Genomic DNA, 107,823 nt, shown 5'->3' on the forward strand with positions numbered 1-107,823 from the left:
GTGAGCAAGTTCAGGCATGTTACAAAAGACCTTCAGACTCTGAGGACAAATGAGATGCATGGATGAGTTTAAACCACCGGGCAAGAGTGGGGTTTTGAAATTCCCATGGTTGTGCCTTATTCTGAGCCTGGGCTGTAGCCCAGAATGTCCAGCTGCCAGCCTGGCATCGTCAGCAGGCCCCACGATGGTCCTGCTGATATCCCTACTTGTTAGGTACTGGCTTCAAAACCAAAATAGGAGGTTTTGCATCCTCCACAAAACCCCACCCTCTGATGCACCTTGAAGTGGGGTGCAGAACAAGTGACTGTTCAGTGAGACACCACAGGCTGTTGGCACAAGGGTGTATTTATGTCACGCGATGAGATCAGGCACACGGAGTAGGTCGGTCTGTCTGGAAAGAGTCTGAGTCAAGCGTGTCCTATTACATTAGAGCTGGATTTTCAAAGGAGCTCAGCTCCCACTTAGGCTCTGTAACAAACAGACGGATATTCAAAAGGAGTTGGACGTGCTGGGTCATACTGGCTGCTGAGCTAAAGCCCTTTGAATACCCAGCCAAACCGTCAGTGTGCCTGTTGCTGCAGGCAAAGCCCTCCTGAAATCCTGCCCCACTGTGAGCTCCCTGTCCTGGGAAACCGAGCTCATCTCTGCTCTCCCACATACCACACTGCAGTAGGTGACAAAAACGTGATAACCACAGCGTCCTCGTGCATGTGGGGGGAGCAGCTCCCTGTCAGAGCACAGCTCTGGCAGATCTGCCCTTTGATCAGCTCAGCAGTATGGGTCAGGAGAGCTGAGCACGAAGGTTTCCTTGTCTTTTGTTCTGTGGAATTAGCAGAGTTAATCAGAATGACAGCAACTTCTGCCTCAGTGCAGAGGAAAGGTCAGTGGCTCGGGCTGGATGCATGACAGTTTTCTACAGTTGGAAAACAACACCATGAAAGCTCATAGCATACATGCTGCTGGCATACAGGCTCTCCCAACAGGGACCAGCAGGGAAGATGTTGCTGTGGAGGGAAAGAGGCTGGAGGAGGACTCCACACAGCTGGCTTGTCACTGCGCTTCATTCATCCCCATCCTTACACTGTACAGGGAAGGTATGTTGTCCTCTTTGTCACTGTGCACTGCTTGTGCCACCCAGCCAGTATCAAGAACTTCTCTCTGCCAGTGTGCTTCTTAGCCACACTCCTGGCTGTGCATCCTGCTGGGCCTGGGGTCTCTGTCATCTCAGTACCCTGCTGTGGGAAGAGCTGCAGGGCACTGTGCTGGCTTGTGGAGCAGGTGCTGGGTGTCCCCTTCCCAGCACATCCCCCAGCAGCTCCATGCTTCATGTGAGCAGGCCTTGCTGTAATTTGCTCCAGTGGACCCCTAAAACCCCACTGCTGAGCTGCTCTTAGCTGGGGGCACTCTAAGTGCAACAGTGCAGCAAGGGCTCTCCGTGGTAGCTCTGCAAATGGCCTCAACTTCCCTACATCTCTTAAATTAACTATAGCTGGAGCAGTCACATGCCTTAAATCCAGTTTCTTTCTCTGTAATGTGACCCCTTACCTTCCTCTGATCCCACCAATTAGAAGTGCTTGTTTTTGCTGTGGACATTCACTCATGTGTCTACATAGTGGATTCTTTCTGTCAAAGACACTGGCAGCCTCAACAGTGAGCCCTAATTTAAGTAGTTTGCATTTGTCCACAGCATTGGTGCTCTCATTTACTCCTGCTCCTAACTAAGTGCATCTGGGTGTCTGCAGAGGGAGCTCTCATGATCTCTCCGTGGCTCTAATTAAAATGGCCTGGATGTCCATGACATTGGTGCCTGTCAAGCCTGTCACCAGGAGGTGATGCCCACCTTGGAACTGGCTGAAGAACGTGTAGGAGTCATTGTTCCTGAGAAAGGCCTCCACATCCAGGCCCTCCTGAAGTGCCTCAGCCACCAGCCCTGGGCTGCAGAAGGCTCCTGCTGCCTCCGTTGGCCCATCCTGCCCGTCTGTTCCCCCGCTGAGGAAGAGGATCTCACACCTCCCTTGGGGGCTGCTGGCTCCTGTGGCCTGGGCCTTGTGCAGCCCCAGCCCCACACGCAGGGCCAGCTCCTGGTTTCTCCCTCCCTTGCCTGTTCCTTGGAGCTGGACCGTGGTTTCTCCACCAGCCAGGATGCAGATTGGTCTGTCAGGCCCCAATCCTCTCAGGGCCTGTAGAAACTCCTCCAGGTGCAAGCCTGGGATCTGCAGCTCTGCTGCCAGCTGCAGGAGATTGCCCCTCAGCTCGTCCCCCAGGGGCCCTTCTGCGAGGCTGCTGAAGCCCAGGCAGAGCAGCTGGATCAGCTGGCAGTACAGGGTGGCAACACTGCCCACTTCCCCCTGCACTGCTGCACTCAGCACCAGGGCTGCATAGCCCAGGCCCTCAGCCTGGTGCCTGGCCTCCTCCAGAGCCAGCCTGTTGGAGCCAAGGATGATGTTGGAAACGTGGGAGTAGTTTTCTGGAGCGGTGGGCTTGGTGGGAGAGCTGGAGAGGACCATTTCCACTGACTTGGGCAGGCTGTGCAGCAGGTTGTATTTGGTGAGTATCTGGAGGCAGTCTTGGACACTGTGGGAGCTGGGAGCAGTGGGCCCACTCGCTATGATGTCCAGGGGGTCACCTATCACATCAGACAGGATGAGACTCACCACCTGTGGAAAGAAATGCCCACAGATTATTGCAGGAGGCAAAGACAGGTGACCACAAAAGAGCCCTGGCATAAGCACTGCTCTGAGTGCCATCCCCACATCAAAGCAGATGGAAACAGGGTAGGGCTTCACCCATTTTCAATTTATGGACCTGTGAGTGTCACCTTGCCCTTCTCAAACCCACAGATTTACAGTCCCCTTTGAAGCTGGACTATCATGCTGGAAGATGTAACCTGTGACACTGCAGTTGTCAGGCCCAACCTAGTGTGGGTTCAGCAATGGGACATGCTGAGAACAGCCCCCAGGGGAGCCAAGGGTCAGGGCCAGCCTTGAAAGTACTGTGCTGAAGCACCAACACTTGGAAGTGCCTGCTGGCTGTGGGCTGGGGTCTGCATGATGGGATGGCTGATGTTTCCCAAGTCTGAATTCCCACTCTCCCAGCTCTGTCTCCCTGAGAGTTTCTGTCCAAAGTGAAATCTCAGCCAGAGAGCCCCAAAGCAGTGTGCAAAGCTGTTCACTCAGTATGGACAAAAACCTGGCAAGCTGATTTAAACCAGTGTTTTGAGGGTAGATGGGAGATGTCTGGGCAGACAGGGGCTTTCCCTTGGTTACCTGAGCAGGATGTGCCAGCTGGGCCAGCCCTCCACCCTTCAGCACGGACAGAGTCTTCCGGACAATGTTCAGCTCCTGTATGGCAGCTCCTCGGGAAGCCAACAGCTTTGTGAGCTTCTCCTTCTCCTCCAGGAGGATGGGAGGGATGGGAGCAGGCAGGAGGGCAGATCCACCCCCTAGGACGCAGAAGAGATGGCAAGGACATCAGGATAGCAGGAGAAGGAGGACAAAGGAGAGCAAGGCTTTAGCCTTTTCTCTTCCCTCACCGGTGTCTGGAGGGAAGGCAGAGGTGACTGGGGACCTAAGCTAACACCTCTGGGGAATTCAGTCATCTTCAGTGGTGGGTTTGAATCCTGCTGTGCTGCACTCTCTGCAGGCAGCTACACTTCACCCAGGCAGTGTGAGCCTGGCTGCATGGGGGCACCACAGGCCTGCAGTGTGGTGGGGGTGACAGAAGAGGGACAGCACCCACCCTCACCTCTGCACTGGGCTGCAGCTGGCTCCTCACACTGATACTGAGGGGTCACCTGGGTGTGTGAGCAGGGAGCCATGGCCTCCATGGATCACACAGCAGCCAGTGCTGCCCACATGGGGACACTGCCTGCTGTGGTGGCTCCATTTATTCAGGACAGTGTGTAAAAACACTGGCTAGGGATGCAGCAAGATTGGAAACTGCTGAACTGCACTCATCCAGGCCTGGGAGGAGAGAAAAGGGGGGACAGTATTGCAAAGGACAAAGCACACACTGAGTCCAGGGTGATAGCTTCACTGCTGGGAATTCTGTCTGACACAAGCAGGCACTGGAAATGTGGAAAAGAAGGAAAGGTTCTAATGGAAAAGTGGAATGGATTGAAAATACAGAGGAGGAAAGAGCAAGGTCTGTGCACAGAGTGAACGTGCACAGAAGTACAGCTGAATGCTACTGTCAAAATGCAAAGCCTGCTCAGAGGTTTGAGACAAATCAGCATCAATAAAACATGATGAGCAAGAAAAACAAATGCAAATGCCTGTGTTTCAGTCAATAGCCAGGGATCTAGCTGAGAGGCAGGAGCAGTTGGGGACCGGCTGCTGTGTGGGAGTGCACATGCACAGGGAGTCACAGCCACGGGGAGATCCTGCACAGGCTCCCTGAAGGGCTGAGGAGTCTCTTGGAGATCCCTGGAGCCAGAAGACAGGAGGAAGCCCAGGGGAATCCCCAGAAAGCACAGCCAGCTTCCAGTCACTTGGGTGTTTGCCTAATGGCACTGCTCTCTCTGTACTGGATCAGGCTGCAGCATCCACAGGGGAATAAACACTGAGCAGAGGAGAACAAGGCCTTTCTGCAGAGCTGCTCCAAGCCCCTGCATGCTTCTGCCACTGAGCTCAGGATGAGGTGATGTCACTGCATCCCTCTGATGCATCTTCTTGCACAGCCCTGGATCTGGGGACAGCCTGGGGGCCACCAGCCAGGCCCTGGGGGTGTGCAGGGCTGCCCCTGCAAGGCATGCAGCTTACTGTGTGCTACCTGGAGGCCTCATTTCCACTAGCTGAGAAGGAGCCAAGCCCTGGGAAAAGTCAGTCCCAGAGCTCAGCTTTCAGACTCACGCTCCTGCACAAAGGCTGAGCATGCAAATCTACCAAGTGCTTGCTTCTCCAAGTCTGCGTCCCCAAAGGTAAGGAGGGGGCAGGAAGAAAGTGTCTCCTTGCCAAGAGGTGGGAACAGCTGCCAGGCTGTGCCCAGAGGTGCCACTTCACTGTGGTGGCACAGCTGCAGGACCCAGCCTCTGCAGCTCAGCCTCTTTCCAGTGCTGGGAGGCAGCAGCAGGAAGCCCTGTGCTCTCCCTGCTGCACGCCTGGAGGAAGGATGGCAGAAGGGAGAGGAAAAATCAGAGGTGCAAGTGTCTGTGCTGAAGGGGCTGGCACAGCACAGCACTCCCTTGCTGCAGGGTCAGGGGTGGGCAGGCAGCTGGGGGCCTCAGCAGATCCCACTCCCTGGGATCCCCACACTACCTGAGATGAGCACAAGGAGCAGGTCATCTGCAGTCAGCCCCTCAGCCAGCTCCTGGATGGCAACTGCTCCCTTCAGAGCCTCTGCATCTGGGAGGTTGTTCTTGGCACCTTCGATGACCTGGATTCTGCTGTGTGGCTTCAGCAGCATCTCCCTGGTGAGGTAAGAGAGGCAATTACAGCATGGATCTGTGCACCCACACAGGCAGCCAGGCTGTCACCTGCAGGTGCCTGGGGTTCCAGTGGCATACAGGGAGTGACCAGGACACAAGGCTTTTGCTGAGTGTCTCTTCCCCACAGCCAGAGGCAGCACACCCAGCACAAGAGGTGAGCTGCATTACTGGTGTCACTGGGATGTGATGGTGCTCGAAGATGAGAACAGTGGGGTGGATGGGGTGGGCAGCAAAGCAAGGGCAGCTCAGAAGGACTTAAGGTGTTCATAGCAATATCCCACAGAGAAAAATCTGGCAGCTTATACCCCTCCTCCCTGCTCCCCAAAACTGCCCAGAAACAGTCCTTACTGCATTCCTGCTCGCTGCAGGCTCTCCTGGATCCCCAGCGGCACATTGATAATGCCCCGAGTGAGGTGCTCTCCCAGGATCTCTTCTGCTGCTGCAGCCATCCCCAGAACAGCTTTTCCAAAACCCACCAGGTACAGGTGGTCCCTCTTCAGTGGAAAGGCCTGGCCCTTGACCAGCAGCTGAGGGCTCCCCTCTCCCTGGAGCTTCAGAGCCCTCCTCAGCATGGGAGCGGGGCGGACGGTGCCCAGGGCGCCGCGGAACAGGGACAGCGCGTGCTCGCGGAGGGACATGGGGCACAGGCTGCCAGGGCTGAGCCCCTCTGCCTTGTGGGGTGGCTTCTGCACTCCTGCCACCACTGGCAAGGCACCAAGGGCTGAAACAGCCAGCAGCCTCCGACCTGCAAGGGAAAGTGAACGCTTTTGCTAGTAGAAGAGACGGGGCTGTCACTGAAAGAACAGAGAGGTCAAAACATGAACTGTGGAACTCTAGCTCCTGTTTCCCCTAGATTAAGGTGTCATACAAGCAGCATTTTCTAACTTTTCCCCAGGCAGGAGGAAGGGAAGGACAGTGTCACATTCAAACTATCTGTCAGCTTGTGATTCCCCTGCAATCTCATCACCTCCTGCAGGGAAGGTGAGCTCTGCCAGCCAGCTCCTCCATCACTGTAGATTTGCCACTGGCAAGCCATCATTTCTATTTGCTTAGCGTTTGACACCTTTCCAAACGGTGGAAGCTGCTCTCTGTCCAGGAGAGAGCAGGGCATCTGGGTGGAACAGCTTTTCACTACATTAACTCCCTTCCCCATGCCAGCCAAATGCTGATGTCACCCTCTGGCTGTGCATTGCCCCATGTGTCCCTGCAGCATCAGACACGGACTGAGGAGAAACAGCAGCCTTGCTGGCTGCCTCATCCCTTGCTGCTGGTGGCCACAGAGAGACCAGTAATGAGGTTTCCTCACCAAACAACAAATTAACACAAGGCTTAATTTACCTTTCTCTTTTACTCCTCATTATCCATTAAAATCACATTTAGAGCCCAAATAAGACTTCATATCCAGGCAAAGTGTCTGTGAAAGCCGTGTCTGTGAAAGCTCATTTGAGCTGCTCTCCACTGAGCATTAGCATTATCTGCAACAGATCTGTGCATGGACCAAAAAATCTCAGCTGCTCAAGGGCAGATACTTGTCTTGACAGAGGAAAGGTGGCCCCTGCCGGCACACACACATCTATTCCCTCCCAGCATTTCTCCTTCCTCCTGTTAACTGGCAGCAAGTTCACTGCTGGTTTCTGAGGATCAAAGATCCTTGTGATCTGCATCTCTCCTGCTCATGGCATTTAAGGCAGGGTGCCAGGAGGCTGAAGCAGCCAGGGCAACACACTTGATCACAGACCCATTGAAATTCCCTGAGAGAGAGTTAATCCTCTCTCAAGTAAATGGATGTGTTTTGTGCAAGGGCTTCTTTTAGGAGAGCTCAGGAGTCCAGAGGTCTCTTTGTCCTGACACTCCCTAGCATTGCAAGGTGTTAATCATTAAGCTGGACAAGCTTTTCAACAGCTCCTCTGGGTCTAAATCTGTCTTATTTTGCTGCAGGGACCCAAAAGATCTACAGAGAAAACCTCTACACACCTTCTCAGGCATTGAAACTTGGGAACACTCTGAAATATTGGGACAAGGGACTTGTAGGTAAGGCTATAAAGAGAATCAAAAGTTTGTCAGAGAAAGAACCCCAAGAATCACTGACGTGGGGAAAGACCCTTAAGAACAAGGATAGTAGTAAACGATTCATTGCTTAGGGAACAGATTTTAAAGCCAAGGCAGATTAACTTCCTATGTGTACTCCCTTTAGGTGCTGTCAGGACTGGCTTTTCAACCACGAGGAGACAGGAGAACAAAAGACAGGGTGCCCTGACCACTTTGTTACTAGACTTAAACTTCATGGCAGCAGTTGAAACCACTGACCCCACTTCAGTGAGGGCCAGAGTAACTGAGGGCCGCAGTGAGGTCAGCCCTGCACCTCTCAGGAACTGAGATAAGCATCTCTGCTCCCAGCAGGGCTCTGATTCACCTGGCCCCGGGCACTGTGCAATCAGAGGAAGGTGCTACAAAGCAGAGGTGCATCACACATCACACCCCAGGTCACCTCGTCTGAGCTGCAATACAGGGTTTGCAGGAAAGGCTGGAGAAGAAAAGCTTAAAGGGAGGCAGGGGAGTTGAAGAAAATAAAGCCCCAAAGTTTTTAACAGGCTTTGTCTCTGCCTTGATGTCTCTGCCCGCCGCTGACCCTGAAGCCCGGGGAAATTGAGCACCAGCAGACCTGCAGGGGAAATTGAGCACCAGCAGACCTGCAGCCGTGGCTCTGTCACACGTGCCCTCCTGGCAGCTCCAGCTCCAGACACCACACAGCAGGCAGGAGTTCTTTAAAGGCAGTCCTCTCCTACTGGAGGTGGAAAAACTAAATGTCAGCTTAATTCATCTGGCACTTGTGTACATACTGCTAATGCTTACTCTGGAAAGCATTTCAGTACAATAGCAGGCATGTAATCTGTTTTCTGCACTCTGAACTCAGATTATATTTTAACCATCGAGGCCTGATCCAGAGCCTGTGGGAGCCAGCAAGTGCCTTTCTATTGCACCTCAGGATTTTGGGGTTCACTGCCTGGCACTGATCTCAGAGCACAGGTGTAAAGGCAGAGTAAATACAGGGTAAAACCCCCTAGTGCTCTGAGGTTATCCAACTTTAAGCCAGTGCAACAGAGAGCTGAATTTGGCACAGATCCATTTGCTTTGGATGTCTCAGTGTGTGACTCTGCTCCTTGTCAGCTCTGATTAGACACACAGGCTCACTGGAGACTCCCCTTGGAATGGGGGTGCTGCTAATGATACCACAAATCCCTTTTTATGTAATTTATTTATACAGTCTCAGGCACTGGGTACTAAATGTCATCAGGGAACAGCTATAAATCAGTGCTATGGAATCCACTGTAGATATTAACAAAAAATAAAACTCCTACTCATTTTACTAAGGCTTTAAAAACAAGATCAAGAGAACTGAATATCACCCCAAAACACAGGCAGTAGTGGAAAGAAAAATAACCCAAATGGCAGCTCTCATGCTCCCTCCCCAGATGGTGGGTTTAGAAGTGGTGTAATTGCCTGTTAACTGCTACATATTGCACGAGGGGAAATGACACCCTCACATCCCTGCCTTTTCCTCTTCCCACTGCTGGCTGTGAGGAATCTGGGCTGGGAGAAGGGGCTGATGATGTGACTCATATTACTTCATGCACTAATCTTAGTTCCCCAGTTTCTCAGGAAAATCACCTAAGGATGAATGAGCCCTCTTCTGTATGGATATAAGGTGACAAGCTATAGGCACAAGTGAGGTTCAGGTTTCACACCTTCCCTTTGTCCCTGGTTGGGATAATGTGGAGCTGGGATATATTCTTTTGAAAAGTTTTCTGTAAGTTTGCACTAAGCTTAGGATGAAAATGATGCTAAGAATTGCCTGTTCCAAAGAGAGCTGGAGGATTGTAAGGGGTTTAGATTAATCCCCTTTAAATGAAAACTTCCTCAGCTTTCATTCATGAATAATCTACGCACTTATAATAATCTACACACACCATTATAAGCCCTTTCTTCAGAGGGCTCCTCCTAAGCCTGTAGAAATTTCCACTGTTAGCTCTCTCACCAAAATGCAGCAAAACCCCAGCTTCTCATTTTCACCTTCTCTGGGAAAGAGGCAGGGGAAGGAGCTGGACTGTGATAAAATACAGGCAAAATGCTCGTTTGCATTACCTTTCATTAACTTTTTAATTAAAGCAATTCTGCAGGCAAGGAGCCAAAGTCAGAGGGAGACAGAAAGAATCCAGCAGTAGGGGCAGAAATGTGGTAAAGCTGCCAAGTAAATTGGATGGTGGCAAGAGACCAAAAGCATGGACATAGCAGGGCAGAGTCTGAGCCATAAACTTGGAGGCACACTGGGGAAGAAAACAGTGAACAAATGAGCTGGCCATGCCCATGCAGTGAGAAAAATGAGCCAGCACCTCACTCCATGGCAGGTACTTGAAAGCTAGAAAAATACTCCTTTACTCCCTTCTAGGGGCAAGTCTGCCATCACTGGGCAGAGCTGAGCTGTTCCAGCTGCTGTGGTTGGAGGTTTGTTCAAGGATTTGCATCTTGGGCTTGTGGTTTTTTTGAACTTGGGGCAATTGAGCTTATTGCAGGCCAACCCAACCACACAGACATCCTGAGCATTTCAGGTGCTGTGAGATCAGAGGATGCTGTGCCAGAATACATGATTTAACTGAGAACAGGGACCTAAGTTACTTTAGTTTCAACGCTGTCAGGATACCTCTGGATTTCCTCCAGGACTGGTGGCTGGCACACCTTCTACAGGGTCAGCTTCAAAATCCCCGAGGGGCTAGGAAAATATTTGAGATAGCACTGGATCAAACCCCAGTTGCTGGAGGATAATTTTGAGCTCAAGCTCTAAGAGACAGATTACAGCAGTAAACTCCCAGACACAGCAAGTTTTAGCAGTGTCTCTTGTTCCTCGTTTTTCTTGCTGCGTGACTTTTTCCTGGCCTCTCAGCATGTAAATTACTGACAGGCTCACCAAGGCTCCCTGCTGCAATTCCTCCTGCATCACCAGGGGAATTTACCTATGAAGTACAACAAAGTGGAGATTTTACTGCCTTAAACTCCCCTGTTCCCACTTACTGACACATCTCCTCTATCATTTGATATATCAACTTTAATTCGCCTGGTGAGCCCTGCTCAAACCCAAGCTTGCTGCTCCACATGGTCCCAAAAGCATTACAAGAAAATTTTCCAGGAGATGCACTAAACCCAGGAGGGAAACAACGCACTGAAGGCTTGTTCCAAGTCACTATTCTGGGAGGATTAGATGGGGGATTTTTCAAGACTAATCTCTTTAAATGAAAATTTCAGAATTTGATTAATTTTTTAATCTGCACATGGATTTGCATAAAATTACTGCACGGCCTCATTCACATCTGGCAAAAGAGAAGATGTCTGCAGCAAGGATGGGCAGCTATGAAGGGTCCAGTGCACGAGTGGGTGTGCAGGGACAGGGTGAGGGGCCCTTTGCCCCCTCTCACTGCATCCATAAGTGGGAAAGAGTATCAGGGTGGTCAGCAGCAGTATGATGAGACCAGAGGGTTTGCCAGGCAGGCAAGGGAGAAAGTAGGATGGAGCCTGGATACCTTTGTTTGAAGAATATGCTGAGCTCTGGGAAAGCCAGGAGTCCTAGTTTCCAGTACATGGCTCTCTATATGTTGCTCGGAAAAGAAATATGTTGCTCTCATGACTGATTTACTCACCAGGAAAGTGTCAGCAGGGTCTCTCTGCCTTTGATGGGGAATGTGGCTTAAGGCCAAACACAGGGAAGATAAGTGTTCTATTCAGCATTTTATATATATAGATCAGTATCATTAGCAAAAAAAAATTAACTGGATTTGACATATGCATCTTACTAGCTTTTCTAGGTCACACTCCCTTCACTCCCTATATACCTTTTGGAAATGATTTTCCCATGCTCTGGGGATTGCAAGGAAGAAAAATTTTTCACTAAAAATTCTTCTGTAGCTCAACACAGAACACTACTACCCTGAAGCCAAGCCCATGCCAAGTTTACTTCCTTTCATGCTGTAATTTCTCAAGCTCCCTATTCTGAGTCAACTTGCCATCAAAGATGAGAGTCATTTAAAATCCAGGGAAGGATCACAGTATTCTAGAGAAGATGAAAAGCTGCGAGCCTTGAGGACTGGAATAGTAGAAAGGGGTTGAAATTCAGTGCTGCGAAATACAAGGTCATGGTCTTTGGGATTAATAGCAGAAAATTATGAGCTCCTCAGCTGGAAATAACATAAGAGGAGAAAGAGCCAGGAATCTTAATCAGTCACAGGATGACAATTACAGCTGCCCTCTGGGCTGAGACAAGAGGCTGTGGGGAAGGTGGAAAGCAGCAGATGTGAACTGCTTGGACTTTGCTGAGGTTTTTGACATCATTCAGTGAGCACGCTGGAGGGTGGGCTGGGCAATCCCAGCTGGACACCAGCCTGACCAGGGGCTCAGAGGGCAGAAAGCATGGCTCGGGCTCCAGCTGACAGCTGGTCATCAGCAGGGGCTCTGCTGGTGCTTGTGCTGCCCCACAGCTTCATTAGGGACCCAGGGAGCAGCACAGAGTTTGGGGAACTGCTGATGGAGGCACCTTCCAGAGGAACTGGGATAAACTCAAGGTCGGGGCCCACAGAAGCCTCAGGGCCCTCAGCAGGGAGAAGTGTGAATTTTTGCTGCTGAGCAAGCACAAGTGCCTGTATTGTGCAGGTTCCATGGTATCTAATACAGAAATGCATAGGCAGAATAACTGCATTTGATCGATATTACTCAAGCAGCAATTAAACGTTTTTTCCATTAACTAATTTTGCAGGGGCATTATCCATAATTCCTACTTAATATGACATTTTTCTAGGAGATCCAATTATCCTGCCAGCTAAATTCCAGCTTGGTATAAACTGACAAACTAAGTTCCAACGATTAGGAAGAAAGGCAGAAGAATAAAAAGGAAGTGACAAAATATCAAATCAACAACCCACGGTGTTATACAACTCTAAAACTTAGCTAAGTATTGTAGGTGTTTTGAAGTAAATTGTCTTATGATGTTATTGGTGAGTCACCTCCGGGCCTGCAGGAGATAATCCAGGCTCTGATCCTGCAATTTAGAGTGTGCAGGAGGCACGACATTCCCAGCTTTTCTAAACCCTCTTATCACAGGAAAATAAATCAGTTGTGGGTATTGAACTGGCCTAACAAAAGGGCAGCTGACCCCAGACCCTCGGGAGGAATGAGGGCATGTTCTGGTATCCCTGGGCTCCCCTGTGAAAGTCTTGACTTTGTTTCAAAGTAAAAAAGGTAAATCATTCTGAGAGCCAAACCCACAGCAGTGTGAGAGGATGAGATCTTCAAACATGTAAGTGGGAGCTCCAGCAAGCAAACAGCGAGGACAAGGACTCTGAGAAAAGAAACAATTCACTAATCAGACAAAAATAAATGCACACAAAATAATTGAGCCCATTTGAAGGACGTGCAGAGCTTTAACAGTCCTTGGACTTGCTGAGGTTTGACCACAGGAGGGCAACAGGATCCAAAAGCAAAATCAAACTCTATTCTGGACACCTTGAGAGGAAATGCAATTAACGTTCAGGAAGGCATCTACAGTTCTTTTTTTTCTTTTGATTGTGTTTCTGGGGGATCAAAGTGACAAGATTTGCTGGTTTCTAAATTTAAAATAGCAGCAAACTTCGTGGGGTGAAATTTTCACAGCTACTCATAGTCCAAGAGCAGCTTTTTAAGGTAAAAAATACACTAAAACATGCACACTGAGCCTGTCATCAGGATTTGATAGAAAAAAAGCAGTTCCAAGGTGTGTGTACTGGAGCAGCATCCTCAAAAGCCACGGTGTGTTTCTCAAAGGCTTAAGTGTGTGCTGCCCACCTTTACCTGAGAGCCCACGTGGTGTAGGAGCACGGTGCTACAGCTGTGGTGTTGCTGTAATATTGCCAACAAGTTTTTAGAGGAATAAAGATTACTGGGAAATAAAAATGTGCTGACTGCTGGGCTGAGAGTGGGAGGGGAAGGGTGAGAAAGTGTTCACAGTGTGTTTCAAAGGAGAGGGAGCTGACTGACACTCCCTGGCCACCTGGGCTGCCCTGAGGCTGTTCCTGCCGCTCCCTAGTCTGACGCTGGGCTGCCCTGAGGCTCTTCCTGCCGGGCTCTGCCGAGATGCCGGCACAGCACAAAATCCCCTGTGTTGGAAAAGAACCCCGAGACACCGAGTCCAACCTATGGCCCGGCACCACCGTGCCACCCTGACCCCATATGGCCACAGCCAGCCTTTCCTGGAACACCTCCCTGGACAGTGACCCCACATCTCCCCGTGCAGCCCATCCCAGCGTCTAAGCACCCTTCCTGTGAAGAAATTCTTCCTGATGTCCAACCTAAACCTCTCCTGGCACAGATTGAGGCGGTGTCCTCTCATCCTGTCATTGGTTAGCTGGCCAAGCCCCACCGGGCTACAACCTCCTTTGGGGAAGTTGTAGAGAATATAAGGTCACCCCTGAGCCTCCTTTTCTCCAGGGTAAGCACCCACAGCTCTTCAGCTGCTCCTCACATGATGGTGCTCCACACCCTTTCCCAGCTCTACTGCCCTTCTCTGGACATGCTCCAATATTTCAATGTGCTTCCTGAACGGAGGGGCCCAGAACTGCACACTGCACTCAAAGAGTGCCCTCGCCAGTGCCCAGGACAGGGAGACAATCACTGCCCTGCTCCTGCTGGCCACACTATGGCTGGTACAGGCCAGGCGCCACTGACCCTCTAGACCACCCGGGCACGCCCGGGCTCACGTTCAGCCGGCTGCCGACCGGTGCGTTTCTCTCTAGTTTCCACTGGAAACCCCGTAAGACGCCTCAAATCAACATCACACGGGGACACCCCGCACAGGGCGCGGCCGTCCCGCGCTCCCCGGGCCCCTCACGGCCCGCAGCCCGCCCTGCCCCGCACCGGAAGTCACGGCCTCCCCCAGGCGCGAGGCCATTGCCCGTTCTACGGGATGACGTCATGCCCTCAACCCGGCCCCCTACGCCTCAATCGGCACGGGCGGGTGGGTAAATAACGGATAACGAACCCCGGCCCCGCCACAGCCGCTCAACCATGACCATGCCCTGCGCCGCTCCTTCCCACCTCGGGCCCCGGGAGCGGCGGGGACGGTGGCAGATGCTGGCAATCGCGGCGGGCCGAGAGCGCGCGGGCCTCTCTGCTCTTCCTGCCACACTCAATATGGCCGCTGGCCACCCCGCCTTCCCCCGTCCCAGCAGCCCCCGCGCCCGCCCCCTCAGCACCCCCCGTTCCCAGCGTGTCCCGCGCGGCCCCGCCGGAGCCGCAAGATGGCGGACACAATGAGGGGGAGCCGCCTCTCCGCGGCCTGACTGCGCCGAGCCCGCCGCCCTCCGCCGGCCCCGCGGCCCCTGAGCGCCCCTCACCGCCCCTGAGCGCCCCGCCCCGCCCGGCCCGGCCGTTCCCGCCGCCGCCCGCAGCCCCGCCCGGCTGCCCTCAGCGCCGCCGCCCTCGCTCGGTGCGGCCCGGCGGGCGGGATGAAGCTGACGGACAACGTGCTGCGGAGCTTCCGCGTGGCCAAGGTCTTCCGCGAGAACTCGGACAAGATCAACTGCTTCGACTTCAGCCCTAACGGCGAGACCGTCATTTCCAGCAGCGACGATGACTCCATCGTTCTCTATGACTGCCAGGAGGGCAAGTGAGTGGCGGGGCTGCGGCCGCGGCCTTCGGGGGCTGGGGCAGTGTCTGGGGCACGGGGTGTGAGGGGCCCTGGCGACTGCCCACGGTGGCCTCTGGGGATAAGCTGTGCCCCCGCACATCTGGCCCGTGAGCTTCAGCTTGAGCTTCTCTCTAATTGTTTTTCAGCGTAGGCTTCTGGGTAGAGTCCCAGCGGCAGGGATGGCAGCAGCGTGGGCATGCTGCTCTACGCGTGTACTTGTTATCGTTAGGCTGGAGACAGTGGTGATATTTTCCTCAGTGTAAGCGAAAGTTCACTTCTGTGAGAGCTAAGCAGTTCCCAAGCCTAAAGGGTTCAGTCTGGTCACATTTGCAGGGTTGCTGCAGGTATAGAACTGGCTTCTCGGGCTTCTCTGGGCTCACGTCTCGCTAATTAGTGGAGCAGTGGTTGTTGTGAGCAATGTGCAGATGTGCCCTTTTAATGCCTCGTTTGAGTGTAACTTCTTTGCTAAATGCTTTAAACCAAAAGGTGCAGATAATTGACTAAACTAAAACAAGAGAAACCTGGTGGTGTTTTCCGTAAAACCCAGTTCCTAAGTGGTGTCTTGGATCGCTGCAGGCAAACGTGGTCCTCAGTGCTTTGAATCATTTTCTGTAGTTGTGTCCTTATCTGTAAAGCACCGTGTGAATTCCCTGTGTCTTTGAACATTGTCTGTTTGGGTGTAATCGATCAGGGTGTTGATTGATTTCTGTTACCTAAGGGCAATGAGTTGAGGGTGTGTTTCTGTTTCTCATTTAACTGTCCGGGTTTATCTGTCTTTTACCATTGATCACATGCTGCTCATCTTGATTTTGGGATAAACCCTCAGAAATCTGCAGAGCACTTGAGATCTGGTGCTCCTGTTCAGCAGATGGAAACCTACACCAAGGAAGGGTGTTTGTAGTCAGTGAGAGTTGGAACAATTTGAGCCAAACGGTGTCATTATGCCATTAAAATCTTTCTCTGTACTTTCTCTTTCTCACACTCTGTACAAATGTGCATTTGTCTGCTTTAAATTCCTGCAGGTTTTAAGTTTTACATGTGTTTATTGGTGTAGAGATGTAGTTCTGAGGTTGTTGGTTGTTCTTGGTTTTTTTGTAAAGTCAGGGCTGGGAAGCATCACATCCACACGGAACGTGAAAGGAGAAGTGTGTGTGTTATAGGGCAGGCAATAGAAGGGTCAGGGTAGTGCAGGAATGAAAAAGAAATGGCTTGGGGGTGTCAAGAGAGAGATATGTCAGTGTTGTATGTTTCTGTTGTGTATATATATACATAAAATATATATATTTTCTAGTAAGCTAGGTATTCCCAACACTCCTGCTTTTCCAAGCAGGCCAAGACATCATACTTGCAGGGAGGAAAGATTTCCTCCTACATCTTCTCTTTATTTGGTGGCACACCTATTATATATTATTTTAGACTTCTCTGTAGTTTGATTGCTTTACTCAGTAAAATTGTTGGTGTTCCCCATCTGCTAGAATGAGCTCTGACATAAAAGTATTGAATTTTGATTTCTGTAAGAACAGGTAACTCTATACATATGGGTTGTGCCATGGATTGTATCCCAGATCTTAATTATAGACAGTAGTAGCAGGGCTGAGTGATGTTAATGCAGATGGTATTGATTGCTCTTCCCCTTTCAAACATGTCAAGAACGGTGTGATGGGTTGGGAGCCATTTGGCCCTTTCATTCCCATCTCCATCTAATCCTGATGTGCTTTATAGTCAGAGGATTTGCTTTAATTAAGTTAAATGTGGATCAGTGGTCTTCTACTGCAGTGCTGCATGGCAGTGAGAGTGGTTTCAAGGTAACTTCTGTGTCAGGATGCAGTTCTCTGGTGGTTATAAAATTTTAAAATTATTTGAAAGCTTCTCATGCACTATCAGCTGGCTTAAAAGTGTAGCTGTGATTTTTAGGGGTGGCTAAGGATGCAGGGCACACTTATTCTCTAACCTGGAAGGTTTTACTTTGAATTACTTTGTCACTTGAAATCCATGTGAGGATGATATTTCAGGTCTCTGAGTGATCATTATTGGGGCAGTTTTAGGCTTATAGTTTGTTTGTTTTTCCTTATAAATCATAATTTCAAGAGCCTGGAACTCTCACCTGCTTAGATATAATGGCCAGGAGGAAATGAAATGTCCTGCTTGCTGGGGTTCAGTGTAGGACACCCTGCTTCATCAAATGGCCTGAAAATAAATGCCTTTCCCTGTGTAAAAGTGGGAAAATCTGATGTGTGTCCTCTGTCCATGAGCAGTTCTGCTGGTAGAATTAAAATGCAGCTGTTTGTACTTCAGGAATATCTTCACCTGGTTTGCTTTGTTTTGCCACACCAGAATGAGTTGTTCAGCTCTGGGAGAATGTGCCCAGCCCCATCCTGTGGGGTTGGGCACATTCTTCACTTGTGACAGTGTCAGGACACTTGGGACAGTGCTGTGTAGCCAAGGGCTGACAGGACAAGATTATCTCCTTATCCTGTATTGCTCTGGGCTGAGAACTGACAGGAGCATCCAATGACTTTGGTCCTGAGATTCCATTTCTATTGTCACTGAATTTGTAACCCATCCTGCATCACCTCCCCAGCAGGCTGGAGTCTGGAGTCTGGGCTTGAGGAAGGATTGTGAGAGCTGTTGTGTGTTGGATGTACAGCAGTCCTGAGGCTGGGACCAGCCTGGCTGCTCGTTGGTGACCCTGCAGTGGTAGAAAGGTGCTCCAGAAAGGTTTAGCTTGTGTTTTGGTGTCTGTCAATTGTGTGTTACTGAAGCAAGTAAAGTGGCAGATCGGGACTCCTGCTTTTGGTGTTTGCTGGGCACACCCACATTCGTGGTTGTGGTGATTTTACCCACAGCAGCAGTGATTCAAACCAAGGCATGAATGGTTCTGCAGTCCTTGCCTGTGTTTTGTTTCATCTTTGTAGCAGATTTGCCCGAGATCTTGTATTTTTCTTTATCAACATTGCTTTTTTTGTAGGTGGGCTGCATAGATTGACCTTGACTTTGGAATTGTTTTAGTGATTGTGATTTGTTGTTTAAAAGTACTTAGTTTTCTTGTTTGTGTTTAAAATAGTTGACTGGCAACAGGTCTTGTGTGCAGTGGCACACTTCTGTTTGTATCAGTTTACAGGAAAACTTCAGAAAACTTCACCTTTCATAGAATACAGAACTCTTTTGCCTTCTTTTTGGTAAATGTACTTTTGTCTGTCTGTTGATCTTTATTGTCTATATGATAATTCATTCTAAATAGATCTTTTGACGTTTAAACTTGTAATGGTAAAGGAAAAGCCAAACTAGACATGGGAGAATCTCATACATATAATATATTTTGAGATTAGGATTTTTTTCTTGGTTTGTTGTTGGGTTTTATTCCCACCAGATTGGTCAGTGTGGGGAAGTATATCACACATAATGTTATAGTGTGTCCAAATTTAAATTAGGTGTTCTTTCTCAATGTGTGGCATGTTTGGATCTGAAGAATGATTTTAAAAAGTGCTGGAGTTACTGGGGAAGAATCAGTTGAGATTTGCTCTGTGGTACAGGTGGTGTGTGGCTTTTCACTGCCCTTGCTGGATTGGCTTTCCCTTCATGGGAACTTGTCCCCAGCAAGTTTGTTTGAAGTCAGAGCCCTCTGGCTTCTGGTGTTTGAGAATTGCTATTCAAGAATGACTATCTTGTTTTTGTTTTGATATGAAAAGTCTCCAACTTGTGCTTTTGTTTGGGTGTGTCAGGTTGAGGCTTATGAAGAAGGAAAAAGTCCAGTGCAATATAAATACCTTGTCTGAGGTGTAGTCTGATAAACTTTTCTCTTGGCAGCAGTTTTAGTTTTGAGTGCTCCTGCTGTTTGCTTCTGTTCCCATGCTGTTTGTCTTTGCTTGTGTGGGTAAAATATTTTGTGGGCCTGTGTAATAACCAGAGTTATGAGTCTGGAACAAAAATAGCTCCCAGAAGAATGGCATTTCTGGTGTTGATCAGTGCCCTCACTGCTCCACTGCCCAGCTCTGGAACCTTCGTGCTCCCTCAGCTGGGGATGAAAGGGGAAGGAGGCTGCTGGAGACCTTGCCCTGCTCAGGCAGGCACCACTGCTCTGAGATACCCTTATGAGGCAGCTGCTTCCAAGCTTGCTCTGCAATTTGAATTTCTAGTGCTAATTTACCTGCTTACCAGACCCCCAGAAACCCAGTTCTGTAGGTTGTGTTTGCTCTCACTAGTATTTTTCATTCAGTTGCAAAATGTTAAATTTCTTTCCCTAAGATTGGATGCAAGTCTAATTCTGCAGTGGTTTGGAGAAGTCCCTGTGTTCCTCTGTCTGTTAGAGATGACTGATGCATAGATGTGTTGGGGTTAGTACCCCATGAACGAGACACCCTGTTCTAGGGTTTGAACTACCAGAGAACAAAGACAAATTATACTCAGCTAAAATAAGCAGCAGATGAATGGGAGATTTGAATGGGCAAGGGCACAGCAAGGCAGTGCTGCTTGCTGTGCTCGTTATGGTCGCTCCCCCTTCTCTTTTGGCAGTAGATGTCATAGGGAAAGGACTTTTGGAGGAGACACATGCATTTAGCAGGTGTTACAGAGAGCTCCTCAAGCCTAGGGATGGTTTTGGAGAAACAACAAGATCCTTGTTTGAAAATAAAATACAAAAGTTTTTCTTTCTTTATATGAAAACATCTGACTTCTTGAAACAATCATGTAATGCCTCAGTGGGAGCAGGCCTTGTTGATGAGAGTTTTGTTTTGAGATTTTTGTTGCAGAGAGTGCAATTATTTCTGCTTCCTCCTGACAGGCCAAAGAGGACCCTGTACAGTAAGAAGTATGGAGTGGACCTCATCAGATACACACATGCTGCCAACACTGTTGTGTACAGCTCCAACAAAATAGATGGTAAGTGATGCACTGGAGTGGAGCATAATGATCTCCTTACACTGCATGTCTGGATAATTAGAGCTAAAGATTTGGGAAAAAGTTGTAACAGCTCTTCAGTGATGAGAACTCTGTCAGAGGCAGAGGACGGAATTAATGTCCAACACTCATGCACAGCTTGGGGCTAGTCCCTTGAGCTTCCTTACATGTTCATTCACTGCTGCAGTAACAGAGGGGTTAAACATTGTCAGGGAGATAAAACTCAGCTTCTTCACTGGGCTCTTTGCTTGATGTTGGTGTCAGAGCTGTCATCGGCCTCTGCCCCTTCATTTCCTACCTGAGTGAGGTGCAAGCAGCAGCTGGGCCCAGTGCCACAGCTCTGCCTGGTGCACACAGCTCAGCTGCAGAGGAAGGAGGGCAGAGCTTCAGGCAGCTCAGCACATCACAGCCCAGCCTGGAGGAGCTCACAGAGCTCAGTCCTGCTTTTGTTCATCACAGTCAATGTCTGAGAATTTTGCAGTGACCACATCTCTTAGCACAGCACTTCACAAATGGATTTTAACACTCTACTTGTAGACTCATAATTTCTGTAGTAGAGGTTTTGGTTTGGTTTTTCCTTTGCACAGATGAAACTTAACAGTAGAGATGCTGGTGCCTTGTGATGTGTGCTGGGCTACTAAAGGAAATGCAAAGGCTGTGAATTTAGAGAAGGTGGAAGTTAAGAGTTAGGAGGTTGGGTTAAACTAGAGCAAGCTGGGCCTGAAACTGGAGGAACAAGGAAGTCTCCACCAGAATTGGATTTAATGGTGTAAAAGGTTTAAAAGTGTCACAGGAAGCACATGCCTTTTTAGTCTGTTTCAGAACCTACTTATTTTTTTAATTATGTTATTACTATATGTCACATTTTTAATTTGGCTGTTATTAAATTTACAATAAGTAGTAATTAACAATCTAATGAAGCATTTTAATACCATTTTGAATACTGAGTTTTTGTTTCCAAGCAATGGTAAGCCTTAAGACTCAAATCTTCCTGCTGCAGGGTAGCATTATGGTGAACACTTAATTAGAAGAAAAGAAAAAGAGGCAATGTGAGAATGTTTGTTGCTGTTACAAATTGTAACCTTAATAAAACCATCAGTGTGTTCTGTAGGAGTCCAGGAACTCTGTAGTCCCTAATGCATGTGGTCATGGGCAAGGTGCATTGTATTAACCTGTTTTGCAGGTATTGGGAGGGAAAATTACCTCAGGAATATTCTATAGGAATGCTGGTGCTTGCTTGCGAGCTCCTTTCTGTTGAATGTTTTGTTGCTACCAATCTACTTGTGAAGATTTCCTCAAGACCTCTGGACTGAACTCGTGTTGCCTGATTCCAGGCTGAGGTAGTAGTTTGTACAGTTTGAGGGTCTATGATACCACCCGGTACAGGAGATAACTGTACAGGCCACTGCCTTGCCTGGGACAGCGCCCTGCCAGCAGTGACACCACAGGGAGCACGACTGCCCTCTGCTTCCTTTTAGCACAGGAGCATGGAATTCTGCATGGATTCTTCAGATCAGGTAATGACACTTGCAGGAAACTGGAGATGAGCCCTAATAGCAGCTTTGGAGCATGTTGGTTCTATCCAGTGTGGGATGTGACACTGGTGTTAGGGATTTCTATTTTGGATAATCACCTCAGGTCACTTAGAGCTTTTCAGAACTGTCACCAGTACCACATTTCCAGCTCGTTCAGGCAGCTTCAGTTTGCTTCTCAAATACTGGAAGGTGGTTTAGACCTCTGGTCTCAGCTTGATGAGCAATCTCAGGCAACAATGAGAACTTGACAGTTTTTTCACAGACAGAAACTTTTGCTGAATGAGCCTTTCAAAACATTCTGAACACAGTAGCCCCTCTGACTGTCTGAACACCCAGTTCATGTTGCATCCTCTTGGCACATGTTCTTCTGAGTCAAAAGTAAAATGTCCTTGACCCTCAGCAGGACTGGTTGTTCCAGCAGTACACAGTCTGCACATAAAGATGAAAAAGTGGCTTCTGTCTTTTAATAATTGTTTCCTCTTAGAAGGATTTTTTTTAATTTTGGGGAGGAAGTCTCAACAGCACGTTCCAGAATTGTGAGCTACTCTTGCTATGTTCACCTATACTCAGGATAAAATTGGCACTTGAGAAATGTTGCTCTACTGCTGTCATCTGTTCAATTTATGTTTAAGGGTGCTTGAAGTGCACTAAGCTTTAGACTAGTCTGTCCTCTTCTTAGTGCAGAGAAAGTGTGAAGTTGTTGATTGTCAGATTAAACACAAGAGGGATTTGCTAATTTTTAATGATCTTACCCTGGCTTCAAAGTTACGGTTTTATCTTTAGCTGAGTGCCAGAATTTGTACATTTTCTGTGTGTACTGCTTAGTTGGAAATTTGTTTGCTGAAGGTGAATGTAAGAAAGAGAGCAATATTCATGCTGCAAAGCAATACAAAGTGGTATCAACTCTGTAAATGTGATACTCTCAATTTTGTGAGAGCAATGGAATAAAACCTGCTGCTACTTAAATTTTAGCACCTTTGAAATTACCTTGCATAAATCACATGACAGTTATTTTTAAAATGTAACATGACTTCAGACTGTGAGAAGTATCTTTTCCTGTTGCCTAATTTTCAGTTCTGCTTAAGAACTGAGTTGGTTTATTTCTGTTTCAACTTGATTCTCTTTCGAAGTCTTACTTGAAATTAAATGACTTGAAATTAAATGCACTGTGGTGAGATTACTATTGCTCTTGGGAGCAAGTTGCTATGTGATCTCTTTCAGATAACCTAGGGCTGGTGGTATACATAATAAAGCTTATGGTTTGTTTATGTTTCAGACACAATCCGATACCTCTCCCTGCATGACAACAAATACATTCGCTATTTCCCGGGGCACACAAAAAGGTGAGCTGTGGCTTGGGAACAGGCCAGGAGAAACTGAAATGAGAATGCTGGTGGGCTTGAGTTCATTACCCTTGCTTCATGCTGCTTTTGCTTAGTTCAGTTACAGGTTTTTCCACAACTGTTGGGGTGGGTGTTGCTGCATTCACTTCTTTGGTTTGTCTCTGATGCATGTGGGTTTCTGTATTGCAGGGTGGTTGCTCTTTCAATGTCTCCAGTGGATGATACTTTTATTTCTGGATCTCTGGATAAAACTATTCGTCTCTGGGATCTCCGCTCTCCAAATTGCCAGGTAGGTTATAAAATTCATGTGCACAATGTGTTGAATTTTCAGTTGAAAGAATAAAAAAGGGATGTGTGTTTGTAACAAACTAAAAATACTGCCAGAAGTGTGTGCTGCTGATTTAGTGTTGACACGTTCCTGAAGGAGCCCGGGTCAGGAATCTCTGCAGAGTGTGTGTGTGTGTCACATTGTGTAACAGCACTTGCTCTCACCTGTGTCTCTGCTGGAGAGGCACTGGGGAGGGCAAGAAATAACACCCACAGCTGATGAAACAGGAGAAGGGCTGGGTGTCATCAGCTTGTTCATCAGGCTGCTACCTTATGCAGAGGGTGTTCTCTCAGGGTTGGCATCCCTCCTGTGTTGAGAATTCATCTTATCTGAGTGTTTGTGTGTCTAAAATTGGTGCCTTGATGCAATTAAATTTGATGAAGAAACTGGTGATCTAAAGTAACACAGCAGCCATATGGTCTGCCACCTCCTTGCATCACCTCTGTTGTTGATCAGAACTGTTTGTGAGCAGGTTTGACTCGATAGCAAGATAGCAAAACTGTTTTTGTTTACTTATTTTTGTGAAATGCTTTACTCTTCTTAGTGGAAGGAGGCTTGTAAGAGCTGAGAAAAATACAAGAACTGGCAGCAGTGGCAGGAATGAAAGTTTGGAAGTAGAATCTCTACCTTTAATGGTGCTGAGTTGTTTTGTCCTGGTATCTGGGTACACAGTGTTGTGCTCTCATATTTCCCCATCTCTCTGGGACTGTTTTGCTTATGAGAGAGGGCTCCTTGCTTGTTCCAGATGATGGAACTGTTATGAAAGAGAAAGAAAAAAGTTACATTTCTTACCAAATATTTTGTCATTGTTCAAACCAAGCCTTTTCTTAATTCTTTCTTAATTCTGCTTTTTTTTTGGGAGTATGCCTTTAACTCCAGCATGTATGTTTCCCTTGGGATGAGTCTCCATCTCCAAGTTGCTGCACATGAGACGGGGTTGTAAGTGCAGTAGCCATTCTGTAACTTATGCTAATGCTTGAACTTGTAAGAATAGTAAAACTGGGACTTATAACTGGAAGCTGCATCCAGCCAAGTTTGTGAAACAGGTGGAGGAAGTGTTACTTGTAGTTTTCAGTTGGTCCGTGAGATGGCAGCCATACTGCCTGGAAATATTCCCAGGAAACCAGAGCTGGCCCACTCACCAGGGCCCTGAGCACTGGCTGGGCTCTCTGCCTCACCTTCAGAGACCACAGGGAAAGAAGAGAAGCAGTAAAATCTCCAGATTTACCTAAAGAGGAATGCAGAAAGAAATAGAAATGCAGAAACTTGTTAAATGTGTTATGGATTTAATCAAAGATGGGTTCTTGTTTATGTGCATGCAGTTCATGAAAATGTTTGACTAACATGCACAGACTGGTAGTCAGGATACAGAAGATTACATATTTTGTTGGCTTTTAACAAATTTCCTCAAGTGTTTTCTATGATGTGACTTAAAGAAAAGGTAACATTAAAAATAAGCACTGGTAGTAACCTATCAATTTTAATATGTGTGAAAAACACCATTCACTTTTGTTAAAATTTTAGAAGTTTAATAGTAATGAAAATAGTAATAAAAATTAGGACTATAAGAGACGATAAAAAGCAAAGAATTATGGATGTCCATGTGCCTGGCACTCTACCACAAAGCACACCTTGCTAACAAAGGATTACTCCTTAAAAGCAATAGCCTATTGCATATTCATATATCTCATACATGATTCAAACATTCCTTTCAAACCAGGGTGTTTCTGCTTAATTTTGACTTCCCTCCCCCTTATTGTAAATCAATCTTCTTGGTTCCTCGAAGTCTGAGATTTCCTGATAAGGAAGCAATAATTCTTCTCTTGGAATCTTGGTGTCTGTTGCTGTTATCTCTATCCAGATAGGACAATGTGAAGAATTTCTTGATTATCTTTTCCATTCCTTGAGCTAGTTACAAAAAGTATCTTACATCACATAGTTTCTATTTTAATATTATGCTATAGCTTAAAAAGTGTGTTTACCACACTGCTTAAAAGAGATGAATACAGCATAACTGTCCAACATAACACATAGAGTATTCATTTTCATATTTGCAAAGGGCCAGTATTATAATATGTATCTGTAACATATGTAAGGTCTGTTGGCTTCCAGCAGGTATGAGGTTTCATTAAACAGGCATGTAAAGCTCAGCAGTGATATTCCCTTGCTTTCAAAATACTTTTTTTCCCCCTTGTGCAGCCATAAGTGCTGGAGCATTGCTGTTGATCCCAGCAGCAGTGTTTTGTGGTGCTGCCTGGTGTGGTTATTAACACACCCATATGAGCCTCCCTTCTCTGGGGACTTTCGGAGTGCCTGACACCTTGAATGGGTTTTTGATTTGTTTTGGTGTAAACTTTGTCACTGAAGCAAATTGGAAGCCCTACATGATGGCCTAAAGTTGAGAAAGCTGAGTTCTGAACCCTTGTAAAACCTCAGTATTTACAATTGAAATTAATTTGTTCCACCCCTAGTGTGCTGTCCTGCTCCCAGTGGACTCAAAGGGGGGTGGTAGAAACATAAGCATCAGTCTTGGAAAATAATTCTGGCTATTTCTATTTCTAGGGTTTAATGCATCTCCAAGGGAAGCCAGTGTGTTCTTTTGACCCAGAAGGGTTGATTTTTGCTGCTGGAGTCAATTCTGAAATGGTGAAGCTTTATGATCTCCGTTCTTTTGACAAGGTGAGGTACCCTGATTTCCCTTTTTACAGCTTTGATCTTGCAAGAAGTAATCTAAGCTCAGTGCTCAGAAGCTGGATTTGGGTACCTGAGTTACTGTCTGGGTGCCTCCTTGGCATCCAGAGAGTTCTCATTATGCACACATTTAATGGACAGAGACACAAATCCTGAGGTACACTTAACCCATGTTCAAGTGCTAGCTCTTGAACCTGCTCCAAACTGCAGTTCATGCTCTTTGTTGTATGGTTTTGGCCTTTCTTTCCTTGCTGCTTATTCTGGAAGAACACTGGCAAAGATTGAGCCAGGACTGTCAGAAAGGATGGAAATTTCAAAGGAAACTGTACTGGTGTGGTCAGTTGAACTGAATAAACACTGAACATAGTTAGGTCCATGGTTCTCAAAACTCAGATGATGATTACACTGGCTCAAATTCTTTCTGTAACTTCAATAGCAGCCTTATTCAATAACCTGTTCCTACCTTAATTTAATTTGTGCTGTTGATTGTGGTAGAGTATGAAACTGTTGGATTGAAACAGTCTATTGCTCTCATTTTTTGTTTTGGAAACTGGATTCATATATTGAAACTTATACATGGAGAGTCACGTTTGACTTAACACTGTCTTTTGGTATCTTCGGGCTAAGGATTTTCTTTTAAAAAATCTGAGCTGTTTGCCTGCGCTAAGGTTAAAAGCAGATTCTTGTTAACAGCAATATGAACAAACAGCCTCCATGTTTCCCATTTTCTCTCTGCAGGGGCCGTTTGCCACGTTTAAGATGCAGTATGACCGAACGTGTGAGTGGACAGGCCTGAAGTTCAGCAACGATGGCAAACTCATCCTCATCTCCACCAACGGCGGCTTCATCCGCCTCATCGATGCCTTCAAAGGAGCTGTCTTGCACACGTTTGGGGTGAGCCTGCTGCCTCTGGTACCTGCTGCAAAACCTGCTGTTAGTTTGGGGAGCAGGTGCCCTTGGGTTGTGAGATTGCTCTGGACACACTCTCTACTACATATTCTCCTGTTTTGTGCCATAGGGTTATAACAATAGTAAGGCTGTCACGCTGGAGGCATCATTCACACCAGACTCTCAGTTCATCATGATAGGTAAGATAATTCTTGGCAAGAATTTCAGTGCTCTGAAATTAGCCGTGTTATGTAGGGCTAAAGCTGTGTCTGTTGGGAAACAGAATGTATTTAAATAATACAATGCAGCTGTAAGCTTTCTTTGCACTGACAGTGTTCTGTTTTGTTAGATTGCTCAGTGTTGTCTAGACTGAAATATAAAAAAGCCTGCAAGAAGTCTTTTCTTCTTTTCCTATATATAAATGCTGTTCCAAAATAGATAAGAAACCAGGGAACTGTTGTAGCGTGGGAAAACTGGTCATACAGTTTGTTAGTGATCCTCTCCCTGTGGCTAGGATGCCCTCATGTGCTGCCTCACAGCATATTGTGGCTGTGTTGTGGCCATCCCCTGATGACCAAAGCACATATTTGTGCTTGGGAGACTGGTCTTGTAGCTTGGTACATTTGTACAGGGCTGTTCTCACTGGTGACATGCTGGGGCTGCTGCAGTTTGTTCACGTGGCTCTTGTAAACCCCCATGTCTGTGGAACAAATTCTTAACCCTTGATAGAAGCTGTAGGCATCAGTCTGGTGGCTCCCAGTGTATGATTCCCCTGGCCCTCTGCAAGATGGACTCCTGAGGGAAGCAAGTGGCAAAAATCAGCCTGAAACTCCTGTACAGGCTGGTGCTGCACCTTGGGCACCCCACAATGAGCACTTCAGTCACCTGCTGCACAGCAGGACCTTTGGACACAAGTCAGATGAGTCTGTATGGTGCTGCCCCATCCTAGAACTTTATCTTATTTCTGTGGCTGATATATCAAATATGTTTAACCTAGTGGTAATTTGATATCCAGATCTCCATTTTTCCTGTATGAGTGATGGTCTTGGCAAAACTCCCTTTCTTTTGTTCTGGCTGAGAACTTCCTGATTGCGGAGAAGACGGGTGGGGTTTTTGTTTAGTTTGTCTCTGGAGAGCACTTTATTGCACATATTTACCTTCCTGTTGTGCTCTTCCAAATTAAAGCAGTAGTAGAAGTTCCAAACCACTTATTCCTGTTCAGTTTTTACATATGGTTAAGTTGCAACTTGTGCTTCTTAATTTTTTCCTGAAAGGCTACAGACATAAATACAGAAGGAGAAGAAAATGCTTTGCATTTTTATTAGGAATCCTATTTTAAATGAGTCTAAAGCAGAACTGAATTAAAATTTTCTAAGTTCTCAGCCTCAGAGTTTGAAAAATGTAATTTTAAAATGAAAAGCTTGTTCCATTATAGTAATGTGGAGAGTCGATATCTCCATGGGAGCTTCTGATATTTGGCTTAGTGCATTGAAATCTGGTTCCCTTCCATGGTGAAAGCTTAGGCTTGATTCTGTGCCCACTGAGTGGGACATTTACCTGTGTCTGAACTGAGAACTTGTGTGAACAATGACTCTTTCCCCAGCACTTGGCCTCTGCACATTGGTGCAGGTTGGCCAGGGTCTCTCCTCTACAGCTGGAGGTGTCAGGTCTCCTTTATTACTGGGTGACAGTAGTTAACATCTTTGCCTGAAGAGTGTTTCAACACTCTGATGTTTTGTACCTGCCCTTGTGGCACTTGGAGAACTCTAAAGGTTGTATTATGAAGTTGAGACCTGCCTGTTCCTAAAGTTCTGACATAAAAAAAAAAGTTCTTTCTTTCCTCTGCTGACATCTCCAGTGCATCTTGCATATCTTGTTCTCCATTCCTACCTTCAGGTTCAGAGGATGGGAAGATCCATGTTTGGAATGGAGAAAGTGGGATGAAGGTGGCTGTCCTAGATGGAAAACACACAGGTCCTATAACCTGTCTGCAGTTCAATCCAAAATTCATGACTTTCGCTAGTGCATGTTCCAATATGGTAAGGAAATGGGCTTTAAGTTCCTGTGAGCTCCATGAGGTGCTGACCCTTTCAGAGATGAATCTGAGAGAGAAGGCTCAGTGCCTCTCATGTGTGCTTGCAGAAGGTGGCAGCTCCTACAGGATGCTGTAGGAGAGATTTGTGTTCTGCTATCAAAAGATGTTTTCTTTGCTCCTCTCTAGGCCTTCTGGTTGCCAACTATCGACGATTAATTGGTGCGCTGCGGCCGCTGTGGATGGCTCCATACTGCTGACAGCAGCACGTCGCTGCAAGCATAGTTCTGGAATTGCCTCCATCTCCTAGACTGTGTTCCTGTTCCTGCCTATTTTCCATGTCTTACCTTTATCTACAGCATTCCGTTGGGAGACTGCTCCTCTTGGCCTCCTGGCACACTCCAGATGCAGTGTGCTACAAGTTCTTACCTTCCAGGCCCAGCAGGCTTTAGCCTAAGATGGAACTGACACAGTGTCATTTCTTAGAGCCCTGAAGTCTGTTTTATCTACAAAATGTTTGTGGCATTTTTTAAAGCTGTAATTATGTGTTTTCCTGCTGTAAATGCACAAGGCTATTGATGTTCCAATGTGGAGCGTGCAGTTCCTTTCCATAAGTGCATGTTTTTAACGTCTGGGATCTCTGGTTTCACTGCAGTCCACAGATGCAAATACTTCTGTGCCAAATGTGAACACTGACAGTTTTCAACGGCAGATGCTGGATTCTCTTGCAGTGGAACATGCACCAGAAGTGTGGGTAGCTGTGAACGTACCTCATACATCTTCTCATCCTTTTTTTTTGGCAATTTAGTGTGCAACTGCACAGGTTTCATCCACTGTCAGAGATTGCCAAAGCCTCACTGCTGTTTGCTGTGTCAACATCCTGGAGGTGCAGACAGCACTGCTGAGGTCCAGCCAATGTCCCGAGCAATAAAGGAGTCTGTCAGCAGAAGATGGAGAAACCACACTGAGACTGAAAGCACAGTCTGCCTGTGTATCTTCCTTATGTACCATCTGGCTGATCCTACTTGTAAATATCATGGGGTGGGTGGGCAGTGGGAATGGGCCATATTTTTTTACTTTTAGATATAAAAGAATATGATGTGGGCCAGTAATGTGAGGTGTCTAGGCTGTTTACTTTCACCGATGCAGTTTACCACCCCTGGTTTGTAAATAAGCTCCATGAAATTCATCCCACAGCAGGCTTAGACTGGTATCCCTTTGTTGGTAAACTGATGTAGGTAGTCCATCACACAGTTTGGCACTGGTCTGCAGGTTTTTGGTGATAGCTGCAAAAGAGCCATGCATCCTTTGTCAGATGGTGTCTTCAGAAATGAATTTAAAAAATCTTAGGCATGACTGTGCTGACTCTGCTTTGCTGTGGCCCTGCTCCAAGGAATGCCCCTGCAAAGTGATGGGGAGGGACATGCTCTCCTGCCTCAGGGGCTTGTAGCACTGAAAAGCTGGCTGGTCTTCAAGCCCAGTTCCAGTTTTTTTTTCCTGAAATGCTGCTTCAATGGAACACATTCACCAGCAAGCTGGGACAGGCTTGGCAAAAATATAGTGTTCACTGTATTCTTGCCTTTCCAACCACGCTTGGGAAGTCTGTTCTTTCCCTTGCCCAGCCACATGTGCTTCCCTGCTCATAAATATGAAAAGCTGGCAAGGTGACAAGGCAGTAACAGGCGTGTTCTCTCTGCTCTCCAGGGCCACTCCATGCTGGCAAACCATGCTGGAGCGTTTTCCTTAGGTCAGTTTCCTGATGTTCCCCTGTTACAGCAAAGTCATCTCAGCTGTATGCGATTCACATTGTGACTCCCTGGAAAAGTAAATGCCTTGTAGAACAGCTGCTTCTGTTTTGCTGTTTCTTGCCTTTTTGTCCCCTCGCAGCCCTTGCCCAGGGAAAGGTGCTGTGCTAAGAGCTGGGGACAGGCACTGAGCATTTCCGTGCTTCTGGGTGGGTTCAGGTTGCAGCACTTGGCTGTGGCAGTGCAGGAGATCTGCCCCACAGGGGCAGGCTCACACTGTCACCCTGTCTGTGCTGTGGTTGTGGCTCTGCTGCTGCTGCTGCCACACGGGGCATTTCTAACCACAGCTCTGCCGTGTGAGTTGGCCATCCTCCAGCAGGGTGATGGATGCTTTCCCTCTGCCACACAGGCCTGCTGCTGGAGATGGAGATGAGAGGTCCATGCCACCCCTCTCCTGTGCTGTCCCACCGTTGCCTATAAATAAAACTGGCCTGTGCAAAGGGAGGTGGTTTTCTCGGGCCTCAGTCACTTTAACTCAGCAGTGTTGCATTTCAGGCTGTTTGGTGCTATTTTACCTTCGTTGGTATTTGCAGTGCTTTGTAAAATACAAATATTTGGGGTTTGTATTGTGTTTTAACCATCAAACTTCAGCGTCCAGTAGTAAATTATCTTTGAGGTTTTTCAAGTCTTTTGCCTGAGGAAGTGAACAGATAGCCTCTGGCCATATTCCTTGTTACTTTTGACAGGGAAGCATTTGCAAGTCTTTTATTCTATAAAAGCTCTCTGTTAATGTGGTTTTGAGCGCTTGTCTAGAGGTTGTTGTTCAGCTCTCTTCTGCTTGCAGTGTTGTAAAACATGGTGTGTTGTGGCATGGAATGTTGGAGGAAAAGGGAACCAGAGGAGTGGTTTAGGAGGATGCATACACAAGCACATCAGTGGCTTTCTGGAGTGAAGAGGGATGTTCAGGCTCATGCAGTAGTTCTCCATTCAGGGTGGCAGCTGAGCACCTTCCCAGGGCCCATTGCCACCCACGGAGGCAGAGACATCTCTGTTGATGTAGCATGGAGTGCTTTCCATCTGGCTTTAAAAGAGGGGAATGTGCCAAGTGTTGTCAGGGAACATGAGGATTGTGTGTTTCAGACAGTTGGACAGGAAAGGTGAATAAGCTTTTAGCTTTCAGCTTCTACATGCTTCTCTAGGAGTCCCAGGGCTGCAATTCCTGTGTTCTTTAGGGCTGCTAGCTAATGAGAAACAGATCTGATGAAAAACAGCCTTCCCAGGTCTGACAGAGTGGCCAAGCAGCAAACAGCATTCCCCCTCCAAATCTGACATGTAAATCCTCCCCATGTTCTTTGGGATGAATTAAGGAGCTTTCTTCAAAACAAGGGGGAAATGAGACTCAAGAGCCCACCTCTAAGTGAGCAGTGTGGTGGCTGAGCACATCTGCCTGGGCTGGGGGAGATTTCAGGTGTAATTCTCCAAGTCAGTCTTGAAAGATTTTTTTATTCCTTTATTGAAGCTCTCAGGTCCTGGATTTGTGCCCCAGTCCCTTTGTGCTTTGGAGGGTGCAGGAGCAATTCAGTGACACATTTGGAAGCAGCAGGGTATTTTTTTCCAATGCCTCTTGGCTATTTTAGCACTTTAAGAGACTTCACCTTGGTTTTGGGTCAGGGGCAGGAACCTGGTGAGCCTTTCACAAACTGGTCTCTGTGGTCGTGAGCTGCTCTAGGGAGTTGGACTCCTTGGTGGTATCTGCCAGTGAGTGTAAATACATAAAGTCAAATTATGCTTTGTCACAAAATACTACCTATGTGGAGAATTCAATGTTGTGGCTGTGACCAATAAATATTTTGTAGAGAGACCACTTGAGTGCTGTAAATTCTGCGTTTGTCCAGTCTGATACAACTTGCTGGTTTCTTAGAGGGCGAATGTTAAACTCATGCATTTTTTAAAATCTCCCTTTGTTTTGCAGAGTCAGAAATTCTTTAGTGGAAATTGTGGTTCTTTGAAGTTACCCCTCCATAAATTGCCCATTTTAAGAGGGTTTTTTTGCCTCTGAATGTATCAGGATAGGGAAGCCTTGTGACAGGTACCTATGGAGCTATGGTGCCCTGGGTAGAGAGATGTTCACAGCAGCCTGTCGTCTGAGCTCTTTCTCAGTCAGCAAGGTGAGAAAATAACTTCCTGAATTTGGGTGACAGGAATCTTGGGTAATTACAGTTAATGCATATAAATGTGTTACTGCTACTGGAGGGAGAACAGCAGCCAGTATCATTACCATGGGTGAATCCTCATGTGCATTGTTTTCAGGTCAAAGTTAAGAGGAGGGAAGGAGAAAAATGTTTTATATTCTACCCCTTGCCTAAACCATGAGCAGATAACTAAGAATGCTGCCCCATTCCTGGGGGGAATTTTCTCCCATTGCTGGAAATAATCTTTCAACACCAAGCCCTGGCAGCAGTTCTAGTAAGGGGATGCTTCTGGTGACAAGCAAAGACAAATTAAAAGCACAAATTCCCCAGTGATTTTCTGAGGCTGTTTTCCTCCAGCCCAGATCTATGTAAAACCTCCAGCAGGAATAACACCACAGTAAGATGCATGGGAAAAAAACAAAGTACTTTTATTTGGACTTTCATCCTTGCAGAACTTAAACACACACTGGGGTTTGGCTGCTTCTCTAGGGAATCCTGGAACCTGTGTAATGAATAATGAAAACCAAAGTGGGGACTTGGGGAGAGGGGAAGCTTGTCCAGACCTGAATTTGCCTGGCTAATAAACAGGTTGGGAAGCAGATCCTCAGAGTTTAAGACAACTCTGGCATGTCTGCTGCACCGTGTTTCTGCTGGAATAAGTGCTTGAAATTCAGTACTGCAGACAAATTGCAACAAACCGGTTTTATTTTACTTGGAGCTCTTCTACTGAATCAGCTGATGTACTGAACACCTTGGTTCTCATCAGTGCTGCTGCTACTAAACCTGCTTTGCTATCAGAAATTACCTGATTAGAGAAAGTGTCAGGAAGTGTGGATTAAGGTTTGTTAGAAATCTGTACACTGTGTTACTAACACACTTCAGTGTTCTTAAATAAGAGTAAGGCACACATCTTTGCACAGGAGGCTTCTGTACACCAGGGTGAAGCTTCACCTGGCTACATCCTCTGGGTCTGAGGTGCTGCCTCCAAATGGCAGCTGTCCCAAGGGCTCTGGGCTACTGCTCCAGCATTCCCATGCCACAGGCAGGGCTGTGCCCAGGGCTGTCTTGGCAGCAGCTCCCAGCTTTTCAGCACATCTCACATTACAGCAAATGGATACGAGAGATGCTTTAGCTTATGCATCCAGTTCAGCTTAGTTCAAGTCTGATTAAAAGCCAGCTCTTCAGACTGGCTGGATCTCAATTGATCCTTATTGTTCAGTATTAAAAAGGGAGAGGGATCAGTAGAAATATGGATCTGAGTGTCACTGTACCGCAAAGATCTTAGGAAAAGTGCCCTGTGGTGTGCATGGCCCCCTTTGCAGGTTCTCCTTGGTCCAGCAATGAGAAAGGGGAGTCATTTGTTGCCCACTGGGCTTCTCTTGCATGTTGTGAAGGAGCTAATCTTGTGCATTTCAGGTCCCACTGCAAATGGTTTTGCTGGAAGAGCAGCAGAAGTTCCTCAGTCTCAGGCTGATGCAGAATGGCACCAGAGTAAGGGAGCACAGAGATGCTGTGTCATCCTGACAGTCAGTCCTCTTCCCTGTTGTGTAGTGGGATGACAAATACAGAGATGTCATCGTAGGATGCCTCGTGGCTGTCATCCAGCATCCACTGGTGGCCTCTCTTCTTTCCCCTTGCCCTGCAGACCAAGCACTTGGCCAGTTCTGAAAACCTGGGGGTAGAAAAATGCAAGGGCTAATATAGCAACTATTCCCCTTAAGTACAGCATCGAGATGTGGCTTTATGTTGTCAAAATAACAAGGTTTTTTAAGATATCAGCTTTGTAATTGTTACTTTAGGATGGGAACAGATTAGTAGGCAGTTTGCAGTCACAGAAAAGAGTGGTCATGCCAGAGCTGACCTGGAAGCAGTGGGGTCTCAGCCTGCTTTAGGTCTGACCAGGTTCTTTGGAAGGGAAAACAAAGGCAAAGCTGGTATTACCTTTGAGGATCTGTCCTGTTTTCTGCAAGGAAGCTCCTGACCACATGGGCCACCTCATCGTTGCACAGAACATCCCAAAGGCCATCAGTTGCCATGATGAGGACATCATCTTCCTTAATGTCATGCAGAGCAAAGTCAAATACATTCACCTGGAAAGCAGAGCAGTAAATCTGTGACAATTCCTGCAATGTAACAGGGGTCAGGGAGATGGGACTGCCCCTGAGAGATGACACACTGGGACCAGGGTGCTTGGAGAAATGCTAAGACCTGCCAGGTCTTTAAAAGGTGCATCCTTCAGGGGAGCAGCTTGTTTAATTCCACCCTCCAATTCCCATGTGCTGTGACTGACCTTAGGAATGCAGGAGAGGAAGGGTTTGACTTCAATGTTGGTGTCAATGACCTTGAGCTGATGATCCCCCAGGCCTCGAGAGACAGCCAGAGTGCCCAGCAGGCGAGCCTGGCCCCAAACAGAGCAAAACAGGATTGAAACGTCAGGGTGTGGGGCCTTGCAAGGCTGGTGTGGGGCTTGTCCTGACTGATCTATGTGTTGCTTTAGGACCTTCCTCCAAGCATCACCCAGAACAGCCTCTGGAGGCTTTGGAGATGGAGGAATGATCAGAAGCAATGCCCTGATGGGAGTGTGGAAGCAGCCTGACTGTGAATGGCTCCATGTGGCCCATGGTGTGCTCTGGGTAATGCTGCAGACCTCAGGAGGCCCATGGTGGCATCTGCTCTTGGTTTGAGGTGGCAGGAAAGACAGCTGGGCTGGTTTGGGGTGTCTGTTTGTTCTGGCAAAGAGGGTTCTGCACTGACTCGGTAAAGGTGGTGGCACATGGGTTGTAGTGCTGGGACTTCCTGCAGGCAGATGCTGGATGGGTGCAGTCACTGCCTCTCCCTACCTCCTCCTTCCCTCTCCAGGCTCATTGCTCAGCCTCTCCTCGAGGAGGACAGTTTGTGGGAAAGGCACTAGAGCTAAAGGAGAGAGTCCCAAGTGGGAGCTGATGAAGTTCTCATCTGAATCGAGTTGTGAGTGCAAGCCCTCAGGGCTGCCCTCTGCTCTGCTGTACTCTGGAGGAGGGAGCTCCAGAGGGCTCTGGGTTACACCAGCCAGGCAGCAAAGGGCTGTGGGACTGTGCTGTGCTGGAGAACAGAGCTCCAGGTCTGCTCTAGTGCCCCAGAGTGTGACATGAGTGACACTGAGGACCCCCAGAAGACTTGCCTGTGCCTTCCCAAGGTGTAAAGCATTAAGCTACCTGCTTCCCATGACCATGGACCAGAGGATACTTGAGGTCAGCCTTCTCCACCGTCTTGTACCCCCTGGAACAGAGAATTCACTGTTGATTTGGGATTTGTCTGACTTGATAGTACAACCCAGCCAGAGCATTTTGACTCTGATTGACTCTTGTGGTGTCTCCATGCACAGGCAGCTCACTGAGGATGGGGGCAAGGTGATCCTCACTCTCCCTCCCCAGCTTCTACCTGCATCAGCTTGGGACTGCCTGCAGCAGCCCCGTGCTCATGGATGCCAGAAGGACCATCCTGACTGTTTTCTAACCACCCTGCCAGGGCCACGGTCCTTTGGAGGGAGCTGCTCACAGCTTCCCTACCATCGTGCTGCTGCTCTCACTGGCAGGATGTGCCCCTTGTCCCCTCACCTCGCCATGGGTGTGAGCAGGTAAGGCTGCCCTGGCTGCAGCCCTGCAGGGCAGAAGGGACTCACCAGCCCTCCATGAAGTAATCCCGGTACAGCACTTTGTGGCCCACATCATCTCCCTTCAGCCTCCGAGGAAACTCAAAGCGGGTGAATTCACCATCCAGGAGCTTGGGGAAAAGGAAAGCCTGGAGGAGGGAATGGAGGGCTGAGCATGGACCTGTTCTGCTTCAATGGAGTAGGGCATCAGAGCTGCTTCTGCCTCAGGACTGGCACTCCCAGCAGCAGAACGGGGACCAGAACTGGGAAAGCACATTCCAGTGAGGACATGAACATCTCCCACACTAAAGACTGTTGGCTGAATTTCTACCCCAGCCCTCCCTGGCTGGTTCCAGCTGACAATATGGCCACACAGTGGCCTTCAAGGAATGCTGGAGGTCCTCTTGCCACATGCCCTGTCTGGCCCAGTGGGATGCTTCAGCTGGACTCTGTGGAAGGAGTCACTCACCAAGTGCTGGATTCGCTGCCTCTCTGACTCGGGGGTGAACTCACTGCTCATGGGCACAATGCTGTCCTTCAGGACAAGAATTGCCCTACAAGGGGGAAGAGGCAGAGCTCAGCTGTGCCAGAGAATAGCTGTGCACTCAAAACTGTTAAAAAATGCCACTGTATTTCAAATAACTCCATTGCAATTGCACTGTTGAAGCAGAGAACTGTGCTTGCCTGGTTTTACAGTGGTCGAGCTCACTGTTAGAGGAATGGGGACCACAGGCAAGTGAGGGAAATCACCCTTCACTTTGAAACACCTGCCAGGCTGAGTGGGCTGCTGCATTACACCCCAAGGCTGTGTCTGGGCAGCTTTAGTCCCTTGAAATGCCCAAACTGTTCCAGAAGGCATGAGAGCCTTTCTTCCAACAGGTCCCGTGCCAGGCAGGAGGGGGATGGCTGGGCTGCACATTTACTGTCTGTAGGATTAAATCAGAGCTGTGCTTTAACCTGGCAGCTAAACACCACACAGCCACTCACTCACTCCCCTACACCCAGCGGGATGGGGCAAGTAACTGGGAAAAAGGAAAGTAAAATCTGTCAGTTGAGAGAAGAAAAGTTTATTAGGACAGGAATGGAGAGAAAATCATAACGAGAAAAGGATTAGAATATAGAAAAAACCAGTTACACAGTGCACTTGCTCACCACCTTCTGACTGATGCCCAGCCACTTCCCCAGCAGTGGCCCCAGGCCACCTTTCCCCTCAGTTCACATGGTGCCATGTGGTCTGGAACATCCCTTGGGGTCTGCTGTCCTAGCTGTGTCCCCTCCCAGCCTCTTGTGCCCCCAAACCTCCTTGCTGGTGGGGTGAGAAGCTGAAAAGTCCCTGACTGTGAGCAGGTGCTGAGCAGTGCTTGCACAACTCAAACATCAGTGGGTGTTCAACAGTGTTCTCTAGAACTCTGTCCCAGCTGAAACCAGGACAGAAAGATGCTGCAAACCCTGTTTAACTCCCAGCTCTCATCCCCAGCAACTTCCCCCTTTATTATGACTCACCTGCTATCCCCAGCATTGGCCACATAGAGCTTTCCCTGGAAATAAAGGGCAGCCAGAGCAGTGCAACCTCCTGTCTGGTTTGTAGCTTCCATCTCCTGGCCAATGACTTCATCCTGTTGGTTTCAACAAGTTTGGAGACTGGTGTGATCTGGGCTGCTGCTTTCTACACACTGTCTTATCCCTCCCAGCAGAAATCCAGAACCAAAACTGGCTGTGGATGGGCCACAGGAAGCCAGCAAAGTAACAGGCAATGCTGCTTCTGTACAGCCTACACAGCTGCTGCTCCTGCACTATGGGTGCTTTGGGAGGGTGATGGGGAGAGCTCAGACTTGTAGATGCTCTGTGAGTGTGACAACAGCCACCTGCCTGCCCTACAGAATTGTTCAGAACTACTGCAGCTTTGCTCTGGGTCAGCTCTGCCAACACACAACTCTGACACAGGCCCTGGGCTCTGACCCAGCGTGATCCCAGCACATTGAAAGGTTTGGCCCAATGGCCAATTGAAAGGTTCCAGCCTACTCAGTGAGCAGAACAGCAGACCCTGCCCTAGCAGGGCTCAGGGAGGGTCAGGCTGTGGCCAGCAGGAGTGGTGCCCTGCATGGGTACTCACACATTCCTGGAAGGCATTCTCCAGGGCTCCCACCACCAGGTCTCCCGCGTGGATGTGCTTCTCCTCCACGAACTGGGGGTCACTGTCACAAACGCAGCGCCCGCTGAGGTGCATGGGGGGCTGGGCCTCGGTGATGCCTCCCACAACCTCCTCCAGCTTCTGCTTGATGCAGTAGTGCAGATAGTTGGAGGCGATGATGGCAGCGTCCGGGCCGCCATGGCCATCAAACAGTGCCCAGTAGTGACCAGTCAGGAACTGAGGAACAGGGACAAGACAGGGGCTGAAGGGCTTGTACAGAGGGCAGGCTCAGAGCCAGCATGCCACTGCATGTATTTTGCCTGACTTTTCCACCCCAGCTTCCCTTCCCTGCCACTGGTGAATCTCCTCAAACTCAAGTGATGCCCACGTGCTGCTCTGCCTGACCCATCATTTGAGCATCTGGATTTGCACCACCCCCCTCATGGGCTGTATTAGGGCAGATGGGGCCATTTCACCAGAAGTGCAGCACAGCCTGGTGAGAGCATCCTGTGTGCCCAGCTCGTGCTGCTGGGCAACACACACTGGCCCTTGAAAGCACAGGGAGGACAGGAAAGGTGAGGGCACCAAGGGCTTGGATGACCTCAAATGCTGCAAGTCATGGGCCACAGAAGTAGAAATGGTATTTACAGAGCTATGTATTTGCTGGCCATGGGGTACACAGGTCCCCTAAATACATCCAAGGAAGGGTTTCAGCCATGTGGGCATGTAGGACTGATGGAGCAATCCGTGTTTCCTGAACCTGCACCCTTGGGTGGCAGCAAGAGGATGGCAGCAGGGTGAGCACCAGAGCCTGCCTGGGGCAATACCTGTGTGGAGCACAGGATCAGCCATTCCTCATCCTCCTCCAGGCCTGGCTCTCTCCTCCGGACAGAGATCTGACAGCAGGCTGCCTGGTCCTCATTGAACTCTGACTTCTCGGCATTGATAACCCTGCAAACACTCAGGTAAGGTGTGGGGACACACTGCACCTCTGCTGCTCCCAGCCAGCTGTGCTGGCTGCTCTGCAGCCTCTGCAAACAGCTGCACCTTGCCCCTCCTTTCCAGCCCCACGCTCCCTGCTCAAGGATCAAACTCAAGGATCTCTCTGCTGATGACTGAAACAGTAAGTCGTTTATGTGCAGCAGGGGAAAGCCCAGCTGGGGACACAGAGACCTGCACCCTGGCCTCAGGCAGCCCTGTCAGCAGCCCACACCGTGCCATTTCCTTGTTGACACAGTGCATTGCAGAACCACCACCCTTGCTTTTCCTTCCAGCCTCGGTGATGTTTGTCCCTGGGTGGGAGCGGGCTCTCCTCGCATTTCACGCTGTGCCATCCCAGCACCGCGGGGTGCGTGGGAACAGCTCCTGCCTGATCCATCCCTCTGCCATTTAAAACAGCAAACCAAGAGGTTTCTAAAATCGTGGCCATCCCCTTCCTTCGCTTTAAAGCCACTCTGCCAGGAGCGGTGCTGCTCTCGGGCTGTCCCGGCCACTGTCCCAGCGCTGGAGCCGGCACTGGGCTGGCAGGGGCTGGCCAGGGCTGTCCCCGCCGGCCCCGGCAGGACGGAGAGGGGCCGCAGGATTCACCGCCCCGCCAAGCCTGCTCTGGGGCACAAAGCCGCTCTCTGCTGGCCCGCAGATGCTGCAGGAGGGCGAGCTGTGCCTGCGGGCGGCCCCTCCGGGCCAGGGCGGCTGCAGCCAGGGCATGTGGGGAGCGACCGCCCCGGGCACCCCTCCAGGAGCCCCGCAAGCCTCCCCCGCCCTTCCACCCCTCTAAACCTGCCCTATTCCCCGGTACCGGCCCCGGCAGCGCCCCCCGCCCGCCCGGAGCCCTCCCGGAGCTGCCGGCCGCACTCACTCGGCGTATCCCGCGCCCCAGGGCAGCGGCCGCTCGGGCGCGGCTCCGCGCACGGCCCGCCCGCCCCGCGGGGCCTCCTCGCCGCCGCCGGGCACGAACTTGGGCCGGCGGTAGCGCAGGGCGGGGGGCGGCGGGCCCGGGCCCGGTGCCGGGGCTCCGCCGGGCCGCTCCGCGGGGCCGCCCCGCCGCCAGCGCCGCAGCCACTCGCCCGACATGGCGGGGCAGGTGCGGCTCCTCCCGGCCCGGCCGCGGTCCCGCCCCGGGGCGGCGCGGAGCGGAGCGGCCCCGCGCTCCGGAACGGGCGGTGCTGCCTGCCCAGCCGTTTCCTGCCCGGGACGCGGCGGAGCGGAGCCGAGCGGAGCGGAGCCGAGCGGAGCCATGACTCACCAGACCGGCATCCACGGTGAGCGGCGCCCGCCCGGCGCTCGGGTCCCCCGGCCCGTCCCGGGGCTGCCCCCGCCGCTCGGCCCCCGCCCGGGCCGGGCTGCCCCGCCGCGCCCCCGGCAGCGGCACCCCCGGACCGCGCCCCGCGCATCCCCGGCCCCGCCGCGGCGGCTGCGGGCGCTGTCGCGACAGCGGCGGCGATGGGGGCGATAGGATGAAGCTTCGGGTTCATCGGCTCTCCGGTGGAAGCCCCGCGGGCGGGTTTCCTGCGGGGGAGGGGGACACTGAGTCAGGCTCGGAGGGAGCGTTTGGGTGCCGGCGGGAGGAGCGGGAGGGGTTCAGCCCCGGGGTGCCGCCGGTGCGGGGCTCTCCCGCATCCTTTGTCTGGGCTGATGCTCAGCACCCGCCGCGACGTGCTCGGACAGATGTGTCACGCTCGTCTGCCCGGCCACAGCCCCGGCCGCCGCTCCCTTGCCCGCGGGGATGCTCGGCCCCAGCTGCTCCCCAGCCCGGGGGAGAGCCCGAGTGAATTCCTGCTTCCCGATTTCTGCACCCGCTCCCCACAGGACCCAGCCAGCACCCCGACACGGCGGCTTCTGCATTTCTGAGTGTGCTTGGTGCATGACTGACTGTGTGTCCTCACGGTATTTCCCTCCTGCCCCTCGCCTCGCCAGCTCAATTAGCAATATTAATCAGGAGTAGAGATGCTGCATAATTTATGTAACCGAATCAATATGCGAGCAGGGATGTGAGAGCAGCTGCCCTGGAGCCCTGCTCTGTGCGGTCGGGTGTGAATGCAGCCCGCAGCGTGTCCCGGGAGGGAGCTGGGACAGTGCCCTCGCAGGTCCCTCTGGCCAGCACCTTTGTGCCGGGGTGGGAATTTGTGTCTGCTGGTCCTTCCTGGCAAGAGCATCCTTGTTCCTTCAGCATGGTCGAGAACATCCTTCCTGTCCGTTTGCTTCTGGAGGGGTTGTAGCTGAGGAGTGGCCAGTGTTGATGCTTAGATGTTCCTCCTGCTTGTGCTCAGGAGAGCTGGTGGTTGTTGATGGCATTTGGCTTCTGGTTTGTTGCTTCTGGCTTAAACTGAGATCCTGAAGCACATGCTCTAATTAAATCTTCCCTGTTTTGTAAAAATATAACAATAATTTTTTAAAAGGTAAAAATCAGCAGGATGGAGCCCTGCACCCACCTGAGCTCTGGGGGTGCTGGCCCCATCTGCAGAGCTGTCCATGGGCTTTGGGCAGGCAGGGCCCGTTGCACAGTGTGCCCCCGGAGATGCTGCCTGTTGCTCTCTGGCCGTGCCCTGCTGCTCCTGTGCTGCTGGTGCTGTCCTTCGTGGCACCCTGCAGCTGCCAGGGAGGGAGATGTGCCAGCTTGGCTCTCTCTGAGAGCCCTGCCTTGGCTGACCTTGGTTGCCCACTGTGCCCAGTGCTGGGAGTCACCGTGGGATGTGACGTGCCCTGTCAGCGGCAAAGGGGAAGGGACTCCACTTCCCCCAGGGAGCTGCAGTGCAGGGAGGGGATGGACCTCATGACTCTGCCCTGGCAGCAGATTCCTGGGCTGGGGTGGTGTAAAATCCCCCCTGTGGCTGTGGAAAGTAGCTTGTGTTGGGTGGTCTCTGTCACAGCATCCTGGACGTGTCTGGGCTCTCTCTCCGTGCCCTGTTGCGCCGTCTCTCTTTCCGGAAGCTGCTGTTTCCTCTCTGAATGCAAATCTGCCCCTCCAACACCTGTGATGCAAAACTGGGGTGCCCCAGGCTTTAAGGGAACTCCCCCTTCGAGGTGGGTTTGGGATATTTCAGTCTGCCCCACCCCGTCATGGTGATTGAATTGTTCTGTTTGCTCAGCAAAGAGCAGATTCCGTACCGAATGAGGAAGAGCAACCCCACTGCTACTTTCATCCCCTCTGCTGAGGCACTGAGGTCTCTTGTTTGCTAGGAGGAGGGATTATTCACTTCTTCCTGCTTTCTGGGGCCTCATTATCTTTGTGTGCACCCAGCATTTTCTGTTTCTTCATTCCCATTTCTCCCCCATTTCCAGACATCTCCTCCCAGGGGAGTTGTGATCGGCTTCTGCAGCTGCCTTAGGGGAGGTTGCAGACAAGCTGGGAGGGATTTTGCTTGACACAGAGCTAGATCTGTGTGAGGCAGGGTGACGTGGTGGTGGGGAACCCCCGAGCTGAGACACTCCCATGTCATCCCTCCATCCATCCTCATTCAGCTTTTGGGGAGAAACAGGTGCAGGGGAAGCTCTGGCAGGGAGAGCTGGGGGGTCAGGGCGTGCAGTCAAGCCTGAGCCTTTCGTGCAGGGCCAAGAGGCTAATTATTGTTTTTTTAGGTATCTCAGGCAGCTCTCTTGAAGGTGCTGGCAAGAAAACCAGGCTGCCATGGAGACTGCCAGGCTGGGGAGGCGGTTGGAAGCTCTCAAAGGGTGCTGTGGGCTTCCTGGGGCTGGAAACCTGCTTTTTAGCTGCTGCTGGGAGGACTCATTGAGTGGTTTTGTGGTTCCTATTTTGCTCTGAGAGCGCTGGCATTAGATTGGAACAGCATTTGCTGCCTGAGCTCAGAACCTTGGGCAGGCAGTGCTGAACCGGGCTTTGATGCTGGTGGGAGGTCATCTGCTTTCAGCTGCTTCTGGGAGCTCTTTCAAGACCACTGGGTAGAGAGAAAAAGTCTCTTAGAGGGTATTTTTTCATCTAGAAAGTAGAGAAATCAAATGCATTTTGTTTCTTTAACCTAAAAATAGAGTTTGGTACCTGCTCTTTCTGGGGGAGGTGGTGAGATCTGGGGGTAGGGGAGAACCTTTGCTCCCATCCTCAGCTGAGCTGCCACTTTGCCCCAGGATCTTGCTTTGGGAATGCATCTGGTAGGAGTGGATGTTTGCTTCAGGAGGAGCATAACCGTGGTGCACATGAGCAGGAATGCTGTCAAATGGGTAAAAAAAGAGCATAAGGTGGGACTCAGGAGCTGCTGGGTCTGCCAAAGTCTTGGTGGAAAGCAGGCAGCTTCCTGTCTCTCTGGTGAGAAGAAAGAAGGAGCTTCTCTGTCCATCAGCACATCATTAGCCCCTCTCCTCTGGCTGTGCTGGGAGGCAGCACTGGCTCCTGAGACACCTGGGTGCACAAATTTGGGGGGCAGCTTTGGAATGCTGGAGGCTCCCCCTAAGCAGAGACATGTCACAAGGTGCCATCAGTGAAGGAGGAGAAGGAGAAGGGATGGCTGGTTCATGGCCCCTTTTATCCATGGGAACACAGGGCACTGGGCTGCTGCAAGGATGTTTTTGGGGAGCCAGACCCAGTCTCTTTTCTGGGGCCACCTTGGAGGTTGATGTCCCCTGGGAGTATGGCCCATATCCAAGGGGCAGGCACGTCAGGATGGCCAGAGAGGCAGTGCCAGTGGCAGACCAGATAAATGAGATGCCAAACCCCTTGAAGCAGTGATGGGATGGAGGAAATCCTTTGGGAAGTGTGCAGTGAGACTAAATGCAGTGAGACTGTGGCCAGGTCTGTCCCTGGGTGCCTGTGCACAAACCAGTGCTCAGCTGGTGGCTTTACTGGGTGGAGAAAAGGAGCAGCAGCAGCTTCTGCAGGCCAGGACAGACCATGTGTGCTGCACCACGACTGTGCCCCAGCATCCAGCTGATGCTGCCTGCCCTGGAGCAAGGGACGGGATGAGTAACTCCAATCCAAGGTGGCAAAGTGCAGACAACACAGGTCCTGAGCACACTTGGAAAATCAGGTGTTGAGAAGCAATTGTCTGGTGTCAGGCAGGTGGCTCCAAGTCTCTGGGTGGGATTTGCACTAAGGACCAGGAGCTGTCCATGTGAAATCCTGCAGGAATACAGTCTAGCCCCACAGAAAATTGGGAGAAAAGCTTTACTTGTCTCCTCTCTTGCTCCCTTTCCCCCCTGCCCCACTCCCTTCTTTCTATTTTCTTCTGACATCTGTAGCTTTTTTCCTCAGAAAAGATTCCCTGCAAGGACATATTTATTTTTTCCATGGTGAGGAATAAAATCCTCTTACTGCTTAAACTGGCCAACCGTGTCCATCGGCAGCAAAGCTCTGCAGCAGCGAGTTGAGCAGGCACTGCCTAAAGGAGTTACACTGGGATAGACTGAAAAGAAGGAATGTTAGCAGCAGCAAAAGCTATTTTGTGCCTGTTGCAGTTGTATCCTTTCCTGGCTGCCCAGACCAGGAGCTGGGCAGGGAGAGTGTGGGTAATGCAGGTATAACCATGTTTTATTCATCACCATCCTGACTTCTGTCTGGCCACGCATCCCTGGAACTTGGACAAGTTTTGCCTGGGTTTGTGGCTGGATTTTTGGCCGAGTTTCCCTGTTACATCCCAGGCAGGCTGTGCCCCAGGCAGTGAAAGGGAAGCAGTTGCATTGAGTTGAAGAAGATGCCCAGGGAATGAAAGATTGATGGCCCGGGGCTCGGGTTTCCCGCCGGGAGGGCAGGGAGGCTGGGTGTATTGGGAGAGGCATCTGTTTCAGGGAGCATCTATTATTGATCTGGGAGCTGCGTGGGGCCACGGGGAAGGGTCAAAGCAGCAACAACCTGCTGTGCCCCAACACGTGGGCAGGGGCTGCAGGAGGGGGGATGCTGTGACTGTCACCTCCATCCCCATCCCGCGGTGCTGCCCGGGGTTTGCACGGGTGGCAATCGCTGGGAGAGAGGGGCCCTTGCTGTGGCCACGGTGCCATCACCACCTCTCTGTCCCCTCCCCAGGCTCCCTGCACCCCCTCCGTGCTCACAGAAGCTCCCTGGGGCTGTAAACAGCACAAAAAGCTCAGTCTGGGGCAGCTTTGGCAGGGTGGTACCCACAAGCAGCATCGTTCAGCAACCTCAATGAGAGCCGTGCTTCAGGCTCTGGAATCTCCTGGGGACTGATCCAAGGGGGCCATCCCAGCACAGGGCACCCTCTGGCTGCCAGCAGCGTCTGTCCTGGTGACATCCCTCTGCCTGCCAGGAGGTGCCAGGGTCTGGCTGCCCTGCTGCTGCCTGGGCTGGGGGAATGCAGGCTTGGCTCGGAATGCACCTTTTGGTCAGGGCTGCCCCATGGCTGGCTCTGTCCTGCCCTCCTCCCACAGCTCCAGTTCTCCTCTGGCACTTTGCCTGCAGGGTCAGGGCCACCTGAAGGCCACTGCTGGCCAGCCACCACCTCCCTGCCACCCCTGAGCTGCCACCCCAGCCTGGGTGCCATCAGCTGGCTCTGCTCAGCTCTCCATCCCAAATGGAGGTGCCACTGGGCTGGAGGCTGTGTGGGACCTGGGACTTGCTGTTATCAGGCTTCTACAGGCTGTTTGTGCCCAGGGGACAGCTCAGTGCAGCCTACAAACAGGTGGGACAGGGAGGAGCTGCAGGCTGAAGGTGATTTTGGGCTGGGGTGTGTGTGCCCCCCAGGTCTGCCATGAGGGTCAGCAGCAGGGCTGCCTTGTGGAAGGGCCAGAAGGTTCCTCAGGTGCCTCTGGGCTCACACTGCCTCAAAGCAGCAACATCCATTTTTCAGGGCAGGGATGGAGTCATGGTGTCCTTCCCAGGGTTTGGGCACCCTCATTGTGAGTTTTCCCAAACACCACAGTGGGTCTTGATGTTCCTGGCAGGAAAACCAGTACAGACTGTTCATGATTTTTATTCCGTTCCCTGGGCTGACCAGCTGCAGCTCCTGCAGGCTGTGCCCTCTGGCCCAGGTGCTGTGTGTGCTGTGCCTGGCTCCTTGCACGATGCTGGGTGTGCTGTTGGTGCTGTGCCTGCAGCCTTGGCAGCCCCAGATAACCTGGTCCTGCTCTTGTTTGTGCCTGCAGCTGTGTGAAGTGACTAACCTGGACCTGGCTTGTCACCCACCTCTCTCTGGAGCTGCTGGACCCTGCCCTGTCTGGTCCTTTCTCCAGTTATGGTACTCTGCTTCCTATTGAGTTTCATCCTGTTTCTTTTCTTCCCAGCCCATTTCTCCAGTCTCCTGAGAGAACGCTGAGTTTTTCTCCAGTGCACACTTGTACCTCCTGTAGCTTCCCACCTTACAGCTGCAGGAAGCACTGCTGCAGCTGCCAGAAGTGTTCATGGAGATGTGGATAAAGCTGCTCCCACCCCAGGTGCCCAGGACACTGCTCCATCCCAGCTCTGGTCCCTCCCTGAGTGAGTTACCCATGCAGTGCTGTGTCTGTGCCATGGAGCCTCAGCTCCCCCGTGTTCCCAAGCTGGCATCTGACACTTGGAGACCCTTAGAAGCTGAGCTGAGAGCCCTGAAGCCCACAGGGGTCTGGCTGTGCTGGAGGAAGCATGAGGGATCTCATGCATCTTGGCCTCAGCAGATCCACACTGGCTGTAGCCCAGCTTGGATTTGTTTCTGGATTGTTTGTTCCAGGATTTTCCAGGAGCCCATGTCTGGAGGGTGAGTTGGATCTGTGGGTCCCTTTCAGTCCTGTTGCTCCTCCCTCTCCCTTGGTTTTTATGGGTTTTCAGCTCTGGAGTTGTGTCCTGGAGGCTTCCTGGCAGGGGATGCCATGAGGCACCATCTCCTCCAGGGTGAGACTCTTCCTCCAGAGCCAACTGTGGACTTCTCTATTAATATTTCAGGCACACAAGCCATCTCATCAAGTCTGCTGTGCCAATTAAGTGGTAATCATGCCCTAATGAAGCAGTGCTGAGCTTGTGCTCAAACCTTCCCTGGTTTATTCCTCTGCCTCCTCGCTGGCTCTTGGCTCTGCGTTGTGAGAGGCAGAAGGGGACATTGGAGACACTCTGGTTTTTGTGTAAATGAAATTTGCTTTAAAAAAAAACCAAACCAGCAGAATTAAATCTTGCAAGCCTCCTGTGGGGTTTTTTGAAAGATTTGCTGCTGTCTCCTCTGGAAATGTTCTCCCTCCTTGGAAGACCTTGTGGTATTTCCCGTGCTTGGTTTCTCTGGCAGCATCCAGGCTTTTCCTGAATCCCTTCAACCTCTCAGTACCTACACAGACCCCAGCGCTTGGCTGTCACTGTCAGCCACTCACCTGCCAATCATCCTGGCTGTCAATCTGCAGGGCACCCCCAGCATTTCCAACTGGGCTGCAGGGCTGCATTTGCCCAGACTCCTGATTTTCCAATTCTGGGAAGGATGGGGTCACACTGGAGGGATTTGCAAGCAGGTTAGTGCTGCAGAGCTTTCCTATTTCTTCCCTGAAGTTGATGCTGTAGAAACATCCAAGAGTGCTGTTATTCTCTCTCAGTTTTGCAGTGTAATAGGAGTTGGTGAAACTTGATGCTTAATAAGAGCTTTGTCTCCTGCATGGGGTTTCCTGGGTGTTTAAATGTTTTTTTCTCTTCCTCTTCCGCCTCGTGTGTGTGCAATAACCACAGATGCTGCCAGGGAGGAAACTGCCACTCTCAACAGGGAAAGGGGCTAAAAATACCAGAATATCCTTGGCGGGGCACAGCAGGAGCAGGCTGAGCTCCCAGCTGGCACTGGGAGAGGGTGAAGGTCTGCCCTGGGAGCTGGGAGAGCTACATGCCCTGATGCTGCTGGAGGGGCCTGCTCGTGGTGTGAGGGGATCACCCCAGCAAACCTTCTGTTTGTCCCCTGACGTGCCATTGAGGACTGACATCCCCCTGCAGGGGTGTCTGTGTGCCCATCCCTGCAGGCTCCTGCCAGGATGGCATCTCTGGGTCTGTGTGGGAGCTGCTGTCCCTGCTGTGTGCCTCTCCTGTCTGTGGGAGGAGAATTCAGCGTCCCCTGATCGGGGCAGGCTGAGCTGTGCACTGTCACAGAGCATCACTGTGGGCACAGCAGGAGTGCCTGGGAGCTCCCCAGGGATCCCTCCTGTCCCAGAGCCCGGGAATGCCTGCAGGGGCTGAGGGCAGCACTCGGGGACAGTCGGGGCTGTCCCTGTCCCTTGAGCAGTGCTGGGGACACCAGGGCTCCTCTGGGGCTGTGCCAGGGGTGGCACCCCGTGCTGGAGGGCCTGAGGGGGTGGACATGGCCCTTGTGGGGATGGCTGCCGCTGCTCTGGGTGCTCTCGGGCTCCAGGTTCCTCCCTCTGCTGGCACAGCAAAGCCCCAGGAATGGAGGGGCTGCTGATGGAGATTCCCAGCACAGGTCCTGGTCTGGGCTAAGGGCTGTCTGCCCAGCTCTCTAATCTTTGCAACATCGGTTTCTTGAGTATTTCTAGCAGCTTTTGAAGTCACAGGGCCCCCTTTGCTGTATCCAGGTGAGGCCTTGGGTGGCTTTAGGGGGAGCCAGGCCAGGAGATGATCCTTGTTGGGGGTTGGCCTCTGGCAGCCACATCTCCTGGGCTTTGCCTTCACACAGAGCGTGTCCCGGGTGGCACGGGGAGCTCTGGGCCAGTGCTGCTTCAGGGAGGGCACACGAAGCCTCCAGTGCTGGCTGGGGCTGCTCCTTCCCTGTCCAGGGCCTCCAGCTGCCTCCTGTAGGATGCTGAGGATTGGCTGCCATTGCCTGCTGCTCAGGGAGCAGGATGACTCCTCAATGCTCCCAAAACTCTTCCCAAAAGCTTCTGCAATCCAGGCCCTGCCAGCTCCAGAGCAGAACCCTGGGGCTGTTCCTTTCCCTTGCCCACGGGCTCAGCCAAACCAGCCTGTCCAGTTTGGAGCTGTGCAGGTTGCCAGCCGCTGGGAGCAGCATCCTGCCATGTGTCACCAGCCTGTCAGGGCAGCACAGCCTGCAGGACATCCTGCAGCCACCCCTGCTGCTCTGCAAAGCCAATCAACTTGTCACTTGAGCTCTCCCTGCCCGCCCTGGCCAAGCCATCGTCTAAATTTGGGTGATTATGTTCACCCAGGCCAAGTATCAGGTTCTCTGGGTCACATGTGCTCCGTCCCAGCTGCTATTTAACTCTCTGCCGCAGGGAGACGCGGCACTTCTCTCCCAGCTTTGGGATTTCTGCTATTGTTACTTTTTATTAGAAATTTTTGGCACCAGAGATTTAATATATATTTTTTTATAAAGTTTTAAAATTCTATCCTGCCAAGTTGGTCCCATTTCTGGTCAGTCACTGAGCAAGCCAGCACCTGCTTTGATTGCTGAATCTGATCACGATGTTTTTGGTTCTTTCAGCCACCACAGAGTTGAGGGACTTTTTTGCCAAAGCCCGAAATGGTTCAGTCCGGCTCATCAAGGTCATCATTGAGGACGGTAAGTCCCATTTTTGAGTGCTTTGATTTACACTCTGTCTGTTCTCTGCTTCCTCTCCTCCTTTCTCCCTCACCACTGCGGTGCCAGCTTGTGTTCTTGTAAACCTCAAGGAAAATGCTGCTGGGCCATGTGGCAACCCAGACCTGAAACACAAGCCCAAACTTTGGCTGTGCTGGCGAGCAGCTCTTGGAGCCCCAGGCCAGCTCCAGGGGGGAGCAGTGACTTTGCCAGCAGAGCAATACCAGCCTGGGGTCGGTGCTCTGTGGGGGCTTTTGCTGCTGCTGTGTCATGGTTTATTATGGATCCCTGAGGCAGGCTGCTGCAGGGACCCTGGCACCTTTGGGATGTGCCATCCCACAGCTGGCAAGGGGATGCTTGGGGCAAGGGGGTGCTGGTGGCTCAAGGCCTGCAGTGGCATCCTGTGAGGAATGCCACACTCTGAGACCCATCCCATCCCATCCCATCCCATCCCATCCCATCCCATCCCATCCCATCCCATCCCATCCCATCCCATCCCATCCCATCCCATCCCATCCCATCCCATCCCATCCGTCCCATCCCATCCCATCCCATCCCATCCCATCCCATCCCATCCCATCCCATCCCATCCCATCCCATCCCATCCCATCCCATCCCAGGGCAGCCCCTAGCCCTGGATACAGGCTGGCACCAGCCTGGCCGTGTTTGTGCCATGGAATGGGTCCTTTGGGTGGCCTCTGCATGTGTGAAGCAAGTGAGCAGAGCTGGGCACTGATTGCGTGTCCCAGGGGCGGGGAGCTGCCCTGGTGTAGGTTTTCCATCACCTCAGCCTCATACAATTGCATATGAATGACTTGTTTCTCCAGCAGCAGCAGCAGCAGGGACATTGCTGCCCTGCCAAGCTGCTGTCACCACCTGCCCTGGGTGGGCCACCAGTGCAATCACCGAGGTGGATGGGGCTGTGAGGAGCCTGTGGTCATAAGGAGCCCACCTGACCTTTGGAGAGGCCACAATGTCCTGTTCAGAAGAGCAGCGTGACTGGAAATGCATGGGACACACCAGTGGAACTGCAGCAGGGCTCACTCAGCAGTGTTGGCTTTGGCCTTGGCAAGGTCCCCACTGTTGGGGGGTGAAACACCCACATGGTTTCTCTGGAGTGTCTTTGATGACAATTTTGTGCTCTCAGCTTCTTCTGCTTTTCAAAAGTGGAGTCAGGTTTGTGTTAGGATAATCATGCCTGTCCCTAAGCCTGGACTTGGGATGCTCAGGGCTTGTTCTGTTGGTTTTGAGCTGTGGCTGCTGATGCCAACAAGAGAGATGTTTTATCACCAGTGGAAAACATTTCCCACCATTTTTGCTGTGACTGAAAGGGATTTATTTATCTGTCCATGTCAGCAGCAGGGCCAGCCCTGTGCTGTCACACAGGGGACACCAGCCTGTGGTACCCAGCAGAGAAGGACCCTTGGGCACTCAGAGTGGCCAGGCAGGTGTCACAGACAGACAGACAGACAGACAGACAGATGCTCACCCTGGAAGGGAGGTGTCCTGGGGAGGACATGCCAGCTGCCCTGCCTGGACAGGGGATGTGCAAGGGGAGCCTCCCTCTCTGCTGGATGGCTGCAGCACCTTTTGCCCTGTAGAGAATTTGTCTTGGGGCATTTTGGAGCAGGCAGCAGTGAGTAGAAGGAGAGGAAGATGGTGCAAGGAACCTCATGGCAGATGCTCTGTGTCCAGGCAGCTCCAAGGCCACCATTGTGGCTGAGTGACCCTTTGGGAGCAATTTGAGAGGTTGTTTTTCCTTTGGAGGGCTACTGGGAAGAGCTGAGACTGGATAGAGGAGGGAGTTGGGGAGCAGGATGTGCACCAAGGCTCAGCAGCAGTTTCCCAGCTTGTGCCCCAGCTGTTTTTAGATGATGCTCTACTCCTCACTGCCAGCAGGATCTGGGACAAGATTGGCTTTGTGGACTCCCCTGTTGGTTGCATTTCTTCACTCACAGGTGATGGTGTGCCCTGAGTTTTGCAGTTGGCACCCAGCAGAGCTGCAGGCAGGGCTGCAGAGGCATTTCAGAGCAGGGCAGGGAGTGCTGGGGGCACCTGGAGGGCCAGAAACACTCCCGGCTCTGCTTTTCCAGCAGCAGCTCCTGGGACAAACAGAGCCCGACACAGCCAGTGTCACTCTGTCACTCTGCTGAAGGGCTCCGAGTTTGCCCTCTCTGACACTGCCCAGGGAAGGGAATTTGTCCCTGAATGGATTGAGCAAGCTGCAGAGAGCTCGGGGAAAGGTGAGGGCTGCCAGCTCCCAGCTCCCGGCCGGGGTCCGGCTGAGTCACAGCCCGGAATAGCCCGGGTGACTCAGCACTGATTGCTGTGTGAGAGGTGTTGGTTTGTTTTACAGTGATACCCTCGAGCTGCCAGTGGGTTTGGCCCTGCCAAATCCCCCTGCAGTTTCTTCTTTGTGATGCACAAATCCATTCGCAGAGCTTTGTGTTTATTTTAGGAGTACACTGAGGTTTTTGTGCTTCCCTTTCTCCAAACAGGTAGTTTTGCAAAAGGTGAAGTATTTCAAGCACCTTGTTCTCTGCTGGCCTTGTTACTGAACCAGTAACTCGTGCCACCCATGCAGAAATAACTGGATTGAGTGGTGGTGGCAGATGCCAGGGCAGTGCTGGGCAGGGGAGGGCACTGCTGTCACAGGGCATGGGTGGGAACAAGGGGTGGGTAATTCCCCCCAAACCCTTCATTCCTCAATTCTTTTCCTTAAAAGCTTTCGTGCCGTGAGATCTGGAGCTGCTGAGCTGAGTGGGCTGGGAGGGAGAGGGCTGTGCCCCAGCCAGGGGGCTCCCAGTGGGCAGAGACCCTGGCAGGGCATGCCCTCAGGTGCTAATTGCCCAAAGCCCCAAAACATTTTTCTTTGGTACCCCCAGAATTTCCTACGTCTTGTTCTGAGTGCTGTAATCTCCCCCCAGACCTTTCTGCAGCTACAGATGGAGTAAAAATACAGGCTGTTTTCCAGCACCCCCAGTCTTCCACCCAGCCATCCCAAAGCCTGACTTGGCCCTTGCCAGGGTGTGGATTCATGTCTGTGGGATGCCTGCACCAGTGTTTGAGTCCCAGCTGAGCAGTGCCCAGCTCACAGGGCTCCAGTCCCACTGCCACTGGAAATGATGCCCTGAGGTGTGTGTGGAATGCACAGGTTGTTCCCAGAGGCTGGGGCTCTCCTGCAGCATGGTCCCCTCCAGGCTGGGGACTGTGGGACATCCCTGCTGCCCACAGCCATGGACTTTGGGTATCAGCTCTGATTTTGGCCCCTGTGAGGTTACAGGGGATCCAGTGAGAGCAGATTTGGCACCACCCTGGATTTTGCTGAGACCATTACTGTTCTCAGCTCCCAAAATGTTGGTGGTTCTCTGTGTCCCTGTGTTAGTGTTCAAAAACACGTAATCACGGGGGATTATATGTGGTGCTTTTTATTAAGAGCTCTGGAAATCGGGGTATATTCAACCCAAATCTGACTCCGACCATGCATCCGAAATGATCATGTTTTATACTCTATCGTTACATAACTTTCATGTTAATTATTAAACTTATATTGTTCTATTGTATACATAAATTTAGCCCCTCTCTGAATTTCCAACATAGTTTCTCACTATTCTTCTTATGGTTATATAATAATTACATTTAATTACTAAACAATCATCACATCTAACAATTATATAATTTATCATACTGCTTACGCAGGTGCAGTTGATCTGGGAAAGCACAAAGCTTAACATTTGAGATTCTATATTTAACTTTTTCCAGGGTTCCACTATCACCTGCTGAGGTGTTCCTGTGACCCTGGGGCTTGTCCAGGTGGGGTGGGTGAGACTGCAGAGCTGGAGGGAGCAGAAGGGAAGGAAGCCACAGGTGATCAGCAGAGAGGAGACTGCTGGTGAGAAACACAGGAGGGGAAGAGATGGTTGACAGGAAGCTGGCAGAAAACCAGCCCTACAAACAGCCACAGCCCCACGGTCTCTCCTGGTGGGAATGTACGCTCCTGCATGTGGCTTGAGGTCACAATTTGTTCTTGTGCAGTACAGATCACTGTTGGGGGTGGAGCTGCCATGAGCCACCACCTGGTCCTGGAGATGAGCCTTGCTTTGGTGTGACACCCCCTCTGCTGTGTTCTCCTTGCAGAGCAGCTCCTGCTTTGGTCTAACCCCACCTCTGCTGTGTTCTCCTTGCAGAGCAGCTCGTGCTGGGAGCCCACAAGGAGCTGTCCCGGCGCTGGGACACCGACTATGACACCCTGGTGCTGCCCCTGCTGGATGAGCAGCAGCCCTGCTACGTCCTGTACCGCCTGGACAGCCAGAACGCCCAGGGCTACGAGTGGCTCTTCATCTCCTGGTCCCCAGACAGCTCCCCGGTGAGCCCCGGGCACCCACCTGGGGACAGGGACAGGGACAGGGGTGCTGGCCACGGGGACTGTGTGTGCCCTGGGCTGGAGAGGAGCCTTCACACCCTGGTGCTGAGAAACGGAGGCTGCTGTGGGGATGGGGAATTTTTAAGACACAAAGAGATACACTGGGATTGTGTCTCTGTCCTGTTTCAGTGCTAGTGAGGAGGTGGAAGGGCTGGGATGTGGAGGGGGAATGGTGTGGACCATGAGGCCAGGATGGACACATCCCACCATGGCTCTGGCCATTGCTGGCAGGAGCTGGCACTGACCCTTCTTTGCCTCCAGCCTGGCCCTGCTCTGTCTGAGGCTGATGCAGAGTGGCTGCCAGCCCTTCTCCAGGCCTTGCTCCAAAATCAGCTGGTGGAGAATGACACAAAAGGGCTGGTTAGAAGGGAAGCAGGTTTAGAGGGTGTCAGTGGTACAGCTTGGAAATGCCATCCTGTTGAGCACATCAGCTGAAATTTACTGATGTGTTAACTATATACATATTTGTGTATATATATATATCTATATATATATATATATGTATGTGTATGTATATATATGTGTATATATATATATACATGTATACATATATATGTATACATTATACATATATGTGTATATATATTCCTATGTATTTATTTGTTATATATTTATTGCAATCTATAAGCCAGGTAGATTTACTGCCACGTTAATACATGCACTGGTCACATATATAAAAATATATAAAAAATATGTATATAAGTGCACCAGTGTATATAAGTGCACCACATATATAAAAATATGTATACAAGTGATATATATGTAATTTTATAAGCATGTGCATATTTGTGCATGTGTACATGTACATATACAGGTGTATATGTAATAATATATTTTTTTTATATGTATATCTTTCAACAAACCACAGAGGCTCTCACTGCAGAAGCACAGTGTGCCCAGGAGCACTTGCCAGAGCTCTTCCCTGCATTTTGCAGAATGATGCAATAGAAGTGCCAAAGGCAAAAGTCACTTTTGAGTGGGTCTGTGGTATTTGTGCCTCCTCTAACCCAGGTGCTGGTGGGAAATGGTGCTCTGGAGCTCAGAGACTGGAAAGCAAAGCATGGAATAAACTGCTGGGTTGTGGGCAGCTCTTGGCAAGGCTGCAGCCCCAGAAATAGTGCTGGTGGGTTTTCCCAGCTGATCCCTGCCCAGGGCTGCTGCCATTAAAACTCAGACCCAGCCAGGAGCTCGGTGGGTGCTGCCAGGAGAGGCTGAGGTGTGGAGCCTGTGGTGGGGTGGTGGCTGTGAGCACCGGGTCCCCTGTGTGCCAGCAGTGTCCCCTGTGTGCCAGCAGTGTCCCCTGTGTGCCAGCAGTGTCCCCTGTCCCGGCAGGTCCGGCTGAAGATGCTCTATGCTGCCACCAGAGCCACGGTGAAGAAGGAGTTTGGCGGGGGGCACATAAAGGACGAGATGTTTGGCACAGTGAAGGTACCGTGCTGGCTCTGGGCAGCCCTGGGCTCTGACTGAGCTTCAGAGCCTGCCCGGAGCTCAGTGTGAGCGTGCTGGGTGTGGGATGCTGGTGTGTGCTGAGGGAGCAGCAGGGTGCTGGTGCTCCACACTGCTCCCTGCGTGGCCAGTGCTGCTCTCTCCTGCCTGCACAGCCTGGTCTGTGACGGGGAGCTGGGAGAGGCGGGAGGGAGGCTGTGAGATGGGGAGCTTTGTGCTGAATGGCAGCAGTGGTGCCAGGTGGTGGCAGTGTCACTCCAGCAGCCAGAGCTGCTTCTCACTGGGGTTAGCCCTGCCTTGCACGGAGGTTTCTCCTCCCCTGCCATGGGCAGAGGGAGCTGCACGGCCAGGGCCATCAGCGCTGGTGGGAGCCAGGGAGCATTCCTGCTCTTCTCCAAGGTCCCTCTGCTGCTCCTGGGCTATGGGCTCTGCCTTTCCCTCTCACTTCCATGCTCATGAGCCTCATGAAACAGCCAGAGGAGCCCACTGCCACAGCCACGGGTGACTGGGGACGGGCAGGGGGTCACAACAGGCAAAGGGAGTCTGGGATTTGCATGGAGGAATCCGAGAGCCTCACGGTTGGTCCTGCTGGTCAGGAGGGAGCCTGAGACTCTCTGGGTCGCTCAGACTCGGCTGAAGGCTGGGGGCACAGCCAGCCCTGCAGCAGTGACCCCTGTGACACTGCCCTGTGCCCTGTCTGCAGGAGGACGTGTCCCTGAGTGGGTACCAGAAGCACGTGTCCTCCTGCTCTGCCCCCGCCCCGCTGACCGCAGCCGAGCAGGAGCTGCAGCAGATCCGCATCAACGAGGTGGGTGTGCTGCAGGGATGGTGTCCAACAGGGCTGGGTGTGCTGCAGGGTGGCCAACAGGGATGGGTGTGCTGCAGGGATGGTGGCCAACAGGGCTGGGTGTGCTGCAGGGTGGCCAACAGGGCTGGGTGTGCTGCAGGGTGGCCAACAGGGCTGGGTGTGCTGCACATGGTGGCCAACAGGGCTGGGTGTGCTGCAGGGATGGTGTCCCACAGGGATGGGTGTGCTGCAGGGTGGCCAACAGGGCTGGGTGTGCTGCAGGGTGGCCAACAGGACTGGGTGTGCTGCAGGGATGGTGGCCAACAGGGCTGGGTGTGCTGCAGGGTGGCCAGCAGGGCTGGGTGTGCTGCAGGGTGGCCAACAGGGATGGGTGTGCTGCAGGGTGGCCAACAGGACTGGGTGTGCTGCAGGGATGGTGGCCAACAGGGCTGGGTGTGCTGCAGGGTGGCCAGCAGGGCTGGGTGTGCTGCAGGGTGGCCAACAGGGATGGGTGTGCTGCAGGGTGGCCAACAGGGATGGGTGTGCTGCACATGGTGGCCAGCAGGGATGGTGTCCATCAGGATGGTGTCCATCAGCTGGGGTGGTGTCCAGCAGGGATGGTGTGCTGCAGGATGGTGTCCAACAGCTGGGGTGGTGTGCTACAGAGTGGTTCAACAGGGCTAAGTGTGCTGCAGGATGTGTCCAACAGCTAGGATGGGTGTGCAGCAGGATGGTGTCCAACAGCAGGGATGGTGTGCTGCAGGATGGTGTCCAACAGCACAATGGGTGTGCAGCAGAATGAGTGTGCAGCTGGGTGTGCAGCAGGGATGATGTCCAGCAGAGGTGGGTGTCCATTAGGGTGTCCAGCAGGGGTGCATGTCCAGCAGGGTGACCAGCAGAGTGTCCATGAGGGGTGGGTATCCACCAGCCCAGGGAGAGGAGCCTGAGGCCCTCTGGGCACAAAGGGATGGAGGATGCAGGGGGTGAGCGTTTAGCTTAAAGGGATGGCTCATTTTTACTTCACTCTCTGGCATTTAAACCATTCCTTCTCAAGGTGGATGAGCACCCTCACAGTCAGACTGGTAGGATAAAGAGGAATTTACACTTCTCTTTTTTTCCCCTTGCTTGGACATGAGCTCAGGACTGTGTTTTGCTGACAGTCACAAGTGATTTGGGGCTGAAAGCAGGTCTCTAACCTGTATTGGGTATTGGAGCAAAAGCAGAGCTGAGTTTGAGGATAGGGAAAGCAGGAAGAATTCAGGCTTATCTTTGGACTGCAGCAGCATCCTCTCCCATACACTTCCTCTATCTCTATGAGGGATGCTGTCCCAAGAATTACAGATCTTAGCCTGTATTTGGGGTTTATGTGCTGGAAGGATGTGGAAGTGGCACAGGGTAGGGCTGGGGGCACACAAGGCTGTGTCACCATTGCTCTCTGCTGGCCTTTCACAGCCTCTGTGGTGCTGTGACACACTGAGGCACAAAATGGGGTGTGCTCACTGTTGGGGTGACCACTTGGAAGCAACGTTTTGTTTTGGAAAGCTTTCCTCTCTGGAGGAGCATCCCTGTGCTGTGCCTGTGCTGGGGCTGTGGCTCTCAGGGTGGATCAGGACATTGTGTGGGGTGTGAAGCCAACCAGCCCCATGGCATTCATTGATAGCACAGATGCAGGAGGTTTCTGCCTGTCCAAGCAGCTCTGGGGGTGCAGGTCTGCAGGGGGAAAAGTGGAGGGACATTTGGGAGATGCCACCAAGGGGTGCTGTCCACCAGGTGGGTCTTAGGGGAGTTATCCCAGCTCCCAGCCTGGAGGGCAGGATTTGTTCTGCAGGATCCAAGGAGATGCTCATGGAGAGGAGAGAGGTGCTGATGGTGACTGTGTGGTTTGTTTGGCACCTTGGGACATCTGAAATTAATGATTCTTGAGGGTCCCTTTGGACTCAGCTGCTTCTGTGGTCTGCCATCCCCTTGTCTGGCCTGTGCTGCAGGATTGAGTAGTTTGGGGGGGCTGCTGGGTGTGTCTGACAGGGCTGTATGGCCCAGGTAAGTGGTGCTTGTGATGCTCATTGATCTGCCTCACTCTCCTTCCCTCCCACCCTTGCCTTTGTGAGGTGCAGCTCCTGGATGGAGGTGCTGCTGCTATCTGGTTTGTTGGGGTTATTTTAAGGGTACATGGTCCCCTGTGTCAGCCTGGGCCACAGGGAGGAGTCACTGACATTGAGAAGGAGATGAAAATGGGTGTATTTTTGCCTGTGGGTGTAAAGGTGGGTGTGCTGTGGGTGTCACATCGTGGTGCAGTGATGCTCCCAGCCTTGTTCATTGCCTGCAGCTTGCAGGCTCCAGGGCCCTGTGCATCCCCATGGATTTCAGAAATGGCACAGGGACATGGTTTCTTTAAAAGCCACCAGCCCACAGGGGCTGTGCTGGGCTCCTCACCTGGAGCTGCTGCTGGGCCCCACTCCCTCCCCTGTCACTCTGCTGACTCACAGCCTCCAAGGTGCCTTGGGCAGACTTGCAGCCTTCACCCCACTCATGGTTGTGTTTCTGGTCAGGAGCAGCTGCCTGGGCTCCTCCCCAGCCACCAGGTGAGTGTGGAGAGGGCATGGTGAGGGCAGGACAGCCCAAAGGGAAGGTGAGGGCAGCAGAGTGGCCTTTGGCACCGAGCAAGGAAGGACTAAGGTTGGCACATCCCCAGGGAGCTGCCCAGCCTTTGGCACAGCAGGTTTGAGGCTGTGGTTTGAGGATTGCATGGGCACAGGTGATGCCATGAGTTACCCCCTTTCTGACAGCTGGGTGGGAGCTCATGGAAATTTGCCACTGCTATATATATGTGTGTATATTTTTACTAGCTGGAAAATGCCAGCATTACTGAGCTGATGGTTGTCACAGACCGTGGGCTAAGAAACAGCTTTGAGCTTGGCACTGAGCTCAACACCCACGCCTGGGGAGGCTTTGTACAAGTGGTGCAGGATCAGAAATGGCACATCCCACTGGTGTGCCCATGGGGCAGAGGAAGGCAGCCTTGGGGCTGGGACAGGAGGCAGGAGAACTGAGGAGAAACAAAGGTGGGGGTGCCATTGCAGTGTGTCCTTCACAGCTGCCCCACAGTGCTGCTGGTGCTTCACCAGAACAGAGAAGTGCTCCTCAGGCAGGGTCAGGCACAGCAGGGAGGAGGGAAGAGGAGGAGAAAATCTCACCTAAAGAAAAGGAGATGAAATAACCTCCAGGCAAGCTGCTGGCAAGGTTGGGAGGCTGGGATGTGGCACATGCTCAGCTGTCCCATGCACTGCTCCCAGGCTGTGCCCTGGGGAGCGCCCAGGCAGCCAGAGTTTAATGTTATTGAAAAGGGGAGGAGTAGAAAATGCAGAGCTATATGGGGGAGTTGATGTTGCTGGTACAAATTTTCATTTCCTGGTGTTTTTGGAGCTCAGTGTGCTTTTTGTCAGAGCTGAGGTCTCTGTGGTCCCACTGTAGCTCTCCTGGCCTTCCTGCATTTATGGAAGACAGAGCTGGGGTTCTGGAGGTGCTGGATGTCCTTGTGCTGCACCTCTGCACAGGGTGGGACCAGGGCAACTCGTGTGTGTCCTGAACCCCTGAAGGGGTGCTTGCCTCAGGCCCTGCTGGTGCCAGGCCACCTGGGGGATGGAGGTCAGCTGGATTGGTGCCCACCTGAGCAATCATTTCCCTTTCCTGAGAGCTGCACATCAACACCATGCTCATCCTGCAGGATGCTGGGCATGGATAGAGGCCTGGGCATGTTTTTCCCTCACAAACGTTCCCTATATGCTCCTTAGTGGAGGATAGCCCAAAAGCAATTGCTGCAAGTGCTGGAACTCCTCCAGACCCTGGAGTGGGGCCAGCCTGAGTGGGGAGGCAGGAGGAGATGGGGCAGGGATGGGCTGTGCACAGGGGTGTTCCTGGAGACCCTGCATGCCAGGCTGGGGGCTGCCCTGGCATCTCCTGTGTTGTTTCTGCTGCTCTCCCTGCCCACACGGCTGGGCTCAGCCCGGCCTGTGCTCCAGCTCGGGTGCTGCAGCTCCCTGCTCCTGGCACATCGGGTGTCCCTCCCCTGCTGCTGTCACACCCCCCTCCTGTGCCATTGACAGTGTGTCTCCTCTCCCCACGCTCCCTCAGGATTCCTGCTCCCAAGGCTCGAGCACTGAGATGGTAGGCAGCTCTGCCCTGCTCTGCTCTGCTCTGCTCTGCTGGCTTGTGCCCGGTCTCTCCCTCTCCTGGCAGTGTTTTCCTGCATGCTCTGCCCCGGGCACACATCTGGCTCCATCCTGTCCCCAGGGTGTGGGGCTGTGTGGGGACAGAGGGCAGCCTGTAACAGGAGCCACCTTGGTGCTGCCCAGTGGTTTGGAGATGTCAGCTCCAGCTCTTGTGTTTCTCTTGGCATGCCTTGACTTCTCCTCCTTTTCTCTATCAGGGGGAGGGAAATGAAGAAAGAAAAAAAAACCCCATAAAGGTTGGACTCTATCCAAAATCCCCAGAACTGATCCCAAAGGAAAGGGAGCCACGCTCACTGCAGAGCACTGGGATAGTGTTGTGGAGTGCTTCCCTGGGAGGAGGTCTGGGGGTGGGAGGGGCTCCTCTGCCATGGGGTGACCCCGTGTCCCTGTATTCTGTGGCAGATGGTGGGGGGCTGTTGCTGCTGCCCATCGCTGGTAGAGTACCCCGACCCCGAGGAGGTATGGTGTGCCCCCGTGTCTGCCCTGCTCCCCACCCTGCCTGGAGCCACCTGCAGCCACTCAGAGTCTCTGCAATCTCCTTCTCTCCCCTCCCTGAGTGGGGTTTGGTCTCCTGGACGAGGGGGTTTGCTGGGGATATGGCTGGCAGGCTCTGCCTTGGAGGGGTTGTGGGGAAATCAGCAGCTGGGCTCTTTGTGAGCTGTGGGTCTCCAGTCCCCAGCTCTGGCGTTGGAGGGATGTCTGTCTGCTGCAGTACAGCCCACTGAGGAGGGTGGGGTGCCCAGCTGAGGGCTGTGACTCCAGGGCTGCCCCTGTCACCCCCAGGCTGCAGTTGGAGATGATCAGAGAGGAGGTGTGCCTGTGCTGGTCACAGCATCCGGGCAGGGATTCCCTGGGGAATGCTGGTTTTGAGCTGGTGTTTGCTGAGAGTGAAGCAGGAGGTGTGGGGGTGCATGGCTGGGCTGGGTGATGTCCTGGAGAGGTGGGATGGTGACAGGCACCACCATCCTCAGCCTGGCTGACTCCCATGGTTTAATGCCATGATCCCTGTGGGACAGGTGTCAGACACCTCCTTGGATGAGAAGCCTTTAGCTGCAGAACCAGCTGGTTTTCCTGTTCCTCCCTTCCCCACCCTTTCTCACTGTGCCCTGACGCTGGAGGTGTCTCCATCCCCAGGTGAAGACGGAGATCAGCGTGGAGAGCAAGCACCAGACGCTGCAGGGCCTGGCCTTCCCCCTGCAGCTGGACGCCCAGCAAGCCATCCAGGCTCTCAAGCAGAAGAAAATCAACTACATCCAGCTGGTAGGTCCCTCACATGGCTTCTCTGTGCCCCACTCCCCACATTCTGCTGCTGCTGTCTCTCACTGCCACCTGTTCCCTGTCCCCTGTGTCCATCAGAAGCTGGATCTGGAGCGGGAGACCATCGACCTGGTGCACACGAGCCCCACCGAGATCTCTGACCTGCCCAAGAGGATCCCCCAGGACTCTGCTCGCTACCATTTCTTCCTGTACAAGCACTCACACGAGGGAGATTACCTGGAGTCTGTTGGTGAGAGCCTCAGCACTGGGAAAGGCCAGTTGGAGCCTGTGCCAATCCCTGTTTTCCCTGGGTCACTGGTTGCATGGGGAACCTGGAGTCAGCTCCCTCTCATGGTGGGTGCTGCAAACCCTTTGGTGCCAGGTGCAGGGCAGGTCTCTGGGTGCTCCAGGGCATTTGGTGGTGGTGGTTTGGTTTCCTCTGGTGTTGCCAGGGTGTGACGGTGTTCACAGGGGTCCCAGGATGAGGAAAGAGACAAGGGTCTGACTCAATGTTTCAGAAGGCTTGATTTATTATTTTATGATATATATTACATTAAAACTATACTAAAAGAATAGAAGAAAGGATTTCATCAGAAGGCTAGCTAAGAATAGAATAGAATAGAATAGAATAGAATAGAATAGAATAGAATAGAATAGAATAGAATAGAATAGAATAGAATAGAATAGAATAGAATAGAATAGAATAGGAAGGAATGACAACAAAGGTTTGTGGCTCGGCTCTTTGTCCGAGCCAGCTGAATGTGATTGGCCATTAATTACAAACATCTAACATGGGCTAATCAAAGATCTACTTGTTGCATTCCATAGCAGCAGATAATCAATTTTTACATTTTGTTCTTGAGGCCTCTCAGCTTCTCAAGAAGAAAAATCCTAAAGAAAGGATTTTCTATAAAAGATGTTGGTGACACAGGGGCACATGGGGAGATTTGGGAGGGGTGATGGATGGGATGGCTCACCCTCTGTTGCTGGATGTTGTCTGGCACTCTGGGCTGGAGGAGCTGTGAGCGGGGTGGGATGCAGCCAGTGCTCCCTGGCCATGGGCCTGGGCAGTGCCACAAGCCCTGCTCTGTTTTTGCAGTCTTTATCTACTCCATGCCCGGGTACAAGTGCAGCATCAAGGAGCGCATGCTCTACTCCAGCTGCAAGAGCCGGTTGCTGGACACGGTGGAGCAAGAGTTCTGCTTGGAGATAGCCAAGAAGGTGAGAGTGACCCCCCCAGAGGTGATGGGGCTGGGCACTGCCAAGGGACTGTGATCCAGCCCCTCTGATGGGCCTGGGGGGAGCTGGGTGTCCCAAAGTGGGTGTCTGTGACTATGTCCACAGGGGTCTTAGGATGAGGGAAGAGATGAGGATCTGACTCCATGTTTGAGAAGGCTTGATTTATTATTTTATAATATATATTATATTTAAACTATACTAAAAGAATAGAAGAAAGGATTTCATCAGAAGTCTAGCTAAGAATAGCAAAATAAATAATGATAACAAAGGTTTGTGGCTCGGACTCGGCCAGCTCACTGTGATTGGCCATTAATTAGAAACAACCACATGGGACCAATCACAGATGCACCTGTTACATTCCACAGCAGGAGATAATCACTGTTTACATCTTGTTCATGAGGCCCCTCAGCTCCTCAGGAGCAAAAATCCTAAGGAAAGGATTTTTCACAAAAGATGTCTGTGACATGTGTGGAACCCCAAGGGAGCTGCTGAGCCCTGTTGGTTTCCCGGTGCAGATCGAGATCGATGACGGGGCGGAGCTGACGGCCGAGTTCCTGTACGAGGAGGTGCACCCCAAGCAGCACGCCTTCAAGCAGGCCTTCGCCAAGCCCCGGGGGCCCGTGGGCAAGCGGGGACAGAAGCGGCTGATCAAGGGCCCGGGCGAGAACGGCGAGGACAGCTAGATCCCCGGGCAGGGCACGGACACCATCCATCCCTGCGGCGCTTCCCGCCCTCCTTCCGCTGACCTGGGGAGCTTTCCCTCCATCTCAGCTCTTCTTTGGTTTTTTTACCTTTTTTTTTTTTTTTTTTTTCCTGTTTCATTCCTTTTTTAAACATCTGGATGGCTTGTTGCACCTGGGGCAGGGCGCTTGGGAGGGTTCAGGGTGGGTTGTCGCTGGTTCTGTTCCTCGTGTCCTTGTGCGAGCCCCGGGGCAGCAGAGCCGTGTCCCCAGCCTTGCTCCTGTCCCCCTCAGGGTCACAGCCACTGCTCTCCGTGTCCCCTGGGTGACTGAAGGACACACTCACCTGAAAGCTGCTCTATGCAAAGGGAAGGGGGCTGGGGATTCCTGTTTGAAAAGAGAAAATGCTTCTTTCCCTGCCCGCCCCCAGCCTCCAGACTCTGTTCCCCTGTCCCACTCTAGGTGTGCACGGCCCCTCTGCCCCAGGCTGGAGTGATCCCACACCCCCTCCGGGTGTGGGCAGGACCCCCTGTGGGGTGGGCTTTGTCTCCTGTGGGATGGGGGCTTCTCCATGCAGAGCCAGGCAGCGGGAGGTGGAAGTTCCCCACTGAGTCCTGAGCTCAGCCTGGACCTGGAGAAAGGTGACTCTGCCTTTGGGTGATGTTTGCTTCTCCTTTTTGAACTGCTCCAGTAAGGTTTTCCCCCTCAGAAGGAGCTGCTACAACCCTGACTCAGCCCTGTCCCTGTTTAGGATGGGATCTGGGGGGTTCCTGAGCCCTGGTCCCCCATCTCCATTCCCCAGCCCCCACCATTTCCTTACCCCCAGCTTCTCAGCTGGGTCTGTGGGCTGGGGCAGCCCCATGTCTCAGTAATCACATGGGCTACTCCAGACCCTTGTGTGGGGGAGCATGACAGCCCCTGTGTGCCCTGGGGGTGTCCCCAGCCACCAAGGGCCATCATCAGCTCCACGCTCTGAGCCTGGCACTGTGATTTGGGCTGCACTGGGGGCTTGGGGGGAGAGCACCTTGCTGCTGGGTACCAGCGAGGGCTTGAGAGCCACCTGCCTCCCTAAGAGGATGGCAAAGGGGCCAGTGAAACCTGCCCTCTGCTTTCCAGCTGTGGCAGTGAACGTCCAGATGTTGCCTCGGCTTCGGTGGAGTCAGGGGGTTGAAGCTGGGAGGAGCAGAGCACACTGTACTGAACGCTGTATTTTCTAAAGAATAAAGTATTTTTAAAACAGTCTGATGCTCTTTGGAGATCCCCTGGGTTCCCCATGTTTGACATTTAGCAGCTGTGAGCTCTGGAGCTGCAAAGCAAATTGCAGCTCTCACAGCCCACCTGCCCTGGCTGAGTGCAGCCCTCAGCACCCTGAAGGACATCCACAGTCCAGGGCTCTGGCACAACCACAGTGCCTGGCAGAGATTTTTACACTGGGCCACTCCAGCAATGCCCAGAGACTGAGCTGGCTGCAGGAGGCAGCGTCCCTGCTCAGCCCAGCTTTCCTTATTTTAATGGCTGGTGATTCTGCAAGGTTGTGAAGGTGCTCCTGGGGCTGTTCTCTTGCCTCGAGTGAATTCCTGCCTGGCCATGAGGAGGGAATGCAGGAGGATGCAGAGCCAAGAGAAGAACTGGGAATGCAGTGGGGTCTGCCTCCATCCTAGGCTCCTCACCCAGGTCAGGGCATTGCCATGTCTTGGCTTTACCCTCCATGCCCAGGATGAGGTGGAAGATTTGCAAGGCCTGCTGTAAAATATTTTTAAAGACAGGTTTAATGCAAAAAAAAAAAAAAAAAAAAAAAAAAAAAAAAAAAAAAAAAATCCAGCCCTGAATCAGTTTCTTTTTGTCGTGGAGAAGGAGGGAAGATGCTGCTCTGCAGGAAGCAGCCTCGGTGCAGGGAAGCTCCCTCTGTATATAAATGCTAATAAGCCTGGCTGATGCCACCGGAGTCATTTGACAAGCTGAGTCACCCTTCTCCTTCAGATCTTCCTCCCCTTCTGTGCTCAGTAATTTTTAGCTTGCCCAAATACTGAGGGGGAGTGAGGGCTGTGCCCCTTTTCCCACCTGTCCCACACACTGCCCCCAGTCCCTGCCATGCAGCCATTCCAGGTGACAGCCCCTGTGCCAAAGGCTCATGGTCGTGGCAGAGATGGCCGGGGCAGCCCAAAGCCTGGGCACCCTTCCCCTGCTATCTCACCCTGTCTCCTGTCCCATCCCATTCCACGTCCTTTCCTATCCTCCAGCCCATTCTCCATCTTCCATCCCTTCCTATTCTGTTATCACCTGTCCCCTCACATCCTATCTCATGTCCCCCATCTCATGCTTTCCTTTCCCATCCCAGCTTCTCTTTAAGGCTGGAGATCACAGTCTCTGCTGCTGCTGCTGCTGCAGAAGGCCTGGGGTTTGAGGTGATGCTTGGGAAAGCCACATTTGGCCAGCAGTGGCTTGTGCCACCTCAGGGTACGTGGCACTTGCCTGGCTGGGCAGGGGACAGCGGGCACAGCCTGTTTCAAACAGGAGGGGCAGCTGCAGGGGCTGTGGCTGAGCACCACACCCAGCCCCAGTGCTCAGGGCTTGTAACACTCACACACAAAGGTTCATGGACTCCACAGCAAACGAGCTGCAGAGTAAATGATATGACTGTGATGCTTTTCTTTATGGGATTCCCACGTGGGAAAGGGCAAAATCTCAGAGGAGCTGACAGGTTTGGCTTCCACTCCCCTGAGACCTGGAGCAGAGGGGCTGCAAATGAGTTACACCGGGTTGTAAGCTGAATGTGTGAATTAAGAGTCAATTGGCGCCTGGGCTATAAAACCTCAGGTGCCTGTGGCAAAGGGAGATGAGCCCTTGTCCTCCCTCCAATCCTTGGGGAATGGCAGGAGGCAGGTAGCAGCAGCAGGGAGGGAAAGGCTGTTTGCCTGTGGGGTAAGGATATCTGGGATCAGCCCCCTGGGATTGTGCAGGGTTGGGGGTCTAGGTTGGAAGGAGGGTGTCTAACCTAACCTAAACCTAACCTAACCTAACCTAACCTAGGTGATGAGGACTTGGGATCAAGCTGGAGGGTAGCTGGGGCACAGAACATCCCAAATATTCAGAGTCCAGCTGTGCTGTGGTGGGCTAGCAGCTCTGGGCCAGGGGCTACCTTGCATGAGGCTTTTGCTGCCTTGTGCCAGTGTGTGCCCCAACAGGAATGGTTTGTGGTGAATCCACACTCACATCCCCCCATCCCAGCTGCTGGCAGCAGGCCAGGGTGCAGTGCAAGGGTGTGTCCCAAAATGAATGGGTGCAAAGCACCAGGGATGGCAGAGCTGTGGGTTTGGGGGTGGCAGTAATGCCATGGCAGGAGCAGAAGCCCCTGCAGCTCCTCCCAGCAATGGGGAACACGTGCTCCTGCTTGCACTTGGAATGGTTTTGCTGCTCCTGTAGCACCTGGGGTTTCTCCTTTGTGTAAATAGGTTGGGAAATGGAGGGGGGTGTGAGTTTAGGGCTATGCAACATTTAACTAGATGAATCGTTCTGGCCCAGACAAATGTTAGCCATGGGTTTATGGCTGCATTCCTGCTTCCTCCCTCTGCCACTGCCATTGTCTGACCTTAAACATATTTTACTGATTACTTCCTCTATTATTTTTTCTGGGAACCAAACTGAAGTTTGCATAACTTATCCCTACTTATACAACCCCCCATTCAATTTTTATTTGCTGGGAAACAATATGTGTTTATTTTTTCTTTCTTTGTCCTTTCCATTGGGGAGAATTTATCTTTTAAATGTGCCATTGGATTTGTCTTTTGCAGTTAAGTGATGGACATCTGCTGGCTCTTTGCTGTGCCCTGGTTCTGCTTTCTCACTCTTGCTTGCCAACAGTAGTGTAAAGGTAATTTGTCACAGCTGATGTTAAAGGTGGGGAGGCACTGGCTGCCACGTGCTGAGGTTATTCGTGTTCCTGTCATTTCAAAGGTTGCCAGCTTTGAATCCTGGAGTTTGGTTCTTTCCTGATTAATTTGGAGACTTTTGATAGCTGGTACCTTCCTATGTCTTATTTCTTCTCCTTGGTAGAAGAAAGTGTTGAGTTGACATTATTAAAACTAGGGAGAAAAACTGGGCTTATGAAGTGGTTTGTAAAATGGACTGGGCCAATTCTGAAGGCTTTCAGTGAAAAAAAGCTAGAAATGCAAGTGGCCTGGTACTGTCAGAATATGGCCATGTGTGAGTCAACATGTTGTGTTATCTCCCACACACACTGATTGCTTACAGCTGTTCCCTGATTGTTGCCAGAGTTTGCAATGACATTGTTGGCATGTTGTGGTGCTGGGGCCAAAGTCCTTGGGAGAGGCTGATGGAGGAGCTGTGGCTTGTTAGTTTATGTCTCCAGTTAATGTAGGAATATAACCTAAAAGATAATGGGAAGAGCTCTGTGACAGATGCATGCATATGCATTGAGTTTTGGGCCACAAATGGTTCATGGCAAGGCCAGGCAGGTCACATCCTCCCTTCTACAGAGCACCTGCATGTGGCAGAGGCAGCCCCTTGGCTGGCTTGGCAAAGAGCTTTTTCAAAGCAGCTTGACTGCTTGGAAAGTCAAATGTTTTATAAAACTCTTCTGAGAATGGCAGGGTGCTTCAGTACATGCTTAAACAACTGGTGACTTCCAGCTGATGGTTTTGCCTTAATTTGGGATTGTATCTCCCCCCCACATGGCTATTTGTGATACTTTAACAGATCCCCGGTGGGAGGGAGCCTCACAGCACACACGTGAGTGTGCCAGCAGGGGGAAGTGCCAGGCTGGCTCTTTCCAGCCACAAAACAAGAGTCCCTGGGGAGAGTGGCTGCTCAGAGGCAGTGAAAGCCACTGCAGCAGTGCCTGACGTGCCTGCACCTGCCAGGAGCAGTTCAGTGCTCTGCCTGACTTTGTGCCAATACTGACCTCTGAGCAAAGGCACTCACCCAGAGAATTTACTTCCCCCTGTTCAAAGCAGGCCTTTGCTATTTACCAAAGCATTAAATAAGATAGGCCTGTTACACCCAATTGCTAAGGTTCCAGAGGGGTTGCATGGGCAGTACTGATGCCATCCCACAAGGACTTCTCTCAGAGACATGAACTATTATATTGCTTGCTGCCAGTTTTTACAGCCAGAGCCCACCTGCAATGGTGAACACACCTTCCTTTTCCAGCCCCTGCCAATCCACCACCTTGGTGTTCTGTCAGGTAGTCAGAAAATAGCACTTAATGCCATTAGCACCTTTTCCCTCAGTGTAGTCAATCCCAGAAGGGGAATGCTTGTGCACAAACTACAAAGGAAGAAGAGAGTAGCAGAGAGAGACAGCCATTCTAAACCCATTCTAAATGCCTGCCTCCCAAAACATGGGTGCAAGCTGCTTATAAGCAGCACTTCTCAAGGTGCTTAAGTATTATTGGGCATGTAGAAACTATCCCTGCATGCTTTCAGGAAGACGTCCCAGAGAAGCTATTTTCTCTTTTCATAATAAATAAACCCCATGCAGGAAGCACTAGTGAAGTTCTTTGGGCATAGTTATTGGACAAGCAGTAGTTCACCTGCAGGGCACAAAGCTGTAGAGCACTGTTTTATTCCATCAAATGCCATCCCACCCCCTGAGACATCAGTTCCAGTTCTGGAAGGGACACAGAGAAGCACACAAACACAACAGGGCATCATGGCTCTTGAACTTTATTTTCAGAGCGTAGTGCTTCAACTACAATTAAAATACTTGAGCAATTAAAAAATGTTACTGGCTCCATACTAGAGCTGGACACCAACTGACACTGCTGCTCTCATGCACTGACAGATACTAGTTTGCTCATGCCACTGAAGTAGGCTCGTTCTCTTTCACTCATCACTTCAAAATGCAGGGGTCGTCGACAGAAGTTGCATTCAGCTGAGGAGTGTGGTTTCAGCTCTAGACCAACATCCTTCCATGTAGCCAGCAGTTTTTCTGTTAAGAAAAGTTTATCAAGATCAAAGCTTAAGACTGGATTGCTTTAGAGAAGCAGCAGAAGTTGCAGCATATTTATTCTCCTAACAAGTGAGCAGGGATAATAGGATTACACTCTGACACAATCTACCTCTTGAAACAACTGGGCTGCAACTAAGTCTCAGCTATGCTCACATCACCTCTCCTGACAGGATCAAGGAGGATCTACTTTCTCTGAACAGATCCATGTTTAAGACAAGTTAACAGCTCAGCTGAGGACAGCTGAGTTTGGAATCCATGTAACATGTGAAGATTGGTTTGCACAATGCATGAGAAGAGCCCTGGCTGGGCTGCAGTGGCCTTGCAACTCTGATCCAAGTCACAGTGCACTGACCTTCACACCTCACACTCCAAGCTGGGAAGTGTGCAGGATGTGCTGCAGCAGTGGAAACAGGCTATCCAGCTCACGACATCTAAAACTTAAGCACTTTCCAAAGTACAAAGACTGCACAGACAGGAAGGATCTTCAGTGCCCTGCTGCAGGAGTCCACTCACCGATAAAATAACTCATCATCTGGGGGGTGTGGTGAGGGGTAGGGGCGATTCGGAGCAGCTCCTCTCCACGGGGAACCGTCGGGTAGTTGATGGCTTGGACGTAGATGCTGTGCTGGCTCATCAGCTTGTCACAGATCTCTGTATTTTTAGCAGCATCTGCAACCTGAAGTTCACAATTTTAAGTTACAAGAGCAACCAAAAGAATGAGAGTTGGTAAAATTGTCAGCCCAACTTAGCAAGATCTAAGAATCCAACAGGGCTGGTAAGTAATGTGTAGGTCAGAAAAAAAGGCAAAAGGTCTGTGTTGTATACAGATCAGACTTTTTCAATAGCTCTCAAAGATGGTTGACATAATTATGGCAAAATATATGTGTACGCCAGAAAAAAAGGCTAAAAGTCTGTGTTGGGCATAAGAACACCACTGCAGCCTGGGCAGGTAGCTGTTTACAACCCAAATCTTTTGGCTTGTTAGCAGTTTCCTTATTTTCTGTATACTGTTAGTGTATGAAACCCACGGTCTTTCTCCCTCTATTTTATATTTACACCAGACTTAAGGCAGGCTCCTGGCACACCACTGCTGAGCAACAGGGTGAGTTTGAATTTTGTGAAGGCAGTAACTAATGGTACATGTAACTAATGGTATGTATGAAACGCATAGTTTTTCTCCCTCTGTTTTATATTTACACCAGACTTAAGCTTAAGCCATACTCCTGGCATACCACCACTGAGCAACAAGGTGGGCTTGAACTTTGTGAAGGCAGTAACTAATGGCACATGTAACTAATGTACCTGATGGTACAGTGTGCTCACGGACAGCAAAATGGGCACCGCATCCCTGTGTTAACAGCACTCCCAGCGCTCACCCTGATGGGAATGATGTGGCTGGGGCAGTGCACCACGGGCAGCCCCGCATCCATCAGCATCTGCCTCATGAGCTTGACGTTGCGCTGGTGCTGGCGGCGCAGCGCCTGGCCCTCGGCGCCCTTGAGCGTGCGCACCGACTCCAGCGCCCCGGCCAGCAGCATGGGCGGCAGCGACGTGGTGAAGATGAACCCGGCCGCGTACGAGCGAACCGTGTCGATCAGGGAGCTCGTGCTGGAGATGTAGCCTCCCACACAGCCAAATGCTTTGCCTGAAGGAGAAAGTAAAAAGGTAAGTGGTTGGATTTGTTCTTTCCACCTATTGAAAAGCTCCAAGGCTTCACGTCGTTCCGCTTGGAGGAATGGGTTATTCTGACCACACATGTAATGTGGTCATGGCATGCGCCAGCTCCCCACCCAGTAATCTTGTATTTACTCAGCACATGGTGCAGCTTTGTTTTTAAGCTGATCTTGATAATGTGGATCTAGCTGCTGCACAGCAAGGACAGTTCATGCCTCTATCAAATACACAATTTTTGATTTTGGGGAAGACCTTCCAAGCCAAATTGTCAAGCAAGGACTTGAACAGTGACCCCAAGTGATCAACACTAAGTCTCTCAGCAGATTTAAAATAATCTGTTTCAGAGATGCTAGAAATAGCCTGTGATCCTAAGGAGCACACAAGGCTGTTACTGTGATTGTGCAGTTGATACCAGCCCTTCTTTCCAAATGTTTGGAGTGCAGAACACAGCCATAGACAGAATTAGGGTGTCTGGTGAACATTTCTGTTCCTATTAAGCTGTAAACCAGGACTTTAAGTTCCAAAGAGCATGAACTTTTCTAGTAAATTTTATTTATGTTTTAAAAGGTGTTTAAAAAACCTTTCAAATTACAGCAGTAAACTTACTCCTTAGCCTGCATTCTACTCAAATAATAGCAGTTGCTTCAGTACTTGCCAAATCTCTTTACATAACTCCCCATCTCAGGTTTCTAGATTAGGAGCACTCCATTTCACATAAAGGAACTAAGTACTACTAAATATAGAGAACTGCTCTACTAGCATTCTCACCTGAATTTCTTCTTGAGTTGTATAACATGCCACTGGAGCACTTTTTCCTAGCTTGCTTAAAAGAAAACCCCATACAAAGCTACCATAACAATTTCTAAGGCAGTGTAAGTAGCTTAACAGAAGCTTTTCAAACTGTGGGGCACACTTAAATCCCTTGGGCTTTCTGAAAAATCCTAGGCCCCAGCAGCCCTTAACAAGTTCATTTGACTAGACTGATTTTGAGCTAACCCAGTTAATTTGGCAGCTCAGCAGCTTTGCAGCCTCAGCTCCTGCAGGAGTGCCAGGCTGTGCATACCCAGCGTTCCAGAGATGATGTCCATCTTGTGCATGACTCCGTCCCGGTCTCCTATCCCGCCTCCTCGGGCTCCGTACAGCCCCACAGCGTGCACCTCATCCACAAAGGTGATGGCCCCGTGCTCGTGGGCCACATCACACAGCTCCTCCAGAGGACAAACAGCACCTAGAAACCAAAGCAGTGACTGGCAGTTTAGGATTTTCTGTACGACTGGATAAACTCCAGAAGTACCCCCAGACAACCGCTACAGAACTGTACACTTTGAGACCTAGAACAGATGATCTGAGGACTAACTGCCCCAGAAACAGAGAAGAGGCTTTGAGGTCAGCTTACCATCCATGGAGTGAACAGTTTCAAATGCAACAATTTTAGGGGTGGATGGATCAGACTTTTTCAATAGCTCTCGGAGATGGTTGACATCGTTATGGCGAAATATATGTTTTGGCACCCTGCTGTTACAGATCCCCTGGATCATGGAGGCATGGTTTCCAGAATCAGAGTAGATCTCACAGCCTGAGGAAACAGGTTACAGCCCAGTTACATTAGGAGTAAGTATAGAAAGCATTAACTGATTCTTAGCATTGCATTATGTATGGCAAGAGTTTAGGAAACAAGGGTAGCTTGTTCTTGAAAGTAATGCTCTTGATCAAAAGAGCAAGTTACAGATCATGAAGCAAGAATATTTGAGGTTTATTTTAGGCATTCAAATTAAGACAAATGAGAGCTTTGAGAAAATAGTTATCTAACTATCCTAACTTCTGAAGTGAGAGAGAAGTTCATCCCTTCCAGTGGGAAGAAAGCAAATTCTGCTGTCTCATTTTCAGGTAGAGTTTAACCACAAGAATAGAAGACTCAGTTTATGTAATTCCTCCAGCAGTTGCCAGCTCACAAATCTCAGTCTCAATAGGTTGATAGTATCATTTGTACTGAACATAACTTGAATATGATATTAAAACCAGCAAACCACACTCTGCAAATGGATTAGGGTGAATCCTCACTTTGGACAGCTCTTTGTGAAACATACTCCCAACAGCCTGGGGCAAGGCTGTGTTTTTGTGGCAACACAGGTGCAGTTTGAGATCTCACCTGGCAGCATTTTAGCTAGAGTGAAGAGAGTGGAGTCATTGGCTACAAAGCAAGATGAGAACAACAGTGCTGCATCTTTTCCATGAAGATCAGCTAGTTCTTTTTCCAAGTCGACATGAAATTTACTTGTTCCTGATATGTTTCTGGTACCTCCTGCTCCAGCACCATGTTGTTTCAGTGTTTCCCTAAAGAAGGCCCAAGAGAGGAATTAGCATTGCTGTGGGACACACAGAAGAGTAAAGGATCATTGCTGAAAACGTTCTGGTACATAATCAGGACTGTTCTAAAAAACTGGCAGCAAAAAGCAGCTGCTGGGTCTTGGAGCAACCTGCACACTCAGGAGTCCAGCAAGGTCAGATATCAGTGGCCAAGCACAGCTGCAATATACCATCCAGTTTATCTGGTAACATTTGGGGCTTTTAGAGAAGATCCAAGGAGCACAATCAGTGACCAATACACACAGTGTAGCCCTGGATCTGAACACTAAGGGACCACTCAAGAAACAAGTGTAACCTTAACTGCACACCAAGAATCCCATCAGAAGCAACTTATGTCCCGCAGTATAGAAATCAGTTTTTCAGAAGCCTTGCCACAAAACACAGCTTGAAAACCCCTCTTAAGAGCACAGCAGCACTCACATCACTGCTCCACAGACACGAGGGTGGCGGCTCATGCCCAGGTAGTCATTGCTGCACCACACAGACACCTCCTTCTTGGTGATCAGGGAGTCGGTGTAGTCGTCTGCCATGGGGAAGATCTGTGCCTTGCGGTTCACGGTCTTGAACACCCGGTAGGTGTGATCCTTCTTCTTCTCATCTATCTTCTTCTCAAAGAACTGATCATACTGGAAGGTGGAGACAGCTGAAAGGAGACAGACACTTCAGCACACAGGAAATAATCACAACAGACCAGGCCTCTGGGGGTTTTCCAGACATTCTTACATTTTGGCAAGTTATCCTGAAGCAGATGAGAGACGCTTTCTGGTTTTTGCTTCAGCATAATATCCTTAAACTTCTCGAGCAAGCCACTCTGCTCTGCTCCCTCAGCCTCAATCTTTCTCACCGTGGAAGTACTTGGTATTTTGGCAAATTCTGTACCTACAGATATTGTAATAAATTCCAGTGAGTTTGTTTGGTTTGAAACAGTGAAGTAGGTTGAATTCAGCAAAGCAAACATTTTAAGTAAAACCAACATTTCAATCTTTAGGAAGTACATGTCCAAAACCCCATGTTGATCCTGCTAGGATGAACTGTTTTATTTGCTTACAAATTTGCCTTTCACAAGACAGAAGGATTAGCCTTGCTAATCAATCACAGTACAACAGGCAATTTCCTTATAATGTCTTTGGTTCATCATGACTCAGAGAATCACACTATACAGCTACAGCACTCATCTGAAAGGATTGCTACACACCTAACTGAAAGCAGAGCTCTAGTCAGCTGCTTCCTTTTTGTTCTGTTAGCACAGATTTTTTTTTTAAACTATGCCACAGAAGGCAATCAGGAAAGTAAAATAAGCCTTCTGAGACAGGCAGCAAGGCTTTACTGACACTGCTCAGAAGATCCTTCCTCTGAAGGACAGCCCTTCCACACTACCACTGCAAGCCAGCCAACACCCTTTAGTTCCATAAACAGAAAAAAAACACCCCAAAACCATTTGCCTGCTTTCAAGCTTGGATTTGTGCTGGTACTTGCCTGGTGTCTTGACACTTTGCTCCAGCTTTAGATATAAAGCCTTTGTCTAAACCAGCACCGTGGCAAAACTCTCTACAGATCTAAGCATCGGCTTGGGTGCGAGTGTACCAGCTTGACTCACACATCTAGAGCCAGCCAGCACATCAAAATACAGCTCATGGTATTCCCACATCAGAACCACCCAGGGAAGCCCTGCACAACGTCACAGGTATGTCACTAACACCTACATTCTCCAGCAGCTTTTCCCTGCAGTCTCCCCTAATCCCAGCTGCATCACTTCAGTGGTGCCTGTCAGACCAGGAATGCTCCACATCCGAGAAGGCACCAGAAGCTCTTGGGAGGAATCACTGCTTCAGTGCACAGAGAACGTACCTTTCCTGTCAGCCTGCACTTCCTGCACATCCTCCTGCAGCTCCAGGCTGGCTTTGCAGAAAACATTGCTCTTCTTGTGGTTCATCTGAGCTGCCAGGAATGGGCATTTGGTACCTGTACTCTGGTTACTGCTGGCAGGTGGGTGGCCAGCAGGAAGCTGGGCTCCATCTGCATTCTGCTGGGCCGCTTCTTTGACATTCTTGGCCTCTGAGATGGGGGCAGAGAAGGGAAAATATGTCAACTTCATCATTTTAATACACTGGTTTCAGTTTCTTGATCCATTTTTTTGGAATTAATTTGGCAGGACCCATTCAAAATTATTTAACTGAGCAGTCACATTTTATTTATACAAGCACAAAATGCCAGTAACACCCAAGGGACATCTGTACCCTTTGAGGGGCAGAAATATCTCTTTCACTCCCAACGGGAATATTTAAGGAAAGACTGGATATGGCAGTAAAGGCCATGGTTTAGTAGACATGGCAGTGTTCAGCCATAGGCTGGACTCGACCTCGGAGGTCTTTTCTAACCTAACAGTGATTCTGCGACCTTCTTTCGAGGACTTTCTGCGATTCTTCAGCCGTGCAGCTTCCTCTGCTGCAAGCCTCAGCTCCTTCCCCTGAGTGCCTGGGGAAGAATTCCCCAAGGAATATTCCCGGGTGGCATGAAGGGCCACCGTACCGTGACAAACACCGCTCCGAGACCCAGGAACGCGGATCCCACCCGGGGCTTGCCGCAGGACGCCCCAACAGGCCGGTCCCTGATTCATACCACGATCACAAATTTTATTACCGCGGACATTTCCAGGATTAAGCAACCCCTGCCTACTCCAGAAGTTTTCCCCCGTGACATGCAATGTCTGTGTTATTTTTTCCCCCCTCAGGGACCCTCGGCTCGCTCCCCGGCCGTACTCACCGCGGCGGCCCGCGGGGGTCTCCTCCTCCGCCTGCTGCCCGCGGGCGGCGGACGTGGCGAGGGCGCGGGCGGCCGGCGGGGCCGCCTCCATCATGCGCGGGCAGTGCTGTGCGTACAGCAGCAGCGACGGCCCAGCCTTCTGCAGGAACGCCTGGGACACACGGGCCAGGAACGGGCAGCGCCGCACGACCGCCTCCATCCTCGCTATCGGACGGGACACCGGAGGTGACGGCAAAGCGACACTGCTGACGAGAAGGCGACACAACGCTGCGCTCTCGCACTGCCGGCTTTATAGAGCCGGGGGGCGCGGCGCAGGCGCGGCGGGGCTGCGCAGGCGCGGGGAGGGGCCGAGGGCGGTGCCCGGCGGCTCTGGGCTGTGCTGGGCTGTGAGGGACTGGAGGTGGAATGAGGGTACGGGGGGAAAGCTTTGAGGGAATGGACGCGTCCCGGGAACAGGGAGAGATCTCCGGGGGTCGTGAGAGACTGGAGGCGTCCTGAGCATGTGGAGAGGCGCAGGGGTTCGTGAGGGGCTGCAGGCGTCCCGAGGACAGGGAGAGACCCCCGGGGATCGTGAGGGACTGAAGGAGTCCTGAGGACAGGGAGAGACCCCAGGGGTCGTGAGGGGCTGCAGGCGTCTCGAGGACAGGGAGAGACCCCCGGGGATCGTGAGGGGCTGCAGGCGTGCAGACCCCCGGGGGTCGTGAGGGCTGGAGCGGGTGTGGGCGCCATGGGGTAATAGGGGCGCTGTGAGGGTGAGCGGGAGGCTGAGCCGCTCTCGCAGCGCTGTGAGGGCACGGAGGGGGTTTGGGTAGGTTTTGGGGGTTTGCCGGGGGTCTGTGAGGGGATGGGGCAGCCGGCTCTGAGCGGGGGCTGTGTGGGCATGGCCCGCACGGGAAGCGCTGCTCCGGGTTTCCCCAGAGCCCCAGGCTGTGCAGTGCCTGTTTCCCAGAAGGTTTGGGCTCCCTCGCCCCAGGACAGGAGACTCGGGGTCACCCCAGCGCGCCCGTTCGTGGGAAAAGGCGAACTCTGGGTCAGCTGCACTGGGGGAAATCCAGCGCTGCTCGGACGCGTCTCGGTGTCTTGTTCCTAAATGACTCCCTGCAGAACCCGTGCCTGGGGCTCAGGTAGTGATGGTGGGATCCTGAACTCCTCTCACTTTTCCTACAGCTAGTATTAATTTAACAGCTACTCTGTGGGTGATGCTCAGACTTTCACTATTGCATTTTTGCCAGGTTTTGAAGGGAAGAACAACAGCAACAAGTAACACAGTACCTTTCATTCTCTGGTTTGCAATGGACGTTAAAGCTTGTGTGCTTACAAGAGTATTTGGTGGGGAGAGTAATGGTAAAAGGAGTTCTCCTTACGTGTGTGGCCATTCAAACAACAGTAGTGCTACTTCCTGTAAGCGCTGACTGCTCAAGTGTGGAAAGAATGGAGAAGGAAAAACGACAACACATTTTTTTCCCCCATCTTGTGAAACAATTTCACGGAAGACAGGATTTGGGTAGAGAGCCAAGAGCTGTCTTGGGTGCTTTGGGGCAGGAGTGGGTTTTGTAACAGGTGTGGAGTTTGGAGGAGAGCTTTCTTAAAGGTCACTCCTGGCTCTTACCTTGCATGAAGTCACGTTGTTAGTTATTAGAAGGTGCTCATGTAGCATTACTAGAGAAGTACAAAGCCTGTATAGGACTGTGGCTGCTGAACACAAATTTGACTTAAAAAAACACTTCTTTAGCATTTAGGTACTGCAGATTAATCTTTAATCTGGGGGACAACCAGCAAGGTATTTGCCTGACCCTCTTTTATTCAGCACTGACTTGCTTTGAGGATGCTGCATGCAGTTTGTAAACTTTGGGATCTGAGTAAATTGTTCAGGAAGAAAACCTCTTAGTCAAATGTCAGATTTGATGTCAGCTCCAGTGTGTTACTAAGCTCTGAGGCAGGAAATGGGACAGAGTTCTGCCCTCATGTACTACTTACAAAGCCCTGAAAAAGTTAGCTGGGGTTGTACAAGGCAGGGTGTGGGATTTGGGTTTTAGTAGGGCTTTAGTAGGAATGTTTTAAGCACAGTTCACTTCTTGCTTATTAGAAATTTAAGACAGTGTTATATAAGAATTCTCAATGCTCAGATCTTAACTCAGTATTTGTCGGTGTAATGCATAATTGGTGTCATTATATGTGCTAGTTTTAATTTGTTCTGTAGATAAATTATTAAAGTAGGGCAGTGGTATTTGACCTCAGCCTCTGAAGCAGTTATGATAGCAGGAGTCCTGGTCATTTGGTAATACCAGAATAGTGTTTTGAATTATTAGTTCAGTTGCTCATTAAGAATTTTTTTTTCCCCTCCCACAACTGTGTTTTGGGTAGTGTTACATGCCTCAAGCATTTAGCAAAATAATAAGTTTAAAGGCACCTGATCTGTGCTTCAGATTATTGCTGTCCCTGTTTCCTGGAACATCAGCATTTGACTCTCTACCCTGAAGTTTTGTATCACATCAGTTATTCTAAAGATTGAGGGAGCATCGCAGCATTCTAACTTGTGGATACCTGGCAAGTGTCCTTAGAGCACAGTTCATGTGTCTGGGCCTAAGGGACCACTCCTGTGCTCCTGGGGTTAATTGCAGTTTTAGCAGCAGAAACCAAGTCCCATAAGCTTGATTTATAGTATGTTGTGGGTGTTTTTCTTTCTCCTCCTATTTTCCCTTAACAATTGTCCATGATCCTTAGCTCGGAGGGAATGTGTGTTGCTGTAAGAGGCACCAGAGAAAGGTGTTGAGCAAATGAGCACAAATCTGCTGCAAGAGGCTGCAGAGCTTGTCTGCCTGGACACCTGCCACAGCAGGTTAGATCCCTCAGAAATCTGCTAATCCTCCTTTATCCTGGTGATGTGAACAGCAGCATCCTGCCATGGTGTGGGGCTGAGGGATTGTGTGTTAGTCTGCGTGGCTGCAGGAATGCAGAGGCTGCTGGCTTGGTGTTCAGCGGTGCATGGGAAGCCTGAAGTGCATCTGCTTTTTCCACAGACATCATTCAAGGCTGGCAGCTGAGACACTGTGACCTTGGCTATGACATGGAGATCTCCAAATGGAGCAGAGCTCAGCTTTCCTGTCAGACTCCTCTCCAATCTGTGCTGTTCATCACACACTCCAACAACTCTTCTTTTGAAGCTTGATTTTGGTGAATTTATTTAACCTTGTGCACGACGGGAATTGCGCAGAGCCGCGGAGTGACGTTAACTTGACCCTCATCTTGGAGGGTGAGGAAGGAACTGTCCTTGTCAGTGCACAGAGCTGGCTGCAGCTCTGGGAGCAGCAGAGCAGGGAAAAGTCAGGAAAAGGGGGTCTTGTCAACTGCTCTGCCAGTGTCCTTCCTCCCTTTGGAAACTCTGCCAGAGCTTACGCGTTGAAGGTGAAGTAAATACTAATAAAGCTGCTGTTAATTAAAATTTCTTAGGGCTTCAGTGGATTAATTAAACGGTGTTTAAGGATGTTAATTGTGGCAGTGTATTACTGCCATCCTACAGGGCTCAGGAGAAACGAATGCTGTTTGCCACACTGCAGGAGGAGCACAGTGTGCAGCAGGAGGGAACAGGGGCCCATCCTGAGAGAGGAAAATCAGGCTTAGACCAGAGAGAGGCAGCAGGTACAGCAGGCAGGGGAGAAGGAATGGCTGCTTGGCACTATGGAAAGAGCAGGGGAACATGTAATAAAGGAGGAAAAGGTGGCCTGACAAAATGTAGCTCAGAAGGTATTTCCTTACTGAACCTATGTTTTGGAGCAGCCTTTACAGAGACCAGATGGACTGAGCACAGGAAGACCAATCTGCCTGAAAGGCTCCTGTGTTGCTGTGGCAGAGGAAGAGAAGGGAAGACTCTTGGCTATCCTGAGAGCCTCTGCTGATTTAAGTTTCCTAAAGCCCATTCTGTTCTGATGATTTGTCAATTTCTTAGCTCAATAAAAGTTAAGGGAAAACAAGGTTAAATTCCAGCAGTTTGAGTGGAGGGTGAGAAGCCACAGGAAGTGCTTCCCATAGAGGAAATTGAAATGGGGAAAAATGCCCTGCCATAAGATCATGTTAATGTCTGCAGATGTCCCTGAAGAGTTGCTGGTGAGGATGGTCTCTTTCCATGTTGCTGGTTTACATGTAGGGTCAGGTGTAAGTTACAGTTACCTTGAATATTTCTCTCCCATCCCTCTTCTCTCAAGCATGTTTGTACCAGCATTCCTGGAAGCAGAACGGGGTTCACAGGTTTGTAGCATTCATCTCCCCTTGCACTTGTCTACAGGTAGCTCCTTTCATAAAATTTTCATGAAATTTATGCTTTGAAGAGAGCATTTACATACTTAGCAGAAAAGCAAGGGTCAGAGCCCTTCTGCCTTCAGCCTGTTCAAATGAAAGGCTGTAACTGCACCATAATTAGCAACATCTAATCCCTTTTGCCCACTTCTGAAGTCAGGACTGTGCATATTCCTAATATTTTCCCATCCTGTCAGTGTCAGAGAGGGCAAGCCAGAAAAACAATTCCCCCTCCCCATGCACAAACCCTTGCCTATATTGAGATCTGAAATTTCCGAGGGAGTGGGTGTGATCCTGACATCTGGATTTAATCCAGACTCAGATTCCAGGCTTCATCTGAGAACTTCCACCTCCGGCCCTGAGACCAGCAGTTCTTAGAGAGGATTTAGTTTATTTACCTTTTAAGGCAAAATCGGAGGCCTGTTCTAGCAGCTGCACAGTGACAGTTCTTCCCATGGTGGATTTCTTTAACACGTTTCCTGATTTGGAGCCAGTGTCTTCTTTACATGACAGAACAGGAAATCTCATTTCTTTCTAGGACCCTCTGAGCAGCAGAGACTTGGAGCAAGCTGGAGGAGCTGCTGGGTGCTGGGGAGTGGCTGAGCAGCACCCCTGCCTCACTGACACAGGCCAGGCAAGATCCATACCCATCTCATACAAACGAGTGTGAGTTGTTTTGTTCCCTGCTGCAATGGATCTCCTCAAATCCATGGGCTGCTGGTGGGCCCTCCCAAGGCTGTTGGGTCAGGACACTTTTCCTGGCTGCCAGGAGTTGCCCACTGCTGCAGAGGAGTTTGGTTTCCTGGCAAAGTCCCATCACAGGGGGTGAGTCAGGCTCAGTCTGGGCAGTGGAAGCTGTTGCCACCCTCACACAAGGTACCTTGCTGTCCCACTGAAGGGCACCACCCCACACTGCTGCTGCAGTCCACAGCCCAGCTGATTAACACATCCACCAGTGGCTTATCCTAAGTCCAGAATATCTCCCTGATGTCTCTCCAGTTGCTTCAGATGTGGAAAATCACATAATAATTTTTTTAATCTTTCATTGATGAGTTTGTCTTGCTTTGTGCAGCACATAGCAGGAAATGATACACTAATCCTTCCAGCTACTGTGTGCTTTGCTGCACTTGCCATGACTTGCTTCCACACCCTCATTTCCTCCTCTCTCCCACAGCTTTCCTCCTTCTCTTAGAAAGAACCAGTAGACACCAACCAGTATACTTTTAGTTATGGTTATTGAAGTTTTTGCTGCACTTGCCATGACTTGCTTCCACACCCTCATTTCCTCCTCTCTCCCACAGCTTTCCTCCTTCTCTTAGAAAGAACCAGTAGACACCAACCAGTATACTTTTAGTTATGGTTATTGAAGTTATTCAGCCTGTCATTTTTCTTGCATATCTCAGCCCTCACTTCTCACTAAGTACTCAGTCAGAGACAGCACCTTCTACATCCAGTTTAGGAGCTCTACTCAAAGAGAGCAGAAATACCTTAGAAAATGTGAATTCAAGTGGTTCCTATATTGAAGGTGTGAGGATGGGGAAAGGACTTGGATTTTTAGTCAGAGATCTTTATAGAAATAGAATGGAGTTTTCCAATAAGTATTTAAATAGATAGTCTGCTTCTCTATTGGAAGGGCAGCTGTCAGAGGAGAGAAGTGTTTGTCTCTTCTTCGAATTTAAGTGCTTTAGGCCCAGAAAGGCACTCAAGTCATGCTTATGTAGCAAAGCATCTTTGCTATAGCAGGTATCTCTAGTGAGAGCCCTGAGTCTTGCTCATACCTGTGCTACTGTGGGCTTTGGCAGACAGGTGGAAGTCAAAGCAGAAGGGGAATTGTCCAAGTCTTTGAAAACAAGAAATCAACCCACAGCAGTGAAAAATGCTGTGCTGGAGCCTATGGGCTCTCTCCCTTAAAGCAATGTCAATGTTAGGTGTTTTCTGTCAAGAAGATTGCTAGAAAGCAAGAAGCAGACCTTGTTCTCTCCCTCTTGTCCTCTAAAAATATGCTGGTGTTGGCTGGGATAGAGTTAGTGTTCTTCATAGCAGCTTGTGTAGTCTGTGCTTTGGATTTCTGATGAAAACAGCAATGATAACAGAGAGACATTTCAGTCATTGCTGAGCAGGGCTTGTGCAGTGTCAAGGGCTTTTCTGTTTCTCACACTGCCCTGCCAGCAAGTAGGCTGGGGGCATGCAGAAGTTGGGAGGGGACAACCCAAACTGAGCATATTCCACACTATATGACATCAAAATCAGCAGTTAAATTGGGAGGGTTGAGGTTGGCTGGGGTTGTCATAGCTCAGGGACTAGCAGGACATCAGTCAGTTGGTGGTAAGCAATTGTTTTCTTTTGCATCACTTGTTTTCTCTCTGTTACTTTTGTCCTCTTTTTTACTTATTAAACTGACTTTATCTCAAGCCACAAATTTTTACACTTTCACCCTTCTGATTATCTCCCCCATCTGAGAGAAAAGGGGGACTAAGTATGGGCTGTGTGGGGATTTGGTGCCTACTGGTGTTAAATCATGACCAAAAATCATCTCTCTGTCTTGTCTACCTGTCCCATGGGCCTGCCATGGACACCTGAGAAGGCAGTAGCATAATAAAACTGCCCTCACTCCTTTCCAGTCACCACAGACTCAGATTGTTACAGAAAGTGAAATCCTTTGTATAAATTGATGTCCTTTTTTTGTCAAAATGAAGATTCCCTGAGTGGACAGTTTTTAATCAGTACTATTTCCTGCAGCCTGTACATGCTGCCTTTCTGTTCCCAGGTGTAGCAATACAAGCAAGATTGCCTTTTCAGCCTGGGAGTAGGGGTAAAGGCATCCAGTGAACTCCTAGTACACCTACTAGTGTACTAGTCACATTACACCTGCTAGTAAGGCTTGTTGTTGTTGTTGTTTGTCTCAGCAAAGGTTTGTAATTCTTTTACACATCTGGTAATACAATTTCTGCTGCAAAGGTCAGTGAAATCCAGTGAGGTAAGGAGAAGCATTTCAGGATGAAGTACCTGCTGATGACGTGAGAAGGTGGGGGAAAATCCTGCTGCTGGCTAGAGCCAAGCTGGGCGTTTCTGTGTAGGTGTTATCCCATGAACGAGTACCCAGTGAGGCAACAGAACTCTGCTAGCTGGGTGCCTTTTCTCCTTACCCAGTCATTCCATAGCATTACATATTGCTGGCTGTGAGACAGTTTTAAGAACTGTTTTGGAGAAAGCAAGCAGTAACAGAGTAAAGTGTAAAGTGGTTTCATCTTTCATTGTTTCCACCAATGGCTAGGGAAATGTTATAGTTGTAGAATTAGTTGTCATAGTTAATATTGGATGCTAGAGTTGTACAGTCAGAGTTAGCTCCTTGCAAGGCATAATCCAAAGGATTGAGGCAAAGTGGCCAAGCAGTAGAGCAGAAGGATGCCTCACATTTAAGTAGAGGTTTTGCAGACATGAAAATAGCATGAGAGTGTGTGGAGTGTGTGGTAACAGGGGGTATAAAACCTCACAGAGCCAAACTCTCCTGTGAGTGGAACACCACAGCCTGTGTATACACCAGGAAAGGTGGAAGAATGAGCTTACAGCCTTCTTGGAGTCCAGCTCCAGATGCTTCCAGCTCCCAGTGTGCATTCTGCCCATGGCATTTGCTGTGCTGTTTTGCAATAGCTCCTGTTGCTTAACCTATGAGATGCAAGACATGCTATTCCTCCTTATGCACTGAAGATTACAGATAGAGGGTGGTGATAAGTTATTGAAATGAGAAGAGTGTCAGCTATAGGGAAGAAGGGGCCTTGTGCTGAAACATGAAGGGAGGAAATTAGCACACTGTATCTCCAAATCTGAACTTGAAAGCTGCAGATCAGAGAAACTCTGTGACGTATTGAGATTATTGGAGTATGCAAGGCTTCCATTTCTTGTTTGCTTTGGTACTGAAGCTTCCCAAAAGCTGCCAAGTGCTCTGTGTGCCCTGTCTTACAAACAGCCTCAGTCATGCAAAGCTCTGACTCCACTTCCAAGGCTCCCAGGCTGCTCTGCCTGCCAAGAGGCACAGGCAGTACCAGGAGCAATGAGGATGCCAGGACAGCTGGATTGGGAGGTTTCTTGGGGTACTGTGACCCTGCTGGCAGCTTTGTCTGCACTGGTTTACTAGACCTGATGGTTCTGCAGCTGCTTTGAACATCATTCCAGCTGAGATCTGTTGGACTAGAGGACTCAAAGGAGTGAGCTGTCTCTGGCTTGGTGTGCTGAGCAAACCTAGTTGTGTTGTGTTGGCTTGGGGTGGTGGTAGTGGTGGGAAAATATGGTGCTCTTCTGTCTCCAGGAGATGTGGTAAAGAACTCTGAGCTTTCAAGGTCTTCTTTTCAGGAATCTCTCTGCTTAATTGGGGGTTAGGCATGTGCTCTCTCTTGGAAATGCATCTTATCCCAGCCCTGGGCAAAGATGAAAACTGATTCTAGAGAATGTCCTAGAAAGAGATGGAAGTGCAAACATTACATAACAAAAAGGTTGAGAGGGGTCAGCTGAGACATTAAGATTGAATTTGCAAAAATACAAACCCAAGGTTAAATCATTGTCTTTACCTCTGTGCCTGGTTTCTCATGTCCCACTGACTGTAAGAGTGGGAGGGAGAGTGCATCACTATTGCTGGCTTAGCACTAGTGATTGACCTGTGTGCTGTGGTTTTATAGAGAGCTCTGATAACCTTATGGATATATACATTAGATAATTTAGGCTCTTCACACTTTCAACCCAGAAATTCCTGCAGACATCCCTCAAGCTTTTAGGAAAACTGGGGTGTAGTTCTGATGATTTAGTTTTGTACTCCTTATCTTTTTTTTTTAAAGACCTTTAGTCTTGAAAAGTCTGTGCTTCAAAGTTTAATTTGAAAAGGCAATTCAGAATTCAGGTTCTCAAAAAGATGCATTGTGTTTTCACTGTGAAGTTTAATAATGCATTAATTAATACAAAATAAAAGTAATTCTATGTTACTCCAGGTGACCTGTTGTGAGACACCCTCTCTAGGCACTGGTAAGGATGATTGATCACATGGGGAGGAAGCACTGAGTGAGGTGTGGTGGCTCTTGTGGAGACAGAACTCAGGGCTAAGGATAACTGATGGTTCTCCAGCCCTCAGTAGCACCAGACAAATTTCAAATTAGCTCCACTGCACAAGGCTCTTGCTGGCCACAAGTGGCTGAACTGTTTCCCCAGAAGCCCTGATGGCAGTTTTATATTTCCTTGTAGTTCTTTGGCACTTTGAAGTCTGCAAATACAGCACATAATGATGGATTATTGCAGTGTTTAACAAGTAGAGGTGTGGTTGGGTTGCTTTGCAATGTTTTTCCACAGCCCATTCACTACTTTAAGGTTAGTTGTTCTGTCTCTGATGGAGTGTGCTGAGCAATCTCTGTGTCTAGGTTGGGTTTTTTTCTCAAGCTGAATTTTGAGGCAACAATACCTTGCAAGGAGTAATTCTGGGGAGAGATGCCATGCTAGGCCATGCACACTTATTGGCCAGGCTCTGATATCCTCTCCAAATGTTCATCCTCTCCAAATGTTCATCCTCTCCAAATGTTTATCCTCTCCAAACTGCAGCAAGAATGAGCTACAGTAGTGGAGGGTGTGGTGCCTGAGAAGGGGACAGCCACCATTTCAACCACAAAACAGGAGCCAACAGTTCCAACAAGTGAGGATGGGCAAACCTTCTGGATCTTTGTGCTCTCTAGTGCTGAAATCCACAGGGATCTTCAGGGCTTGTGTAACACCTGGCCTTGCACTTGGGTTGGAAGAGGCAGAGAGGAGGCTGCTGCTTAGCACAGCAAACAGCTCTACTGTTCTTTGGGGGATATGATGGGGGCAAGCTCTGAGTGCACTTGTGAGCCTTTGAGCCATGGATTGCTCTGTGAGAGCTGTGCTCTCTGTACTTCTCTCTTGGAAAGGTGCCAATCTTTCCTGTGTTTCCTTCAGCTTTGTTCCCAAAACTGCCTGCCTCCTCCACAGTAAAAACTCTGTCAGGATTATTTACCATGAAGAACACGGAGATTTTGAGCAAGTAATTGAAATTTAAAGCTCTAATTACAAGAGCAAATAAACTAGAGATGCTTCCTGAGCTCATATTTTAATTAGAAGAAGTGATTTCAGTGCATCCTTCCCCAAGTCCTGGCACTGTCTCTTGGGTTTGATAGCCAGTGACCCAGTTTTCATGGAATGATCTCACTGTAGTACAGTCCCTCACCCAGCTGCACTTGGATCAGGGAGAACAGTGCATGTCTACAGGGATGGTGCATATACTGTGAATTTGATTGCTCTGCTTTTCAAAGTTTCCTTGGGTAGAAATACTGTTTTATGTTTACTTGGCAGCTTTTCTCCTTTCTAGTTGTCCTGGTTTAATTGTCTGTTCCCTGGCGTGCTGTCAGTTGTTCATGTTGGGGAATACAATGCCTTTGGGGGTGGTGGTGGTGAGCACAAGTGGCACTTTAATAAAGGTCCCCAGAGACATGGCTTTAGTACTAAGCTGCCCCCCTCTCCCAACAGTTGTCAGTGTAGAGCTTATTAGTCATCCATCTCTCCTCTGAAACACTATTTTTAATGTTTCTGTTCTGTGCTGAGTCCTCAAAAGCTCTGTTAGGTGTTGCTGTTTTTGCTGACAGTGGCTGCTTTTTAATTGCTCAGGTAGCAAAAGCAGGGCTTGAAAACTCAATCAGCATTATCCTGTCTTATCTTGCTGTCACCAGTGGATTTAAGCAGATCAAGATATTTGTATGGATCATGTGTAGAGGCAAAACACAACCAGCTGTAGAGGCCAGGGCAGGTGACATTTACCTAGACTGCTCTCCCAGTGCCAGCCATCCATGGCCTTGCCCTGTCAGTCTCTGCTCCCTGTTGGCAGATGTGCTCTCCACTGTCATGGGCAGGATCAGCTCTTTCTGCCAAGTGAACAGCCTGGCTTTGCCAGCAAGTGACCTCTCCCACTGCCAGCTGCAGTGTCAGGCCCTTTTCTCCTCTGGCCTTGATGCCCCTCTGCAGCACCCAGGGCTGTGACTGCCTCTGAGGCAGCCCCAGCAGAGCAGCTGGTATCTCTTAGATTCCCCCAGAGTTGTGGGAAGTGACTTGGGACAGCACACCCCACCCAGCACAGGGATGTGCAGAGGGGAAGAGCAGGACTGCAGGTGGAGCACAGCCCAGGGATCCAGGATTCAGCTGTCCATCAGGATTTGGTACAGCTCCTCTGCTGGAGCCTCATGTCTGCCTGCCCTGGTCTGTTTTCAATCTCATCACTCTCCTGTGCCATGGATTATGTCAGTGTGGTTTGGGCAGGGGTTTGTGAACAGGCTCTGGGTTGCTGTCACTTCCTCAGGGGACATGGCAGGAGCCTGGTGTGTCTGCTGGTTAAAAGCTTGGCAGGGAGCAGGCTTGGCAAAGCAGATGCTGCTTGGCTTGGGTCTGGCATAACCTCTGGCCTGCTTTTTTGCTTAATGAGCCACCTTATCTGTCATGTTCCTCATGGCAGATGGGGAATCTTCAGGATTAATTAAGGATCATAACTGTGACCTAGTTACCAGACTTGCACTATTGTCACTGGAGCTCTCTGAGCCATCAGGCTGTCTGAGAGAGCTTCTTACCCTTTCCTTCTCTGGTTACTTGCTCTGTGTGTCCTTCTGGGACTGACTCTGAGCCCCAGGCAGGATCTCATTACATTAATTTCTCTAATAGATGCCTGCTTTACCCGTGGGTATGTAATTCTCTGCTTCCTGCTTGCAGTGCCTCAGTTGGTGTGGGGATTGGATATGCTGCCATAGACCTTTCACAGGGCTGTCTCCTGTTTGGGAGCAGGGGAAGGATTGGCTGCAAGATGAGGGAGGATGGTGCTGGAGACAACATCCTGAGACAGTCCAGTTCCATGCTGCCATACCTTAAACCATATGGATACTGGAAGGTTATCCCAGGGCCTCTCTTCTCTTTGCTCAAATATTTCTCATTTCTAGCTTGTGCTTTATTCAGGCAACTCTTAGGGATGTTCCCCTTATGAGGAAGCAGCAATGATGACTAGAGCTTGAGAAGTAAACTGAATTCAAGCTCTTCTAACCCTGCTTTCACCTGCCAGATTTTCAGGTAGAGCACTGTTCCAGCTGGTACTGTCTGAGCCCTGTGTTCCTGTGCTCTGCAGACCTGCTACAGCCCAATCTCTCCTTCTGCTGGGGAGGGCTTTGCACCACAGGGACCTCCTGTTCTCTCCCCCCTGTTGCTGCTGGTTTGATGGGAGGACTTGCCCACAGGACTGAGTCCCACACAGCTGGGCCACTGCATGAGCTCCCAGCCTCGTGCTCAGGGATGCACATGGCCTCTGTACTGCTCATGTGAGGGAGGTTTGTGTTCCTGAAGCTCCCCTCAGTCCCCCGTGGAGCTTTAACCAGCCTGATGTTCTGCTCAGGGTCTGTCCATAGCCCCAGGATCCCAGCAGCTCCTGCTGGTTTTGCACAGAGGAGCATGAAGGAGGCTGTGGAGTGGGACCCCAGGGAAGCAGCACTTTGTCCTCAGGAGCCCACCTGGAGGGGGAGCTGCCTGGCTTTTCTCCTCTGCCTCAAAAACATCTCTCATGTTCCAGTGACCTGCTTATTATGTAGGTCAGCATCAACAGGAAAAGATAAACAATTTCAAAAGTAGGAGAAATCCAGCATGAATCCTCCACACAGCAGTTCCTTCCAGAAAAGCAAGGAAAGTTTTCCTGGAGGAGGTGGCAGGCAGTGTGGCCTGTTCTTCCACCCAGCCAGGGCAGAGCAGCTGGAGAGGGAAAGCTCTGAGGTGTAGGGATGTGTGATACCCTGAAAGCAAGCACAGTGCCATGTGATGGGGAAACAGTGCATTAAGTTAGGCAATGGGAACTTGACTTGGGTGGGTTGTTTGTCCTTTATTGACTTCCTTGGGCTTGGTTTGGGTAAAGAGGAGGCAGTTTCTGCTGGTCTGCTTGGTCATGTGTCTGCACAGCACACACTGGTGCCATGTTGCTGGAGGAGCATGTCCCTGCTGGGACACAGCTGTCCTGCCAGGGTGAAAAAGGGGACACAGAACAAGCAAATGCCTTTGGATGCCAAAAGTAAAACTGGGACCTCAACCAAAATTCATCTCAGTGTTGTGCTGGTGCCATTACTCTGGGGCTGCTCCACTATGCTTGTAGCAGAGCTGACACCTTGTGATACCCACTGAGGAAAGAGAAAGTCCTTAGCATAAACTCCTGGCTGTAACCTAAGCAAGGGACAAGTTGCTCTGTGCACAAGAGGTTTGGTGAAGTCCAACTTCAGTTGTACTTGCCACTGATGCAGTAAATCTTAGTATCCCTCATTATGCTCACTTCTCTCTCAAATCACCTACTGAATATCAGCTTGGGGGGAGACACCCTGTGCCCTGGCTAATTCTCACTTGAGAATGTGTGTGTGTGTGTGTGTGTGTGTGTGTGTGTGTGTTCTTGCTGGCCAGCCAGCAGGCAGTTGAGAGAGCTGCAGCTTTCTCTTGGCAGGAGCAGGAATGTAGCTCCCCTCTCTCCCTTCTCACTATGGAATTTCTCTTCCCCTTCAAACATGTAGAAACACCATGTTTTTGAGACAGCTGAGTTTGACAGAAGTAGCTAAAACCGCTCAAAGGCTTCACTCATAATCAAGGTGAGGCAACACAATCTTGTAATTGTACAATGAGATTTCAGTATGCTGCATTTTTGGTGATGAAAAGGTGTGTGGGGAGGTGGGTTGTGCAGTGAGCAGAAGGCTCTGCCTGCATCTGCCTTTTGCTGGGTCCCCTCCCCATTCACCCGGCCTAAAGCTGAGTGTCTGAGGCCTCTCCAGCTGCAGGAGGCTCCTGGCACCACCTCTTGTGCTTGTGCACTGACTTTTTCCCAGATCACAGGTTCTTACAGAGCTGCTCACTCTGTTTCAAATACAGCCTCCTGCATCATTTGCTCCTTGCTTTATACCAGCATCTGCTGTGCTGGCTTGATAAAGCATATCTGTCTGTGACTGGACTGTCCTTTCTCTTCAGTGGCTTGATCCTGGTGGTTTCTATTTAGTATTTGAAGAGCTCTCTGCAGATCCCAGCTCTCCCATTGTCTCACCCAGGGGCAGGCAGTCCTTGCCCATCACACCATGGTAGTCTGGAGCAGTCAATGCAGGAAGCAGCACAGCAGTGACATTTTGAACAGAATGATGTTTTTTCAGCTGCAGTAACAGGACATCTCCCATGCTTTGTGCACTCACATGGAGCAGAGCATTAAGGCAGCAGGCATGTGTCTTAGCTGGAGGCACTGCCAGGGCACTGCACACAGCTTGGAAGTCTCAGTCAAGATGTAGGATTAGGGTACATTCCTAGCACAAGATTTTCTGACTTAGCAGGGGACGGGTGCCCTGAGGCTGGGATTGTCACACTGGCTTGGTGGGTCCTTGCACAATGAGGCTGCTGTGTGCTGGAGACAGCAGAGTGCTGGAGCTGTCATGTACTTGTGGTGAGAGTGTTGAGGATGGCTTGTTATCTGTGCTTGGAGGAAGGGTTTGATTAGAAACTGTCTCATAAATGTGTGGTTATTGAATGAGCTGCTCCTTTAATATGCATGAGCCATCTCCACATACGTGACAAGTGCATCTGTCCTGGGCAGGCAGCTGCTCTAAAGGAAAGCAGATGAGCTTTCCTCATCACAAGCCTTTTCTCATCAAGCTTTTTCTAAATTGCTCCCTGCATGGAGCAATTCTACAACAATATTAAACACAGCAGCAGGGGTGAGTCAAGCAGATCTTGTCAAAGCTGCCCTATTTTTTCTCTTTTTGGTTTTATTATAAATTGAATTCACTGTGCCACAGGGAACAGTGCTGTTCTCAGCATGATTGGTAGCAACAAATAGCCACCCAGGAAAAATATGTATTGTGTGGTAACTGGGAAGAACCTCCTGTTCCCAACATCTCCAGCCTATCTGGGGCTTGTTGCCATGAAATTGTGGAGCTGAACTAAAAGATGATTGGGCTGTGAGAAAATCCTTTTAGCCACTGGTTAGCTGAGCTTACTTGTCTGTGTCTCATTGTCTTTAGAAGTTGGTGAGACCATAAATTTAGCAAGATGGAGTGTCCAGCTCATGTTCTTAAATGGAAAACAAGGCAACCTGGTGTTGGAACCAACAGTGATGCTTTTGTGAGGGAAACTTGGGTGTTACTGTCCAGACATAAACCAGTCCTGAGGTGCTGGAGGCCAGGTATGCAGGAAGTCTGTGGTTCTTGCACCTCTTTGGGAAGTGTCTGGTGTTGGTCTGGATAAGAGATGAGGTGAGGTGGCCCTTGGACTTGGCATGGAGGCCTTGACAGCACTCTGCCTGGCCTGGGGCTCTGCATAGCTTTCTGTTGCGAGAGCACATCTCCCATTTGCTCAACTTTGCTTTGCTAATATCAAGATAAGTCTTGGTATTGTTCAATGTAGGTTTTTGCCCAAACCATGAACAGCAGTTAAACAGTTACTGTAGCCTCAGATGTTGTAAAACTTGTGGGCAGTGGGTGAGCTGTACTGGAACATGCAGGGTCTTTGAAGCAAACACCAGCCTGAGTCTTGGATAATTACTTGGGCTGCTAGCAAGTAGTTGTCCCACCAGTTCCTTGTCTTGGAAGCTTCAGTTGTCCTGTGGATGAAACAACTACTAATTTGAATTAATGTTAAAGTAAAGGGTGCCTGAAGAAATAAAGCACAGTGGCTGTTTGTGTGGCAGTGGGTTCTCTGCAGCCTGGGGTTGTTCTTTCCTGCACACCCCAACTTGCCAATGCTCAGATCTTGGCCTCCACCTCCGGGGTGGTGCAGTGACCTCAGCACAGACCTGGCCTGCCCAGGGCAGGAATGAGTGAGGAGCACAGCTGGGCCCTGCTGGGCAAGACAGGGAGGACTTGGAGATGAGTGTGCACCTCTGGGTGCAGGCTGAGGGAGGTAAGGAGGCAAGAGGAGGCTGCTGGAGCCTCAATGCAATGGTCTTAGCATGCCTCTTCTCTTTCTGCAGCTGCAAAAGAGGCCTTTGCAGCCTCTGTGTGTCCCTGCACAGCCTTGCCCAGACCCTGCTGGGTAAAGCAGGCAGGACATCCTCCCTAGGAGGTGATTTAATTACAACCAGACAAAGCCTCAGGGATCACAGCCTCCAGTAAGCCTCTGCCATCTCTGGTTGCTCAGCCCAGTGGAGTGGGACTGTGCAGGGAACTGGTTTCACAGCTCTCTTGTGCTGGGTGAGATCGTGCTGTGGGGACAGAAAACAGCCCAGTGTCCCAGCATGAATGAGGCATCCATTCACAGCCAGCCTCTCCAGCAGTACCAGGCAGTCCTGCACGGAGATGGGCTGCAGGGATAAAGGACTGACTCTCCTCTTGTGACAGGGGGGTTCATGCCAGCCAGTTGTGGCTGTTGGTGAGAGGAGAAGGAGACTTGGACTGAAGAGCTTCCCTGTGCTCTGGCTGTTCAGGGCTGAAGATCCAGTCTCTAGATCATGAGTGTCCAAGTGCTTTGGTTTGGAGGTTCAGGCTACATCTCTAAGAATTGAGGAGATGAGCCTACAAACAAGAATCTTCTGATTCGGTGTCTTTTCAGATTTGGTTTTGCAATTCTCTTTTGCTTTAAAGGATTTTTGCCAGGCTAGGATATGATTGCTCTTGGCTTCCTTTTCCATTTGTTTCAAGCTGAACTCTGTGAGGGCACAGTGCTGTACTGGGGTTGTGCTGACTGCCTGCCAGCACCTTTGAACGTGGTGGCCTTGCTGCAGTTCAGTGAAAAGCTCAAAGAACAGTAAAGCTTTTAAGTTCCTAAGAGAGCTCTGAAACCACAAAGCCAGTTGATAGAGACCTTGCCATCCACTGACCAAGAAACAGGCTGTAGCAGACTTGAACTGTGGCAGCCATGAGGAAAAAAATCAAACCAGAAACCAATTATCCAAATACTAAATCCATGAGGGACCTGGTTTCCTTAGGTCTGCTCTGAGGGAGCTCTTTGCATGGCAGAGGAAACAAAATCTCTCACCAAGTAGAAACTAAATGAGTGGAAAATAATTTCTGGATTGCTTGCAGCTATCTGCCAGTAGTGTAAGGCAGGAAAAGGTTAAACATTAATTTCTATTTATCTCTTCTGTACTTTTTTTTCACTAGCCCAGTGCTAATTCAGTGTGGCAGTCTGGAGGGTGGATGGCACACGCAGTGCTGGGGAAAGAGGTGCTTTTGGGTGAGGCTATAGTGGGAATGTTCACCTTTGGGGGATATCCTGCCAGGCCAGGGCTGCTGTTGCCAGTTAGGCCAAATGTCACTGAGCTGTTGGGGCAAGGGTTTGGCCTTGGCAGCCAGGGTTGCTGTGCTGTGGAGTTGCCCTGCTGCAGCCAGGCCCGTTCTGTGCTGTGTGCCTGGACAGATGAGAACGTGAGGACTTAGCCTGGGCTATAACCCCTGCCCTGGGTTTCTCCAAGCCTGTCATTGTGAGTCATTATTTGTTTATTTACAAAGTGCACACAAATGATATCAATACAGAGTCAGGCTGTTACAGACACTGCTGTTTGGACATCAGGCTGTGTTTGCAGAGCACAGGCAGAGCAGTTGCACAATCTATGTAAGTAGTCAACCATTCCTAAGAAAACCACTCAGATATCTCAGGTTTTCTACCTGATCAATTGCTTGAGCCCAATGACCTGACTCTATGCTTGCTTTTACAATGTGGAGGGTTTGATTATCCTGCTGCAAAGGTGTTTTACCATGTGTGGGCTTTGTGTCATCTTTCTACCTCCCCTACTGCATAAAAGCATTAGGTGAGAAGCAGTAAAAGCACCACATCCATACAGGTGCATTTCACTTGGAAAGGACAGGAGTTGCATGAAAGATATGTTCAACTTAATTTAATGTGGTCACTCATGATTTTATTTTTTAGTGCTAAAGCTTCCTCTCCACAGTCTAAGCCCAGAAGCCCACTGTGAATGCTGGTTTCACCAGCACAGCAGAGACCACAGCTCAGCTCAGGGGCAGGGTTTTGTACTGAACAAGGTATAACAGGTTATGATGGGGTTGGCACCAGGAACCTTTACCTAATAGTTATGACATCTGGAGGTGATATGAGAGTACCTCTTTATAGCAGCAGGGAAATATTTCTATAACTGTGCAAGAAACATATATTCAGCAGTAAAATGATGCTTGTGCTGTTGACATTGTAAGATCAAGGCAGCCCCCTCCAGATATGTGGCAGAAAATCTGCTCCAGCATAATCCTCAGCTAAAATAACAGGCCACAGGTAGGTGCTTGTTGCTTGGCCTAGCTTAAGAGAGCTTGGAATCTCTGTTTATAATTAGAGTAAATAAGCCCTGATGGAAAATTGTCATCCTCCTCCTCTTTGGGTCATTTTTATCCATGACATCCATGATTGCAACACCAGTGTGATTAATTCTGTGCAAGGGATTTATCTAAGATGTCTTTTCATGAGAGGTTAGACCATTTGCTAGCACAGTGTTGTAATACTTTACAAACAAGAAGCAGAGCAGCCCTGTGTCTGTCCTCCTCGGGGATGGTGGTCTGTCTTTTCAGGCTCACAGGAGACAGAAGGAGGAACTGAACACTCTGAGATGACACTTTGAGAAACCCCACACTGCCAAATGAGGCTTTGTTTTGCACAAACAACACTGACACTTGAATACTTCAGTCTTGGCTGACTGGATGAGTCAAGTGAGTCAGAGCAGATGTCCATCCAGCTAGCAGCAGACTCTAAATGAAGATGCTGGTGTGCACTGTGCTCCTGGCAATCCCCCGAGCCAGAGGACATGTACCAGGAATTAAAAAAAAAAAAAAGAAAAAAAAAGAGAGAGAGAGAGAAAATTGTTAATCATTAAAAGAATAAAATTTCTGGTGAACTCTGCCTTGATGAACTTTTATGAACTTCACAGAATCACTAGGTTGGAAGAGACCTTCAAGACAAATGTGCTTAGTTTCAAGCTGAAACTTGGCAATGAGTTATACAGTTCTGTGTCATTCGGAAACGAACTTCCTTAAAAGAAAATAATATATTTGTGTTCAATGTCAGCTGCACTTTCCTGCCCTCTAAACTCTAGGATAGCATATCACACTGTCACGAAACTTGCTGGTCTTTAAACTCTCAGTTTGAAAGCCATACGGTTTTGCTTTGGCTGAGGATCCTGTAATGTCAACAGCCTGCATTTCTGACATCTTTTGTCACGGTGTAAGTATTTATGGCAACCATGTTGTGCTAGAGAGATTTTTCCCTGAAGGTCAGGACAGCTGCAGATGAAATAGCTGATCCCTTCCTCTGCTGGTCCTTTATTGTACCTCTGCAATTTCTAATAAATGTTTGCTGATTAGAATAATTACCTTTGGGGAAATTTGACAGAACTAAATACTGCTAACCCTAATTGTTCAATAAGTTGATTTAGCAAGGGAAGTACTTTGCCTTAGGACCTTTTTGGTGCACCTAGGTTTGCACCACTAGGTATGGACCACTCTGCTTAAGTAGGTAAACAAAACTGGGTGTTCTTAGCATTAAGTTCTCCTACCTCTTGAAACTGGACACCATCTCTCTTCAGGTTAACACCAAATACTGAAAATACTTCAGGTTAACACAAATTACTGAAAATAAAAAAAATAACAGAATTAGAAACAACAGGTTTAGCACCTCAGCTCTAATTATAATACTGTTCAGCCAGTGCCTGCATTTGGCAGAGGTACTGGCTTCTGTGATCAAATCAGCCAGCTTGAACAAGAGCTTGGCCGTTCTCCAGCTTTAGTGGCACTTTCCTGGGCAGGCAATGCCTTTCTCGTGCTGTTCTCTGGGGAAGTCCCTCACACAGAACAAGTTTCAGTGGATCACTTCCTCATTCTGCTCCTCAGCCTCTGCTTGGCACAGGCTAGAAGTTGCCAGGAGTTGACAAGTGGGCAGTGGCCATAGAGCCCTTGAACTGGAGCCAGCATGAACACAGCTATGGCAGAGCTGTGGGATCTGCTCCCAGCACCTGAGGTCTGCTCCTTCTGTGCAGTTGTGGTTATTCAAGGGACCAAGCAACCCCTGAGGAGCAGCTGAGTGTGATGTTCCCCCCGTTCTACTCCTGGCTGCTTGGAGCATCCTGAAGCCCAGCAGGTGTTTTCTGTTCAGCTGTAGTAGCAGGCTGTACTAGATAAATATCTACATACTCAGCAGGCTCAGGAGGGTTTGTGGGTGTCTCTGTTTAGGCTGGTCTGGACTTTGTCATGTTTTGCTGCCCTTCCCAGATGCTTTCTTCTGCACTTAATGAAGAAGGCTATGGCGTCACTTTTGGTTTTGTCTTTGGAAGAGTAAACAAAACAGAGACCAAAAGCCAGCTACTTAAAACATATTCCTCTGCTGTAACTGGGGAAAAATCTCTCCTTCAGATACAGGCATCCACTGTTTGGATTGCTCATCCTCCTGGCAGGGGTTACAGCTTTGTCTGCCTCACTTGGTTCAAGCCTAACCTTGCTGATCTTTCTATTTTTGAAATGCCTGAAATTCTATTGCTTCCTGTCACGGATTCTGGCTCCAGCTGTTTCCCACATCTCCAGGAAATAATGAAAAAATAACTCATCAGTGGGTCAAGGTATGGTGCTAGACAAGAATGTGCTTGGTTTTGCCAGGGCTTGGTTTTCCTGTCAGACACATTGCAGGCCTGGCATTGAGCTGAAAGGCAGGGGCAGAGGAATGTGCCTGGTCTCCAAGAGGGAGTAAGCCCGACCAAGAAATGCAGAGCTGTGTGACTTGAAGTGGCAAATAAGTTCTTCTGAGAAGGCCTGAAGTGTTGCAGGAGACTCCTACACCTACAGGCTTTTCCTATAGCTCAGGATAACTCAAAGCAGCACACCCCAAACTCACTGCAGCTGTAGCACCTCCCTTTTTTTCCCTTATTTTTTTAACTTGTCCATCTTCCTGTGAGAACCAGCATCTTTCTTCACCTTTCTGCTTTCACAGGAAAAAACACAACAACTTACTTCTGAAGGCTGAGCTGGGAGAGTTGGTGCTGTGATCACTGGATGCTGGCTCTTCACCCCAGAGGGTTTGTCCTGCTGCCAGCAGCTGCATGTTGCTGCTCCTTGTCTTCTGTGAATGCTTGGTGAGCTTTGCCCTTGGAGTAAGCCTAAATTGCTGAGGATTTTCTGGAGATAAAGCTGAAGTCAAAAGCTGAATATGGACACTTTATAAAGGTCAGAACCTGTTAGGAACTGGCTTGTTGAATCTGTTTTGAATGGAGGATTCACATTCATTTGCAAAAGACTGGAGCTAGACAGTGAAATATCCTCTGACCCTCCAATTTTCCAGCCCTTAATAGAGTATTAAAGCCCTGTTGCAGCAGTTTGAAGGATTCACAGCTAGATATGAACAGTTCTATAGAGGAAATATAATCATATTTACACTTCTCCCTTGTGCTCCCTCTGTTGACAAGCCCTTCATTCATTGGCACGACCATGACAAGCCTGCTTTTAGCACTGTTTCCAAACTTAGCCAATGTTTAGAACAGATTGTCAGAGAACAGCAACCTGGCAGTGCTAACAAGGTGAGCTCAGGGGTTGTTCTGGGCTCTCAGCCATCTGCTGGGTCTCTGTCCCCTCAGAAATAGCCTCTCCTCTCACAGAGACCACAGAATGCTGCAGCCAAACTGCCTCACCCTGGGCTGCAAGAGAGAGACAAGCAGCAGCTCAGAGCTGGGTACCAAGACAGGTTGTTTGTATTGATCCTGCTGGCATGAAGAGTGTTTACTCCACACAAAGGCTTGCTGCAATGTGTTTCAACACAGAAAACCCTTTCCCCTTGCTTGGCAGAACTTTTCCTAGCCAATTAAAGGCTAGTTTGTTATCAAGGAGCTTTGTAAGGTGTTTCTCCAGTGAATCATAAAAGGTGCAGACTGCCAGGGTGTTTCTGCAGGTGTCAGAGGGGTGCAGCTGGACAGGTTTCCAAATGGGGCACTGGGATGTCCCAGGCTGCAGCTGTCCCTGCTGTCTTTGGGGAACCACTCATGGGTGCAGCTGAACATGGCCCAGGCCTCTCCTTGCCCACAGCCCCTCAGGACAGCTCTGTGGGCACTGCTGGGCTCTGGGCTCCCACCAGACAAACAAGTTCCCTTCAGCAGTTTCTGCTTGGGCTGCTCCCACTGCCACGGCACCACTGAGATCAGTGGTGAGATCAGTGGCAACCATCACTGAGATGTCACCTGCAGGGTCCCCAGAGCACAGGCACCACAGTGACATGCTAGAACATTCCACTGGAACCTACAGTTAGCCATGGCCAGTTGGCTTTTGCCCACTGACTGGGAGAACGAGGTATGGCTGTGCAGGGCAATGGCCAATGAAGGAAGCTTCAGGCCACCTGTGAGAATAGAAAAGCAAGCTGATTCCCCCAGAAACACCAGCCCTTTCTGCTCCAGGTGCACTGGGGCAGACATGGCTGCTCCTGGCCTTCCAGGACAGGGGGAAATTGTGCCCTGTGACACTGCCATACAAGTGATGGAGGACGAGCAGGACATCTGGAATGGCAGTGACACGCACAAGACCAAAGGAGCTCCTGCTGTTTCCAGTGAGAGCACAGGCAAAGACAATCTATTCTTGCCCCTCTGCTTTCCAGAGAAGCTTTGGAAAATGCTGGAAAGTGACCAGTTTCGGTCCATTTGGTGGAGTGAAGGTGGAAAATGTGTGGCCATCAACAAAGATCTCTTTGAGGTGGAGGTGCTGGGCAGGGGAGTTTGCCAGCGGGTTTTTAACACGCAGCACATCAGGAGTGTCATTCGCCAGCTGAACCTCTATGGATTCACCAAAGTGCAGCGGGATTGCCAAAGATCTGCCTCCCTGCCTGAATTCCTATCAGAGGAAGCAGCAGCTTCTGCTCACAGCCAGGTACAGCAGCTGCTCTGCACAGCTACTAATGCTTGTGATAATCTGTGGGGGAGAGGCACCTTCACAGCAAATAAGGCCTTGCCATAGAAGAGGTGGGGATGGGAGTGAGTGGTTTGGTTTTCGTTCCTTTCTCAGCCTGTGCTCAGGCAGATTTGAGAGAGTCTTTCTGACTAGCAGAAATTCAAATAAGATACATTTCAGTGAGAGCTACTGAATTTGAACCTGTTTGAGGGACAGACAGACTCAGTGTAACCTGGTTTCTCTGAATGTTTGTGCTCTGTGTCTTGCTGTATTAAATCTGTATTAAATCTTCCTGTGGCACCTGCCCAATGCCAAGCAGATGCATCCAAGGATCATGGGATTTCCTGCCTACTCAAGCTGCACTGAAGCTGCTGAGAAATAGTCATATTTAATTTTTGAAAGCAGCTGTTCTGCTTTGGCCCTCAGGAGGGCAAAACCTCAGTTGTGATGGCTGAACACAATGGCCACATAATGCTTTAGCCTGAGCTAAGTTGCATATTTAAGTTCAAAGTCCTTTTCCTTAGCCATGCTCTTCTTTTGCAATTCAGAGTCCTAGTTCTTGTATCTTGGGTTTTTCCAGTCTTGGAATAGTAGCAACTAACTCTTCTCCTTGTTTTAGATTCTCTACTACTATAACCCCAGCTTCAACAGAGCACATCCCTGGCTGCTGGGAATGTGCAAAAGGAGAGCTGCCCTCAAAGAGAGAGCCCTGTGTGCAGCAGGCCTGGATGAGAGGCCCCTCCAAAAGCCCAGATGGTCAGTGTGGAGGGAGATGCAGGTGTCAGCTGAAGCCCATCCCTCATCCCTCTCCAGCATGGGAAGCTGCTCCCATGCTTCTAGAGCCTCCTGGAGCACTGAATGGATATAAAGTCTGATAGCCACAACCTAACAGAGTTGATAATAAACTGTTTGAACAGTAAACCTTTCTGGTTGTCCTGTTCTATTTGAACAGTGGAAAACTCTCTTATATAGTTCTGTGTCTTTAATGTCCCACTTGTGCTTTAGTGGCCTCAGCAAGACCTGTCCCAGCACAAGTGTGGCCATGTCCTGCTAGCACAAAGAGGTGCAGCAAAGGCTGAGCTGCTGTTGGCACTGGACAGAAAGGAAGCCAGGAGCTTCTTTCTCTTTCTGAGGATAAGATGTTGGAAGGGTAAATGATTTGTGCAAGGAAGCAATTGGTTTGGGTGGTAGGCAGTGAGCCCACCGCTATCTAGTTCTGCCTGCTTCAACTGGCTTGGAAATACAAAGAGCCACTGTCCCCTCACACAGTTCAGTTCACAGCAGGAATGTCCAGCTTTAGTAATTATGGTCTGTTCAGAGGGGAAAGTGCTGCAGGGGAGATGCTCAGGTGGGTTTACGCCATGGAGTTTATGCTCATTGGAACAAGGGCTGCTCTGACATTCTGCAAACAGGAGCATCCTTCCCTTCAGCATGTAAGGGCAGCAAATGTAACAGATATTTGGGGTTGTTCTGTGGTTTGCTCTGGTCACACTTACCTGCCATTCCTTTCTGCAATGTGCAGGAATGGTGTGTGGGAAGGAGAGAAGCCAGCTCTGGGCCTTCAGGAGGTGAAGGCTTCTGAGAGCGTAGAGCTTTAGACGAAAGACTGAGCAGTTCTGTGCTTGCCTGTCCTGACCAAACTCTCCTGTCAGCAGGAGCTTCTCTAGGAAGGTTGATGTCACCCTGCCCACTCTGCTCTCATCTTGGCTGAGTCTTCATCCTTTTAGTTTTTCCCACTTTCCACAGACACTTGATACTCTCTAGCAGGGTCTGACTGATACCCTCCTCTAATCTGCAGAGTGAGGTCCCAGATTTGTGAAATTCTGGGACAAAGAACTGTTCGATAAGATTAAAGGCTTAAAAGTCAAGGCCAAATGTGATCCAGCCCAGTGATCAGTGCTGTTTGGAAAGCAGCCCCATGGGGATGGGTGAATTCTGGAACATGCTTGCATGGCACTGGCAATACCAACCTGCTTTGTAGGTAGGTGGTGCTGGACATGCAGTGTTACCTGCCCTGAGCAGGCCAGCCCCAGGCTCTGTGTGGCAAAGAACCCTGCTGGGTGTGGGTGCTGGACATGTGCCCCATGAGTGAGGAATTCCGTGTCCCAAAGGTTTCAGCTTAATTCTTGTGAACTCAGCTAGGGTTTTCCTAGCACCAGTTTTTGTGCACTTTGGGCTCCGGGTTGACGCAATTGTGAGTTCAGCAAAGCCTGAACTCTGCTCACCCCTGCAGACACCAGCAGAGAAAGTTCAGGGACTGAAAGCAGCCACCTGCCCTTGGTCAGCAAGATCAGCACAGCTGAGCCACCTGTGCTGGAGACATTTTAAAGCCAGGTTTGATCTACATTCCTGTAACAGACGTCAAGATCTTATAGCAGCTTAAGACACTAGAACCATTGCAAGTGGTCAGAGACAACTTTGTAGATGCCAAGAGGCTGTTGATGGTATTCTGGCTGGATCCAGCTTGAGGTTTTCTCACTCCTGGATTCTTCTCCTCTTTAGGCTAGTTCTGGAAACTGCAGGCATGTATGAGCTCCCTTTACTTGCTCTCTCTCAGATGGCTTAAGAACTGTGTAGCTCCACAGAGGGAGTAGCAGTGTATTCCTCTGGTGCTTCTGCAGGCATCCCCTTGCCACCTTCCCCTCACCCAACAAATCCACTGCAAAGACTAGGCAACAAATAAAACAGGGTATTGCAACTAACAGAGCTTTCTGGCTCTCTGCCTAGCAGACACCTCAAATCTGAAGCAGAAATATTTTCTCTTAGTGTCCTGAGCAACTGCAGAGTCCAGGCTTTGCAGGCCCTCTGCATGCTGAAGAGAGAGCTCCCCCAGCCCTGTCAGCTGTTTCCTGCTCTTGCTGTAATCAGCTCCTGTCACTTTCCTCCCTCTTTCCAAGGCACTGATAACAAGCACCTGGGGCAGCCAGGTGACCTTTGTCTGAGCTTCCTCTTTAAACTCCCTTGGCTTTTGTTTCATTGCTTGGTTGTTATGCAGCAGTAAAGATCTGTTTCGATAGCAGTAGAGGCTGCTCTCCTTCCTTTTCTCTTCTTTATACAGCATCAAAGCTCTCTGAATTTGCTTGAATAGATTTGCATTTAGGTCAGGACTTACTTGAGTAAAAAGTTGGTATTTTATTTCCTCCTGTCTTTCTCTTAACTCTGTAAGGAAGGGTAATAAGCACAAAGGCAGGCAGGTAAAAGAAATGTGGGCTATACATAAACAGGTTTGGCACACAGGGGAGGACAGTCATTAGTAAGAGAAAAAATAACTGATGTGGCAGCAAGATACATCTTCAGCTGATGTAAAGCAGCCTCTCCCCATGGAAGCAGTGGGACATGTCACTGTCATCAGGTGAGCTGCTTGGTGGGTCTGCTCCCTTCTGCAGTGTCTAACGTGCCTGTAGCTGCCCCCTTCCACAGCAGCAGTAAAGGAGGCTGAACAACAACTCTCTGAGCTGTGAATCTTCATCTACATTCTTTGGCTCCTTGTAGCTGTGTGCTTGGGCTGCCCAAGTCCCTGCTGTGCCCTCTGGATGCAAAGTGCCAATACCAAGGTGGCTGTCACACCCCTGATGGCCGTTTCAATCTATGCCACAGCATGCAGAGCTGGCTGCCCAATGCCACTGCCTCCATCTCCAGGATGGATTGGGATGGGACATGAAACAGCAGTGAAGGAGCCATGCTGGGATCATGGGGACAGGATGGCCGTGTGGTGAGAGTGCTGCTAGCAACTGGAGACTGGGTGTAGGTGCTGGTTCCATTTTAGTGTGTGCACATTGCATTCACCAACTCCGTGTCTCTTGGAGCTTCCTTTGTAGACGGCAAAGTACTTCTTCCCATCACTAGTCTCATTGAGAACCTCAGCTTTTTCAGAAAAACTCTCATGGTGGCTTTCTGAAGCTTTGCATGCTGTCCTTTGGAATATTCTTAGCACTGCAAAGGTACAAGTAGAGACTGGTATGCTCAGCAGTTTAAGTATTAACAGGACACGTGAGAACTGGGGTTTGCCATATAGAATTGGTAAACATTAAGTTTAGTTGCTAAACTTAGACCCACACACTCTTGAGAGAAATCCAGGCTTTTATGAATTGGGCTTGAAGTCAAAGGTTAACTGTAATTTCATGCAAGAACAACTCACCTGAATTCTGGGTGTGTCTGATGCTCTGCAACAGCTTTTGCAGCATGCAGAAATCACAGCTTTGGCAGGGCTGCCAGTGCAAGGCTCTGTCGATGTGACAGAGGGGGCAGATCCTGGGGCTTCTGGTCCCTTTCTGATTCACCGTGACAAAAATAAGCCCAGGGAAGGACTTGCTGAGAATTACTAGATAATGCCTAAAGGTAGCAAGCTGGGAAGTGGCATTTGAAAGAGACACGCTCAGACCGAGAGTTCCGGTATTCTTCCCAAAGAAGCTGCCTAGATGGGCCTGATTTATCTCTAATGAAGCCGCGCTGCATTTCATCCCTTTTCCTGCTGGCTTTTCCCTTTATCCAGGAGAGGCTGCTGCGGCCCCCGCCTGCCCCCCGGTGGCCACCTCGGGGACGGCAGGAGTCCCTGCGGGGACACCGGGGGGACAGCGCAGGGATGGCCTGAGGGACGGCAGGAGTCCCTGCGGGGACACCGGGGGGACAGCGCAGGGATGGCCTGAGGGACGGCAGGAGTCCCTGCGGGGACACCGGGGGGACAGCGCACGGCCTGAGTGTCCCCTCCCTGGCTGGCTCCAGGGACACCGTTTCTGAGGGACTGGGAAAACTCCATCAGATAATGCCACAAGGATGTTTGAATGGCTGAGCTGGGCTATTCAAGACTGTCAACTTCACTGCTCGACCCAATGTGTGCTTGTTGCTCCCATGGGTTCCTGTTCCCCTCTTGAATTTTCTTTAATTATTAATGGATTTTCTTTAAATCTTTCTCTTTTGACATTTGCTCTGAACTCCCACAGGTGAGAGTGTCCTGCCAATGATCTGCTGCCCCCTCTGGCTGTTGGTGTTACACAGTGGCACCCCAGGGCTGAGGTAAGCTAAGTAACCATCCGTGGCCACCATGGATGCTGCTTGTGTATTATCTAGAAGGCAGCTTGGGGTGGTTTTTTGAGTGGTGGAATCCTTCAATTAAAGCAGATGTTCCCATTCCCTGCTTTTATAAGTGGGAGTGCAATTACAACAGGTTTCCGGTTTTTTATTTCTCTAAAATGGATTCTTCCAGACCTCAGGCATACTTAGCATCATGTTTATCTTTTTTTTTTTTTTTTATTTCAGTATAGAGAAAAAAAAAAAGCTAATACTGAAATGCCAAAGAATTTAATGAGGAACAGGTCAGGCCATGCTAGAAACCACTTCAGACTTCCAGATCCAAAATCCATGGCTATGTGGGCAGAAGGGCCATGTCTGAGGGAGGAATGCATCTCTTCAGATGCAGTACCTCAAAGGGCAGCGGGAATGCAGAGCTTTTCAGGCACACAGACATACCTGAACCAGCAGACAGTCTGCTGCAGGAAGGCAGTGTATCAGGGAGAAGGAGGGATGGATTCCCTGAGAAGACCCATTCATGGAATTGTGTTCATGGCTCTGCATTTATGAACAAAGCAGGAGTGATTCAGACCAAGTAAACCAGAATACCTCTTGACCAGATGGCTTGGACTTCGTTCCCCCAGCCTGATTGCTGGGTCATTGATGGATGGAAAGGAAACTACTGCTTTTGTGTCTCATGCCAGAAATGAAGCAAGTGTGTCCCCTGCTCCATCTCTCCCAGCTAATTTTAAACCCACTAGATAAAAAAGTGCAATCCTATTCAAGAAATTTGCAAAGACAATGGGTTGGCATCAATGAATCCCTGCTGCTTAGGTGCAAGAGATGTCAAGAAAATTATTCTCCAATCCAATGTTTCTGCATTGCAGGGATCCAGGGAGCCCCATTTCTGCAGGTGTCAGAGGGGCCCAGCCAGAAAACTCTCCAAACAGGGCCCTGGGATGCCCAAGGCTGTAGTGGGATAGGATATAAGAAAATAAAGATAGTGTAGAAAGTAATCTCACCCCTAAGGAATTGCAGCTGGGCCAATTATCAAAGATTAGGAACAGGCCTGACTTTAACAGGCCACAGCTGTAAGCAATGAGAAGAAGATGCTATAAAAGAGTGGGGTGGCTGGGTGAGCGGGGGGCTGGAGTCAGTTGGCTGCTTTGTGACGAAGTGCTTGGAGGAGATGGCCATGAGAAACACCAAGAAGGTATGGAGCTTTTGCAATAAGGAGACAACAGTATGGAATAAGAGGACAACACAAGGCTGCAGCCATGCCAGCTCCTCCCTGGTGAGGGCCCACTCCTGGTGCAGCCAGACACAGCCCAGGCCTCTCCTGGCCCACAGCCCCTCAGGGCAGCTCTGTGGGCACTGCTGGGCTCTGCACTCCCACCACTGGTGGCTCTGGGACAGAGAAGCAACAAGAGAGATCAGCCTCTACAATTCCCTTCAGCAGTTTCTGCTCAGGCTGCTCCCCCTGCCAGGGCAGCACCACCAACCATCACTGAGATGTCACCTGCAATGTCCCCAGAGCACAGGCACCACAGTGATATGCCAGAACATTCCATTGGAACCTGCTGTCTGTTGGTGCCAGTTGTTCTTTGCCTGCCAGCTGGTGGGACACAGCCAAGCTGTCCAGGGCAATGGCTGCGGAGCGAGAGTTCTCGTCCCTGCGCTTTCCACAGAAGCTTTGGAAAATGCTGGAAAGTAGCAAGTTTCAGTCAATTTGGTGGAGTGAGGGTGGAAAATGTGTGGCCATCAACAAAGATCTCTTTGAAGTGGAGGTGCTGGGCAGGGAAGGACAGCGGGTCTTCCACACACAGAAAATGAAAAGTTTCATGCGACAGCTGAATGCATATGGATTCACCAAAGTGCAGCAGAATTTCCAAAGATCTGCCTCTCTGCCCGAATTCCTGGCAGAGGAAGCAGCAGCTTCTGCTCACAGCCAGGTACAGCAGCTGCTCTGCACAGCTACTAATGCTTGTGATAATCTGGGGGGAGAGAGGAACCTTCACAGCAAATAAGGCCTCCTCATAGAGGGCCATTTGCAGGTTGAAAAGAAGCCACTTTTCATAAGGGTGCTTATAAAAATGAGGGAGAGGGACTTTTAGTGCAGGCAGAGAGTGACAGGACAAGGAACAGCAGTTGTGTAGTGAAAAAGGCCAGGTTTAGATTAGTCCTTAGGAAGAAATCCTTTCCTGTGAGTGTGGTGAGGCCCTGGCACAGGTTGCCCAGACAGCTTGTGGATGCTCCATCCCTTGAAGTATTCAAGGCCAGGCTGGATGGGGCTGTGAGAACCTGGGGTAGTGAGTGGCATCCCTGCCAAAGGCAGCAGGGTTGGGACCTGATGATTTTTAAGATCCCTTCTAACCCAAGATAGTGTGTGATTCTGTGATGGAAGGGATGGGGATGGGAGCAAGTGGTCTGGTCTTCTTTTCCTTCTCAGGCATGTTTGTGTTAGTCTTTCTGACTACTAGAAATGTGGACAAGATACATTTTGGTGAGATCTACTGACTTTGAACCCATTAAAGGCACAGACAGGCTCAGCATAACCTGATTTCTCTGAATATCTTTGCTCTGTGTCTTGCTGTACCAAATCTGAAACCTTCCCATGGCACTTGCCCAATGCCAAGCATCAAAGGACCAACAAGATTACCTGCCTGCTCACATCTGCACTGAAGCTGCTGAGAAATTGTTTTATTTTCAAAAAGTAGTTCTGCTTTTGACAATCTTACACTGCTCTGCTCTCAGGAGGCAAAACCCCAGAGGTGGTGATGCCTGAACACAACCATCTCAAGCTTTAGCCTGAGCTTTAGGTTCTACACAGCCCTCAGGGTACATGATGCTCTGCTGTGTTTGGAGTAACCGGGGAGG

At 50.1% G+C, this 107,823-nt stretch overlaps 5 protein-coding genes across 5 annotated transcripts; 2 read left to right on the plus strand and 3 right to left on the minus strand.

The window, feature by feature from the left end:
- Positions 1 to 326: 326 nt before the first annotated feature.
- GLYCTK (glycerate kinase) lies at positions 327 to 14,615 on the minus strand. Its single transcript, XM_058032011.1, has 5 exons — positions 14,537 to 14,615; positions 5,774 to 6,170; positions 5,256 to 5,407; positions 3,267 to 3,442; positions 327 to 2,657 (listed from the first exon to the last, which is right to left on the minus strand). The coding sequence occupies exons 2-5, from the start codon at positions 6,061 to 6,063 to the stop codon at positions 1,752 to 1,754; spliced, it is 1,524 nt and encodes a 507-aa protein (XP_057887994.1). The 5' UTR covers positions 6,064 to 6,170; positions 14,537 to 14,615; the 3' UTR covers positions 327 to 1,751.
- Positions 14,616 to 14,889: 274 nt separating this feature from the next.
- Positions 14,890 to 32,448, plus strand: WDR82 (WD repeat domain 82). Its single transcript, XM_058032072.1, has 9 exons — positions 14,890 to 15,107; positions 19,909 to 20,006; positions 22,836 to 22,902; positions 23,092 to 23,191; positions 25,793 to 25,909; positions 26,660 to 26,815; positions 26,940 to 27,009; positions 28,706 to 28,848; positions 29,031 to 32,448. The coding sequence occupies exons 1-9, from the start codon at positions 14,947 to 14,949 to the stop codon at positions 29,058 to 29,060; spliced, it is 942 nt and encodes a 313-aa protein (XP_057888055.1). The 5' UTR covers positions 14,890 to 14,946; the 3' UTR covers positions 29,061 to 32,448.
- A 1,740-nt stretch (positions 32,449 to 34,188) lies between these two features.
- Positions 34,189 to 40,613, minus strand: PPM1M (protein phosphatase, Mg2+/Mn2+ dependent 1M). The gene is made up of 10 exons (XM_058032192.1): positions 40,399 to 40,613; positions 39,368 to 39,491; positions 38,523 to 38,777; positions 37,913 to 38,025; positions 36,879 to 36,963; positions 36,440 to 36,558; positions 35,973 to 36,036; positions 35,069 to 35,176; positions 34,720 to 34,868; positions 34,189 to 34,450 (listed from the first exon to the last, which is right to left on the minus strand). The coding sequence occupies exons 1-10, from the start codon at positions 40,611 to 40,613 to the stop codon at positions 34,306 to 34,308; spliced, it is 1,377 nt and encodes a 458-aa protein (XP_057888175.1). The 3' UTR covers positions 34,189 to 34,305.
- Positions 40,614 to 40,693: 80 nt separating this feature from the next.
- TWF2 (twinfilin actin binding protein 2) lies at positions 40,694 to 65,231 on the plus strand. Its single transcript, XM_058032076.1, has 9 exons — positions 40,694 to 40,801; positions 49,835 to 49,912; positions 54,118 to 54,296; positions 55,686 to 55,781; positions 56,503 to 56,607; positions 61,950 to 62,075; positions 62,172 to 62,322; positions 63,172 to 63,293; positions 63,827 to 65,231. The coding sequence occupies exons 1-9, from the start codon at positions 40,777 to 40,779 to the stop codon at positions 63,992 to 63,994; spliced, it is 1,050 nt and encodes a 349-aa protein (XP_057888059.1). The 5' UTR covers positions 40,694 to 40,776; the 3' UTR covers positions 63,995 to 65,231.
- Positions 65,232 to 69,659: 4,428 nt separating this feature from the next.
- ALAS1 (5'-aminolevulinate synthase 1) lies at positions 69,660 to 77,043 on the minus strand. Its single transcript, XM_058032253.1, has 10 exons — positions 76,766 to 77,043; positions 75,851 to 76,057; positions 74,726 to 74,881; positions 74,423 to 74,645; positions 73,785 to 73,969; positions 73,032 to 73,211; positions 72,699 to 72,863; positions 71,338 to 71,606; positions 70,475 to 70,637; positions 69,660 to 69,940 (listed from the first exon to the last, which is right to left on the minus strand). The coding sequence occupies exons 1-10, from the start codon at positions 76,962 to 76,964 to the stop codon at positions 69,780 to 69,782; spliced, it is 1,908 nt and encodes a 635-aa protein (XP_057888236.1). The 5' UTR covers positions 76,965 to 77,043; the 3' UTR covers positions 69,660 to 69,779.
- Between the last annotated feature and the right edge of the window lie 30,780 nt (positions 77,044 to 107,823).

Source organism: Melospiza georgiana, chromosome 11 (assembly GCF_028018845.1).
Source record: "Melospiza georgiana isolate bMelGeo1 chromosome 11, bMelGeo1.pri, whole genome shotgun sequence".
Classification (NCBI taxonomy): domain Eukaryota; kingdom Metazoa; phylum Chordata; class Aves; order Passeriformes; family Passerellidae; genus Melospiza; species Melospiza georgiana.

Bases quoted from the DNA above. Each gene is read 5' to 3' on its own strand.
- GLYCTK (XM_058032011.1), bottom strand. From the start codon at position 6,063: ATGTCCCTCCGCGAGCACGCGCTGTCCCTGTTCCGCGGCGCCCTGGGC. The intron at 3,443-5,255 runs GTAGTGTGGGGA...TCTGCGTCCTAG, and splicing joins GCTCCTTGTGCTCATCTCAG to GGGGTGGATCTGCCCTCCTG. The intron at 2,658-3,266 runs GTAACCAAGGGA...TTCTTTCCACAG, and splicing joins AGCTGGCACATCCTGCTCAG to GTGGTGAGTCTCATCCTGTC.
- WDR82 (XM_058032072.1), top strand. From the start codon at position 14,947: ATGAAGCTGACGGACAACGTGCTGCGGAGCTTCCGCGTGGCCAAGGTC. The intron at 25,910-26,659 runs GTGAGGTACCCT...TTCTCTCTGCAG, and splicing joins ATCTCCGTTCTTTTGACAAG to GGGCCGTTTGCCACGTTTAA. The intron at 27,010-28,705 runs GTAAGATAATTC...TCCTACCTTCAG, and splicing joins CTCTCAGTTCATCATGATAG to GTTCAGAGGATGGGAAGATC.
- PPM1M (XM_058032192.1), bottom strand. From the start codon at position 40,613: ATGTCGGGCGAGTGGCTGCGGCGCTGGCGGCGGGGCGGCCCCGCGGAG. The intron at 34,869-35,068 runs GTCAGTCACAGC...TCTGCTTTCCAG, and splicing joins TCCTCTCCTGCATTCCTAAG to GTGAATGTATTTGACTTTGC. The intron at 34,451-34,719 runs GTAATACCAGCT...TTCTACCCCCAG, and splicing joins AACAGGACAGATCCTCAAAG to GTTTTCAGAACTGGCCAAGT.
- TWF2 (XM_058032076.1), top strand. From the start codon at position 40,777: ATGACTCACCAGACCGGCATCCACG. The intron at 56,608-61,949 runs GTGGGTGTGCTG...CTCCATCCCCAG, and splicing joins AGCAGATCCGCATCAACGAG to GTGAAGACGGAGATCAGCGT. The intron at 63,294-63,826 runs GTGAGAGTGACC...TTCCCGGTGCAG, and splicing joins GCTTGGAGATAGCCAAGAAG to ATCGAGATCGATGACGGGGC.
- ALAS1 (XM_058032253.1), bottom strand. From the start codon at position 76,964: ATGGAGGCGGTCGTGCGGCGCTGCCCGTTCCTGGCCCGTGTGTCCCAG. The intron at 73,970-74,422 runs GTGAGTGCTGCT...GGCCTTCTTTAG, and splicing joins CGTGTCTGTGGAGCAGTGAT to GGAAACACTGAAACAACATG. The intron at 70,638-71,337 runs GTGAGCGCTGGG...TGTGAACTTCAG, and splicing joins GCCACATCATTCCCATCAGG to GTTGCAGATGCTGCTAAAAA.